The sequence below is a fragment of the Salvelinus namaycush genome, chromosome 5 (assembly GCF_016432855.1).
Source record: "Salvelinus namaycush isolate Seneca chromosome 5, SaNama_1.0, whole genome shotgun sequence".
In the NCBI taxonomy this organism is placed as follows: domain Eukaryota; kingdom Metazoa; phylum Chordata; class Actinopteri; order Salmoniformes; family Salmonidae; genus Salvelinus; species Salvelinus namaycush.
Window position 1 is genome coordinate 26,869,655 of NC_052311.1, and position 144,179 is coordinate 27,013,833.

At 43.3% G+C, this 144,179-nt stretch overlaps 3 protein-coding genes across 4 annotated transcripts; 1 reads left to right on the forward strand and 2 right to left on the reverse strand.

Moving 5' to 3' along the window:
* Positions 1-13,183: 13,183 nt before the first annotated feature.
* On the reverse strand, positions 13,184-78,659 carry LOC120046992 (vascular endothelial growth factor receptor kdr-like). The gene is given in 31 exon segments (XM_038992540.1): positions 13,184-13,828; positions 17,576-17,603; positions 18,615-18,715; positions 19,033-19,105; positions 20,867-20,988; positions 29,031-29,136; positions 32,967-33,066; positions 35,521-35,632; positions 36,999-37,121; positions 37,707-37,804; positions 38,460-38,613; positions 38,794-38,882; positions 39,072-39,185; positions 41,701-41,805; positions 42,612-42,738; positions 44,370-44,476; positions 45,673-45,801; positions 45,935-46,081; positions 46,335-46,619; positions 47,833-47,941; positions 54,100-54,214; positions 57,522-57,678; positions 59,252-59,421; positions 59,639-59,765; positions 59,961-60,144; positions 60,237-60,373; positions 62,380-62,539; positions 65,430-65,557; positions 68,587-68,789; positions 70,990-71,077; positions 78,596-78,659. Coding segments are annotated over 31 exon segments (3,894 nt in total). The 3' UTR covers positions 13,184-13,696.
* Positions 78,660-86,383: 7,724 nt separating this feature from the next.
* On the forward strand, positions 86,384-104,734 carry tex11 (testis expressed 11). Its single transcript, XM_038992541.1, has 27 exons — positions 86,384-86,577; positions 86,992-87,084; positions 91,005-91,065; positions 91,363-91,482; positions 91,673-91,753; positions 91,862-91,947; positions 92,101-92,158; positions 92,303-92,398; positions 92,548-92,566; positions 92,703-92,781; positions 92,980-93,131; positions 93,519-94,172; positions 94,260-94,345; positions 96,168-96,305; positions 96,464-96,566; positions 96,662-96,786; positions 97,154-97,239; positions 99,140-99,193; positions 99,976-100,094; positions 100,256-100,326; positions 102,414-102,527; positions 102,795-102,867; positions 102,985-103,134; positions 103,264-103,372; positions 103,584-103,701; positions 104,302-104,469; positions 104,663-104,734. The coding sequence occupies exons 1-27, from the start codon at positions 86,384-86,386 to the stop codon at positions 104,732-104,734; spliced, it is 3,279 nt and encodes a 1,092-aa protein (XP_038848469.1).
* Positions 104,735-105,094: 360 nt separating this feature from the next.
* On the reverse strand, positions 105,095-137,029 carry dlg3 (discs, large homolog 3 (Drosophila)). Of its 2 annotated transcripts, none has more exons than XM_038993863.1 (12): positions 136,658-137,029; positions 113,885-113,999; positions 112,362-112,538; positions 112,187-112,262; positions 111,373-111,472; positions 109,759-109,800; positions 109,373-109,423; positions 109,149-109,250; positions 108,852-109,024; positions 108,607-108,716; positions 108,400-108,491; positions 105,095-108,263 (listed from the first exon to the last, which is right to left on the reverse strand). In XM_038993863.1, the coding sequence occupies exons 2-12, from the start codon at positions 113,953-113,955 to the stop codon at positions 108,157-108,159; spliced, it is 1,101 nt and encodes a 366-aa protein (XP_038849791.1). In that variant the 5' UTR covers positions 113,956-113,999; positions 136,658-137,029; the 3' UTR covers positions 105,095-108,156. The 2 variants fall into 2 exon arrangements, with proteins under 2 accessions (XP_038849791.1, XP_038849793.1); XM_038993865.1 differs by having other exon boundaries at positions 136,576-136,666.
* Positions 137,030-144,179: the final 7,150 nt, after the last annotated feature.

Sequence of the window (144,179 nt, forward strand, 5' to 3'; positions counted from 1 at the left end):
CACTACAGATACCCTGGTTCAAATCCAGGCTGTATTACAACCGGACGAGATTGGTTGTCCCATAGAGTGACTCACAATTGGCCCAGCGTTGACCAGGTTTGGATGGTGTAGGCTGTCATTGTAAATAGTAATTTGTTCTTAAACTGACTTGTCTAGTTAAAAATATATATACACTGCTCAAAAAAATAAAGGGAACACTTAAACAACACAATGTAACTCCAAGTCAATCACACTTCTGTGAAATCAAACTGTCCACTTAGGAAGCAACACTGATTGACAATAAATTTCACATGCTGTTGTGCAAATGGAATAGACAAAAGGTGGAAATTATAGGCAATTAGTAAGACACCCCCAAAAAAGGAATGGTTCTGCAGTAGCGCCTCCATGCTCTGGACACTACGCTGACAGACACAGCAAACCTTCTTGCCACATCTCGCATTGATGTGCCATCCTGGATGAGCTGCACTACCTGAGCCACTTGTGTGGGTTGTAGACTCCGTCTCGTGCTACCACTAGAGTGAAAGCACCGCCAGCATTCAAATGTGACCAAAACATCAGCCAGGAAGCATAGGAACTGAGAAGTGGTCTGTGGTCACCACCTGCAGAACCATTCCTTTTTTGGGGGTGTCTTACTAATTGCCTATAATTTCCACCTTTTGTCTATTCCATTTGCACAACAGCATGTGAAATTTATTGTCAATCAGTGTTGCTTCCTAAGTGGACAGTTTGATTTCACAGAAGTGTGATTGACTTGGAGTTACATTGTGTTGTTTAAGTGTTCCCTTTATTTTTTTGAGCAGTGTATATCTTAACCAACGGTCTTGAAGGAGTTCCTACATATGCTGAGCACTTGTTGGCTGCTTTTCCTTCACTCTGCGGTCTAACTCATCCCAAACCATCTCAATTGGGTTGACTTTGGGTGATTGTGGAGGCCAGGTCATCGGATGGAGCACTCTCCTTATTGGTCAAATAGCCCTTACACAGCCTGGAGGTGTGTTGGGTCATTGTCTTGTTGAAAAACAAATGATAGTCCCACTACGCACAAACCAGATGGGATGGGCTATCGCTTCAGAATGCTGTGGTAGCCATGCTGGTTAAGTATGCCTTGAATTCTAAATAAATAACAGACAGTGTCAACAGCAAAGCCCCCCCACACCATCACACCTCCTCCTCCATGCTTCACGGTGGGAACCACACATGCAGACATCAGTTCACCTACTCTGCATCTCACAAAGACACGGCAGTTGGAACCAGAAATCTCACATTTGGACTCATCAGACCAAAGGACAGATTTCCACCGGTCTAATGTCCTTTGCTCGTGTTTCTTGGCCCAAGCCAGTGTCTTCTTCTTATTGGTGTCCTTTAGTAGTGGTTTCTTTGCAAGAATTCGACCATGAAAGCCTGATTCACGCAGTCTCCTCTGAACAGCTGATGTTGAGATGTGAACTCTGTGAAGCATTTATTTGAGCTGTAATTTCTGAGGCTGGTAACTCTAATGAACTTATTCCCTGCAGCAGAGGTAACTCTGGGTCTTCCTTTCCTGTGGCGGTCCTCATGAGGGCTGTTTCATCATAGCCCTTGATGGTTTTTGCAACTGCACTTGAAGAAACTTTCAAAGTTCTTGAAATTTTCCGCATTGACTGACCTTCATGTCTAAAGGTAATGATGGATTGTCGTTTCTCTTTGCTTATTTGAGCAAAGAGAATGGACTTGGTCTTTTATCAAATAGGGCTATCTTCTGTATACCACCCCTACCTTGTCACAAAACAAATGATTGGCTCAAATGCATTAAGAAGGAAAGAAATTCCACAAATTAACTTTTAACAAGGCACACCTGTTAATTGAAATGCACACACACACACTCACACATAGACACACTTTCACACTCTTCACATACGCTGCTGCTACTCTGTTTATTATATATCCTGATTGCCTAGGCACTTTAACCCCTACCTATATGTACATACTGTATTACCTCAATTACCTCAACTATTTTGTACCTCTTGCACATTGATTCGGTACTGGTACTCCTTGTATATAGCTTCGTTATTGTTATTTTCTGCACAGTGTAGTTTGTGCTGCTCCCTGTGACTGCTTCTCTTCTTGTCAGTGACTGCCCTCTGCTGACGACAGTGTGAGCCCCTCTTTGCACATTTGATTCTTCTCTCTATAAACTCAAAATCACTATGACAATTAAACACAAAATATATAGTAATGTGTTCTCAAAATAATTATTCCTTAGGTCCAATAGATTCATATTACAGTATGTTTCTGCATCCATAACTCCAACCATCACAATATTGACAATACATTATTCTAAAGGCAGTGACATGAGGTTGGAGAAGCACAAGTTTTTAGTTGGTTGCATAAGTCCAGATGTTGTTGAGATGGACCCCAGGACTTCACTGCAGGATAAGTGCTAAAATATGACCTTGTGACCTTTAAATTCTACAGATTCCGCTCTGACTGACCCATATGACGCTGATAGAGCAAGAGACAGTGGTTCTCAGTTTGTTGATGGGATGTAACGTCTTCACATGCACTCTCAAGTTCAAACAGGATGCTTGTTGAAGCCCAACTCAGGTTCAAGTATTTCAATCATTTTCGTCAGGGGATAACAGGAACGGGTGTTTTGCTAGCTTGTTGAAACAGCCCAGTGTGTTATCATAAGATTTACAGTGAATATTTTGTGTGTCTACAGGACAGGAGATGCCTTTTTTTTTTAAAGAACTAAAGGATTTTTAGAGAGGAAACGTGTGCAGGAAGCTTCAAGTTGAAGAGCACAATGTACTTACTGTGTGTGTATCAACAGCTGCACTTCCACTAACTCCTGTCCTAGTCATGGAATGATTAAACTTACTGTACACTGTTTTAAGTGAGAGAAACAACTTATTCACAGGCTGTAGTCATCAAGTAAAACAAGCTACTGGCAAAGTATTGAATTCCATCAAATAGCTGTGTCTAAATACTAGGCCATTGTTGCTCTGGATAGAATGTGCTGGATATGACAAAATGACAACAAGCTAAAGGGAATTCAGAAAAACATGATACGATACGCTACACCTGCAATAACATCTGCTAAATATGTGTATGTGACCAATCAAATTGGATTTAATGTGTCGTATAAATGTATTGTAGAACATGTTCATTTCAAGACTGAATGCTCTTGAAATAAATTAAAGCAAAGATTCCATTGTATTTTGGTTCCTTTCCATTCATGTGTTGTGCATTAGAGAGATGAGATGGACATAGTTCAATTAGGGTGGTAATGTTTTACATTTAAAAACAGGCAAATATTAATACAGATTGTTGCAGTTCAATATATAAGGTGGTGCATTAACATAACAGAAATCATAACATTTCCAGCCAGACATAATCATTATTATAAACAAAAAGAGCGGGGGGGGTTATTTCATGCCATTAGTAGTCTCATTACTGGGCTCCATCTTTTAATAAATGTAGGTCTTTGTAATCTAAGTGAATGTGTTATTTCTTCCATCTCATTCAGTTTCCAAACCTTTTGCAGCCTGGAGTTATTTGTTGGGGGCTTGGGTTTTAACCAATTTATGGGTAATGGATTTTAATGGCGGCTGTGAGCAAAATCTGCAAAATCTAGTTTTGACCCCTTCCCTCTATGCCCTCTGGAATCGCTCCCAGGAGAGCCACCAGGGGGTGTTGTGGTATTTCTAGTGCAATTAGGATTTTAAAGAAAGATTTGGAAAAACAGATGAGTGGAACAATGGAATGCCTGTGTCAGTCTTAATTTGTATCTGACAGGCATGCCATTGGGGGAAACAGTTTTCAGAAATATTACAGACTGCAGACTGAACTGGACTTGTACATGATGGATTTGCTCCAAGATCTGTCAAAAACATCCTAGTCCTCACTGAAAATGTATCTGACGAAGTATACCAACCATTATGTCAAGAGAGAATTGTTTGCATATTTATCCCTGTCATTCAAATGAAAACCTTAGTGAAACCAGCTCACCCGTGTTACGACTGCATCGGAAGGGGGCAGAGAACACAGAAAGAACACAGTGCTGAAACCATCAGAGAGGCATGGGAAAAATGCAGAGACCACTTTGCCATAATCAATTCAGAGAAACGGCGTGGCTATTTATGAGCACAAACACATGTTTATGGCAGGCTGCGGCGCTAATCCTGGTTTCCCGGACCCCGCTGGCTGCGTCTGCTGGGACATCACTACTTCCTGTTGCCTGTCAGCACCAAGAGGCCGTCCTCAGATCTGTGGTAGTGAACTCAAAGAGATTGGTTAAGTCTCAACTCGTCTGGGTCTAATGCAACAGTGCCAGCATTTGCAGCGGTCTTGTGTTCATTCATTCATGAATTAATTAATGTGTAATCCCATCCCTTGTTTAGCCTTGTATTGATTTGCAGGCCATTCTCTTTCATGTCAGGCAACAGGGGAGGTCTGTTTAAGACAATGCAGTTATAGTATTTCAGTTTTTTGGGAGATTCTGTGGTCTGAATCAGATGATAAAGGGGAGGGAGGGCTTTTATTTTTAGACCTCATTCTGCCTTGCCTTGAAACAGTCTTGCAGATGCAATGCATTTTCTCTGCAGTCTAAACGTATTTCAGGAGTTTCAGTATACCATAAAAAGTGAATTCATGTAGGTTCCCTTTAACCTCCAAACGTTTGTCACAGCAGGGAGAGGAACCTGCTAATGTTTGTTGGAACTCTGATGGTCTTTATACACAGTGTTTCTTTCTCACCCTAGTACACCTTCTTCTGTTCTACACCCCTGGAGTTCACAAGTCCATTTTCGGGGGAAGCCTTTATTTATTTCGATGCACTTGTTGTTGACTTGGTCTGTGATACTTCCTTGCTGCTTAAAGGTGGGGTGAAGCTCCAGCTAGTCTGACTGTGGAAACAGCATCCGGCCCATTGTTCTGCTTCTAGTTGAGAGGAGGTTTGGACGTGGTCTACAGTCCACCTTCTTGGAGCAGGGGGTCTGGGAATCGCATTGTATTGTAGTGGGCTTGGGGGGAACCTGTGTTGTTTTTTTGTTGTAGTTATTGGGCATTATTGTGTGGCGGATGGCTTCAAATCTGCACATGATAGGAGTTCAATCTGTGCTGTTTCCCCCCTGATTAAGGGAATGTGTTTTGGCATGGTTTCAAGAAGGCCCTCAGTGTGTCACCTCTGTTATAGTGATTAATGGAGCATTCTGCTATGGGGTGCTGTGTTTGTCTTGGGAAGGAGCTGTGGAAGTGGGAACGCTGGGGAGGGAGGTTTTTTCATAAATACAATTTTCCAAAGGAAAGAAATGAAAACAGAGCCCTTTAATTAGATGCAAACGGGATGTGTTCTTTTTCCAGGTCCGTTTTGGTGTTGTTGCAGAGACCGTTGTTACCTTGGGCAGCACACAAACTCTGATTCATCAGAGGTGATACGCTCGTTTTGCTTTGGTTATAGAAGGGTAAGTTACAGTCAATGCATTGTATTAATGATGTTTCATCACATTCCTCATATCCTGCCATGGGTACTTCAGATGGCAGATTTATGTTATTTTTTTCATCTCTGTCTAGTTGTTTCATTAGTCATATTTCAGATTACCAGGCAAACAACATACTGTGCTATTTTCATGACCTTGAGTAAAGCTGTTTGAGGGGCAACAATACTTTTTCATTGTACGTTCACGATGGATGTTTTCATTTGAGAGGCTCTGTTATGAAAGACCAGCACCACTCCATTTCTTTGGTTTTTTGGTTTCTGTCTTGACTGGCAAAGCAGTTCTGGTTTCCGGATATTACATATTTCTCCCAGATCTATCCATTCATTGCATTACAGAGTGCCTTTAGAAAGTATTCACACCCCATGACCTTTTCCACATGTGTTGTGTTACAAACTGGTATTCAAACGGATTTAATTGTCAACAACCCACACAAAATACTCTGTAATGTCAAAGTGGAAGAAAAATGTTAACATTTGTAAACAATTTATGAAAAATAAAACACTACTATAACTTGATTAGATAAGTATTCAACCCCCTGAGTTAATACCTGTTAGAGTCACCTTTGGCAGCGATTACAGCTGTGAGTCTTTCTGGGTAAGACTCTAAGAGCTTTCCACACCTGTATTGTATAATATCTGTCCATTTAAATAAATAATTCAAGCTCTGTCAAGTTGATTGTTGATCATTACTAGACAGCCATTGATGTTCAAGCCAATTGAAGTCAAAACGGTAACTATGCCACTCAGGAACATTCAACGTCGCCTCGGTAAGAAACTCCATTTTAGATTTGGCCTTGTGTTTGAAAATATTGTCCTGCTGAAAGGTGAATTAATCTCCAATTGTCTGGTGGAAAGCAGACTGAACCAGGTTTTCCTCTAGGATTTTGCCTGTGCGTTTCTTTTTATCCTGAAAAACTCCACAGTGCTTAACAATTACAAGCATAACCATAACATGATGCAGCTACCACTTTCTTGAAAATATGGAGTGGTATTTTTTTGCAGTATTACTTTAGTGCCTTGTTGCGAACAGGATGTATGTTTTGGGAATATTTTTATTCTGTACAGGCTTCCTTCTTTTCACTCTGTCAAATAGGCTAGTATTGTGGAGTAACTACAATGTTGTTGATCCATCCTCAGTTTTCAACTACCACAGCCATTAAACTCTGTAACTGTTTTAAAGTCACAGTTGGCCTCATGGTGAAATCCCTGAGAGGTTTTCTTTCTCTCCGGCAACTGAGTTAGGAAGGTTGGGTGTAATGATACACCATCCAAAGTGTAATTAATAACTTTAGCATGCTCAAAGGGATATTCAATGTCTGCTTTTTAAAACGTTCACCCATCTACCAATAGGTGCCCTTCATTGCGAGGCATTGGAAAGCCTTGCTGGTCTTTGCAGTTGAATTTCTGTTTGAAATTCACTGATCAACTAAGGGACCTTAAATATAATTGTATGTGTGGGGTGTAGAGATGAGGGAGTTGTTCAAAAATCATGTTAAACGTTATTATTATTATTATTGAGTCCATGCAACTTATGTGACTTGTTAAACACATTTTTACTCCTGAACTTATTTAGGCTTGCCATAACAAACGGGTTGAATACTTATTGACTCAAGACATTTCCGCTTTTCACTTTTAATTGAAAAAAAAACTCCACTGACATTATGGGGTGTTACGTGTAGGCCAATGACAAAAAAACTACATTTTAAATTCAGGCTGTAACACAACAAAATGTGGAAAAAGTCCAGGGTGGTGAATACTTCCTGAAGGCACTGTAGTTCATTTATTGCAGCATTGTTGTTGCATTGAATCCAGCCTATATTATAGTGTCATCCAGGACTTATGGATGCATGTTAAGAGAATACAGCTTCTATATTCATACTCTACAGTATATGTCATGATCATATTTGATCAATATTCTGCACATTATTGGCGTCCAATGCAGTTTTTGCAATGTCAATTGTCTTTGGAGATTCTTATTTGACCTTATTCAGAAGTTATGACTGCTTAGTGCTCCCAAGAGAGGAGTCTGTCTAGTGACCAGCCCCTGAAGAAAGGGCCAGTGAGGTTTTCCTGCTTGTGTCTGTGTGTGGAAAACTACTAGTTGTGTGAGTAAAGAAGCACACCCTGTTGTGTTTGTAGCCAAAAAATGATGGTTCCTCATCCCCAGCATGCTTCCCATGTTTATTTACATTCCATATTCTGGAATCAGTTTACATCGGAGCTGACCTGCTTGGCTTGAGATATGAATAATTCACTGGTTTGGTCTTGTATAGTAGGAGGACAGTGAGTGTTGTGGTAAACATTCACGTTCACCTAGCTTTAAATACTGTAAATCAGTGTAAACCAGAGTGATGAGCGGAGACAGTGGAGAGCCCAACCTGTTCCATGTGGCGTTCCCAGTGAGCACACCCTGTGCCAGTAACGGGGGTCGGGGGGCATTGTGGCCCCATAGGAAGCTCACTGCGGGGTGGCGTCCTCCGGTCGTGACCAGGATGATTAAGGGCCCCTTCCTTTCCTGCTCCGAGGGGCATTGTCCCGTTGACAGACAGGCTGCCGACACCTTGCCCGCTCAGGAAGCGTGTCTCGCTGGTTAAGGAGCAGGACCAGAGGAGTGTAGCCTTCTGATGACACACACATACAGTGGATGCACGTCTCACCCATCTCCACATTCCCAGCCACAGACAAGTTGTGCAACAAATATGTGTTCAAAATGGTGCTGATTACCAATGTGTTGATTACCTATGGTGTCAGCACTTCAGATTTAAGAGGATCATGTCCTAAAAAAAGATGAGGGTTGATATATTAAACAATGTTAGCAACTTCAGAACAAATGAGTGGACTAGAAGTAATTTATAAATATATAGATCTTTATTAATTTATTCACTTCTGATGCTTGGTTAATAATAAAAATACATTTAGATGACAAAAAATCTATATTTGATAGAAAATATCAGTGCATATACTTTTCCCCTCCACAATGAACACAAGACCCAGTCAGTCCACATTAACAATGCAAAAATAATTTGGCAGGATTTCAGGGTTTAGAGACAGGATTCATAATAAACCTTAATGAATAATGTATTGGCACATATTGTAGTAGCTTAACACACACAAACTATCAATTTCTCCTATTTGTAAGGAAAGACTAGCTGGTGTCACTGGAATTTTTATTTAACCAAAGATGATTATTTTTCCAAACATTTCAACTCTTCATCCTGATACTTTATCCTTAATCTGTGCATAACAGCCTTGTTTTTAAAGGTAGTTACAGGCTAAACGTGATCAAGTAGATAACATAACTTTCAGTGACCAGTGTATTGTGACCAGCCTGGATAACACATAGGATTCCTGTAGCCTGCCCTGCAAGCTTCAGTAACACTTTTAGCGCAGCAAAATGGATCAGCAGCAGAAGCTTTCTATTCTAAATATTCCTGCTAACAAACAGTAAATTCCTTCATCTTTCCTAATGTAATTAAAGTGTATACAGCAGTGGAAACAGCATATAAATCTGGAATGAAATACCGGAATGTTACATATCTTGTTATCAAGGAGGCAGAGGGTACAAATCCTTTGGTTAACTCTTCAGTGTGACATATTTAAGAGAACATTTGATCTGGATTAATAAGCGACAACGTATAATATAAACCTAAATAAATATGCATGGTTTATTTTACTAGTGCTTTCTCAGACACACGCTTCATGTGAAATTCTAATCCAAGCTCATGTTTTTAACTAGCTTTGTCCATGTGGCTCTCTTGTATCATCTCATTTCCTTTTTGCACTCGGGCCATAACAATAATATACAGTTAGGTTTTCCTCATGAACGGGCCCATATCGGGATAGGGTAAGGAATCCAAATAGGACTTTTCGTTTAAAATGCCTTCACGGTAGAGATGTAGTGTTAAATCCAAAGCAGTGTGGTATTACTCTCCGTTTTGCCCGGTTCCCTTCATACCTTAACCCTATTCAGAGGGCATTGGGACTTTATGGGCTGTTGAAACTACTACTACTCAGACTGAGCCAATACCCATCTACAGTGTCAACCCTTCCTTCTCTCTGAGACGAATGGGAAAAAATATTTAAAAAACATATTCACTGGGAAGACTGGTGATCGGAGTACTCAAGTGAGAAATCTTTTCAGACTGGCAGATTCAATTATTCACAAACCGTTCCGATAATCTGTCCAACAGGTGCCTTTTTAAAACGTGAGCATTAGCTAAAGTCAAGCTGAGTAATATATGCTTGAAAATAACAACTTTGTGATAAGAATGATTATTAAACCTTATATTACGATCTAAAAGAAAACACAATAATTATTACTAAATATAATAAAATAGCACATTTACTTTCCAGTTTTCTATTCTATAAAATATTTGTACAGAAATAAAATAGTAAAACAAGAAACGCCTCAATTCTCCAACCTCTTTTCTTTCTCTGTTACATATTTTATCCCCATAGTAACACGTCCACATAGTTACACACTACACTTCATGCGTTATACGTCTGGAATCTGTTGTGCTTCTTAGTGTTGTTCACAGTAGATCATAGGAATACCTGAGCCTGTCTTTAGGTTTGCATACAGCGCATTCAGAAAGTATTCACACCCCTTGACTTTTACCACATTGTTTTGTATTACTGCCTGAATTTAAAATGGATTAAATTAAATAAGTATTCAACCCCTTTGTTATGGCAAGCCTAAATAAGTTCAGGAGTAAACATTTGCTTAACAAGTCACATAACTTGCATGGACTCACTCTGTGTGCAATAATAGTGTTTAACATTATTTTTGAATGACTATCTCATCTCTGTAACGCACACATAGAGATAATTGTAAGGTCCCTCAGTCGAGCAGTGAATTTCAAACACAGATTAAACCACAGAGACCAGGGACGTTTTCCAATGCCTCTCAAAGAAGGGCCCCCATTGGCAGATGGGTAAACATTTTAAAAAGCAGACATTGAATATCCCTTTGAGCATGGTGGTCATTATTTACACCCAGTCACTACAAAGATGCAGGCATCCTTCCTAACTCAGTTGCCGGAGAGGAAGGAAACTGTTCAGGGAATTCACCATGAGGCCAATGGTGACTTTAAAACAGTTACTGAGTTTAACGGCTGTTACAGCAGAAAACTGAGGTTGGCTCAACAACATTGTAGTTTCTTCACAATACTAACCTGATTGACAGAGGGAAAAGGAAGCCTGTACAGAAAAAAAATATTTCTAAAACATGCATCCTGTTTGCAACAAGGCGCTAAAGTAATACTGCAAAAGAATTGTCAAAGCAATTAACTTTTTGTCCTGAATACAAATTGTTATGTTTGGGGCAAATCCAATACAACACAATTCTGAGTACTATTCTCCATATTTTCAAGAATAGTGGTTGCTGCATCATGTTATGGGTATGCTTGTAATCGTTAAGGACTGGGGAGTTTTTCAGGATACACCTAAAACACAAGGCCACATCTACACTGCAATTGCTTACGAAGAAGACTGTGAATGTTCCTGAGAGGCCGAGTTACCGTTTTGACTTAAATCTACTTGAAAATCTATGGCAAGACCTGAAAATGGTTGTTTAGCAATGATCAACAACCAATTTGACAGAGCTTGAAGAATTTTGAAAATAATAATGGGAAAATGTTACACAATCCAGGTGTGGAAAGCTTTTAGAGTCTTACCCAGAACGACTCAAAGTTGTAATCGCTGCCAAAGGTGCTTCTACAAAGAATTGACTCAGGGGTGTGAATAATGATGTGAATGAGTTATTTCTGTATTTCATTTTCAATAAATTTGCAAAAATGTCTAAAAACATGTTTTCACTTTGTCATTATGGGGTATTGTGTGTACAGTAGATTGATGAGAAAAAAATCTATTTAATCTATTTTGAATTCAGGCTGTAACACAACAAAATGTGGATTAAGTCAAGAGGTACCGTTGAAGTCGGAAGTTTACATACACCTTAGCCAAATAAATTTAAACTCAGTTTTTCACAACTCCTGACATATTATCCAATAAAAAAAATCCCTGTCTTAGGTCAGTTAGGATCACCACTTTATTTTAAGAATGTGAAATGTCAGAATAACAGTAGAAATAATTATTTATTTCAGCTTTAATTTCTTTCATCACATTCCCAATGGGTCAGAAGTTTACATACACTCAATTAGTATTTGGTAGCATTGCCTTTAAATTGTTTAACTTGGGTCAAACGTTTCGGGTAGCCTTCCACAAGCTTCCCACAATAAGTTGGGTGAATTTTGGCCCATTCCTCCTGACAGAGCTGGTGTAACTGAGTCAGGTTTGTAGGCCTCCTTGTTCGCACACGCTTTTTCAGTTCTGCCCACAAATCTTCTATAGGATTGAGGTCAGGGCTTTGTGATGGCCACTCCAATACCTTGACTTTGTTGTCCTTAAGCCATTTCGCCACAACTTTGGAAGTATGCTTGGGGTCATTGTCCATTTGGAAAACCCATTTGCGACCAAGCTTTAATTTCCTGCCTGATGTCTTGAGATGTTGCTTCAATATATCCACATAATTGTACTTCCTCATGATGCCATCTATTTTGTGAAGTGCACCAGTCCCTCTTGCAGCAAAGCACCCCCACAACATGATGCTGCCACCCCCGTGCTTCACGGTTGCGATGGTGTTCTTCGGCTTGCAAGCCTCCCCCTTTTTCCTCCAAACATAACGATGGTCATTATGGCCAAACAGTTCTACTTTTGTTTCATCAGACCAGAGAACATTTCTCCAAAAAGTACGATCTTTGTCCCCATGTGCAGTTGCAAACCGTGGTCTGGCTTTTTATGGTGGTTTTGGAGCAGTGGCTCCTTCCTTGCTGAGTGGCCTTTCAGGTTATGTTGATATAGGACTCGTTTTACTGTGGATATAGATACTTTTGTACCTGTTTCCTCCAGCATCTTCACAAGGTCCTTTGCTGTTGTTCTGGGATTGATTTTCACTTTTCGCACCGAAGTACATTCATCTCTATGAGACAGAACGCGTCTCCTTCCTGAGCGGTATTACAGCTGCGTGGTCCCATGGTGTTTATACTTGCTTACTATTGTTTGTACAGATGAACGTGGCACCTTCAGGCGTTTGGAAATTGCTCCCAAGGATGAACCAGACTTGTGGAGGTCTACAATTTTTCTGAGGTCTTGGCTCTTTTGATTTTCCCATGATGTCAAGCAAAGAGGCACTGAATTTGAAGGTAGGCCATGAAATACATCCACAGGTACACCTCCAATTGACTCAAATTATGTCAATTAACCTATCAGAAGCTTCTGAAGCCATGACATCATCTTCTGGAATTTTCCAAGCTGTTTAAAGGCACAGTCAACTTAGTGTATGTAAACTTCTGACCCACTGGAATTGTGATACAGTGAATTATAAGTGAAATAATCTGTCCGTAAACAATTGTTGGAAAAATGACTTGTGTCATGCACAAAGTAGATGTCCTAACCGACTTGCCAAAACTATAGTTTGTTAACAAGAAATTTGTGGAGTGGTTGAAAAACGAGTTTTAATGACTCCAACATAAGTGTATGTAAACTTCCGACTTCAACTGTATGAAAACTTTCTGAAAGCGCTGTTGGTCTATAGCTATCTATAGGTATCTGTATGTGTGGATCAGTGGAGGCTGCTGAGGGGAGGACGGCTCATAATAATGTCTGGAATGGAGCTAAAGGAATGGCATCAAACACATAGAAACCATGTGTTTGATGTACTTGATACCATTCCACCTATTCTGCTCCAGGCATTACCACGAGCTCATCCTCCCCAATTAAGGTGCCACCAACCTCCTGTGGTGTGGCTATCACAGTGGGGTATGGAGAAGACCAGCAGCAAATAGATGAACCCCTGGGACAGGCTGTGAAGGCAGACTCTTCTTCCTCCTTCTAGCAGAGTGGGCTGATGGGAAGCAGGCAGGCTAAGTGCAGATACACAGAAAGGTGTCACAGTCCTAAAGTAACAGATCTCACGTTGTAACAAAGCGTCTCAAACTTGTCTCTAGCTCAAGCCTCGGGGAGGAGGAGAAATGGAAGAAGTTAAAAGGAGAGAGGCAGCAGCAGGCGTTTTACGGTGCGCTGTGAAGTCCAGAGCGAGCTAGAACAGAGGAGAACAAAGGAGAGGCCTTGAGGCTTTCAGTAAGACTCTCCACCAGTGGCGGGGCGGTGGGGAGGGGGGGGGGGTTTAGTCTCCCACGGCGATGGGGTGGGGTAGGGCTACACAGGTGGGGTGGAGGGCTGCGGGCTGTGGCACTCCAGACCGGGCTCCAGGGAAGAGTTGTTCAGGATGAAGTCCAGAGAGGGGACAGGCTGAGGGTACTTGTCCTTCTTTTCCTCAGTCAGCACCGACTCACCTCCTTCATCCTAGGGGGGGGGGGGGGGGGGAGGAAGAAAGAGAGAGAGAAAGAAAGAGAGAGAGAAAGAGAGAGAGAAAGAGAGAGAAAGAGAGAGAGAGAGAGAGAGAGAGAGAGAGAGAGAGAGAGAGAGAAAGATAGAGAGAGAGATAGAAAGAGAGATAGAAAGAGAGATAGAAAGAGAGAGAGAGAGAGAGAGAGAGAGAGAGAGAACATACATGTTTAAAAACAGACTCAGTAATAAACCAATAATACATTTCCATGATAATTGTTCATAAAGGATATCATCAATCATGTTCTCTGGCCTCTCTCACTTCTGCTCCCATAAACGCTCCAAATATGAGTAATTGACTACTATTGTCTTCTGGTTGCTAGGAGTTTCCAGAACCTAGCTCACAGGGACGCAAGGTCAGATCCCAGTGGGATAAATCACATGATTGACTAGCTGCATTGACTATGAGACTGGGGAAATGACAGGGTGGTGTATTACATTTTCGATTTGTTGAGTCAAGTACTGACGTCAATACTATGCCAAGCATTTACACACATCTACAAAGAGAGGGAGATAGAGAGAGAGAGAGAGAGAGAGCTATAGGGAGAGGGTATAGGACAACTGCGAGTGGGGAAGAGGGGGTGCCACGTGGAATTCTACAGCACAAAGCTAGAGGACCATTACAGAGCCAGGGAGGCCCTCCCTCGTAAACCTCCAGAAGGTCAAAGGTGACAGTGATCGAGTGGCGACCCAGTAAGGGTTCTTTCCCCTCAATAAATAGATAATTATCTGCATGCCTCTGGTGACTGGTTCTCCCATGGAAGAGGCCATGGAAGCTAAGGCTGTGCCCATAGGTAGTGGTCTTCTAGTCTCTCTCTGCCCAGCGTTGTGCATCACATAGGGGCACAGAGACGAGGGGAGCACTGTACATGGGTTGATGAGGGTGTGGGGTAGGATTGGGGTTGGGAGGGAACAATGGTTGCTGAGGGAGGGGATCCATAATGTTTTATTCAAACCAAGACCTTGTTCATTGGGGGTTTCGGAATAGTGTCATTAATCATGATAAATTCACATCAAACTCCACTCACGGATGTTTTCCTGTACCCTTTCTGCCAGTTTATGATTATTGCATTGAAAAATAACGTTGTTTGTTAGCTATTCTAGCTTGTTAGAATATGTTTCAGTCCTAATCTTTTTTTGACCAGTGAAGAGGCATTTGTGAGTGGGGCATTTGAAAAGACAGACTCCACCGACATCTTTTTTTTAATGCAATTGTGCTCTTTGAACTGAAGCTGGGAGAGGTTTTGCAGCCTGACCTTTCTAAGCCCTGTCCTTAGCCCTGGTTTCTCTCTATTCTACAGGTATGAAAGGTTCTGACAAGGTGCCATGCCAGCAGTGTCATCTACAGCTGGTCAAGGAACCTGTCTTCTACGGACGCTATCGATGACCTGGGTGATTGCTAGCTGGGAACCCAGCAAACCCAGGAACATTCCCAGAACATTATACTACAATTCCCATTACGTTCTAGTTAGGGTTTTATCTAACATTAGGATGATAACATCCCAATATAATGTTTTTGATAACAAAATATATATATTTTTCTTCAGAAATATGTTTTAAATGAAATAACCTTGGAATGTTCTCCTAACACTCACTAAAATGTTGTGCACAATATCTGTGACAACCCATACAGAACATTCCCCAAACGTTCTCATTAGGTTTCCAGGTTATGTAATAACACAACGTACCAGAGTAATGTTTTCCCAGCAAATCAAAATTGGTTCTGTGAAAGTGTGTTCTCATAACAGAGCTCTGCTACCCGACCCGAGCAACAGCAGGTGAATGTTTTTTGCAGCCCAGAATCATCTGCACAACTGGACAGATTTCATGTTTTGGGAACATATCTTTTGTGATGTCCCGACAATATTCTCACCAGACTGTTTCCGCAACCTAATGAAACATTCTGGGAACCTTTTAAGTTTTTGTTGTACTTTCACCCCTTTCCCCCCCCAATTTCATGATACCCAATTGGTAGTTAGTCTTTTCCCATCACTGCAACTCCCCTACAGACTCGGGAGAAGTGAAGGTCGAGAGCCACGCGTCCTCCGAAACACGACCCTGCAAAACCTCACTGCTTCTTGACACACTGCTGGCTTAACCCGGAAGCCAGCCACACCACTGTGTCAGAGGAAACACTGTCCAACTGGCGACCGAGGTCAGCTTGCAGACTCCCGGCCCGCCAAAACGAGTTGCTAGAGCGCGGTGGGACAAGGAAATCCATTCTGGGAACCTTTAAAGAACGGATTAAATGTGTTCTAGAAACATTTTTTGCAACATCTGGCAAATGTTTTATACAAAAATGATATAATCATCAGCAAGACTGGACAGTTATGAGAACATTTGCCGCGACCTAATGAATGTTCTGGGAACTTTCACAGAACCAATTTTGGTTTGATGGGAAGCTTAGTCTACGCCTGAGGATTTGTGAACTGTATCATGAGATTACATTTAGAATAACCTGAATGCTTGTTTAAATCATTTTGGAAGTTGCTGGTTTGCGGAGCATGTTCAGATCCAAAGAGTCCGGGTGTGTGACCTACTAGATCAACCCTGCTATTGGCCAACGTTCAACATCATAAACAATCTCTAAAACCTCAATCTACACAAACCACAGGTTTATCTGGGACAGTGGGTGGACTGTACATGCATAATGGGATGTTTCCTCTATCTGAACATTAGCTCTCAGTTCATTGCGTAGGGGAGCCTTCATTCTCAAAGGCGCAGGGAGATGTTAGACAACAATTCCTCAGCCACCACAGGCTGATTATACTGGATCAGATAACATCCAGGGTGATGAGACATCTGAGTCCACAACTGTTCCTCAGCCACCACAGGCTGATTATACTGGATCAGATAACATCCAGGGTGATGAGACATCTGAGTCCACAACTGTTCCTCAGCCACCACAGGCTGATTATACTGGATCAGATAACATCCAGGGTGATGAGACATCTGAGTCCACAACTGTTCCTCAGCCACCACAGGCTGATTATACTGGATCAGATAACATCCAGGGTGATGAGACATCTGAGTCCACAACTGTTCCTCAGCCACCACAGGCTGATTATACTGGATCAGATAACATCCAGGGTGATGAGACATCTGAGTCCACAACTGTTCCTCAGCAATGACACTGTTATTCTGACAACATCTGTTAGATTGACTCTGGACAGAGTGTTTGGACAGAGTGCTTGGACAGTGTGTTTGGACAGAGTGTTTTTGGCAGTGTGTCTGGACAGAGTGTCTGGACAGAGTGTCTGGACAGAGTGCCTCCTTGGCCCCGACCTCTCATGTAATCTCACACTATGGTAGTTGAGTGATGTATGAAACCTCTACTCTAAACTTAGAAACTCCTTGATAAGTAAGTTGTCAGAGGATGTCTCAATCAGGCCGAGCAGCCTTTTGAGCTTTAGTGTTAAACCACCCAGGCCTGAGTCACACTTCCACTGGACTTTTGTTCTCTGTCTTTTGGGTTGTCACCTTAGGGCAATATCCCTCCCCAGAGTCCTTTGTCTCGATTGGGCTCTCGCATGGCTTCTTTTTACAAATGCAAAAACCTGTCATTGAGGTTCAGAGGGTGATAGGGACCGTGTGTGTGTGTGTGTGTGTGTGTGTGTGACAATCCGAACGTCTACATTCCAGGCCAGTGGGTGGGTTTCCTGGGCAGGTCCAGCACCCTGCCTCTCCTACCTCTTTCTGTTTCCCCTATCTCTCCATCCTGCTTCTCTACCCCTCTACCCTTCTCTGCCTCTCTACCCCTCCCAGCCTCTGCCTCTCTACCCCTCCCAGCCTATCTACCCTTCTCTGCCTCTCCACCCCTCCCAGCCTCTCCACCCCATTTACCCTTCTCTGCCTCTCCACCCCTCCCAGCCTCTCCACCCCTCCCAGCCTATCTACACTTCTCTGCCTCTCCACTCCTCCCAGCCTCTGCCTCTCTACCCCTCCCAGCCTATCTACCCTTCTCTGCCTCTCCACCCCTCCCAGCCTCTGCCTCTCCACCCCTCTCTACCCCTCCCAGCCTATCTACACTTCTCTGCCTCTCCACCCCTCCCAGCCTCTGCCTCTCCACCCCTCTCTACCCCTCCCAGCCTATCTACCCTTCTCTGCCTCTCCACCCCTCCCAGCCTCTCCACCCCTCCCGGCCTCTCCACCCCTCCCGGCCTCTCCACCCCTCCCGGCCTCTCCACCCCTCCCGGCCTCTGCCTCTCCACCCCTCCCGGCCTCTGCCTCTCCACCCCTCCCAGCCTATCTACCCTTCTCTGCCTCTCCACCCCTCCCAGCCTCTCCACCCCTCCCAGCCTATCTACCCTTCTCTGCCTCTCCACCCCTCCCATCCTCTGCCTCTCCACCCCTCCCATCCTCTGCCTCTCCACCCCTCCCGGCCTCTGCCTCTCCACCCCTCCCGGCCTCTGCCTCTCCACCCCTCCCGGCCTCTGCCTCTCCACCCCTCCCGGCCTCGGCCTCTCCACCCCTCCCGGCCTCGGCCTCTCCACCCCTCCCGGCCTATGCCTCTTCACCCCTCCCGGCCTCGGCCTCTCTACCTCTCCTCCCAGCCCATCTACCCCTCCCTGCCGCTCTATCCCTCCCTGCCGCTCTACCCCTCCCTGCCGCTCTACCCCTCCCTGCCTCTGCCTGTGGCTCCCCTGCCTCTTACTATGGTTCTATCCGCCCCTCTCTGCGTCTCCAGATGATGTCAGTGACAGGGATGATGGGTATTAGGTGTACTCACGCCAGGGCCATGATGCAGAGAGGTCAGGCAAAAGACTCCAGGCGCTTCAGCGTGTTCCCATCGTCAGACGACAGGCCCATCCCACTGTCCGACTGTCCCCCCTGCACGTGCAGAGAGAGAGAGAGAGAGAGAGAGAGAGAGAGAGAGAGAGAGAGAGAGAGAGAGAGAGAGAGAGAGAGAGAGAGAGAGAGAGAGAGAGAGAGAGAGAGAGAGAGAGAGAGAGAGAGAGAGAGAGAGAGAGAGAGAGAGAGAGAGAGAGAGAGAGAGAGAGAGAGAGAGTGTCAGAGCTAGTCCAACAAAAGTGTGGTCTCACATATGTCTATTCTTACAGGCCAGATGTTTTACACCCTACTAATTAGGCAGCTCTGTAGTGAAGAGACACCCTCATGTTAAGTTGGGGGGTGATGAGTTAATTCACCTCATGGTTGTCGTTAGAACTGTTCTCCATGGTAACCTCGTCAAAGGTCTTCACACTTCCAGGCCGGATGTTCCTGAAGGGATAACATTTCCAAAGTCAGATCCCAATCAGGGAATTCCAAGATTACATGTGCCAAAAAGCGGCATTAAGAAACACAATAAGCGGGAACATAATCAAGTTGATGAACAATTACATAGTGTCAGTGGGATTGGTCTTTGAAAAGAACCTCTATTTATTTTGTTTTTCAACAGACGCAGAGAATCAAATGGCTGCTTAATTCCGCTTAAGGGATAACTGCTCATTTCAACACATTCTCAATAAACACACTCGTAGGACCTGTGAAACGAGGGCTTGACAAATATTATTTTAAGTGGACCTAAACCCTAAAGCAGGGTCTGTGGTTTGGGAGGAAATTCCTTGAAGGGGCCACAATGCTTTGGGCTCCCTCAACATCTCACTGCCAATGTATATAGTTCTTATCTCAACCTTAATCAGGTCTTTCACTGTCTTCAACTAGATCTACATGAACTTCTTTAAGAGTAAGTAGCCGAACCGCCAAGCAAAGCATATGTTAAGAAAATGGTGTGTGCTTTGAACAATGTACTGAAATGATTGGTTGTTATTTTAAAGGCACAATATGCAGAAATCACTCTGACATTTCCTAGTTGCTAAAATTGTAATAGTTCGCCTATATCAGTTGATGTGCCAAAACAAGCAAGTACAGTGCAGAGAATCATTGTACCATCTAAACCGCTGTGAAATATATTTTCCATAACTAAAAATATTGTATTTTCAGCTGTCTGAAGCTGGTACACCAAACTGAAAGTAAAAGACGCAAAAACGAAACTTAACGGGAAGCATAGAAATAGCGCACATAGAACATATCCACAGCTTCTTAGACATGCTTTAACCACGGATGACAGATCTATAACTCACATTTCTATGTGAACTTTGGTAGGGTTGCCCAAAAACGTACATATTGTAGCTTTAACATTCAGTACATTTAAAATAACACATATTTAAAGAGAGATAAACGTTCCGTGAAGTCAAGACGGCCAAGGAGACATTACATTTCACTGCTGAAGTGTCTCTATTAAATGTTATATAATGTACATAGACTTATGGCAGAAATCTTCAACTAAACTGAAATGCTATAAAATGTGAGAGAGCTTATTCAATAGTTGTCACGTTCCTGACCTGTTTTCTGTTAGTTTTGTATGTGTTAGTTGGTCAGGACGTGAGTTTGGGTGGGCAGTCTATGTTTTGTGTTTCTATGTTGGTTTAATGGGTACCTGATATGGTTCTCAATTAGAGGCAGGTGGTTTTAATCTCCTCTGATTGAGAATCATATTAAGGTAGGTGGTGTCACATTGTTTGTTTGTGGGTGGTTGTCTCCTGTGTCAGTGTCTGTATGTTACGCCACACGGGACTGTTTCGGTATCGTTCGTTCGTTCGTTTTGTATGTAGTCTGTTTCCTGTTCATGCGTTCTTCACGTTATATGTAAGTTCGTGTCCAGGTCTGTCTACATCGTTTATTTGTTTTGTAGTTTATCAAGTGTATTTCGTTTCGTCTTCGTCTTGTTTAATAAATCATTATGTCACATAACCACGCTGCATTTTGGTCGAATCACTACTCCTCCTCTTCGTATGAAGAGGAGGAGGAATTCCGTTACAATAGTGTTGTGAGCCACATTTGTCTGTGTGATCTCCATGTTAGGTTCAGGGTAATATCTCTCTGTTAGGTTCAGGGTAATATCTCTCTGTTAGGTTGAGGGTAATATAGCTGGGTAATGTAGTGTAGTGACTGGCCAGCTGACAGACTCCTGTTTCTTACCAGGTGCTCCCTGAGTCGCGGTGAGAGAGCGGCCTGGTGTTGGTCTCCTCTGACCGGGCCGTGTTGGAGGGGTCTCCCTCCTTGGACAGCAGGGCTGCTATAGGGATGTAATGCTTGCCCTCCTGAACGGAAAGAAAGAGGAGAGACCACAACATATCAGACCAGAGGCCTAGCTAACAACTATCATAGAATGACGGAAAACACATGTATGTGATAAGTGTGTGAAGCCTTTTGAGATTTGACCATAATACTGTCCGTGTGCTACACAAACATCCATTCAGGGCCTGCAGACAAGCAGGGAATGTTGCCAAAGAACCCAAAGGTCACGCCTAATAAATAAAATGTGGAATGCCTGAGGGCCACAGATGGAGCAGTGTGATGATGTTGGTAGAGACAACCTCACTGACTGGCCAGTGAAGGACTGAGTCTGTCTGTAAGTAACAGACCTACAGTTGAAGTCGGAAGTTTACATACCCTAGCCAAATACATTTAAACTCAGTTTTTCACAATTCCTGACATTTAATCCTGGTAAAAATTCCCTGTATTAGGTCAGTTAGGATCACCACTTTATTTTAAGATGTGAAATGTCGGAATAAGAGTAGAGAGAATGATTTATTCCCAGTGGGTTATTCCCACTTTCATCACATTCCCAGTGGGTCAGAAGTTTACATACACTCAATTAGTATTTGGTAGCATTGCCTTTAAATTGTTTAACTTGGGTCAAACATTTCGGGTAGCCTTCCACAAGCTTCCCACAATAAGTTGGGTGAATTTTGGCCCATTCCTCCTGACAGAGCTGGTGTAACTGAGTCAGGTTTGTAGGCCTCCTTGCTCGCACACACTTTTTCAGTTCTGCCCACAAATGTTATATGAGATTGAGGTCAGGGCTTTGTGATAGCCACTCCAATACCTTGATTTTGTTGTCCTTAAGCCATTTCGCCACAACTTTGGAAGTATGCTTGGGGTCATTGTCCATTTGGAAGACCCATTTGCGACCAAGCTTTAATTTCCTGACTGATGTCTTGAGATGTCGCTTCAATATATCCACATAATTTTCCTCCCTCATGGTGCCATCTATTTTGTGAAGTGCACCAGTCCCTCCTGCAGCAAAGGACCCCCACAACATGATGCTGCCACCCCTGTGCTTCATGGTTGGGATGGTGTTTTGGCTTGCAAGCCTCCCCCTCATTATGGCCAAACAGTTCTATTTTTGTTTCATCAGATCAGAGGACATTTCTCCAAAAAGTACGATCTTTGTTCTCATGTGCAGTTGCAAATCGTAGTCTGGCTTTTTTATGGCGGTTTTGGAGCAGTGGCTCCTTCCTTGCTGAGCGGCCTTTCAAGTTATGTCGATATAGGACTCGTTTTACTGTGTATATAGATACCTTTGTACCTGTTTCCTCCAGCATCTTCACAAGGTCCTTTGCTGTTGTTCTGGGATTGATTTGCACTTTTCGCACCAAAGTACATTCATCTCTAGGAGACAGAACGCGTCTCCTTCCTGAGCGGTATGACGGCTGAGTGGTCCCATGGACCACTTTCCATCAGCAGACTTTTCAGCAGACAATTTTCCATCAGCAGACACAGTCGCTGCTTTCCTTCTCACTGTCTTGATTCCAGTGGTGTAGTGGAGGGTATACAGAGGTATATACCGTGTACCTCCAATTTTGTTGTGGGCATTTGGTATGCTCACCTCTTATCCCCACGATTCATATCAAAGTAGTGAAGTGGAGGTATACGCCGTATCAATTAATAAGGCTGATAGAACGGATCTGAATGTTTAGCTTAAAATGTTGATAAACACATTTTAAAGCTCAGCAATGTGCACACGGTGGTAGGCCTAAGCGCAAATGTTCCAAAATGCAATTTGCGGAAAACACTGTTCTAAAATGCAGCCGGGTCATTCAAGATTGACTTCGAAATTGGACGTCTATCCATGTCCTGAGACCTTGAAGGAGCTGTTTCCCTTGCTTTGCAAGGGCCCCGGCTTTCAGTGGAGTGATAGGTAACGATGCGTAGTGGAAGGCAGTTGTTGACGTGTTCAGAGGCTCCCTGGTTCGATCCCCGGTTTGGGATGAGGAGAGGGACAGAAGCAACACTGTTACACAAACTCCATCTCATGTGTTCTACACAAACACCGCTAACCAAACAATAGTGCTAGGTGCCTGCGCAGTTGATTTAAAGGGTAAATACACTCAAATATCCATCATTGTTGGGACATCTAATTTTGTTGTTTTTCAATTTAAAAAGAGGGACTCAGTTGACAGCCTCATTTATCTACCGTATTTCAATAGTAGGCCTACTATTAGCCTAGTTGCACAGTACAGCTTGGGTAGGCCTGACTGTGAAAGACCAATATGGGATTTATCATTTTAAGTCATTGAAAGTTTAAGTCACACAGTGCTCTTGAAAAATAATGGTCAAAATTAGAGTACACTCACTTCTCTAGGCACCACTACACCACTGTTTGATTCCATTCCTCTTTCTCAATATCTTCTTGTCATTCCACTACCACAAAACCAGGGGGGGGGGGGTTGTTGAGTGTGACTTCCCCTCCCAATTACTGTGACCACACCCCTGGGCCAGACCCCAGTGACTAGTTGAATTGTTAAGTAGTTTCCTAAGGACAATGTGGCTGGAGTCCTTAAAGAGCGGCTGCCTTTAAATAGCAACAAATCCCTTTGGAAATGGCCTACGTGGTATCGATATGATTAAGAAATATTTATTCTAGTGTCAAAATTGACTACAAAGTGTAAATAGGTTAATTTTGGTCATAGAGTCAGTCTCGTCTTAAACTGAGTTTGGAACATCTGTGCATCACACCGGGAAATGAAGGTTGGGTTTTGATTTGACGATGTCCACTTGCCCACTAACATGGGGTGAACAGCTGCAGTGATTCCTCTCTATCCAATAGCATAGACAGTGAGTCAGGCCTGCCCAACAGCCCGACTTTGTTTACATGAGACAAAAAAACATTAACATGAGAAATACTGCACCAAATACCTTAGTTGGATGTAAAATTGTGCAACTTAAACATCCTCGGATAAAACGGCAAAATTAATGACAAATGTTTTGAGTTACCTTAGATTCATTCTGGGGATTTTGAGGAAGTAAAATAGGCTTCTGCGTCTACAGTGTCTCATTGGGGACAAACATCATTAACCAAACGCGGAATCAGTCAGGAAACACACCTCCAAGACTGAAATAAAAAATGTCTAATGAGCAACAGAAAAACACACGTGCCAATCGGCGTGTTCAGTGGCTCTTTGTCTGTGTCGTGGCTTCCCCCACATGGAAGTAGTTTTAGGCACTTTGCCTAAACTTGACTTACTTACCTAAACCCTTTTACTCCGTGAGGAGCATAGGTTATACGCAAATGTGCTCCACCGCACTCAGTTTTACTGGCCAGAAGCAAAGCATATAAAACACAGTACGTCATACAAGCCTTATGAGCATAGTGCACTTAGATGAGGCAAGGCCAGAGCACAGTGTCCTTAGATGAGGCAAGGCCAGAGCATAGTGCACTTAGATGAGGCAAGGCCAGAGCATAGTGCCCTTAGATGAGGCAAGGCCAGAGCATAGTGCACTTAGATGAGGCAAGGCTAGTGCCCTTAGATGAGGCAAGGCCAGAGAATAGTGCCCTTAGATGAGGCAAGGCCAGAGCATAGTGCACTTAGATGAGGCAAGGCCAGAGCATAGTGCCCTTAGATGAGGCAAGGCCAGAGCATAGTGCCTTTAGATGAGGAGAGGCTAGAGTATAGTGCCCTTAGATGAGGCAAGGCCAGAGCATAGAGCACTTAGATGAGGCAAGGCTAGTGCCCTTAGATGAGGCAAGGCCAGAGTATAGTGCCCTTTGATGAGGCAAGGCCAGAGCATAGTGCACTTAGATGAGGCAAGGCCAGAGCATAGTGCACTTAGATGAGGCAAGGCTAGTGCACTTAGATGAGGCAAGGCTAGTGCCCTTAGATGAGGCAAGGCTAGTGCCCTTAGATGAGGCAAGGCCAGAGTATAGTGCCCTTAGACGAGGCAAGGCCAGAGTATAGTGCACTTAGATGAGGCAAGGCCAGAGCATAGTGCACTTAGATGAGGCAAGGCCAGAGCATAGTGCCCTTAGATGAGGCAAGGCCAGAGCATAGTGCCTTTAGATGAGGGGAGGCCAAAGCATAGTGCCCTTAGATGAGGCAAGGCCAGAGCATAGAGCACTTAGATGAGGCAAGGCTAGTGCCCTTAGATGAGGCAAGGCCAGAGTATAGTGCCCTTTGATGAGGCAAGGCCAGAGCATAGTGCACTTAGATGAGGCAAGGCTAGTGCCCTTAGATGAGGCAAGGCCAGAGTATAGTGCCCTTAGACGAGGCAAGGCCAGAGTATAGTGCACTTAGATGAGGCAAGGCTAGTGCCCTTAGATGAGGCAAGGCCAGAGTATAGTGCCCTTAGACGAGGCAAGGCCAGAGTATAGTGCACTTAGATGAGGCAAGGCCAGAGCATAGTGCACTTAGATGAGGCAAGGCCAGAGCATAGTGCACTTAGATGAGGCAAGGCCAGAGCATTGTGCACTTAGATGAGGCAAGGCCAGAGCATAGTGCACTTAGATGAGGCAAGGCCAGAGCATAGTGCACTTAGATGAGGCAAGGCCAGAGCATAGTGCACTTAGATGAGGCAAGGCCAGAGCATAGTGCACTTAGATGAGGCAAGGCCAGAGCATTGTGCACTTAGACGAGGCAAGGCGAGGGGTGAAAGTAAGCCGGTACAGAGTACCAGGAAAATTAAAAGTGGGGGTATGCCATACCGGTAAAACATGAGCCTATCACAATAATGAAAACCAAGATTGCAAGAAAACTGTAAGCTATTACACCATAATTTATCAACCGCATGAACAATGTGCCAATAGATGGGTGGTATACAATCCAAAATGAGGTGTGGTTCCATGTGAACACTAACAGTTTGCCAAGATAAAGATGACTGGCCGGGACCAAGACCACACGGACAGCAGTGGACGCATCAATCAATTTAGGCTACAAGAAGGTGCCTAATGACAATCGGTGAATGTTATTAACATTGTTGGTGTTTTAATAGACGTCTCTCATCAAACCGCAGGTGCACAGTGCAGTGTTTTAGATGCTGTAATTCTCTTAAAGTACACGAACGTGCGCAGGTAGCATACTTTTTAAAATGATTTGTTTGACAATCAGACAAAAACATCATGCCTGGTTCTGTTCATGCCACATTAAAAGGTAATACATTTTTACAGTTGAAGCTAGAATCCTAAATTGAAACAATAACAAAGTGGTTCACCCGCCTCATAGTTTGAACCATGTTTTGAGGCTATACAGTGTTTGCTTACATTTACATTGTTTACAAACGTATAAAGTTATATTTTGGATGCTGATGGGGTACGACATTTGAACTAAGCTCATGAGGCATTTATAAGTTATATTCTTCAAGAATCAATACGTATACAGTGCATTCAAAAAGTATTCAGACCCCTTGACTTTTTCCATATTTTGTTACGTTACAGCCTTATTCTAAAATGTATATATATATAATAAAAAAAATCAGGTGCATCCTGTTTCCATTGCTCATCATTGAGATGTTTCTAAAATTTGATTGTAGTCCACCTGTGGTAAATTCAATTGATTAGACATGATTTGGAAAGGCACACATCTGTCTATATAAGGTCCCACAGATGACAAAGCATGTCAGAGCAAAAACAAAGCCATGAGGTCGAAGGAATTGTCAGTAGAGCTCCGAGACAGCATTGTGTCAAGCCACAGATCTGGGGAAGGGTACCAAAACATTTCTGCAGCATTGAAGGTCCTCCAAGAACACAGTGGCCTCCACCATTCTTAAATGGAAGAAGTTTGGAACCACCAAGACTCTTCCTAGAGCTGTCCTCCCGGCCAAACTGAGCAATCGGGGGAGAAGGGCCTTAGTCAGGGAGGTGACCAAGAACCCGATGGTCACTCTGACAGATCTCCAGAGTTCCTCTGTGGAGATGGGAGAACCTTCCAGAAAGACAACCATCTTTGCAGCACCCCACCAATCAGGCCTTTATGGCAGAGTGGCCAGACAGAAGCCACTCCTCAGTAAAAGGCACATTACAGCCTGCTTGGAGTTTGCCAAAAGGAACCTAAAGGACTCTCAGACCATGACAAACAAGATTCTCTGGTCTGATGAAACCAATATTGAACTCTTTGGCCTGAATGCCAAGCGTCACGTCTGGAGGAAACCTGGCACCATCCCTACGGTGAAGCATGGTGGTGGTAGCAGCATCATGCTGTTGGGATGTTTTCCAGCAGCAGGGACTGGGAGAGTAGTCAGGATTGAGGGAAAAATGAACGGAGCAATGTACAGAGAGATCCTTGATGAAAACCTGGAGCACTCAGGATCTCAGACTGGGACGAAGGTTCACCTTCCAACAGGACAACGACCCTAAGCACACAGCCAAGACAACACAGGAGTGGCTTCGGGACCAGTCTCTGAATGTCCTTGAGTGGCCCAGCCAGAGCCTGGACTTGAACCCAATCTAACATCTCTGGAGAGACCTGAAAATAGCTGCGCCGCGACGCTCCCCATCCAACCTGACAGAGCTTGAGAGGATTTGCAGAGAAGAATTGGACAAACTCCTGTTGTGGAAATTCAGTACTGAGAAAGACTTGGTCATTTCGTCAAACAATCATCTTATTTAATAGTGATTAATTATTGCAATAATGAGGCTGGTCGACCCCCCGACCCTTGAGTGTAGGACCGAGTAACCTAACCTTCACACAAATGCAGAGTACTTTATATAGCTGACACTAACAATGCTCAGCCATAGTTGGTTCAACCCCCCTCATGCAGACCAAGGACCATCATAAGCCACTCTGGGTTCATCCTGTCGTTATCTGCACATGGGTTGTTGTCTTAACCCCACCCTGGCTTAGTTTCCCAGATGCAAGGATGATTTTGAGACAATGAGGGATTGTTCTACTCCTAAGCTATCTCTAGTAAAACACATTCTTGTCTACGTAATGCAGTCTTTAACTCATTTTTCAGCTCAAGCCACCTCCAGTGACCGTACGCCCAGATTAGCTGCAGGGAACTAGAGTGGATATCATAAAACACAGACACTAACAGGACAGAAATATCATCCTATTTGTTAAGTATTAATTGCTAACTATTAATATCAAACAAATCAGGTAAATATGTACCTTTTCTATCACACTACCCAAATACCAGTGTGCCAAGCTTGCAGCGTCATACCCAAGAAGACTCGAGGCTGTAATCGCTGCCAAAGGTGCTTCAACAAAGTACTGATTGAAGTGTCACGTTCCTGACCTGTTTTTCCTTTTTCTTGTATTTATTTAGTTGGTCAGGGCATGAGTTGGGGTGGGCTGTCTATGTGTGATTTTCTATGTTGGGGTTTTGTGTTCGGCCTGGTATGATTCTCAATCAGAGGCAGCTGTCAATCGTTGTCCCTGATTGAGAATCATACTAAGGCAGCCAGGGTTTCACGTGTGTTTTGTGGGTGTTTGTTCTTGTGTCAGTGTTCCGCCACACAGGACTGTCATGGTAGTTATTTTGTATCTCATATTGTTTTTGTTAATTATTCAATCACTATGGAAACTAGCCACTCTGCGTATTGGTCCGATCCGTCTCGCCTCTCCTTGTCCGAGGAGGAGGATTACGACTGCCGTTACATAAAGGGTCTGAGTACTTACGTAAATGTAATATTTCAGTTTTGTATTTTTGTATAAATTTGCAAAAATGGTAGATTTCATGAGGGGGAAAACGATTTAATACATTTTACAATAAGGCTGTAACGTAACAAAATGTGGAAAAAGTCAAGGGGTCTGAATACTTTCCGAATGCGCTGTATATCATTACGTCCAAACATGGATGTAGCAACTAAGGATTCTAGCTCTAAATGACATGCGTTTACTATTAGGCCCATTCAAAATGTTTAGTGCACACCCATATTGGAGGTCCTGTACCTGGCAGATATTACATCTACTTTCACCCCTGGACAAGGCCCTGTCCACAACCCTGCTGACCTCTGATCTCCAGATCACCTTGAACCTGGTCTTCACCACCACCTTCACCTATTCAGTCATTTCAGACTAGTGATAACCTCACGGACAGAAGGAATAGATTTTAAAGTATTAAAACAAAGCCATGAGGATCTTACCTGCTGTACACTGGCCTGTAGTAGGTCTCCTAGTCTCTCCACCAGCTCAGTGAAGGTTGGTCGGTCTCCTGACTCGCCCTGCCAGCAGTCCAACATGGTCTGGTATCTGAGGAGAAATACACATCATGTCATTATGCTGGCTCATATTCACATTCTGATAACACAGACACTGTACAGCTATGTTGAGCAATATACAAATAAATGATGGTTATAATATGGTAATCGTAGAAATCTATAAGGGTTGGTAATGACCCCTGCCTGATGGTGATGAATTTAGCACAATGCAGATGGCCATGAACTGCTAGGTTTCACTCCGCTGTGCTTTGGTGAGAAGCAGACATTTACCCAAAAGGCAAATAGCATTCAATCTTTTACAACCAGGAGTGCTTTGACTTTAGCAACAACCTGCACTCCACCAGACAGACCCTGTGTGTGTGGAGGCTGACTGACACCAGAGATGACCTGTAGCTGGCTTCCACCCAAATCAACTGTCATCTAAAATACTCATATATCCAATATTTCATTTTCCAAGGATAATCTGGTCTCTGGGGCTGTATCTCATTCCCTCTAGGTCTTGGTGTGAACATTAGGAATGCTCAGAGCCCCCCTCTGGTCTTTGACGAGCTGTCAGCCTCGCTGCCCATATGGGAAGACTCAGGGCCGTTATGTGCTGTGTTTCCACTGCAGCAGTGGCCTGTAATAACGGCCGGACTCGGCCGTGGAGGAATTCAGAGATGGAGTGCAGGCTGCTGTTTAAATCAAACCCTACAGTCAGGGGTGATGATGGATCCCTAGCCTGTTTCTTACTACGGAGCGCGGCCTCCAAACACAGAGGCCCTTACGTAAACAGAGCCAGGTGCCCATTAGCTCCATTATGTTCCTCTGATTGGCACCAGATTGAGTCAATTTGGAGTTTGGAGAAAATTCCAGTAAAAAGCAGATGGTTCATTACATCCTCCGTCTTTTGCCCTCTCCATCTGTGTTTGCATTCAGGGAACCTAGACCTTGGCTTGACAAGACTTCTCCTCTCCTCTCGGTGCAGTGGAGATTGGCTGGAGAAACGACCGAGTTGCTGGGCTGTGATTCCCATGTTAATGAGTGTCCTTGGCCAGGTGGAGGGACTCCTAACATCCTCACAGTGACAGGATGGAAGCCCAGAGCAGACCACCATGGGCCACACATCAAGAGGAGGGGATGTAGACAGCAATGTATTGTCGCACAATTTCAACCCAGCTTCCTCTCTGCTGTGTAAGGGGAATAAATTGGTTCCCCCTCCACTGTCTCCTCAGGGAATACTTTGTTGAGGGGGGCCATTGCGGTGGTCGCAATTCCTTAGTCCACTACTCTCTTCTGGCAGGACAGCTGTGGGATGTTGGGAGCTGGACATCCGTTTTTCTCTATTCCCGCGACTTGAGGAGCATTCTTGAGGATGCATCAGATCGCCGTTGGGCTGATGGAGGAACTTTCAATCTTTTAAGCCTAGGGTCACATTCCTGATGAGCCGGTGCACCAGCAGCAGCGTAGATATACCGCCCTGTATCGCCCGGCCCTTGGCCCCCTTCATTATCCATGGGATCAAGTTCAGGGTCAGAGCCTCTGGATCCCAGGCTCCCACACACCTGAACAACATCAGGCCTGGGAGGCTCTGAGGAGAAGTGTTGGAGACAGGGTATTACCCCTGTAGACTAGAGTGTGTACCGCTCCTCTGCTTGCCATTTAAAGTGATATCAGCGGGTCTTGTGTTTATCTCAGACAAGAGGCAGGTTTACATCATGGTTCCTTGGCATGAGCATGTGTTCTCTATATCTTCATTCTGTCAATGGAAGGCTTTGCTTTGAACCAGAATGGAACGTATCTTAGAGAGGGATCTTAGAGAGAGGAACTTGGCACCAGTGGGTCTGACTCTGGATCCACCGAGCTGACATTTGCTTCTGTTCGCGTCCCCGCTCTCTAAGGCCTGTGTCACATGAAGCAATGTGGATGCAATTTCTGTTGCAGATGCAAGTTGCAAGTGACAACATCTCAAGCAACTTTGCTGATACACAAAGCAATTCAAATGCAATTGAAATTACATTCAACATCCAATCCTGTCAAATGTCACATAATGGTTTACATAAATTATTTCTTTATCCAAACGTTTGGTCATTTAAATAGCATCGATATATAGACAAAATGCTGGCTATGCAATTTAGCTAGCTAGCCAAAATGTTACCTATTTGCCAACCATGCTTTACCAAGATAGCTAGCAAGCTAACCACGCTAGCAACGAGCTAAGCTAGCTAGCTAGTGCAGTTCATGTTGGACAATTTCAGTTGAAACTGGACATTGAAAGGTCTGGGATTTATTGACTGCCAGACCATGTACAAAACCATGACTAGCCATGGTGTCTGGAATTGTTTATACATTTCCCATTTGCCATGTCTCTCTCTTTTGTCGCAATGTTTAGCAGCACTGACAACTGGTTCAGAGTTCCTGAATGGAACGACATGACGAGTCGACGTAAACCTTTTTCTGCACACTGATTGGACATTGCATACAGTCAGTTGCATGAAATAGGATTGATTTCTATCACTTGCGATGCAATGCAACTACGTTTCAGGCAATTCTTTGGGGGGGGGGGGGACACACAGAGCAACCCAAATGCAACTTTGTTGCAAGCAACATAAATTGCCTCCAGATTGCTTTGTGTGACATAGGCTTAAGACTCCAGTCTGGTTCATATTTTGCTGGTCATCTCCAATCACCATCTCCAATGTATTGGTGATATATATATCCATTAACTTGGTTCCAGTTGGCACAATATGTTTAAAACAATTCTGGACAACATTTACCAATTACAAATGAATAAGACAGAGGAAGTTTGACTCCACCATGCTTTGTCACAAATGAAAACCAAACGCTATGCACACACACACACACACACACACACACACACACACACACACACACACACACACACACACACACACACACACACACACACACACACACACACACACACACACACACACACACACACACACACACCTGAATGTGAGCTACATTAAGAGCAGAGCTCAGGAAGTGAGAGCAAGAGGTCCTTATTGTAAACTCAGACATATGCTGCAGCCTGGGACAGTGAGTGAGAGCCCCAGACAGAGCTCCCTGCTGAGAAGCCACCCAGTCACCTAAAGGCAACAACAACCCTAGCTCTCCCTATCCAGTCCACCTCCCTGCTAGACAAACAGCACTGATACCGCAGGGCCAGGAGAAACCCCACTAGACTCCCCCAAAGATATTCTGTTTCAGCAGCAGCGTCCACCTCTGCCCTGCTTCAGAGCCCCCTTGTGTGGACAAGGGAGGGAGTGTCCCGCCCTTTGGCACTTTTTGCCCTGTGTCTGGCTGCCCCCCTGGCCACTCCACGCTCCCCCAGCCTTTAGTGTTGGGCTTAATACGGCCGCATCGATGTCAGTCTTAATATGAATCCGCACCTTGCCACCCGCAGCCCCCTCAGTTAACTGCCAATCAGCAGCTCCCGTCTCTCCTCCACATTCAGAGCTGGATTACCCACGATGCCTATAAGCCCTGTCACCCACAAATGAAGGAGCAGATACAAGGCCTTTTTTCACTATATCAATATGGGAGGCTTTTATTGACTGCCCTTTAATGGGTGGCTCTGAGCAGGAGTTCCTGTTAGCTAATTACCTTCAGGAGAGGTTGGGGGATACGGAGACATGACGAGAGGCATGGTTTGGGCTCTTTACAAGTTTCAAGAGCCAAGGGAGCTCAGTGTACTATGCACAGGCAAGAGGTAAGAGAGCTATAGCATTTATGATGAACTTTCTGACATTGGGCCACTCTTCAAACTGCAAGTGCATTGCTTTTTTTGGCCTGAGTTAGATGATGATGGGGTTTGTATGTTAAGTAATGGAGAAGCAAAGATTGCTTGATCCTTACATCTCAGAGGAGGAGTATTCCGGAGCTCTCATCCTGGTCCCTTCCTTCAGTCGGCAGCAGAACTCCTCGTCGATGTGTAAGCCAGGATATGGAGAGGCACCTGGGAAAGGGAGAGCGAGAGAGAAGTGCAGGGTTATCAGACACTTCAATCTCCCACACAGAGAGGATTGGATACTTTACAAAGATTAGAGAAGAAAGCTTCATAAACACTCAGTTAAGACTGCTTCAAAATCAACTGATTGACCTTACACATGGGCAATGATGTTATACATTGAATAACATCTAGAGATAATGCTAGAATAATTCTGAAATTGGAATATCGGGGGTGAGGTAAGATATATTTTTTAATAACTTTAATTCACGCTTGGCTCAGTCTAAATAAAAACAGTAATACACTAAGCCAACTTGTATCAAATATCCAATCCCGTTGGGGTTTTCAAAAATATTGCCCACGCCATGTAATCCATAAACATTTCCTGACTCATGAACAAATATTTTCATGTACCCGACCGAGAGCCCTGACACAATGTCAGATAGCATCTAAATCTCCAGAGCACTATGTCGATATTAACAAGCAGTCTGAGGAGGAGGTAACGCCTGCTAGAACGCCCTTTTTCTTTTCATCACATCAACCAATCATGGCAAACAAATAGGTCGATTACCGCGTAACTCATATCTAACACAGAAACAGGGGTGTAGTTGATGGTTTGGCACCTAAAACTAACAAGAGGTGGAAATCCTAAACCACAAGACAAAACTCAAGCTGCTAGACTGCAGGTCACGTCTCCATATGCATATGCCGGCACCTTGGGACTGGAGCAAACCTTTGACCTTCAAACACCTATCAGGTTGCCAGACTGAGTGTTTGTAATTTTTTTGCAGTCGTTTCGTGTCCTAATTTATCTTTCTGAGACCATGTTTACACCACCCAGATGTGTGAGTGGTTATGTGAAGGTACTGTATATGTATCTGTGTCTGTGGGTATTTAGTATTTTATTTATTGTATTTTATTAAGATGCCCATAAGCTGTTGCCAAGTCAGCAGCTACACTTCCTGGGGTCCAAACAGAGTGTGTGTGGTTGTGGCAAAGAAAGGTTACGGGAGAAAGAGAGAGAGAGAGAGTGAGCGAATGGAGAGAGAGAGTGTGTGTGTGAGAGAGAGAGATAAAGAGGGAGCATGAGAGAGAGAGAGATAGAGAGAGTGAGAGAGAGAGAGTGAGAGAAAGAGAGAGCATGAGAGAGAGAGAGATAAAGAGAGAGCATGAGAGAGAGAGAGATAAAGAGAGAGCATGAGAGAGAGATAGAGAGAGCATGAGAGAGAGATAGAGAGAGCATGAGAGAGAGAGAGAGAGAGCATGAGAGAGAGAGAGAGAGAGAGAGAGAGAGAGAGAGAGAGAGAGAGAGAGAGAGAGAGAGAACAAGTGTTTGCATGTACCCCATGTCTTGAGGTAGTTCAACATTTCACACTCTTTTTTTTGTTGTTGACCCAAGTCCTCCTGGGTGATTGGCTTCATGGCAGAGGTTCAAGCGTAGCAGCACAATCAAACCTAAAGCCCTGCATCAATGTGCTGTTCTTTCCTTACACTTTCCTAACATTTACTCTGAATGTTGTCCTTGCTGCCTATGGTGACATTTGAGCATACAATATGTCATGTGGAGTCTTGCTCTAGAACAGCTTGGTCTCTGCTTTGTTGCACGGTGCAAAGACAGTCATGGACCTACTTTCAATGGCGTCTCAAAGGTTGCAGTGGTTTCACCGCAGGGGCAAACATTTACATTGATCGGCTGCTTGGTTACAGCGCGTTTGCATTGCCAGCTGGGAAGTGAACGGCCGGCTTAAATGAGAGGTATTCTTTCTTTTTAACGGCCCTTTGCCTGTGATAGAATTCACAGTGGAAGTTCACTAATGTTTAAAGCACGAGCAGCATGAAAATTGTTCTCTCAAGCTGACAATGCAGCCCCGTTTTATCCCAGAGGCACAATTACGCAGTAGCAGGAGACAGTTATGACCCAGTACATCTGGAGGAGCTGCATGGCTGGGGGCACCTTGCCTCGCCTGGCTAGCTGACTGGAGACTCCTCACTGAACATCGCTGGCTGATGACAGAAAGAAACCTCTCCCTTCTATGGAAGGGATACTGCACACTGTGTGCAAAATTGTAAGATTACCTATAAAAAAAGCTTTTTGATTTTTTTTTGCTTCTAAGCAGTAATGTTTACTGAGAAATAACAAAAACACATTTAGCATAATATAATTTCTCTGAAAGAAGTAAGTTGTGGGGCAGTGAGCATGGAAGCAGTCCAAATCTGTAGTTTCATGACAAGTCCTAAAACAATAGTCCTTGTAGAGGAGATTTAAGATAAGGACCTACACAACGGAGGAAATCTGCATTGAATAAGTCTGTATTGTTCCACATGGCTGCGTTGTGAAATGTCCACAGATGTTTGTTCATTTCTGCTCATTAATTCTGCTAATGGGGAGGTCAGGTGAGGAGGTGAGGGACTATAAGGCACAGTGAGTCATTCCTGGTCAGGACTAAAGGTCTGTATATTTACCCAGAGAGAAAATCTCCCACATTAGGACTCCAAAGGACCACACATCGCTCTGAGTGGTGTAGATCTTGTCAAAAATGGCCTCTGGCGCCATCCACTTGAGGGGCAGTCTGGACTGTGGGGGATGGGAGATGGAGATAAGAGACGACAGCTCTTTTAAATCGGTATCTCATCTCACCTGTGTGACTGGCTCTCTCACTAATACCATCAATAACCGACCTGTCACATCTGAGAAGCAGAAGGGCTTGAGTTGAATGAAGTACTATACATGCCCTCATGCCATAGTTCTACCACACATCCTCAACAACCAAACATCCTCTAGTCTATGCAGACAGACACGTTTATTCCGTATTCAGACAAACACTGAAATCTGCCCAGAATATCTGGCATTTCTCAGAACTATTGCATTTATTCAGTCCGTCTTCACAGTGCCTTCAGAAAGAATTCACACCATTACTTACTCACATTTTGTTATGTTACAGCCTGAATTTAAAATGGAATCAATTTAGATTTTTTGGTCACTGGCCTACTACACACAATACCCCATAATGTCAAAATGTATGAAAAATGAAACGCTGCAATGTCTTGAGTCAATAAATATTCAACCCCTTTGTTACGGCAAGCCTAAATAAGTTTGGGAGTAAAAATTTGCTTAACAAGTCACATAGGTTGTATGGACTCACTCTGTGTGCAATAATAGCGTTGAACGTGATTTTTGAATGACTACCTCATCTCTGTACCCCACACATACAGTTGAAGTCGGAAGTTTACATACACCTGAGCCAAAAACATTCAGTTTTTCACAATTCCTGAGAGTTACCTTTCAGCAGGACAATAACCTAAAACACAAATGTACCAAATGTACAAGGCCAAATGTACACTTGAGTTGCTTACTAAGAAGACAGTGAATGTTCCTAAGTGGCCGAGTTACAGTTTTGACTTAAATCTGCTTGAAGATCTATGGCAAGACTTGAAAATGGTTGTCTAGCAATGATCAACAACAGATTTGACAGAGCTTGAAGAATTTTTGAAGAATAATGGGCATATATTGTACAATCCAGGTGTGCAAAGCTCTTGGAGAATTACCCAGAAAGACTCACAGCTGTAATCGCCGCCAAAGGCGATTCTAACATGTGTTGACTCAGGTGTCTGAACACTTATGTAAATGCAATATTTCTGTACTTCATTTTTAATACATTTGCAAACATATCTAAAAACATGTTTCCACTTCGTCATTATGGGATATTGTGTGTAGATGGGTGAGAAAAAAACCAAAATGTGGAATAAGTCAAGGGGTATGAATACGTTCTGAAGGCGCTATAGTTTTTGCCAAGACATTATTGAATGACGGCAGTCAAGTTACAGCCTCTGGTTTCTCTCACACAACCAGGCGGTAATCGTCAAGTCAATGGCACATTTCATCACATATATAATGTACTTATTATGTCAGATTAATAGAAGTACAGTATGTAGCTACTAACATCTCCTTTGCGAATGTAGTCTGGGTCTTTGTAGATGTCTCTGGCCAGTCCAAAATCGCAAATCTTCACAACATTATTCTCCGACAGTAAGATGTTTCTTGCAGCCAGGTCACGATGAATACACTAACGAAAAGAAGACAAAACATCCATTTGGATTAGGATTGACATCAATGCATGACTTTACATGAACGTTTGAGTTCTGTGGAGATATCTCAAGTTAAGATTCAGCCTAATGGGATAATGCATGGCTAGAGCCAGGACTATTTCCTGACCATGTGACCTTACAGGAAACACTCATGGCCCTGTGCATGTCAGCTAAGACAGCCATATGGAACAGTCATCAGTGATATTCTGATGTGAAGTGTTTCATATCTAGGTTAAGCCCTTCTTTCTAATGGGGATAGTTACAACAATGGGATCACTAATGAGTCTAAACTGCTCTCCCAGAGCTTGTGACTTTTAGACTGATTACAGCCAATATGCCAATAGACTCACAGCGAACAGAGTTTACTATGAATGAAAAAAAGTTGAACAAAACGACTTCCCCGGCTTTCGAAATACAACAGCATTTTATTAAAGTCAACTGGACAGAATAAAGCTTTATAAACTGGTATTAGCTGATTAAAAACAGCAACTTGTGTCTCATCAGACTGCCTTTTGGAAACTAATTGATTTTGATGCAGTAATTTGCCTAGAGGAAGTGCATACCTTGCGTGAAGCCAGGAACTCCATGCCTTTTGCAACTTGGAAACTGTAGCAAATCAAATCTTCCATTGTCAATACTCTCTTGTACAGATCCTCTGGCTCTGAGGGTAAAACAAAACATAAAGTGGTAATGACTACAAGCAATTTTCATAAACACGATTTAGTATGGTGTAACACATTAATTATGCACAATACAAATGTATACATGCAGGATCAACAACTCCATATTTGTAATGTAAGCCTCCCATACAAAGAAACCTGCAACATGTCATCATCGAAACCCCCTTTGTCACGTACAGTACGGTTCATTCATCCACCTACAGTCTCTGTCTTACTAAAAACATCCTAAAGACAGGAGAGGATGCCTGGTGTTATTTTAGATGTGGGGTGAGACGTGTGATATCGGTGCAGTGTGACAGCAGGAGGGGGTTTGTGGAGGAACCCAGTGGACTCCTTCCATCAGCCCACCTGAGTAAACATTTAATCGCACCAGAAATAACACATCACAAAACAAAATGTCCGACACGCCAGGACCAGACAAACACTTCTGTCAGAGGAGGAAGTCAACAGAGGCCTTTTCCTCCACTCCTCCTTCTCTTCCAGGCACAGTGGGTGCCAGCCTGGGGTTCTGATCTATCGATTGTAATTATGAACAGGAGGAGGAAATGTCCCATCAGGCCCAGGAAGAAAACAATCCGGGGGAGGGTGGGGTGGAGGTGAGGGGAAGGAAGACACTGTTGGCTCGTTTAGTTTTACCTTCCTCCTCTTCCTCTGAGTCGCAGTAGCTCTTATCTTCCACAAAGCCGGAGCTGGCCGAGCTTCCGGTGCTTGCCACGCTCTCCAGGCGCCGCTTGATGAGCTCGCTGAGGTCACAGCCCGACCCCGACGTCACCAGCTTACCGTCCTGGCTCTGACGAGACACACCAGATACAAGACGCAAAGCTTGAGTCACTTTAGAAAGCGGCTCTGCTGACAATCTGGGGTTTTCTTATCAGGTTGAGAAATAGACTAAATGATGAAGGCTTTTGAATAGGATTTAATGAGAAAACAGCATTTCTGAAAGCTTCAGTCCGTGAAGCTGCTGATTCACCTTATAGACGATGAAATCAGCCCTCTTGCTTCTCAAGTAGTTTGACAAGTTTCCATATTTGCAGTACTCCACTATCATCATCAACGGACCTGAGAAGAAAGAAGCACAGGATTCAAAGAAACTGACTAACGAGTAATGATTCATAAACAGTGACAAGAGTGTGTTGAAATCATGATGGATTTTCTCTGAGATGCCAGCAATTTATACATTTACTTCACAAGTCATACACTGTGGCTAAGTTTAACCATAGAGTTAACCCTGTCCTCTGTCTCGCTCACCTCCAGGCTTGGTGCAGGCTCCCAGCAGGTTGACCACGTTCAGATGATGACCAATGTGGATCAGGATCTTCAGCTCGGACATCAGAGCCTTGCGCTCATTTGACGTAGCTCCTCCTGTTACAACGCAAACACACAGATCATTTAGAGGGAAGCTGGTTAAATATACATTTCCGATTGCGGGGATACTGTTTCATACAACCCCTCAAAAGCGTGGATGTATTTTGACTTTAAATTACATTTTCATTGAAGTTATTTCGCTTTGTTTAAGATGACTCCAACTGATGTACGTTCATGGACGTCTGGAAACCAAACAGTATATTTAATAAAGAACAGATTTGACATATGTGGAGGAGATTTAAGATAGGCAAGAAATGTTTCATATAAGAAAATATGATTATCGACATGAGAACATTCAATGTGAAAGGTTAAGATGGAATGCAAAGATAATGTCAGGAAAGGAATGAAGTCAACATGGGAATATATATAACTTCAAACATAAACATCAGCCTTCTCTCACATTCAAACAGATTCTGGCATACAACCCAAAGTACAGCCATACATTCCGTCAAAATAAACCCTGGAGCACACATGGAGAGACACTATAACTGTTGAGTGTGAACAGGGCTCCCGAGTGGCGCAGCGGTCTCAGGCACTGCATCCCAGTGCAAGAGGTGTCACTACAGTCCCTGGTTCGATTCCAGGCTGTATCACATCTGGCTGTGATTGGGAGTCCCATAGGGCGGTGCACAATTGGACCAGCGTCGTCCGGGTTTGGCTGAGGTAGGTCGTCATTGTAAATAAGAATTTGTTCTTAACTGACTTGCCTAGTTAAATACAGGTTCAAGATCACAGAACAGATAATGCTGTTGTTTTTCTCAGTTGTATATCCAGTCTACACATCATATAAGGAGGCGGATATCTGGGTCAGGCATGCTATGAGGTCAGAGGGAGGGTTATTCTTAACCAAATAAACGAAACACCATCAAAGTGACTCGTCCTTTTTGGGGTGCCATCGACGCCAAAGATTAACGGTCAACCATAAATCAACCTCTACGCTACGCTGATCTCAAAGACCGTGAAATAGCAACTAGTCAATGTTGGGTGGCAGCCTAATGCGTCCGATGAGCCTGTGTAATGTCTCTCTCTTTCATTATCTGAAAAGCTCATCTGGCCACAGGTGGTTGGAGTTAGCAATGTTAGTAAACAATATTGTCCCTAACTGATAAACAAAATGAAAACATTGACTGAACAAAATAGTGCGAAATATTCCTGCTCTTATCCATCACTGACTCCCTGGATGTGGTTTACTCTAACAGAGATTTTGGTCGATTTTAATCATGAATCAATGACTTGAATTTAAATAATGAATGGAGAACATAGAGAGTTGAGCTGAGTTTTGGGTCTGTACTTCTGCTCTGTCTTATGTTGGCTCATCACAGTGGTCCCAGCCTGCTCTGGAAGCCGGAGCTGACTGACGCTGAGTCTCAAACCACCCGTAGGAAGGGTCAGTTTAGGGAAGTGAGCTGCTTTTCACTACGTTTGACCTGGGGTTCCTGGAGCAGAGCAGGGAGCAACAGCCAGCCCGGTGAGCTTGGTTCCTCTGTGATTAATGGAAGGGGATGATTAATGCCGTGACACTGATGGAAATATCTAACAAATGGCCTGGTTTATCATGTAGCTAGATCTATCACAACACCATCACTGTCCATCCATGGTCCCATTACTCTACAGAGTTGGAGTTGGCCACCCCAACAGAGCCAGGAGGAAAGTTAGTTTGACCACTTCAACCCTAAGGGGATACAGCCAGTAATGTTGGGCTGAAATGTTTACTCTGCTAAGATCAGTAGGCCAAATCCCTTGGACAGTCTCTCTTGCTTCTGGAGTCTTCTTCCGCTGTTTCCATTTTGATGGAATAAATATGTTCTGCCAGATTTAGAAAGATTGTGAAATGTGGCTGTGAGTTATGGTGACCATAAATCTTACGTGGGGAAGGGGTGGGGGGGGGGGGGGGGTCGTTGTTCTCAATTGTTTGTGTATCTAAAAAACATCAGGTCTATCAACCTTAATAAGGATTAACGTGCATATATTTTGTAGATGCATCATTTGTACCGTACAGGTTTACATTTTTCATCGCCTGAAAATCTTGGACCCAAGTGGAATGCTTTCCTGATTCCTGTCACATCTGCCAAATGTCATCCTCACCGGGGACACCAAGGCCTTAGTCTCTCTCAGACCAAACAGTCTGTTAGAAGCAGCCATCACAAGCCTACTTTGAACCGACACCCCGCGCGCAACTGATAATTGCACACACGTGTGCCATCACAGTTCTTGAATTCATATCATGCACGAGAAACCAAATAACCTGCTGAAATGACAGATGGCTGTTTTACATCTGTTACATTCAGAACGACGGCTGTTGTGTTTCTACCGTAGGTCTGACCACGTGCATTAGGAGAGGAGTACCTTCATCAGTATCGTCTCCACCAGGTGGGATCAAAAGGAAGTTATGTGGAAACAACCTGTATGACTTTTCAGCCTGGTTTCCCAACCAAAGTGACTCGCGAGTGCTGTTAATGAGCGTGTATTACGTTTTCAGATGAAAGTCTTGATGGTAATGCCTCTACCCTACCTTTCAGCATTTTGACAGCCACAGTCTTGCAGGTCGAGAGCTTGTCGATCCCAAAAGCAGAAGCCTCCACCACTTTCCCGAAGGCTCCATGGCCCAGAGTTTTGCCTGAGAGAGAGAGAAGCGAGAGAAGAGAGCGAGAGCGAGACCAGTGGGTTAAGTAAATCAGGTTGGGTTCCCTGTCAGGGGCGATATGGGCCTGTAATTAACCTTTTACTGCAGTGGGTTAAATCAGGGTCACACAGAGTGTTTCTTGGTCTACTTTGAAACAAATCTACTTTAAAATAAAAGTATACACCTCACACACTAGGTTATGGGCTTACAAAAAAGAAGACACCTGTACCATGTCAGATATAGAGTTGAAATGTATTCAATTTTGAGTTTGAATCCAATATTACATTTTATATACATCACAGAAGACTGAAATCTAACAAAACTGTTTGACATAGAAACACCGGACATTCCACCCATTGGGGCAAAAGAGGGCACTTTTGGTCATTGACTGCAGGAAAGGGCTAAAACAACCTGCTGAGGTTCTGACGACTGGACCCGTGAAGCGTTCCTCCAGGGGATATATAATGTTAAGACTGGGTGACAGCAGAGGATCACTGATGAGTAACGAAGCTACACCATCTTTACAGGGGGGTGACACCTCTGCCACATACCCCTCTCTCGCACTATATTTCAATGTAATGGGCAAACAGGGTCGCACAGTTTAAGAGGACCCAGAGTTATGGGTGCCACCTCATCAAAAATGACATTAACCTGTTGATGTGAAGTGTATGGTGAACAAATAAATTCACTTAGAGTAGTTGCCCCTTCGTGGTGCGTATTGACCTTTTGAGTTACAGCGTCGTCATGGTGAGGGACTTCGTAGACCGTACCAGTGCTGAGTGGTGTAGTAAGTTACTCACCCAGTCTGAGGCGGTCTCGGGGAAACTCCCACTTGCTGCTGTCATACTGCAGGAGTTCACACTGCTCATCCAGAGGAAACTCGTCTGGGTCGATGATGATGGATGGACCCATCTTATAGTCCACAGACTGGAAGGGGGGATGAGAGGGAGAAGAAAATGGTGATGGAGCTCGTATACATTAGGTATGTAAAATCAAACAGGATTTGTGGAAAATAACACAAGTGTTCTACCATGACCGTGCCATTGTTCTACCATGACCGTGCCATTGTTCTACCATGACCGTGCCATTGTTCTACCATGACCGTGCCATTGTTCTACTATGACCGTGCCATTGTTCTACCATGACCGTGACATTGTTCTACCATGACCGTGCCATTGTTCTACCATGACCGTGCCATAGTTCTACCATGACCGTGCCATTGTTCTACCATGACCGTGCCATTGTTCTACCATGACCGTGCCATTGCTCTACCATGACCGTGCCATTGCTCTACCATGACCGTGCCATTGCTCTACCATGGTCGTGCCATTGCTCTACCACGACCGTGCCATTGCTCTACCACGACCGTGCCATTGTTCTACCACGACCGTGCCATTGTTCTACCACGACCGTGCCATTGCTCTACCACGACCGTGCCATTGTTCTACCACGACCGTGCCATTGCTTTACCACGACCGTGCCATTGCTTTACCACGACCGTGCCATTGCTTTACCACGACCGTGCCATTGCTCTACCATGACCGTGCCATTGTTCTACCATGACCGTGCCATTGCTCTACCACGACCGTGCCATTGCTCTACCACGACCGTGCCATTGCTTTACCACGACCGTGCCATTGTTCTACCACGACCGTGCCATTGCTCTACCACGACCGTGCCATTGCTTTACCATGACCGTGCCATTGCTTTACCACGACCGTGCCATTGCTTTACCACGACCGTGCCATTGCTCTACCACGACCGTGCCATTGCTCTACCACGACCGTGCCATTGCTTTACCATGACCGTGCCATTGCTTTACCACGACCGTGCCATTGCTTTACCACGACCGTGCCATTGCTCTACCACGACCGTGCCATTGCTTTACCACGACCGTGCCATTGCTCTACCATGACCGTGCCATTGCTCTACCATGGTCGTGCCATTGCTTTACCACGACCGTGCCATTGCTTTACCACGACCGTGCCATTGCTCTACCATGACCGTGCCATTGCTTTACCACGACCGTGCCATTGCTCTACCATGACCGTGCCATTGCTGTACCATGACTGTAGTTGTAATGTGCCTATTTCTATTGTCTTTGGACTGTTGAGGCATGTTCTCTACTTTCTTGTCATACACACAAACACGATCTCAGCACTTTTCCAATGCCAGGAAATGTGGAAATTGTAAACGTCAAGCTAAAATTATCCCACCCAATTGAACTGCATTTCGCAAGAGACATGACATCAGTGATCGCAGTTGAAAAAATCTGTATAGCGAGATTGCACTCCACTCCTGAAGCTCACAAACAAAAACCGTGTTTACAAAAAAAAAAAAATTGTAGTGTGGATGTTTGAATATGTCTTGAGAAGAGCATGTCACACATTGTTAAATGGCATGATGCTGTGGTTTAATTAACTAAGTAAAAAAAAAGAATGGTGAGTCAAGTCCCCAGTGCAGTATCCAAACAGTTACCACTCTCGAATGTCTTCACAGTCAAGAAGAGTGAGATAGAGAGTATAGAACTAGCTGTGATTGCAGGGAGATCTCGTTACCTTCCTCAGCTTGCGGATGAAGAGGATGAGCATGAGCCAGAGGAAGGTGGCAGCAGCTCCTGTACACACCAGGACGATCACCTCAATGTTGGGCTTCCCCTCATCACCTGGAAGGAGACCACAGGAACAATTAGTCAACTGTTGTTCACCGAGGAATTAGGTGTTTTCGATGATTCTTGAAAAATGTATAAGAATTGATAACTGAGAATAAATATAAATGGATGTACACAATAGAGGAACGGTTTTGTTTGTTTAACATATTAGAGTAAGACATGGCACTGGCCTACTTATCCAGTACTTGAAAGTCAATTTCGCTAATTGAATCCAAGGACGTGAATTACACCACTGCAATGTTGATTTTTTGAAAGTCCACTCTGGCATTTCTCTCAGTTATTCATTTTTTGCTAGATGAACTCATTTCCACCATGTTGTGTACACGCTACAAGTGGAAACACATTCCATTGCGTATCCCTAGTTTGCTTAGCCTATACATCCCACACTGTTGCACATTCATCTCATATTAAACTATTTTCTTAACTATCCATGTCAACATTCACAGTCAGCCATCTCAAAACTGCCTTCCTTAATCTTTAGGAATTTTGTGACATAGTTTTGTTTAGAGTAATGCCTAAATAAGGGTTTGGCAATGCATGAAGCAAACTGTCTAATGTTGGACATGCTCTAACGGATGATGCTGACATCGGGGTTGGACTTTGAGGAAAATGGGACATTTTTGGGGGAACGGGAATTCATGTCTGGTGCCAGGGCTAGTCGTCAGAATACCGTCGCATGACCTTGCCCCCCCCCCCCCCCCCCAGTCTGTGTCATCATGTTTCCAGTCCCATGGTTATTTAACGAGAATACTTCTCCCCTTGCTGTGCCCACAGTCATTGAGAGTGGAACCTCTTAACACACCCCTTGCAGGTCACGTCCCATGGGTGGGGACCTCGGTCAGAGCTCCAAGAGCCTCAGTCATAAAAGCCAGTGGAGTAATTCACTGGACATACTTGGAAGCCTCTTGGCAGCCTCCCTCTCTAGAGAGTTCTCATACTGAAGTCTGGCCAGAGCTATTTGTACTGTTGACAAGAAAACATGGCCCAGTATGGCCAAGAGGTTTCCTGTGACTGTGATTGGTCATGCAGTAAGGAAGTGCTCTGGCTGTGGCTGTGCTGGTTAAACTCAGGGTTGATTGATTGGAATCTGACGTGGTTAATGTACTGCAGTTCGATTCATTGGATTTCGTTATCAGGATGACATGGGTTCTCGTCAAGCTCATTATGATGGAAATAAAGTAGTGACTCACCCATGACAGTGACCACAGCACTGGCTTTCACACTCCCCTCACCGTTGCTGGCCAGACACTCGTACACGCCCTCATCGTCTTTCTTCACTCTCTTGATCGTCAGCACCCCATCCTCCCTCAGGGTAATACCTGGAACAACAGCACGAAGTCAACAGCTCAGATTCTATGGAGAAAATGACTAACATGGTTGAGCAATTCAGCAACGATCATGTGACCCGACCAGGGAAAACCCAGGGCCCCTAAATCCCGAGTCATTTCTTACCTGGACCCTCCTGTACTGGTAGGTTGTCTTTGTACCAGGTGATGTAGGGTGGGGGCACACCCAGGGCGTAGCAGGCCATAGTCAGAGTGCTGCTGCTGTTTATATCTTGATTGGTCAGGTTCTGTCTCAGCCACGGCCTCTTCCTCTCTGTTTCAATCACAAAAGCATATCTGAATTCGATCGCTCTTCTTTTCAAGATTTTCCTCAGACAAACTCATCTCTCTACTGGGTTTCATCATCACGAGCAGATTTATATTCAGGAGCAGGCACTTTTAAATACGATGTTACACAAACATATTATTCTTCGAGTTTGGTAATACCCATATAACGTGCAATTACTGTTCTGTTAGAGACCTCATTGAACACCCAGCAGGCAATGTTCTCTCTGTCACTTCCTCACCATGCACAGTCAGCACAGTCTTGACTATAACTCTCTTGTTGTGGATCTTGTGTGCCCAGCACTGGTAGCCTGCTGTGTGATTCCTGGACACATTGTGCAGGCTTAGGGAGAGAGAGATAGAGTATGGGCTGAACTGCAGGGCCGTGATGTTGTTAGTGATGGTGGAGTTCTGAGGGTCCTTCCACTGCAGGTCTGTGTACAGGTACCGAGTCCCCCTGCAGGTCAGAGTGACGTTGTCACCCTCGATGGCAGTCTGGGGCTCAATGGCCAGGTGCTGAGGGTGATCTGGCGGGGGAGAGTGGAAAAACATATCAGGTCATTAGGAGTGTTAGAGCATTTTTTTGTGTGAGGGAGGACACCCCATTTGGGTGCCTAGTAAAACTACCATGCATAAGCACAGGTCAGATTATTGTACAGTATGTAAGTGGGTTACAAGAGCATCTTTGTTACTGCCTGTAACCCTCTCCTCTCAGCAAGATAGACACTGACGCTGTCCTATTCTGGGAAAGAGCATCTCTGAAACATCAAGCTGCGCATCACCACACCAGGAATTTGCAGTTATTTCCTGTTTCATCACTGTTAATTGGAAGCACGTTGGCGGTGTGCGGTGAGCAGCGCTGATGTTCGGCCTACAGCAGTGCAATAGGAATCAGGCCGGGGCCGGGCCTCCGGGGAGCCAGACTGAGTTTGTTTATTCAGAACACTGGAAAGCATTCTGTGTTCCATAAGAGACGACAGCTGTTATTACAATTCTGCAGCATTCCAGTGCTCTCGATCTCCACCTCTGGAACGGTGGCACATTGCAGCACTTCCTCCAGAGACTGATCTTATTCTCATCCGGAAACTCAGAGTTTGGCATCATCAGCCGTGTCCCCAAACATAGTGTCACCACCATTCCCAATTACAATCTATCATCAATCAGTTTTCAACTTCAAAACTTCTACGTTTTCACATTTTTTCCCGCTGTGATGACTGCTTGCGCGCCCTGACAGCTGATTTCTCCTATCATTATATAACTGGACTAGATGGAATTTTTATTTCATGAACATTTGGAACTGTTCAGATGCATATAAAAAATGATTCATGCAGCAGCAGGCTCCGAGAAGAAGAGAAATGACCTGCGGGCGCTCCAGTGTACGCTCAGAGCTGTTTTTAAACTTGCAGTATTAGACTGTACCATATGGCCCAGGACATGTTTGCCTCTTCCGTTCGATCCTAAAGCCTGCCTCCTCAGGAGGAGGAAGATGGTTTCAATTAATGCCTCCATCTGCACTCTTTATTGCACAGTACAATCTGTGCATTCTTGCGCTTGCCTCGCAATTCATTACAGTGCGTACGTGTAGTCACTGGAAGCGAGACTTCACGTATGTTATATGTTATACTTTATGCCTGGCCCGTAAAAATAAAAACCACTCAAGCATTTCTGCTTGTAATTTTTCCTTATGCTGTTCTTTCAATCAACTCCCCACGTTGTGTAGTGTTAAATTGACCCACTTACCGTCCACATAGAAGGGGGTTCTCAGTGTACGGGTGCCAAGTTTGTTCTGGGCTGCGCAGGAGTAGATCCCTGTGACGTTAGCCGCTCCCACCACTAGCGTACTCACAGTCTATGGAGGAGAGCGAATAAGCCAATCATTCGATCTACAATACAGCCAGCAAATGCTGTACACTATGTGCAAAATATATTTTTTTATATCGATGAGACTAACCTGTATAAATAAAAAGGTTACATGAAAAAGGTTCAGGTTGGCATAAGATTCATTATACCTCAATCCATACACACTGACACAATGTCTTTTGAAATACCACAGCAGATTTTCCATCAACAACAGTGTGGCTATTTTGCCATTAGCTAGTGTGTCAGAGATCTGCCTTAAGCCGAGCCTATTTTATGCTCTCGTCACAATAATGGAAGGATACATCTGGACTTTTAAACCCGCCTCTTCTCTCCCCGCAGCACAAGTCCACAGAAAGAGTGCCGGGGCCTCCATGTCATTTCCTGGGGAGCATTTACAATGCCACACTCGATTCTATCACCGTTGGAGTGGAACCCGTTTAATGGCTTAAGTAGACACAACAATAAGTACGATTTGGGCAAGGGGCCAGATCGCGTGGGGTTCTGTTTTGTGTTCAGAACGACATCTGTTTTCAGAGTAGCTACATCAAAGGTGCTGAATGCTGTGGCTGTATTGTCTGGGTGGTGTCAACTTCCTGGGTTTCTAGCGCCATTGTGCTCTGCCCCTCAGAAACAGGGCTTTAGCCATGAGACTGGACTGTGTCGGACACATTTTCACTGTTTTTTTTTTATTTATTTTTTTTAAATCCCATTTTCTCCCCAATTTTTGTGGTATCCAATCCAATCGCTAGTAATTACTATCTTGTCTCATCGCTACAACTCCCGTACGGGCTCGGGAGAGACAAAGGTTGAAAGCCATGCGTCCTCCGAAGCACAACCCAACCAAGCCGCATGTACCTGGCCCCCTTGGTTAGCGCGCACTGCGCCCGGCCCGCCACAGGAGTCGCTGGAGCGCGATGAGACAAGGATATCCCTACCGGCCAAACCCTCCCTAACCCGGACGACGCTATGCCAATTGTGCGTCGCCCCACGGACCTCCCGGTCACGGCCGGCTGCGACAGAGCCTGGGCGCGAACCCAGAGACTCTGGTGGCGCAGTTAGCACTGCGATGCAGTGCCCTAGACCACTGCGCCACCCGGGAGGCACATTTTCACTGTTTTAATATGGTTTCAATGTTTCAGCTCATATTGTGAGCAGGGTTGGGGAGTAACAGATTACACAAAAACGGTAACTGTAATCCGTTACATTAGCAGCAAAAATATTGTAATCAGATTACCGATACTTTTGATAAACTAGATGATTACTTTGAGGATTACTTTTAAATTCAGAAAGGATGTTTGCGGAAAAAAAACGTTGACACTTCTGTTGATCAATGACATTCAAATCAGCATTGAAAAAAGTTTCAGTTTGTTCCATCTGAGCGAGTCTGACCACAAGTCAGAGACCACTATGATGAAACACCAAAATTAATGTGTTTGATGGATCGCGGGAAAAGAGCAGGTATAGGCTTTTGTAGGCTACAGTAAAAACTATGTCTTCCAATGGTGCGACTGCTGTCGGCAGCCAAAGATTATCCAATTTGAATAAACGCTTGGAGGTAAGGATGCCAGTAGTGGTGTAGTCTACGGCGATACGGATTTCACTTACTATTGATATCTACATAGCGCATTGATGTCAATCACACTGCTGCTCACTCATTTAGCTATTTTCGCTTTACGGATTGTGGTTGTTGTGGATGGCTGTTCACAAATCTAAATGTGTATTTGAACCCAATAATGGTTGGATTCAAGAAGTTTAAGCTGCCTATCAATCATTGTTTTTGAAACCAGTGGACAGCCAGTGAAAAATGTGCTCTTGCAACAGCTGTATAGTGCGGATCCAAATTTATGGAATAAAAGTGGGGCTTTTAATGCTCAATCTAATTCATGCTGATAAAAAAAAAACATAGGCCTAATGCACACATGCTCAAACTTGCACACTTTTGATAGACTTAAGTGGGCAATCTGTAGTTGCTACATCTATTTTTGGATTTATAAATGATTGAATTAATGAGCCCAATCAGTCCTCCATGACAACAAAATCATAAACAATACAGTAGGGCTGGCTAATACTGTATTTTCTTTTTTTTTTGGGTCATGCTCAGGTAAAACAATTTGGCTAATCTATACTTCCATATTTCCAAGGGGTATAACATTATTAATATGGCTGGAATTCTGATATATCTTTACATTAAAACCCAAAGTCTAATTTAATCGTACTATTATATGTAGTAGAAAGCGATGGGTTAGAAGAAGCCTACATAACCAACCCATAAAGTAAACTTTAACATCCATATATGGCCAGCTACATAAACTTTAACATTGATGTATCCTTCAATAGATGTCGTTCAATTGGTAACATACATTTTTGTCTTCTTCTAATAGATCTTAAGGGGAAAGTAATCTAAAAGTAAAGGAATGTAATCAGATTACGTTACTGAGTTTGGGTAATCCAAAAGTTACGTTACTGATTACAATTTTGGACAAGTAACTTGTAACTGTAACAGATTACACTTAGAAAGTAACCTACCGAACCCTGATTGTGAGTGTGCGCTGTGTAAACATGTTTGGATGGAAAAGCTAGCTAAAAGTTGTGTTAAGTTGTCTACCCCGAGTTGTTATGACATTGGTCAGACCACTGACGGAGTAGTTACGTGGTGTTGTGTTACGGTCATTACTCATGATGATGTAACGTGAGCTGGAAAACAGTCGTTTCAACAAGTGCGCTCTGTCCCTAAGTGGTGACTTGACCAGACGCATTATGACCCCAGGGAGGGCCCATGCCTCTCTCCCCCGTCCCCTGGTGCTGTGACCCAGCCCAGTCGGTCCCCCTCTCCACCAGGAGCCCCTCTGAGGCTGGCCATGCAAACCTGATTAACACTCTATTCTCATTCACGGAGAACAGCGATTTATGTGGGGTGACAGAAAATAATTATCTCCCAACAAACCGGTGCTTGTTATCACTGACCCTTAGTCCTCACCCCTATAAAACACTGGTGTTTGGGCCACAAGCGCTTGTAAATAAGGAGTGCCTCCCTATTTATGTCCATCAGAAATTAGTAGTGTTGGAAGTGAATGAAGCCTAAGCCCTCTATTACTAGGTGTGTACTGTATTGTACCTGAAGGAGATCCGTTTCGGATTGATAGGTAGTCAATAAAGTGGTGAATTGGGAGCAAAAGCAGTGTGCGGGCCTTCCTGTTCTTTACAGTATGTATACCATTAGCATGATTCCTGTTATTTACAGTATGTATACCATTAGCATGATTCCTGTTCTTTACAGTATGTACTGTATACCATTAGCATGATTCCTGTTCTTTACAGTATGTATACCATTAGCATGATTCCTGTTCTTTACAGTATGTATACCATTAGCATGATTCCTGTTCTTTACAGTATGTATACCATTAGCATGATTCCTGTTCTTTACAGTATGTATACCATTAGCATGATTCCTGTTCTTTACAGTATGTATACCATTAGCATGATTCCCATTCTTTACAGTATGTATACCATTAGCATGAGTCCTGTTATTACAGTATGTATGCCATTAGCATGATTCCTGTTCTTTACAGTATGTATACCATTAGCATGATTCCTGTTCTTTACAGTATGTATACCATTAGCATGATTCCTGTTCTTTACAGTATGTATACCATTAGCATGAGTCCTGTTATTACAGTATGTATGCCATTAGCATGATTCCTGTTCTTTACAGTATGTACTGTATACCATTAGCATGAGTCCTGTAATTTACACTATGTATACCATTAGCATGATTCCTGTTCTTTACAGTATGTATACCATTAGCATGATTCCTGTTCTTTACAGTATGTACTGTATACCATTAGCATGAGTCCTGTTATTACATTATGTATACCATTAGCATGATTCCCGTTCTTTATAGTATGTATACCATTAGCATAATTCCCATTCTTTACAGTATGTATACCATTAGTATGATTCCCGTTCTTTACAGTTTGTATACCATTAGCATGATTCCCGTTCTTTACAGTATGTACAGTATAGCATTAGCATGATTCCTGTTCTTTACAGTATGTACTGTATACCATTAGCATGATTCCCGTTCTTTACAGTATGTACTGTATACCATTAGCATGAGTCCTGTTATTACAGTATGTATACCATTAGCATGATTCCCATTCTTTACAGTATGTATACCATTAGCAGGATTCCCGTTCTTTACAGTTTGTATACCATTAGCATGATTCAAAATTCCTTCAACCGTGCATCATCAGAGGGAGGAAACACCTTCATACATCTCCTATAGGGGAAAGCTGGAGAAATACCATTTCATAAAGTTTACCACACCAGCATACATGTTTGGGTAATGACTTATTATTACCAGTATTTTCTTTGGTGGTAGGTTTGCTTGTGCTGTGGAAATGCTTATATCCTGGCTAGATTTATGTCCCAATTTGACCTAGTGTGTTGGAACGGCTGTCTTTCAACTAATCCTATAGATGGGCTTTTGGGGAAAACAGTTGAGGCCTGCACTTAATTACGTTTGGAGTGAATGGTTTTGGTAACAAGCTCCTCTAGGACATGTGCTGTAATGTCTACAGTCTCCATGATCAGTATGCTTTGGGAACGCATGCCAAGATGTGGTCCATTTTTTGTGAGAGGAAGTGATCGAGTGTTTAGTAAACTGCAGGGCAAATTGCAGAAACTTGTATTGGAGACTTAGGAACTAACAGTTGTGTGGTTATATGGTCAAGGTGTCCCAGGTGAACACTTTTAAGATTGTAATTATTTGCATACCTCTTGTGGATCCCCTAACCATTACATTCAGCTATGGTGTAATAATACAGATATGATGAAAACAATCAAAATAACCAATTATTTCAATTTCCAAACTTTGTTTCAGTAGTTCCAGCGATTACGGCTGATCTATTCAAAAGGTCAGTGTTAGGAGGGAACCTATAAAAGTCCATTCTTCGCTGTCTGCACACGGATGGCTTGAGCCATATGGTTGTATTGGGCTGTTTTACGAGGAGCTCCACAGCCCTCAGTGGATCCACTCAGACAAAGATCCACTGATGTCAGAATAAACCGTGCTCTCTGGCAGACCAGGCAGCTGCATCATTTACAGGCCTAGCTGCTTTAGATCCAAAATCTGCGTTTTGTTCTGAGGGTGTTTTTCACTCCAGCAGGGTGAAATGAACTGTGTCTTTCAGTTAATGGGGCAGACGGACAAACGATTCAGGAGAGCAGCCCTGAAAAGAGCCAAAATGCTTTTTCTTCATGGCAGTTCTGACGCTCGACTTGCGTTGACCTTAATTGAAGGCTAAGGGGCTTCTTTTAATAAAAAGCCAATCGTGTCAGATATGATGGTCTGTTTGTTGCAGGCAGCATATACGAAATGACGGATAAGTTGATTTAGTGGCAGTTACTGCAGTGTAAACAATAAAGGGGGTTTCCATGTCATAAATATGCCTACTGGTATACACTAAATGTATTTTACCATATATAGCTTTTTCTCTGTACATGTTTAATATTACAATGTATAAATAAACTGTATTTACAATGTACTGTACAGACTGTACTGTACTATATTTCATTATACATATTGATGTTCCTTCCATAACTTTTGGTCACAGTTACATAAGTCTAAAGTGATGCAGATAGAATGAATCATTCTAGAACAGCCAATATGAGGATGGGGATTGCCTAGATTTATTGTTTTCAGATGTTGCCATCTCAAAGAGAACGGTCATGGAGATTTCCACATCAGTGTTCGTCTCTCCGAGCCCTTTCTATAGCCATTTACTCTAAATCCCTTTCTCACACAGTACATCTCAAAGTAATTGTTGTATATGTTTATTCCATGTGTAACTCTGTGTTGTTGTTTGTGTCGCACTGCTTTGCTTCATCTTGGCCAGGTCGCAGTTGTAAATAAGAACTTGTTCTCAACTAGCTTACCTAGTTAAATAAAGGTGAAATATATATATATTTTTTAATTGCACAACTATTTTGTCATTGACATTTACATTTCTGTTCAGATTACAGTATATTTATCAAACCTGACTCATATGAAAAGTACACCCACATGAATTATTGTCCTAAGTTGTACAACGTTAAGCAGTTTCAGGTTACAAATCTAATGAGATCAAACCCATATTATATACATACCTTGTTCTTTCCTTTCACCAGTTCAGTTTGGTTGTTTATGCTCTCAATCCAGTTGTGTGAGTAGTTCCCTTTATCATCCGTTTGAACTGGGATTGGCTCAGTGTAAAGGGTGCACCTATAGGACAGAGGAAATCAGTGATTACTCAACTAGACGAAACGGCTGCAGGTTACCTAAAATATGAACTCAGTTTTGTAAATTAGTACATAATATTGGACAGGAGACTGTTAGAGCAAGACGCTGTGTGGCCATGACATAATTTCCTGTATTTAATTAGTGGGAACCAGAAATGATACTATGGACCATCGATTGATAATATGGACCAGTGATAGCTGTCCAAACGGTTTGACAATGTGTCACTCTGAAACGGCAGGAATTAAACACTAAGAAGCTCTGACTAACACCATAGCTTTTGTATGGCCTTTTAGGGTGCAGTGAGCTACAGCCCAGTTAAACCAGACTGCCTGCTGAGGGGAACAATCAGGCTGATAAGGAGCGAGGCGGTCAGGATGAAACTGCAGTGTGACAGGAAGCCCCATGCTATGCTTTTTATTTTATCCCTTATTTTACCAGGTAAATTGACTGAGAACACATTCTCATTTACAGCAACGACCTGGGGAATAGTTACAGTGGAGCGGAGGGGGAATAAATGAGACAACTGGAAGTTGGGGATGATTAGGTGGCCATGATGGTATGAGGGCCAGATTGAGAATTTAGCCAGGATTAACACCCCTACAATAAGTGCCATGGGATCTTTCGTGACCACACAGAGAGTCAGGACATCCTTTTAACATCCCATCCAAAAGACGGCACCCTACACAGGGCAATGTCCCCAATCACTGCCCTGGGGCATTGGGATATTATATATTTTTTTAGACCAGAGGAAAGAATGCCTCCTACTGGCCATTCAACACAACTCCCAGCAGCATCTGGTCTCCCATCCAGGGACTGACCAGGACCAACCCTGCTTTCACCTCGACTAACCTGTACCCCCACACATTGACTCGGTACCGGTACCCCTGTATAGAGCCTCGTTATTGTTTTGTAATTTTCTTGTGTTACTTTTTGATTTGATTTTTTTACTTTAGTTCATTTAGTAAATATTTTCTTAACTCTATTTCTTGAACTGCATTGTTGGTTAGGGGCTTTTAAGCAAGCATTTCACAGTAAGTTCTACACCTGTTGTATTCAGCGCATGTGACAAATAACATTTGATTTGATTTGATTAGCTTCAGAGGCAATTCAGCAGTGGGATGCAGGGTGGTATGCTGCTGGCTATGCGTCACCTCGAACAGGAAACCCCCCCACTCTCTGGCCAGAGGAGATAAGCCTGTTCCCCAAACCTTATTGGGTCAACAAGGGACAGCTGATACCATCTTACCCTGCTGCTGATAAAGAAACCACCCCCCACCCTTCATCTCTCCCCATCTCCCAATCACTCTTTCTTTAACTCCCAACTGCTATCTGAGACGTTACGCTTCCCCAACCACAAGGGGACTGTGATTTGTGATTTATATGAGGTCCCATCCTGAAATGATAAGTGGTCAATTTGCAGTGACAGGTACTTGAAGTGGGTCTGAACTGTATAAAACAAACAGTTGGCTCAATCTGCCTCCAATCAGGCCGTGGCTGGCCTGGGCTGTTTCTCTGTCTGAAGCCACTCCCTCATTAGCTGTTGAAAAAACAAGCCCTTTTCAGCGTCAAACGTTTATGAGCCACTGTTTCCATTGCCAGAGTTGATTATCTTTAGAGCTGCAGAAACGGGGCACTTTGACACAGCTTGACCCTCCGCCATTATTTCTGTCACAAATTTGGCGTACCAAGAGTGGGTTTTTTAACCAATAATTATGGATAATTAACAGAAGCACTTGTCAAGTTAAAGCGCAAGAAGTGTAACATAATTCAGGCCCTCCGTTGTGAGGCCGTCCAGAGACGTGTTTTTCTAGCGGTGTTTTGTCCTGATAATCCCACGGTAATGGCCCATTGTTTGCCTGATTTTACGCCTCAGAAAGGACCCCTGCTGTCACTGACTGTGTTCTGGATGCTCTGGCTTTCAGGGAATGTTCATGTTGTTAAAGGTTCACTAGCAGGTCGACATTCACGCCCACGTCACTCATACCACACGCTCTGTCCCGTTCAGCTTTATAAAAGCTTGGGGAGTCTGAGACTAATATATCCTCTATCCCCGCCCACAGAGCCAACGGCCACAAATGAGTGGAGAATTCTCCGGGGCTGCATTTCTTTGATAAATGACTGTATTTTGGGCCAGAGTCAATTAAAAGGATGTAGGCATGCTTATGGAGAAGGAGCCCCGGGCTTGCCCGGTGGTTCTGGACTCCAGACTCACACAGATGATCTGGTTTTGTGTCTGTCTTTGTATGTGTGTCTGTCTTTGTATGTGCATCTGTTCTTGTATGTGTGTCTGTCTGTCTGTTTGTCTGTCTGTCTGATTGTCTTTCTATGTGTGTCTGTCTGTCTGTCTGTCTGTCTGTCTGTCTGTTTGTCTTTGTATGTGTGTCTGTCTGTCTGTTTGTCTTTGTATGTGTGTATGTCTGTCTGTTTGTCTTTGTATGTGTGTCTGTCTGTCTGTTTGTCTTTGTATGTGTGTCTGTCTGTCTGTTTGTCTTTATATGTGTGTGTGTGTCTGTCTGTTTGTCTTTGTATGTGTGTCTGTCTGTCTGTTTGTCTTTGTATGTATGTGTGTCTGTCTGTTTGTCTTTGTATGTGTGTGTGTCTGTCTGTTTGTCTTTGTATGTGTGTCTGTCTGTCTGTCTGTCTTTGTATGTGTGTCTGTCTGTCTGTTTGTCTTTATATGTGTGTGTGTATCTGTCTGTTTGTCTTTGTGTATGTGTGTGTGTCTGTCTGTACGATCCAGTTCCAATACTGTGACAGCTGAGCTCAGCGTCCAACAAATCTAAACACTCATCCAAAACATAACCAGGAGGTGCACTGGCTAAGACAAAGCTGGTCTGCTTTACCAATCATGTCTATTCATACAGGCCCGAGAGTGGACAATAAAACTCAAGGCAGTGTGGACAAGGCAGTGTTTCACCATACCTACAGAAATAACTAGAAATGCACAGTGACCCCTGGATGAGAAAACACACAACACTCCCTATGACCTATCTCTGTTTTCTGCATGAAACTGGCCGTTTCTGTCATTCGAAACTGTAGTCAGATGGTCTTGGTGACTAAGTATGGTTTACAGAAAAACAACGAAAGTACCTTACCAGTGAAGGAACATTGTGAAAGTGAAAAACAAGAAGTGAAGAATGCAGAATTGTGTTACTGGAAGCGTTAAGGTTAAAAGGCACTGATGCAGTAAAATAATTCAAAGAAAATGGTCTTCACAGTTTAGTTAATGATTTAGTTCCCCCCCCCCACCCCCGAATAAACAGGCCAGGATGGTGTGTCGGTGACTCACTCTTTGTCGGTTGGGTCAGGATGGCATGGTTGCCAGAGCCACGTGATGTCGGGCATGGGCACTCCAAAGGCGGTGCAGGTTAGCTGGTGCTGCTTGCCGAACATGTATGGTTGGACGTCCACCGAGGCCACCTCCTCTTCTGAGATCATAGGCCTCACTGAGACACAGACAAAGAGATCAGACACTGTTGCATTAACCGTTACACTACCTGGCTGTTGGAGGTCATAATGTCTTTATAAAGATAGAGGTCTGTCATCATGATGAATAACCATGGAAAAGGTGCCATCAACATCCAGTTGTCATCTAGCCTCAGAGAGTGGGCTTTGAAGTGCTTGAAAATGGCTGAGTGATTGCATAGCCCTGATACCCTGTGGTTGTCCATCACATCAGGGTGTCACAGTGTCCCAGAGCCTGACCTCTACCCTGCTGCCTCTGGGACAGATGTGGCCCTATGCCCAGGCCCAGGTCAGTGGATCAGCAGTGTGGGAGAACACAGCAGTAATCAACACCAGACTGACTGGTGGACGGACACAGACAGACTGGATGCCATCCCCAGGAAAATGTTCACATCAGTTAATCATTGTCAACCAGTCAGTGTGTGTGTGTGTGTGTGTGTGTGTTTGTTTTGTTTGTATGCCTGGATGCATTGGTGAGGCTGAGGCTGAAGTCATAACATGGTTTCTCTCAGCAATGTCCTCAGTTCAAGCCCCGGCTGCTGAATATTTGAGATCTGAAGCACTGGGGCTGAACTTCAAACGCTTGATGAACGATGTTTAAAATGGTTGCCTAACTGTTCCCAGGAATCTCTTGATTTCTCCTTCCATTGTTTTTGTCTGTGAGAGTGGGTCATTTTTTTGCCATTCCAATAACTATGTTGCGTTGAGCAATCGGGACAGCAAGTGTCCATAGATAACATTTATATGAGGGAGAGAGGGGGCTGATCTTTCCACTTTGGCATGGTAGGGGGATTCCTGGGTAATGTGCAGGGAATGGGATGGAAATACTTTGTTATGCATTCTTTTGCCCCCCGTCGCCAGCTTGGAGTAGTATCTGAGTGGCACACGTGTTGCTCAACAGAGTTCTTAAGGGCAGGCCGATTGCACTCCCCGGCTCTCCATCCAACACACGATCAAAGCCCCAGAAGATAACACCGACCACTTCTACAACCGCTGGTGTTAACAACCATCAGTATTTATATGGCCATCATTACAATATATTTGTTTGAACAGTCTTTGCTAAAGCATATAAAGTACACAAATAGCCCTATATAATGGACAGAACACGGTTGTTTACACAAGTGGTGCTGGTCCAGATGGGCTACATACACATGGAGAGGATGTAAACAAATGATTGCCCAAGATGACGCTTATAATGGAGTTATGTCCGTCCCTGCCTTAGCCCAGTGAGACCTTGCCTTCACGCAGTACCAGTTCTGAACGCACTGACCCACCGTAGATGGTGACCTTGGCTGAGGCGTGCTTTTTGTTCCCCATCTCAGCGTTCCCTATCTCAGCCGTGCACCTGTACGTGAGGAGCTAGAGAGGCTGGGTTCCTGTCATACTGCAGGCCAGGACCAACCGGGGGCTTGAACCCAATGTGCCGAGGCTGGTCGAAATGCTGAGGCCCAAAGTCCAGGCCATTGCTTTATTTCCTCAGGATGGCCAGTCATTTGGAGGGACAAGGAATGGGGTATAGGATGGGATAGAGCGGCGATTTAAAAGGAGCTTTACCTCGGACTACCAGAGTGTAGCTGAGATTCCTGTAGAGGCCTCTCTCCTTGTTGCCCAGGGCGATGGTGAAGACCCCGGCATCCTTCTGCTTCACGTCCTTGATGAGTAGGTTGTAGCCTGAAGACTCGTAACAAGTGGAGTTCTCGTTGATGGGGACGCCATCCTTATACCTGGGAACGAGATACACCAACATTTGCTTTAGAAGTTCAGCTCATCATAATGTACTGATATGAAAGTTGTGATGATAATTAGTGAGCAACTCTATATCCCAAATCAAATACTCGCATGCTTCAGTTTAGTGCACACAGTCACAACAGAGCTATTATATTCAGACAGGAGTTGACAATACACACAGTGAAATGTCCCAGCAGCTGAACTCAGTCTCACCATGTGATGGTGTCGGTTGGTGGCAGTGCATTGACCTTGGGTTCAAACATCAGCTTGTTTCTACCCTCTGTGTAGACTACTCTCCTGGCCCATTCATTCTTATAGGACACATTCAGGTATGGATGTTCTGAAATCACACGGGAGAAGACCAATGATGAAAGTATTAAAACGACTGTCGAAAAACAACAGTATAAATGTACTATCAATGAGGTCACACAATGAATGCCCAAGATGACCCTTACAATGGAGTTATGTCTGTCTCTGCCTTAGCTCAGAGAGACCTTGCCTTCTCGCAGTACCAGTTCCTTAAACACTGACCCACCGTAGATGGTGACCTTGGCTGAGGCTTGTTCCTTTTTTCCCATCTCAGCGTTCCCTATCTCCGCCGTGCACCTGTACATGCCCCTGTCGTCCATGGTGATGTTGGACAAGGTGATGGCTTTGTACATCCTGGTGATCAAAGCCGGATTCTCTCTGATCTTATTGACGGTGGGGTTCCGATTGACCTGGGGACGCAAAGGTATTCATCAACAACCCTGAAACATTGACCAGTAATTGACCAGTAATCTTAAAAGATGTTGAATGACTAAGAACTTACCATCCTCTTTGGGTATTCCCATTGGAAGTTGATCCTTCCGTTGAAGGTGGTCTCTGCAGAGCAGTTGAGGACCAGAGTATCTCCCACTAACAGCTTGATACGTTCAGGGTTGATCTTTACGTTCCTCAGGAAGTTAGCTATGCAAGCAGAGTTAGAAGGGAAGACACAGTGAAAATGAATCAACATCCTCAGTAATTCCTCTGTCTCTCGTGGCCCTTTCCTGCAGTCACATGACCGAGTGGCTTCATGGGTGGAATGTTACTAATATTTTTCATAATTTCATCATTAATAAACATTGTTTAAAGAAACCCTCAGACAATCTGATGCTTCTATGTGAAACGGTTTTGTTATATTTCAGTCTTCTGTAATGTACACTACCGTTCAAAAGTTTGGGGTCACTTAGAAATGTCCTTGTTTTTGAAAGAAAAGCACATTTTTGGCCCATTAACATAACATCAAATTGATCAGAAATACAGTGTAGACATTGGTAATGTTGTAAATGACTTTTGTAGCTGGAAACGGCAGATTTTCATAGAATATCTACATAGGTGTACAGAGGCCCATTATCAGCAACCATCACTCCTGTGTTCCAATGGCACGTTGTGTTAGCTAATCCAAGTTTATCATTTTAAAAGGCTAATTGATCATTAGAAAACCCTTTTGCAATTATGTTAGCACAGCTGAAAACTGTTGCCTTAATTAAAGAAGCAATACAACGTGCCTTCTTTAGACTAGTTGAGTATCTGGAGCATCAGCATTTGTGGGTTTGATTACAGGCTCAAAATGGCCAGAAACAAAGACCTTTATTCTTAAACTCGTCAGTCTATTCTTGTTCTGAGAAATGAAGGCTATTCCATGCGAGAAATTGCCAAGAAACTGAAGATCTCGTACAACGCTGTGTACTACTCCCTTCACAGAACAGCGTAAACTGTCTCTAACCAGAATAGAAAGAGGAGTGGGAGGCCCCGGTGCACAACTGAGCAAGAGGACAAGTACATTAGAGTGTCTAGTTTGAGAAACAGACGCCTCACAAGTCCTCAACTGGGAGCTTCATTAAATAGTACCCGCAAAACACCAGTCTCAAGAGGCAACTCTGGGATACTGGCCTTCTAGGCAGAGTTGCAAAGAAAAAGACATATCTCAGACTGGCCAATAAAAATAAAAGATTAAGATGGGCAAAAGAACACAGACACTGGACAGAGGAAGATTGGAAAAAAGTGTTATGGACAGACAAATCTAAGTTTGAGGTGTTCGGATCACAAAGAATAACATTTGTGAGACGCAGAAAACATGAAAAGATGCTGAAGGAGTGAACCATCTGTCATCATGGTGGAGGCAATGTGATGGTCTGAGGGTGCTTAGGTGGTGGTAAAGTGGGAGATTTGTACAGGGTAAAAGGGATCTTGAAGAAGGAAGGCTATCACTCCATTTTGCAATGCCATGCCATACCCTGTGGACGGCGCTTAAGTGGAGCCAATTTCCTCCTACAACAGCACAATGACCCAAAGCACAGCTCCAAACTATGCAATAACTATTTAGGGAAGAAGCAATCAGCTGGTATTCTGTCTATAATGAAGTGGCCAGCACAGTCACCAAATCTCAACCCTATTGAGCTGTTGTGGGAGTAGCTTGACCTTATGGTACGTAAGAAGTGCCCATCAAGCCAATCTAACTTGTGGGAGGTGCTTCAGGAAGCATGGGGTGAAATCTCTTCAGATTACCTCCACAAATTGACAACTAGAATGCCAAAGGTATGCAAGGCTGTAATTGCTGTAAATTGAGGATTCTTTGATGAAAGCAAAGTTTGAAGGACACAATTACTATTTCAATTAAAAATAATTATTTATAACCTATTCATTTTGCAACTCAAAAAATAAGGACATTTCTAAGTGACCCCAAACTTATGAATGGTAGTGTATATCAAGTGCAATATTGGGATGCTATTTTTATTTTTATTTCAACTCTATATCTGACATGGTACAGGCGTATTATTTCTTTAAGCCCATAAACATGTGTGTGAGGTGTATACTTTTGTGTCAAAGTAGATTTGTTTTAGACTACCAAGAAACACTCTGTGTAACCCTGATTTAGCTCACTGCAAAACAAGGTTAAAAGCTCAATTAGAAAAGGAGAAGTTACTCACTTTGCCTCAGAGGGATGTACTGCGACTGGACCTGTTGGCCATTGACGCTGGTGACACAGGTCAGGAGACGAAAGGATTCGTAGGGACCATATGGGATCACAAAGCCTATTTTGGGGTCCCATTCCTTCCATTGTTCTATCTCCTCTGATAAGGGTGGCAGCTGTAAGAAGAGACAGGTAGCAAAGTGTTTGTCAAAGGGCTTATATGTTTAGTCACACTTCTAGTTCTGCAGTCTTTAAAAAGCACTCAGCCAGTCAGACTAAAATACGAAGTGGGCAACTGGCTTTGATATGAAACTCCACACTCCAATGAGCTCAGTTGGAGATGACAGACCATTAGAACCAACTTCTAATTCATTTTCATGGTTTTATGGAGTGTAACTATCACAATTATCCACACAGCGATGCACGGAGCACTGTTGACTTTGAACAAGGGATGAAATGGATGGACGTGGCCAAGGCCTACCACTGCAGTTGTTTGTTCTCCAGCCAAGTGTTATGCTGCTGGGAGAGGAGCGAGAGGGGAAGGAAGGAAGTAGGTAGGAAGGAAAGAGAAATGCCAGAGATCTTCCAGTAGCAGGGAGGTCACACAGCCCACTAACTTTGCCATCCGAATAAGACGTATGAGGTCTGGCATCATGTCAACATGCAACAGAAGACGCACTCTGTTCATTGTTGCACATCATTTATAGGAAGGCCGTCTCGTGTTATAGGATACTGTAATAAGACAAGGAGCTTGGTCACTGTGACCCAGTACCCTACACCCAGCTCCTTCGAGAGAGATTTCCTCCTATAGTTTTATTAAAAACCACTTAACCTTCCTCAGGAGCACCATCGGCCTACTGTTGTTGTTTTTTTAATTCTACCCCCTTTTTCTCCACAATTTCATGTTATCCAACTACTATCCAGTTACGATCCAGCGCCTTAGACCGCTGCGCCACTTGGGAGGCCCCGGCCTATTGTTTTTGACTGGATATAGTGCCTTGCAAAAGTATTCATTCCCCTTGGCATTTTTTTCCTATTCTGTTGCATTTCAACCTGTAATTTAAATAGATTTTTATTTGGATTTAATGTAATGGACATACACAAAATAGTTCAAATTGGTGAAGTGAAATGAAAAAAATAACTTGTTTAAAAAAATAAAAATAAATTAAAAACGGAAAAGTGGTGCGTGCATATGTATTCACCCCCTTTGCTATGAAGCCCCTAAATAAGATCTGGTGGAACCAATTACCTTCAGAAGTCACATAATTAGTTAAATAAAGTCCACCTGTGTGCAATCTAAGTGTCACATGATCTGTCACATGATCTCAGTATATATACACACCTGTTCTGAAAGGCACCAGAGTTTGCAATACCACTAAGCAAGAGGCACCACCATGCAAGCGGCACCATGAAGACCAAAGAGCTCTCCAAACAGGTCAGGGACAAAGATGTGGAGAAGTACAGATCAGGGTTGGGTTATAAAAAAATATCCAAAACTTTGAACATCCCACAGAGGGTCGCCCACCAAAACTCATGGACCATGCAAGGAGGGCATTAATCAGAGAGGCAACAAAGAGACCAAAGATAACCCTGAAGGAGCTGCAAAGCTCCACAGCGGAGATTAGAGTATCTGTCCATAGGACCACTTTAAGCCGTACACTCCACAGAGCTGGGCTTTACGGAAGAGTGGCCAGAAAAAAGCCATTGCTTAAAGAAAAGAATAAGCAAACATGTTTGGTGTTTGCCAAAAGGCACGTGGGGGACTCCCCAAACATATGGAAGAAGGTACTTTGGTCAGATGAGACTAAAATTGAGCTTTTTGGCCATCAAGGAAAACGCTATGTCTGGCACAAACCCAACACCTCTCATCACCCCGAGAACACCATCCCCACAGTGAAGCATGGAGGTGGCAGCATCATGCTGTGGGGATGTTTTTTATCGACAGGGACTGGGAAACTGGTCAGAATTGAAGGAATGATGGATGGCACTAAATACAGGGAAATTCTTGAGGGAAACTTGTTTGAATTTAAATTCCAGAGATTTGAGACTGGGACGGAGGTTCACCTTCCAGCAGGACAATGGCCCTAAGCATACTGCGCTAAAGCAACACTCGAGTGGTTTAAGGGGACACATTTAAATGTCTTGGAATGGCCTAGTCAAAGCCCAGACCTCAATCCAATTGAGAATCTGTGGTATGACTTAAAATTGCTGTCCATCAGCGGAACCCATCCAACTTGAAGGAGCTGGAACAGTTTTGCCTTGAAGAACGGGCAAAATCCCAGTGGCTTGATGTGCCAAGCTTATTGAGACATGCCCCAATAGACTTGCAGCTGTAATTTCTGCAAAAGGTGGCTCTACAAAGTATTGACTTTGGGGGGGGTGAATAGCTATGCACGTTCAAGTTTTCAGTTTTTTTGTGATATTTCTTGTTTGTTTCCAATAAAAAATATTTTGCATCTTTAAAGTGGTAGGCATGTTTTGTAAATAAATGATACAAACCCCCCAAAAATACATTTAAATTCCAGGTTGTAAGGCAACAAAATAGGAAAAATGCCAAGGGGGGTGAATATTTTCGCAAGCCACTGTATGTATTGCTTTTTAGACCAGCATTTCCTGGACAAGATGTTTATAACAGGAGGTCTTCTATATTTAGAGAGAGATTTTATTCTGCAGAAAAAATATATTGGAGGACCTTCCTGTTCTTAGCAGGAAGCAGACAGGATGACTCCCTCTCCTGCCCCTGAGCTTCCCCTCTCTGTGGCCACTGTCTGTTCCCGAATGCTTGAGTGGCCTACCGTTTGATGGGTGTGAGAACTCCAAAGATGCCCATAGTGCAGAGCCCCTGTGTTTATCATGTCTCTTTGCGATCTTAACTTTAGTGACATCAATGGCAGACTTCTCTTTCAGAAAAAGGTACACTCTGGTAAAGTAATCAGTCTGATGCCCATACTGTCTCATAGCGTGGACAACTGGTCAACATTGGTTAGCATCATAATAAATGCTAACATTCGCTCTCTTGTGAAAGAGAATGTGAACACAGAAACTAATAATCATAAAAAGTCTTACCCCTTCAAGAGTGACAATCTGGTCAGGAGAAGTTGTTCTACAGGGAATCACTAGGGTGGCCTCATGTCTGTATGTAAACAAGGTGTCTGGAATGGGGAAATGGTGCTCCACAAACGGATGCTGGTGATCTGTAGAACAAATGAAAGAGAATATCAATAATTACTCTATGAATTTAATTAATTTAATTAGCTGTATTTTATTAAAAGTAGGGGTGAGCCTCCCGAGTGGCGCAGCTGTCTAAGGCACTGCAACGCAGTGCTTGAGGTATCACTACAGACCCGGATTCAATCCCAGGCTGTCACACAGCTGGACGTGACTGGGAGACCCATGAGGCGGTGCACAATTGGTCCGGGTTAGGGGAGGGTTTGGCCGTCCGGGATTTCCTTGTCCCATCGAGCTCTAGCGACTCCTTGTGGCGGGCCGGGTGCCTGCAAACTGACCACGGTCGCCAGCTGGACAGTGTTTCCTCCCACACATTGCTGTGGCTGGCTTCCGGGTTAAGCGAGCAATGTGTTAAGAAGCAGTGCGGCTTGGCAGGGTCGTGTTTCGGAGGACGGATGGCTATCGACCTTCGCCTCTCGCGAGTCCATCAGGGGGTTGCAGCGATGGGACAAGACTGTAACAACCAATTGGATATCACGAAAAAGGGGTAAAAGTACCAACATCAACAACAACAAAGTAGGGGGGGAAAAAGATTCCTTAAAATCTGTTTTTTAAGTTCAGTAGAGTCAGGGTAATGTCAGGCCATCTATCTCACACAGAGATCAAACAGAATCTCCCGACTAGTGAGATCAGCTCATTCTCCAAACCCCCTCCCGCTCCTCCTGCTAGGTGCAGCTTTGGATAAAGAAACAGGATGGAGATAGCTATGATAGCTCTATCACAGCTCCAGTCTTTCTCACCAGGGCAGGCATCCAATGCCTCTCTGACTGTTCTTTCACAGACCTGCTGTGTGAACTTTGCTGTTACACAAATACTTGAGTGATTTGTGCGAGGCTGAGCTGTTTTGGCGTGATAGAATGGACTAGTATTTGTAAAACAAATATGGAAAATGATCTAATAAACAGTTGAAAGTCTTTGAAAGAGGCCTGGTTAGACTAAACACGGGGCTACCAGGCTGTCAGATCGCCAGAGGAGGCAGAGAGACCAGCCAGGGAATCAGGCTAGGACCTCAACCTAAGGAGTCTAGTACTTTTGCATCGCAATTTTAAGTTGGCATGAAATATCAGCATCTGTTCTGAAGGCCAGATATTAAGAAACATTTGTGCACACACTTCACAGGAGCTGGACAAAAAGATGTCCTGGACAAAAACATATGTCCAGACAGAGATAGAAAGGAACTCACTGTTGGTTTCATCCACAAAAGGTTATTCGTCAGGCTTGTCATTCTTATCTTTCTGCCCAGATGTTCCATGAGACCGACCCCCACCACAGTCCCTCAGACTAAGACCTTGACACTTTTGAAGGGACACTGATGGCTATCTCAACTATGGTAATGTTTTAATGTATTTAGTGTTGCCTTGCAATGCTCTCACTAAGGAGCTATTTGCACGTGTTTGTACGTGCAGTTTGTCTGTTTCGTAGAGGTCACTCTCTAAATTTTGAGGGAGGACTAAGCCTGTAACTTGGGAGAGACCATAGCTGGTGTCGTGCGAGGCTCCAGGTGAGACTGACTGGAAAAACAACAGCCGGAAATAATAGCCAATGACAAGGGCTTCCAATGTGATACACTCTCCTTCCCTGTCCCAGAAGGAGTCAGGAAGAGGGGGAAAGCCTTTCTCTCTGTTAGAGGCACAACTCAGTTCCTTCTGTATGGCTTGGACTAGACTCCTTAAAATAAAATATCCCCTCTCAACATGCAGTCATATATCTGTAATTACAACCATCTTCTTTACAACATGTGGAGAGTTATGACTGTTGTTGTCCGCTAAATGAGGTGTGGAATGGAGCCTCTCCTTTATTTATATATATATATATATTTTAAAATCTTATTCTGTCTTTTTTTCTGAAAGACTGGCTGGCTTCCAGCTCTTGTATCATGCATGAAGATGTCAGGCTGCTCAGTGACCATGGCTCTAGCCTGGCCCTTAAGAGCCTCTGTTGTTCTAATAGCTGTCTCAGTTTAAACCGTACTGCACTGTAGGCGTCGGCCCATTTAAAATCACCCCCTGTTCTTTAGAGGGAATTTGTTGAACATATGCTGTTCTGAAACAAACCAACTCTAACGAAAAATATGAAAAAAAACATACAGATCAGGAGTGAAAAAGGTCCTTATCGGCGTTAAAATGAACAAAATCCAACAAACTATTTAAATCACAAAGGGGGATCCTTTTCATATCAACTTTCACACGCTGGGAGCTATTTGCTTATTATGGACTTCATGCTAGAGCTCTGCTACCCGACCTGAGCCTGATGGGCCCCGACATTATACATCGGGTTAGGGCTGGGAAGGGCCTGTTTTTTCATCAATTACTAAGGTACGGGTAGGGCTCGGGTATCACTAAACTGATCATTAACATTTTGAAGCTGAGCCAATTGCTCGTGTTTTGCTTCAAAGTACATATCATAGTGTCAGAAGTGCTTGAACCTCATCAAATATAACACTAGAACATTGACCGAGTCCACAGGAGAGAATATTTTAACAGAAAAAGTCATGTTCCTTGAATTTTATCGGAATTTAGATGGAGAAAAAGTAGCTAGTTTACAGCTAACTGCTCTCTGTCTTGTCATTGAGCATAACAGCAAGCAGAGGCATCGCTATGGATACTCACACAAGCAGAGCCATGCACAGAGCGCATGCAGAGCGAGCAGCACAGAGGGGGAGAACAGACAGAGACGGCTAATGGATCCTGACAAAGGAAGTTATTTCTTATTTCGCGTTCAGGCAAGTCCAGCCCTAAAATTTGGCAGAAACAATCGGGCCTGGGTAGGGTATGGCCTGAACGTCTCGGGCATGGGTAGGGCTTGGGCTTAAAATGCATGCCCGAACAGGGCACTACTTCACGCAAGAATGTCATTATAGAACTCAACAATGATGATTTACTCTGTCAACATACACTTTATACTATATGTAAAACCCATTGGGCTGCAGATACAGCATTGTATGAAAGGGGCTATACCATTGGGAAATGTCTGAACAGTATAAAGCGGGACTCACCTTTGACGTAGATGTAGGTGGAGCTGAAGTCGGCGGAGGGCTGGGTGTACCTGCAGCTGTAGAGGCCCGTGTCGTTGGGGCTCAGGTGGCTCACCAGCAACTTACTGCAGTGGGCGTGCACCCGAGGCTCACACTCCTCCACGCGCACCCCCTCCGAGGTGACGTCCCGCCAGGGCAGCCTCCAGTGCAGTTGGGCGGCACCTCTGATAAAGACACAGCAGAAGTAAACCCTAAGAACTGATAGAGGATCAGATATTATTTAGTGTTCCTAATGGTTCAAATGTGGATTGAGGGTAGGGAAATCGGATTCTAGGTCTGTGGTTAAGGGCAACATCTAAGTCAAGCGACAAAGTACAGAGGGTCTGAGAGGGTCAGTCAGACCACCTGCATCATCCCTTTCTTATTACCCTCCTACCCCCACTAGGGCTCTGGGTCGTCACCCTCAGGTCAGCAGCATCACCAAGTCAAATACCTTCATTGTCTCACCTGATTTATGCACACAAACATACTCTCAAATGTTACAGGCACAAGCTCTTAAAGCTGGAATCCTTAATTGAAACAATAACAAAGCCGTCACTCAGCCTGGTGAAAATGTAACCTCTTTTAAATTCATAGACAGAGCTATGGGTGCAAGGACTGACCATCCATGATATCAAAATTATAGTTTTAACCATGTTTTTAGAAGATACAGTGTTTGTTTACATGTACATTGTTTAAAACAAGATTATATGTTGGGTTCTGATGGGGTACAACAGTTGAACTAAACTCGTGAGGCATGTATAAGTTATATTCTTCAAGAATCAATGGGTATATATAATTAATTAAGACCAAAAATGGATGTAGCAACTAAGGATTCTAGTTTTAAGAATCCATCTGAACTTTTATTTAAACTTATTCAAATCCGTGTAAAATTTTGGCTTTGACCTGACTTGACAGATTATGTGTCTGTTCTGTTTTTTGATAGTGAATATTCTCAGGAAAAGAAAGAGATGCATGGTTTGCAATAATTATTCTGTGGGAATTTTTCCAGTGTCACACCATTTTGTTCCGGTTGCCAGTCGATTAGGTCCAGCCCCTCCCTTCAGGGCGTCTCAGATTATGTTTATTGGAAAGTGTTTAAAGGCCCTTCCAATAATCTGGAGTCATCTTGATAACTTGGATTTGCACATGGGGACATGGCTGGGGTCTCTGGGTTGATGTGTTCAAATAACACATATTCCAAACAATGTCAGTTTTTAAGGTCCCATTAAAAACGATCCCAGAGGATCTTGAAACATTTCTCGCTGCATACCACTGCCTCTGCCTACAGCGCCTTGGGTCAAGCAACTTCAAACTCTCATCAAGAGGCTAGAAACCATAGTTTCAGTCCGGGGACTTTTTAGCACATGGCCTTGGAGAGAAGCGTCGCATTAGGACCACAGGGGTTAACTTTCCTGAAGTGTCTAGAAAATGATGCAAGGCTCTCTAAACGCTTAACAACTGTGTGCACTTCAGACAGACAGGGGTCCCATCGGCCCCCCGGAGGAATTTGGAACAGATTGATAAATGGGGAACACACTGGTTCCTGGCTGGGGGTGTAACTGCCTAGCTGCCTCTGTGGTCTGACGGTCTTGATGCTCCAGCAGTCCCTTTTACATTCCCTCTCCTTACTTTATCCTGGCCTAGCTGTCTAATGGTGCCAGACAGGCTTTCTTGGCAGTCCAGAGAACAGCCAACCACTGGAGCAGGACCAGGAGCTAATAAATGACAGGGGAGGGGTGTTGGCATGAACCGTTTGGATTGTTGATGTAAGGCTTGCCAGGGAGTTCAGATTATTTCCCGTACCTCTATCATCAAAATGAATGGCCTATTTTAAAAGGCATTTACACTTTTTTGTTCTGTCCATATGACCTAACCAAGAAAACCCCAGAGTTGTAGAAAACAAGTATTTCCTTGTCTGGTTGTGTGGGCAGGAACAACTCCTGACTCTTGTGATGGGGCCCTATAGAGTACAGATGTAGAATATTAATTTGATCACCCTGTTGCATTTGAACTTTCCTGCAATGCAGTACTTTTAAATGTGTAATGTATTTGTAATTTCCACTTTGAAATTTCAGACTTGATTTTCCCTTAAGAAAAATGTATCAACCCCTACAAAAATTTTCATTAATTATAATCCACATAATAATTCACATTTCCTGTTGCTGCGGGATTATTTTACTGCTGTAGCAAACTGGTTCAAATTAAGATCCTACATCTGTAAGTTAAAACATATTTTCAGTTGGGGAACTTGTTGGTTCAGTATGTGTGTGTGTGTGTGTGTTTGTTTGTTTGTGGGTATGTGTGTGTGTGTGTGTGTGTGTGTGTGTTTGTTTATGTGTGTGTGTGAATGTGTATGCGTGTGTGGGTGTATGTGTGTCATACCTGCAGGTGAGGGTGAGTGACTTCCCAGTGTGGCGAAGGTGTGTGTCCCCAGAGGGAAGCAGAAGAGGGGCCGGCAGGCTGACCTGACCTGTAAAACACACACACACACATTCAGACATTGGCTAACACACTCAGTGGATACATTAATACACACTGCGCATTTCAAAGTGTCGCTTCATAGTAGTCTTACAGTAAACAACAAATTACACCATGCCTCTATTTACGGTCAACCAAATTACACCAGGCCTCTATACAGTCAACCAAATTACACCACGCCTGTATACAGTCATCCTAATTACACCATTCCTCTATTTACAGTCAAGCAAATTACACCATGCCTCTATTTACAGTCAACCTAATTACACCATGCCTCTATTTACAGTCAACCTAATTACACCATGCCTCTATTTACAGTCAACCTAATTACACCATGCCTCTATTTACAGTCAACCTAATTACACCATGCCTCTATTTACAGTCAACCTAATTACACCATGCCTCTATTTACAGTCAACCTAATTACACCATGCCTCTATTTACAGTCAACCTAATTACACCATGCCTCTATTTACAGACAACCTAATTACACCATTCCTTTATTTACAGACAACCTAATTACACCATTCCTTTATTTACAGTCAACCTAATTACACCATGCCTCTATTTACAGTCAACCTAATTACACAATGCCTCTATTTACAGTCAACCTAATTACACCATGCCTCTATTTACAGTCAAGCAAATTACACCATGCCTCTATTTACAGCCAAGAATCCTACAGTCTGACTTACTAGTGGTGTGACAAATTCCTTGGGAGTTTTTCCCCTGAGTCAGTGCAGCCCATGTTCTGGTCTACTCTGCTGCTGGATCTTATGCAAGTGGTGCTCTGCTGTGAAGGGGTCAGGGTTGGGGATGGGAGGGGTGGGGGTTGTTTCCGGTGCAGTCCGTGTAGGGTAGGGCTCTGGATGGATACTGGTCTGGTCTGGTAGTGATGAGCTATGTGAGTGTGTTAGAGTGGGGGGGGGGGGGGGGGGGGGGGGCATGGGGAGCAGCTGTGCACCTCAGCCAGCCAGACGGGTCAGTCACAACTGTGGAGAACCGGACAGACCCAGATGAGCCCTGCAACATGTCAACAAGCACTTCCTCCAGATCAATCAGTCAATCTAGCTTGGTGGGGACTCTCTCTCTCTTCCTCTCTTTCTCATAACACTTATTTGGGCAGATGTACTTTTTTATTGACCTCTGATCTTGTTGATGCTCTGTATGCTATTATTACATTTGTAGGGAAGAGCGACAAAAGGGGAGGTTGAAACGGTGGATTAAAAATCCCAGTTGGGTTTGGGCCTGGCTGAAGCTGTTGATAGGTGCTGCTCGCGGTGCTCAGCATAGGAAGCACTGTCATTCTCTCTGCTGTCCGTGAGGTGTGACGGTCTCATAAGTGATTTCCTTCTTTTGACTCTCTACTCCCCAAGCAGCTTGTGTACTGACAACCTGTGGTTTAGTCCGGTCGCCAGGCAAACACGTTCATTACATTTTCTCTTTAAGAGCGGATATCTACAGCGAAGCTTTTACTTGAGTCATACAGTATCCAGACGGTCAATGGAATTACACAACCAGGCTAATTCCCTGTGTGGACTCCAGAAACACACACACACACACACAAATGCACGTGAACACAACACACACACAATCAAAAGTACACAGAGTTCGGATTTGTTTCACTGTGAGGGTCTGAACAGCTGTTGTCCAAGAATGAACTGCCAATGCCAATGTTGGCACTCAATATCAACTTCCCCCCCCAAAATGTTATAACATCATTGTTTCGTATGAGTCCAAGGTTATTTGGAGGGGAAGGGATGTGGTCAAAGGTTTTTAAAGTGATCAAAACATTCCTCTCAGTATGACAGAGTACTACAGTATAGGGTCTAAGTATACTACATTGCTCTCTTTAATACTTCTACTTATGCTAAACCTAAATCAGAGATCACAATCTTCAGACAAACACGTTATGACTCTGTCGTTATGACTTTTTTCTTATTGCCCATGTGTGTATTTACACATGGATGGATCGATGTGTACATAAACAAAGGCCTGAAGAATGTGACGGTGCATATTTCAAACCAGCTGAGAGAAAAGGACGTACTCACACCGAGATTCCTAGGAAACGGTCCTGCATAAAGCTAATGTTTCCTAAAGCTCATATGTTGTCCATTAATGCTTTAAATAATATATATATTCCTAAAAAGTCTTATTTACTAGGGCTGGGAATTGCCAGGGACTTCATGATACGATATTATCATGATCCTTAGGTGCCGCTATGTATTGCGATCCTATACTGCGATCTTATTGCGATTTGATGTTGCAAACATTTTTCTCACTATATATGTCTGCTGGAGAGAGACAAGAGAGATCACGAGAAGATTTGTTTTGATCAGTTAGGGGAAACAAAGCTGAAAACATGTTGGCGCACTATTTAAAAGGAAGATGGAGAACAAGCTACAGGATGAAAAATACCGGATTTCTGGCGCAGGTACAGCCGACTAGTGCTAGCTAACACTACCTACAGTAGCAACAATTGGAGTCGACTATCTATATAATATCGTCCAAAAATAATATTGCGATATGTACTGTATGGATTTATTTCCCCGATCACTATTTTATTTACTGTCTACAAATGACCTCCGGTATACTAACTTGACTCTCATTCAAAAACTCCACCACATTTGTTCCACACTTTGATCCACTTGCTTTTACATACTGTATGCACAAAGTGTCTCTCTCTCTCTCTCTCTCTCTCTCTCTCTCTCTCTCTCACACACAAACACACTACATACTACAACCTGACCTCACCACTCACTGGAGGGAAACTCTTCTCCTAAAACCAGGCAGTTTCCTCTGCTCTGCTCTGCAACAAACTACAGATGGATGGTTCCCACTTAAAAAGACCCCTCATCAAGCCGCCCGCCCTGTGTCCCCCCGCCCCCACCGAACAGCTGTGTGCCGCATTCCTCCAGTGGAACGCCTGAAAAATTCCAGAAATTGTGCTTGTTGTGGTGGTTCAGTTCAGAGGGTCCAAGACCTGGTTCTCATTAGGAACCATAAAAGAAGAGGACAGGCATGGAACCAACAAAAAACAGAGAGAGAGCAACCACTATCTAATGCCTCTCTGGGTTGCCATATTTAGCTCACTGCTGGTTGGCGTTGGGCTCTTGTGACAGTTTTCAAACAGCAGTTGACATTGGTAGTGTTACTCTGGGACCTCCATTCATAATTCCCTAGCCTCCCTCTGTGCAGAGCTGGGGAAACAACAAAGAACAGGACATTGTGTTTTGAAAACACGTGTGGTCGTTACACTTTCAGGAAGGACTTTTGCTTTTGCTTCTAAAAGGTTGGGATTCCAAGCTCTATTTGGACGTGTTTGGGGTCAAGCTAGATGGAAAGCATAAATTTAGTCAGAGAACAAACGAGGCCTCCAAACAATGACAAATTGACAGTTTTTAAACTAATCGAAATACTATCTTTGTGTCTAGTTCCCATGGAAATCAGTGTGCTCTTTAAAACACCCAAAATAGTTTCAGCTGTTTTCTGCCAGACACTTGTGTAATCCAAATACTATCTCATGAGCTGTTAATTGACTACAACTCAGCGTTCAACACCATCGTGCCTTTCAATCTCATGATTAAGATAAGAACCCTGGGCAGTGGTGGAAAAAGTACTCAATTGTCATACTTGAGTAAAAGTAAAGATGCATTAATAGAAAATGACTCAAGTAAATATGTAAGTCACCCAGTAAAATACTACTTGGGTAAAAATCTAAAAGTACTTGTTTTTAAATATACTTAAGTATCAAAAGTAAAAGTAAAAGTATAAATAATTTCAAATTCTTTATATTAAGAAAGCCAGAAGGCACAATGTTTGTGTTATTTTTATTTATGGATAGCCAGGGGCACACTCAGACATTATTTACAAATGAAGCATTTAGTGAGTCCACCAGATCAGAGGTAGTAGGGATGACCAGGGATGTTCTCTTGATAAGTGCGTAAATTGGACCATTTTCCTGTACTGCTAAGCATTCAAAATGTAACGAGTACTTTTGGTTGTCAGGAAAAATGTATGGAGTAAAAGGTACATCATTTTCTTCAGGAATGTTGTGAAGTAAAAGTAAAAGTTGTCAAAAAAATATACATAGTAAAATACAGATACCCCCCAAAATACTTAAGTCGTACTTTAAAGCATTTTTTGTTAAGTACTTAACACCACTGACCCTGGGATTAAACACCTCCCTCTGCAATTGAATCCTAGACTTCCTGATGGGCTGCCCCATGGTGGTGAGGGTTGGCAACAACACATCCGCCACACTGACCATCAACACAGAGGCCCCTAAGGGGTGCGTGCTTAGTCCCCTCCTGTACTCCCTGTTCCCCCACGACTGCGTGGGGGAATCGACTCAGCACAACTCCAACATCATCATTAAGTTTGCAGATGGCATGACGATGGTAGGCCTGATCACCGTCAACTATGAGACAGCCTACAGGGAGGAGGTCAGAGACCTGGCAGTGTGGTGCCAGGACAACAACCTCTCCCTCAACGTCAGCAAGACAAAGGAGCTGATTGTGGACTACAGGAAACGGAGGGCCTAGCACGCCCCCATTCACATCGAAGGAGCTGTAGTGGAGCGGGTTGAGAGCTTCAAGTTCTTCGGTGTCCACATCACTAAAGATCTATCAATGGTCCAAACACATCAACACAGTCATGAAGAGGGCACAACAACACCTCTTCCACATCAGGAGGCTAAAAGGATTAGACATGGGCTCTCAGATCCTCAAAAGGTTCTATAGCTGCACCATTGAGAGCATCTTGATTGGCTGCGTCACCGCTTGGTATGGCAACTGGCATCCGACCACAAGGCGCTACAGTGGATAATGCGTACGGCCCAGTAAATCACTGGGGCCGAGCTCCCTGCGATCCAGGACCTCTATACCAGTCACCCAAGTCATAGACTGTTATCTGCTACGGCACTGCAAGCGGTAGCGATGCACCAAGTCTGGAACCAACAGGATGCTGAACAGCTTCTACCCCCAAGCCATAAGACTGCTAAATAGTTAGTTAAATAGTTAACCAACAGCTACCTGGAATATTTGCATTGACCCTTTTTGCACTAATCTCTTTTGACTCTTCTCTTACGCTGCTGTTACTATTTATTATCTATCCCGTTCCCTAGCCACTTCATCTCTACCAATATTTACATATCTTCCTCAATTACCTTGTACCCTACCCGTGCTAATCGACTCGGTACTGGTACCCTGGGTATATAGCCAAGTTATAATTTCTCATTGTGTATTTATTCCTGGTGTTATTACATTTCTATTTATTCCTGGTGTTATTACATTTCTATTTATGCCTGGTGTTATTACATTTCTATTTATTCCTGGTGTTATTACATTTCTATTTATGCCTGGTGTCATTACATTTCTATTTATTCCTGGTGTTATTACATTTCTATTTATTCCTGGTGTTATTACTTTTTTATTTATTCCTGTTGTTATCGTTAGCTATTATTTATATTTTTCTCTCTGCATTGTTGGAAAGGACCCGTCAGTAAGCATTTCACTGTTAGTCTAAACCTGTTATTTACCAAGCATGTGACAAATACAATTTGATTTGATGTTAAATCCTTTAGGTAAGAAACTGCTGCTGAACCCAATATGATGCCGCTTAAGGGTTTGGACTGGGGATTTCCTCCCAAACACAGTCATCTCATACCATAATAATGGGGTTTTATTACGCAGTTTTACACACGAGCTGTTGGCAACTAGCCTGGACTGCCTGGCTACTGCCACATTCAGACTCTCACTTTCTCTCGTTCTCTCTCTCTTCCTCTTTAAAGTGCTGGGAATAATGTATGGAATTCCCTCATGTCTCTGTGTGCTTCCCGTCCTACCATATACCAGTAAGGCAGTCTCTGGAGTGAGGGTGAGAGGATATATTTTGGGGTTTTCAAGGCAAACAAACAACAATGAGGAATAATGACTCCCTCGTTTAACCTTGCCACTCCATCTCTTTGTAAGTCCAACATGGGGAACAAAGGGCAGAGAGAGGATGGTGGGGGGGACACTCCTTTATAAAAGAGAAAGGTCAGAGGCTTGTGAGTCATATTCGCTGCAGTGTGTCCATGGATACAGCAGAGTAGCATAACAGCAGCCAGCTATAGTCAATCAGTTTCCACCGACATGATCACTGGCTTCCTGTACCGCACTGGGCCACCATTTTATACCTCAATGGCACATTATAACATTTGCACACATTTTTCACAATATATTTAGTTTAAGCAACTGGCTTTAACACTACTGTGAATTTCCCAAACAAGGAACTTAAAATATTCCATTATTAATTTCAAGGCTTTACTGGCTCACAGTTGGTGGGCTATAATTGATTGTGAGGTTACATTGGGGTTAACTTGTCCTGCACTGTTATATTCATTGCCTCATGGCGTGACGATACAGCCATCCCACTGCGATGTTGTTCTGAGACAGTGGTATTTTGTGAGTTGTCTTTAGGTTGAGTATGTCAGAACAAACACACAGAAAGACAAACTCACAAGATTTTCTATGCTCTGGTGGCAGATTGACAACAGAGAGCTGAAAACATTGACAAGAGTTGGGACCCCCTGACAAAATAAGTTGCTACTACTACTACTCTTTCTGTGCAGTTAGAGTTTCTCCTCATGTGTTGAGAATACACTCTCACACTGGGTCCTTCAGAAATCACTGCACTTTGCCAACAATACGGGTCTTTCAGAAATCACTGCACTTTGTCAACAATATGGGTCCTTCAGAAATCACTGCACTTTGTCAACAATATGTGTCCTTCAGAAATCACTGCACTTTGTCAACAATATGGGTCCTTCAGAAATCACTACACTTTGTCAACAATATGGGTCCTTCAGAAATCACTGCACTTTGTCAACAATATGGGTCCTTCAGAAATCACTGCACTTTGTCAACAATATGGGTCCTTCAGAAATCACTGCACTTTGTCAACAATATGGGTCCTTCAGAAATCACTGCACTTTGTCAACAATTTGGTTAAGACAACAGTAAAAGAGAGTTACTTTTTTATTAGCCCGTAGATTACCCCTTGGAGACAGAATGTCCCTGCATCTCCTTTAAAAAGGCAGAATAACATGTGAGATTACGACTGGCTGGTGGACAGAAGGTCCTTGAAATTTAAATCACATGAAGGGGTTAATATAAAATATATTGCTGGCTCAGCAAGAAAGATATATGTCTTATAGAGGGGGATGCTGCTATCATCACTGTTAATAACAGCGATAACAACTGATCCCTGAATGTAAAATGTCCAGATTCAACTGAAGTGCTTCTGCTGTGCAGTTAGAAGTCTCCCAATCCAAGAATCCATCACGCACAAGAGAGGTACGAGAGCTAAGGAAACCTGCCAACACCAACAGCTGAGTTAATATTTCACCTTGGAATAACACCACATTGGTGGATATGTTGGCAGCAGTCTAGCTCATCAGGGAGAAACAGAGATGCTTGGTGTGAGTATGTGTGTGTGTAGGTATGTAGTCTGCATGACACGGACATACCGTTGGTGAGGGATGAGCTCCCTTTGAACTTAGATGACCTCTCCCTATCACTCCCATTGGCCATCTCAAGTGCCCACAGAGGGGAGAAAAAATATATTTTAAATCAACTTAACTGGAACATCACACTCCTTAACCCAGAGAAACAGCTTCAAAAGGCACACTGGACCATGGAGTTTCCATTTGACACTATGGGCTGACTTTTGGAACAGGTTGTTTGAATTGGAAACAAAGTTAAGGGAGATGTGAGGCCAGTGAAGTGCACGTTTGGATAATGTTACATTTGATCCTCTCAGTTATTCCCTTTAATAACTAAGCGGCTGAAATGGATAGGCAAAGACTTTGATTTTGTTTAGGATTTGTGGTTTTGTGGCTGAAAAAGAAGAAACTTAGATCCCGTTTTGGTTTGAAGAGTTTTCTCACCACTTCCCCTTCCCTCATCTAATTTTGTGTGATTCAGTCAATGACTTATGGTCAGCGGAACCCTACTGTCCTCTAGGTCTCCATTAAATGTGGCGTGGGTGTCAAAAGCATGCCATAAACTCCCTGACTCATCTGAATCTGTTCTAGTTTCCCAACCACAACCCTGCTCTGGGTCTGACCTTCCAGCAGATGGGCAGTGTCAAGCATCATTTCTGAAGGTGATTGAGATAGTTCCCATCTGAACGTTCTGTTCCCATCAATGTGATGATAGGCAACAATCCCAAGAGAGATTATATTATCCCACGAGAAATAGCCACGGTAATAGACAAAGTGGGGTTAAACATGGTTGTAATGCATAGTCCAACTTTACTGCGTAGTGCACACACCCTATCACTGTACTGGTGGAGGGAGAACTTGTATTATCTGAACACAAGACAGTTACATCAAATAAAGCGCTGTTTTCATGGTCCCGAGCAAAGAGCTGCTGCAGGAAGGAACTCTCTGGCTGTCAGAGCCATCAGGCTTCAGATAGTGCCAGCGGGCCGAGGAGGAGAGAAGCGCTGGACTCATGCCTTGCGCTAAATCAAAAGCAGTCACACATACCACTCAGAGTAAAATATGTGCTAATAATTTTTACTTGACCTCTATCATTGAATGAGTCATAAGGAATGTAACAGTTAAATGGGTTTGACAGGAATGTAACAGTTAAATGGGTTTGACAGGAATGTAATGGTTAAATGGGTTTGACAGGAATGTAACAGTTAAATGGGTTTGACAGGAATGTAATGGTTAAATGGGTTTGACAGGAATGTAATGGTTAAATGGGGTTGACAGGTATGTAATGGTTAAATGGGGTTGACAGGTATGCAATGGTTAAATGGGGTTGACAGGTATGCAATGGTTAAATGGGGTTGACAGGTATGTAATGCTTAAATGGGGTTGACAGGTATGTAATGGTTAAATGGGGTTGACAGGTATGTAATGGTTAAATGGGGTTGACAGGTATGTAATGGTTAAATGGGGTTGACAGGTATGTAATGGTTAAATGGGGTTGACAGGTAAGGCCTAATAAGGATCCGCTTTGATCTGGAGAGAGTTGGGTAACAAATACAATATATCAATGTTAGTGTTTGCTTTTTGTGATAGGAAAGAGGATTTACCAATTTCAAGCATCTATAATCAACGCCTCTTATTTCACATATCTCTAGCAGTGCCTTACAAATCCACCAACAATCTCAATGACTCTCAATACTAAACAAAGTCACATCACCAGCACAATAAGGAATAAATGCCTGTTTTTCAACTTAGTTGGGTTTATTTCAGATTATTTGTAGTGGACAAATCACCACCCCCCCAATTGCTTTGGTAATGTACCTGTCCATCTGACCAAACCTCTCCCCATCCCTGTCTTTAGACCCCATTTACTATTAATGGCCCTACCATACAGCCAATCACCATGCAGAAATGGTCTCCCTTTTCCTCCTCCCCATTGTCTTGAGATTGGGGCTTGACATACATTGGTGGTTGACTGTGAGCGTAAGGAGGTCCGGGAAGGAATATTTTCTCAGGTAGCGTGTCACTTTTCCGTGACTTCTACTGGCCAGAACAATACCAGCGTGCCTCCTGCCCCTCTATCCGCTTCCTCCTTGTGTCTTTCCCACGCTCCGCTTGTGGACAGTGAAGGAAATCTATTTGGAAACATTGTAGACAAAGCTAGACACTAAAAAAGTAGCAGGGGATGGAGGAGATAGATGGGGGCAGCATTTCCTCTGCTTGGATGTCATGTTTATTTGGACATGGAGAGGAAGACATATCTGTGTACCACACCGGGAAAGACACAATCTAGAGAAACATCCACCTTTTCTGCTCCATTTTGTTTACGTGGAGAGGCATCAAGATCCTGGGGCTGCCAAGTTATAACAACGTGGCTTGCTTTGTGAAACATACATTCTATTCTCAAGATGTTGAACAACCTTTGACTCAGTAGATCCACATGATAACAATGCTAGAACACATATTTTCATCATAACTGAAACACTGGTTCTGTTTTCAAATTCATTTCCCCTCCTCCAGGGGCCGAGTTTTCAGTAACACATCCGACATAATTTCACCAATATCCAGTACATTTTACACAAAAACGATCAATCTGAATGAACTCATTTGAGATTAACTGAGAACAGTCAACTAATGAGGTAATAGGTGAAAGGTATAGGTGATAATAAACTCATAGGTATAGGTCATAAACTCACTAAGGTAAAACAAACACCACAGTAGCCAGTACTCAATTAGGCTAAATCCTCACTTCAATGGAAAGTGACATCTACTGGTGACAAGATGAACTGCAATGTCCATACCTGTATGGATTCCTAATTGGCAGAACCTCAACCTTTAAATTAACTTGAATTACCACAATAACTGCATTTCAACGACATGGAATTTTAATTCCAAGAAAGAAGAGGGGTATTTTCATTTTAACTTAGTTGGATTGTGTGATATGGTCATGATTTAAACAGGATTATCCTTGATAATGATCACCTCATAAACCTATGTCGTAAAGTGTCCATTCCAAAACAAAATGAGTTTATGTCTTCAAACTCTTGAATAAAAAAAATACAATCTACTTATTAATAGGCTGCATACCAGCAAAATGACAGACTAAACGTGAAAATCAATCTTCAATTATTCATATTTGACAGGGTAATAAATCACCAAATATGGGGGCATTAAGTAACGAAATTATACTGGAGGTCCAACTCGCATAACCAAATAATACTTTTGGATACACCATCTCTGGATAAATATGGAATAATTCTTACCGGTTATATATGTGATCAAATGAAGGAGGATTGACAGTTTCGCGCAGTCGAGCGGGGCCATTCTGTCGACCACAGATGATAGGCCTACTTCAATAAAATCAATCCCAAGGAAGAGCCAAAAGTGATGGCTGAGGATGAAAACGGAGAAAATTCGCAGCTAGGTCTAATAGTCCAAAAGTGATATGACAAATTCCCTTTCGTTTTTAATCCCAAAAATCCTTAGATCAAAATCTAAGAAACTCAGCAGTTTTCCTTGTATCCCATAGCTTGTTTTGCAGGACAGCTCCCCAGCGCAGTTTTGGTTCCAATTGAAGAGACAGATGAGAGCAGTCCCCGAGGGCAGGTGCGACCCGCGCGACAGTATCCCTCCTTCCTTGGAACTGATTGGATTGAATTTGAACAAGCGTTGCCACAAAGTGCCTGATTCCTAAAATATTCTGTACACGATAACAAAAGGCTACAAATTTTAAATAAACAAAACACAGAGAAAAATCAACCATACATCCTCTGAACAACGTAGTGCAGACTAATTAATGCGCAACTGTCTGAAAGAATTTCTCATCCGCTTCGGTACTCGTACTCAGCACTGCTTGCAGTGCATGGCCGTTTGTGTCTTTATACTGAAAAACAAAGGAAGTATGCAACGTCACTTGTTCAGGACAAACTGCTGTGACAGTTTTCAGTTCTAGAAACACTTTCAGCATTTTAATTTCACTAATATGACATGTAAATAGCCTACATTATATTTAATATGTATTGATGACGGTATTGGCACCATCTTTGCTACATCAAACAGTTTTATCGCTTAAGGTTTTGAATGACTTGAAAAACTTTTCCAAGACTTCACTGACAGGAAAATAAAGATTTTAAATGAATCAGCCAAACATAATTTACCCATTTAGTGCAACATCAACATTATACTACATTTCAACTCATGAATTCACTGTTTCACAATTCAACAATTTGCACAGCCCTTCATTGCCCAATACAAGTCACAACGTTGCATGAAGAGAATGCAAAACAGCCTACTTGACCTTGATCAATTAAAAATAGTAAACCTAGTGTCTAAAAGTAGAGATGATCTGGTCTGGGGAAACCAGCATGTGGTGGGGTTTTTCAAAGGGGAAATATCGGTTCGAATTCTTAGAATAAATATTTGTTTTGATTTATTTTTAACTTTGGAAACAGGATATACAGCTTTTTATATCAAATGTAAATAATCCTCTGTGCGTGGCGTGAGTCCACTGTTCCCAAGCAGCACCCCATGGTGTGTGGATGTGCAGCAGACTGTTTTCCTCCATCAATGCAACAAATTATATTGGCAGCTCTCTGTGGCAGGTACTGTAAATAAGAATATCCTGCCTCACCTTTCTGCCCATCACAACTCAAGCAGCAGCGCAGTACCGCAGATCCAAACTGGGCTGCATGTGTTCCCTAGTGGCCCCTGGACAACTGATAGGTGAGGCCCACTACTCACTCTGCTGTCTGTGGAGAACACCATTCTTCCACATCATTCTTCTTGAGAACATGGGAAATAATTGATCAAGCTCGACTTGTAGTGGGAGTCATGCCATTTTTCTGTGCAAGTGTGTGCGATTCATTCTGCACATCATAAACCATGATGACTTAACTAGATACGAGGAATTCATCATAAACGTGACACCAGATTATTGAAGGTGAATAATATGCCCAGAAATGCATGATAAATCACTTTTACTGACACACATGAAGTCAATCATTCATCAAGAATTGATAAGATGAGTACCCTGGCCTGAAGTAACTTTTATGTTTACTTTTTCATTTTTAAATGTGTCAATAAAAAAAGGTTGAAAGAATACCTGAGAAATCAACTCAGTGTCGAGTAGGCCTAAACAGCGACATCTCACTGACTGTAAAGAATGGAGACGGAAAGAGGGCAGGATATACACTTTGTAAGTAACTGACTTCATAATATAATGAAACAATCTTTATCACACCATTTACCTTTTGTTCCATCCTGAGCACGAGACATCAGTTTGTGACTGGTCATGTGCCTGTCGTGTTCCACCTAGCATGCCTCCAGTTTATGTATAGTGTGTTCACTCATATGACAGAGTGAGTCTTCAGAGAGCAGGGCAGTGAGGGCACATTCCCCTTGGACTGGGAGGGAAGCTAGATAAGACTCAGGCAGGAACAATTGCTGGAAGCGGAGAGCTGAAAGAGGTGAGGTTTTAAGACGTTTTATTTTAGAATCTGTTGTAGCCTACGAAACACAATAAGAGGGCCTGGTCAGTTCTACACACGCAGCTTGCCGTCTTTCCTTTGACCCAACAATAAAAGCTTAGTGAAAGGAGTGGTAGCAGCAACAAAGACTTTCTTCAGGCAGGCCCTGACCGTCGGTGACCAAAGGACCATGATGGATATAGAATGTAAACGATACCCCCTATTCAAAAGATCTCTCGCATACGATGGTACAGGAGGCTGGAAAATCGTCTGACGTATGCAGTGTGCTACACCGTGTCCTGGTCCTGGGGTTATGCTCAGTTTGTTTTGATTGATGTTTACATCGCATCATCCAACAATCATCTCTGATTAATATGTAACTTTTACCTGTTGTAGCCTTGACTGGGATTAGGCTTTATCGGGAATTGCATTTTATGTAGGCTATGTCAAGACTATTATATGAAAATCAATTGTTAAGAGTTTATTATCCTCATTACATCTTTATTAGCTTACATAGTCCTCTCAATATACTGTATTATGGTTCAGAGTATACACAGGATACGTTGATAGGCTATTCATTGCTCCAGTATCAGACACCATCTTGTGGGTGTAAAATAGAATTGCACCAAAAGTTTTCATTGGAAATTAGAAAGAACAGTGGATTTTATTTTTCAGCTCTAAAACGTTTACATTTCATTTCATTTACAAAATAGTTTCGTAAAAAAACAAAGCTATTATAGAAAAAGTTAATTCGGCCTAACTGACAATTTGAGATTTAAGCAAAACGATAACCTAGAGATGTGGGCTCCGATTGAACTTTTAAGCGTTTTAACCCTTGCAAGGCTGCCGGCCGGTACGGTATCTCGAGCTTCGTCCTTAGTGCATGCGTAGACCAGCTGGATGGAATGTATGGACATATTCCACCTCTCAATATCCCAGTCTGTTGTCCCTATGTGCTTCAAGATGTCCACCATTGTTCCTGTACCCAAACAAGCTAAGGTAACTGAACTAAATGACTATGGTCCCGTAGCACTCACCTCTGTAATCATGAAGTGCTTTGAGAGGCTAGTCAAGGACCATGTCACTTTGTTATTCCTAATCTACAGTATATCAATGACCTTGCTGCTGTGTCTTCTACCTTACTTCCCATTCTCTTTGCTGATGATAACAATTTGATTTTATCACACAAGAATTTTGATTTACTAATTTCTGAAGCCAACTCAGGTATGGCCAAATTTTCCAAATGATTCCAGATAAACAAATTATTTTTCAAAGTAAAAAAAATCCAACTTTATTGTATTCACTAGTAAAAATACAAAATATTGTAAAAAATAAAAATAAACAGCCAGAATCTCAATTGGTGGAAATGAAATGGACAAGTGAAATCCACTAGATTCCTCTGAGTTCTAATTGATGAAAAGTTATCCTGGAAAGATCATATTCAGTTTGACTGCAGTAAAGTGATGAAATATGTTGGTATCATCATCAAGATTAGTGGTTTGGTTCATTATGATTGCTTCCTAACTCTACTTACCCATATCTCATTTACTGTGATATTATCTGGACTAGTACATATGCCTCCTACCTACACAAATTACTCACCATACAAAATAAATGTGCAAGACTAGCCACCTCCTCTAATTACCTGGGTACATCTACACCTTGGTTTAAGAAACTCAATATCTTGTCTATTTACGACATTAATGTATGCCAATTATGCACTGTCATCTACAAATACTCATACCTCCCAGACAGTTTACCTAAACCCTTCAATTGATTCTTCCAGGTTAATTCTGAAATCCATCTATATAACACAAGACACTGTGATAACCTTCACCCTCCCCACATAGTCCATTCTCTATCAGATACAGAGGTACCATACTCTGGAATTCTTATCTTCACATTGCCAAAACCTCATCATCCCTTAATAACTTAAAGTGAAGACGGGGTGAGCCTGATAAACCAAACTACCCAATAATCCCCTCCATGTAGTTTTTTCTTGCATACTGAGTATATCATGCACAATTATAATTAATATGCTTTTTTAACTGATTGAACAAACTTTTTTTTATATACTTATATTTGTGGTGTGGTTTTCATATAAGCCCTTTTGGGCTTCCAACTTCACCTGCACACCGTTTTTACCAGTTAAAAAAAAAATCTGTACTGTTTTGTCTTTCACTTATTTTCTTTGGTGCGAATAAATAAAACCTCAAACCTCCCCCTTGCCCGACACCCTAGACCCACAAAAATGTGCGTACTGCCCCAACAGATCCACGGATGACGCAATCACCATTTTGCACTGCACACTGCCCTATCCCACCTGGACAAGAGGGATACCTATGTGAGAATGCTGTTCAACGACTGCAGCTCTGCTTTCAATACCATAGTGCCATCCAAGCTTGTCACTAAGCTCAGGGCCCTGTGTCTGAACTCATCCCTGTGCAACTGGGTCCTAGACTTCCTAAGGGGCCGACCCCAGGTGATGAGGGTAAGCAACAACATCTCCACCAAGCTGATCCGCAACACGGGGGCCCCACAGGGGTGTGTGCTCGGCCCCGTCCTGTACTCCCTGGTCACCCATGGCTACGTATGACTCCAATTCTATCATCAAGTTTGCTGACAACACGACAGTGGTAGGCCTGATTACAAAGAACAATGAGACAGCCTACCGGGAGGAGGTTAGTGCCCTGGTAGAGTAGTGCCAGGAAAATAAGCTCTCCCTCAATGTAAAAAAAACAAGGAGTGCCAAGAGACAGAAGAGGGAGCACACCCCCATCCACATTGACAGGGTTTCAGTGGATAGGGTCAAAAGCTCCTTGGCGTGCACATCACTGAGGACCAGAAATGGTTCCACCACAACAACACAGTGGTGAAGAAGGCACAACAGTGTCTCTTCAACCTCAGGCAGCTGAAAAAATGTGGCAAGGCCCCTAAGACCCTCACAAACTTCTACAGATGCGCCATTAAGAGCATTTTGCTGGGTTACATCACCACCTGGTATGGAAACTGCATCGCCCTCAACTGCATGGCTCTCATGAGGGTGGAGCGGTCAGCCCAATGCATCACCGGGGAAACGCTGCCTGCAGTGCCGGATTAAGAAATCATAATCCACAGTAATTTTTTATACACTATTGATCCTCTGTGGACAAATGATATACTCTGGTGTATTTTGAACAGTGAGAGAAGGCTACTGTGGTTGTTATTATTTTTTTAAACAATGTAAAAAAAAAAATGCAATATCTATTTTAATATTTGTTGCCTCTTGGGTCCCAGCCCTGACTCACATAATTGACTAGTAGTCACATTTGCTTATTATGCAGTTTACATTTAATTTTTTTTTTTTAATCAGTTACCTATTTAAGGCAGGGCCTTCCAGTTACCCAGGTGGGCCCCTACCTCCTCTCCCCATCTGATGATAAGCAGAGTGGCAGCAGGCAGCAGGCAGCAGCAGGCTGTCTACACTCAATGAGAGTGGGCTCCTGAGTCCTCCTGTGGTTGGCAGTTGCAGTAAAACAAATACAAAATATATACTACATATATAATATATACTGTATACACAGTATATTTTTTAAAACCATTTTTTGGGTGGGGGGTTCCTCTTGGGACCCCTACGGGCCTGGGCCCAGGGGCTTCAGCTCCGGTAAGCCCCTGCATTCATCTGCCCCTGGTTGCCTGCCCTCCAGGACATTAACAGCACTTAGTGTCAAAGAAAGGCCAAGAAAAGCATTAAGGACCTCAGCCACCCAAGCCGCTGACTGTTCACTCTGCTACCATCTGGCAGACAGAGACAGTACAGGTGCATCAGAGCCAGGACCGATAGACTGAGAAACAGCTATCACCAGGGCCCAGTTTTACAAAAATTATTGATTTGGATTTTGCCTATTGGATAGGATTAAATGCATAGAAATAGAATGAAAAGAACGGATGAATCATTGACTTGAATGGGGACTCCCATTCAATTAATTCTATATCTATGCATTTAATCCTATCCAATAGGCAAAATCCAAATCCGATAGGCTTAATCCAGATAGATAACTTTTGAAAAACTGGGCCAAGGCCATCAGACTGTTAATCAGCCATCACTAGCCAGCTACCTGCCCAGTACTCAGCCCTGCACCTTGGGACTAATGCCCTATGTATACAGAGTCATTGAACGCTGGTTACCCCATATTCTGTTTATATACTGTTGTTTACAATATTCACTGTGTATGTGCCTTCGGAAAGTATTCAGACCTTTTGACTTTGTCCACATTTTGTTATGTTACAGCCTTATTCTTAAATTGATTAAATAGATTTTTTCCCTCATCAATCTACACACAATACCCCATAATGACCAAGCAAAAACTGGTTTTTAGAAATGTTTGCTAATTTATATTAAAAAAAAACGGAGATATCACATTTACATAAGTATTCAGACCCTTTACTCAGTACTTTGTCTTCTTGGGTATGACGTTACAAGCTTGGCACACCTGTATTTGGGGATTTCTTCTGTGTAGATCCTCTCAAACTCTGTCAGGTTGGATGGGGAGCGTTGCTGCACAGCTATTTTCAGGTCTCTCCAGAGATGTTAGATAGGGTTTAAGGCTCTGGCTGGGCCACTCAAGGACATTCAGAGACTTGTCCCGAAGCCACTCCTGCGTCGCCTTGGCTGTATGCTTAGGGTCGTTGTCCTGTTGGATGGTGAACCTTCGACCCAGTCAGGTCCTGAGCGCTCTGGAGCAGGTTTTCATCAAGGATCTCTCTGTACTTTGCTCCATTTACCTTTGCCTTGACTAGTCTCCAAGTCCCTGCCGGTGAAAAACATCCCCACAGTATGATGCTGCCACCACCATGCGTAGGGAGGGTGCCAGGTTTCCTCCAGATGTGACACTTGGCATTCAGGCCAAAGAGTTCAATCTTGGTTTCATCAGACCAGAGAATCTTATTTCTCATGGTCTGAGACTCTTTATGTGCATTTTGGCTCCAAGCGGGCTGTCATGTGCCTTTTACTAAGGAGTGGCTTCCATCTGGCCACTCTACCATAAAGGCCTGATTGGTGGGGAGCTGCACAGATGGTTGTCCTTCTGGAAGGATCTCCCATCTCCACAGAAGAACTATAGATCTCTGTCAGTGACCATCAGGTTCTTGGTCACCTCCCTGACCAAGGCCCTTCTCTTCCGATTGCTAATTTTGAACGGTCGGCCAGCTCTAGGAAGAGTCTCGGTGGTTCCAAACTTCTTCCATTTAAGAATGATGGAAATAGCACTGTGCTCTTGGGGACCTTCAATTCAGCAGATATTTTTTGGTACTCTTCCCCAGATCTGTGCCTCGACACAATCCTGTCTCGGAGCGCTACGGACAATTCCTTCGACCTCATGGCTTGGTTTTTGCTGTGACATGCACTGTGGGGTCAACTGTGGGACCTTTTATAGACAGTTGTGTGCCTTTCCAAATCATGTCCAATCAAGTTTATTTTAAATGTTCTCCCCAATTTCATGGTATCCAATTGGTAGTTACAGTCTTGTCTCATTGCTGCTACTCCTGCACGGATTCAGAAACATTGGGGCGTCCCTACCCTAAACACTACCCTTAACCATAACCTACCTCAACCTACATAGTGTACATAGTACTTCAATCAATCACCTAACTAAACCAATTTGTACATATTACCTTAAAAAAAACTACCTCCTAACCCAGTACACTGACTCAGTACCGGTACTCATTATATAGCCTCATTATTATTGTATTGTGTTTTTTATTGTTACAATTAAATTTGTATCTATTTGCTAATTTTCTTACGTTTTAACTGCATTGTTGGGAAAGGGCTCGTAAGTAAGCATTTTACGGTAAAAGTCTACACTTGTTGTATACGCCGCATGTGACAAATAACATTTAATTTCAATTTTATTTGACCCATACCTAACCTTAACCATTTGAATTTCAACTTCAATGGGGTGGTGTCAGCTGTGGACATCCTAAGGGCTCGCGGATAACAAGAGCCGTTCCCTTCGACGTCACTTCACGAGAGTGGCTCGCGCGACGCCAAGATCACAGCTGTCAATCACTTATCAGCATCAGCATCCGTATGGAGCGCTAGCTGGCGAGCTTAGTTACATTGTTTGTGTGTATTTAAAGTGTTACACTTTCCTTCACTTGAAACATGGATATGTTTGTTTCAAATGTGAAATGTGAGTTTATAGCAACTTTTTCTGACATAAAATGTTAACTGCTAACGTATATCTTAACGTTAGCTAGCTAGCTAGCTAGCCAGCTGACTAACCTTCCAGTGTGCTTTAGTTTACGCTTCAGAAAATGTAGCAAAGTTTAAATATATTGCTAAATTACCGGTATATTGGTTACATACCTCATTTGAAATTCGCAAAAGTTTCCTTGAAATGTATTGGCATTATATGAGACGTCGATGGTGTGTGGCGACCACTGGTGCCAAGAACGCAATGCCAACCTGTCACGTCACTCAACAGGCACCTGTATGTATTTTTTTTCATGGTGGTTTTTGAGATTAAATATAGTTATGTTTTATTAAAGGTCTCACAGAGCGCCTGCTGCAGAAACAACTGGCTAATACAGATGAGGTTATTGAGAAGCTCTTTTGTGAAGACTTCCCAAGAGTAACACCACTGGATCCTCAGGTTGGCAGCCAAACGTAGAGCAGTATTTTTCTTCTCGAATGAAACCATTGAAAGGTGCATGTGTTTTAGTCAATACATAATTTAGTCTATATAAAAATAGCTAATTGCCATTTCAAATTAACATATTCTCTAGCTTGAAGAAAGTGCCATTCAGCTGTGGAACTGGGCAGTCACCAAACGTGTGGGAACAGCCATAAATGAGCACCAGAAAGCAAAAGGTAGCCTAATACTTTTTGCTGTGAAATACCTGATTTATGCCATTGTCATCATTACTGACTTTCTCCTGTGATGCATTCCTCCCGGCCTGGCTGTGGTGTCAGTGCGTCATGTTGCATGCAGGCTGCTGTACTCCTGTGAGCCTGAGAATCCAGCAGAGGGCGCTGTGCGCAAACAGATCCTGGTCAGTGAAATGGCTCATGAAATAAACCACTGCACTGTAAGGCCTACCTCTGTGTTACTGTAATTAATTGATTAAGAAAATTTACATTTTCTTTACAGATGGCCAGCAAGACAGGAAGAACCTGGCTAGACTGTAAAAATCCCCAGCTAGCTGATAACTTCCTGAGCCTTGCTGTCAAAGTAAGCTTCAATATGTTAAACTATGCCCTATGACTGTACAGTATATAAGACAGTTGATAAACTTTTAGAACTTCTGTCATAACACTGAATTCAAATGTTCATAATATTATTTGTCCAGAGCTTGGAGACACTGTACAGCCGACTAACATCCCGAGGCCATGGAGGGGCAGACATCAACACATCGAAAGGAGATGTGGAGAAGGACCTGCTTCGAGTTCTGTCTTACCAAGCTGAGTCGGTGAGCTAGAGATGGATTCACCATCTAACACATACAACAATGTTAGGCTAATTTGTACTTGTGAAATTTGGCAACTGAAAGTGACATTTTCACACATCTGCAGAATGAAGAAGAAAATAGTTTTTTGTTCACATATAGCTTTACCTCACTGATGTACTGGTAGCTTATGATAGTTTTTATTCCGATGCAGGCACTTGCTCAAGAGAATCACCAAGAGGCTGTGGCCTGCATGCAGCGCTGTAAAGACATGCTACTGCGGCTCCCCAAAGAGGTAGGATACAAAAAGGAAACTAAACTCTCATATTACTTTGATAAAGCACTAGTGTTTTTAACTCTCCCGATCTTGGGCAGGTATATTCAGCTACTTTCCCCCCCAAAGACAGGCTATCTCTCTCTCATGTGCTATAACTTCGGAGTGGATTCCTACAATATGAAAAAGTATGAGGAGAGTTCATTCTGGTTGAGGTAAATAGCATTGATTTAGCTTGACAAAAGATACTATATTACTGACATAAAGGAAGCATTACAGAAGCTCAACATCTGAAATATGTTACTTATTTTAATTACGGTGTATGATAAAGTGCAGTATATGAATATTTACACTGTTGTCTTTTCCAGCCAGAGTTATGACATAGGGAAGATGAATATAAAATACTCCCCTGGCGCTGAAGTGCAAGTAAGGGAGTAGTGCAGTTTATACATACCATAGTCTCTTCAGTTTTTTCACTAGTACTTCCTGGTTATTAGAAACGCCAAAGGCTCCAATGTTTTGATTACTTTTTAATTACAGTAGAGTAAATTGCTGAACGTTCTTATTTAGGCCAAGGTCCTGAGGCTCCTTGCCACTGTCTATCTAAAGTGGGACTGTCAGCAGTTTCAGGAGAAGGCACTCAATGCTGTGAATTTAGCCAATAAGGTAACCCCCCCCCATCACTCTTGTTGATACTTTCTAATATTAAGCAAGATTATTTGGTTTTCAATTAAAACTCAGCAATTTGACAGGAAAGTGTGCATCCCTCTGGGCTCTACCTGAAGTTTAGAATTCTACTGAAATGTGGGGCTCAGGATGACCACATAAGAGCTGGTGAGTAGGACATTACCCTGTTTCTCTCTCTTTCTGCTTTTTTGAATGGCTTGAGTGGGAGTTTTAAGGACTCCCAAGTCCTCCGTTTACAGTACTGTATAATGCATTACCATTTCATCTTGCTGTCTCCATTCAGGAGTGACAGAGCTGCTGGAGTCAGAGGTTCCTCTGGAAGTGTGTCTAAGCACAGTGAAACTACTCATGGCTGAAGACAGGTAGACACACTGATCATCTTAACAAATTGCAAATCAGATATCCACTTGTGCCATTGTATTCATTCCAGACGTTTTTAGATAAAGTAATAATGTAAATATTTTAAAATGTTAATATTTTCATGTTTCCATTGAAATACAACATTGTATTGATATATTGCATTGATATGCGCCATGTGTTCTGTTGATATGTGTTCCCAGAGAGACATTGGCCTTTGACTACCTGAAGAGGGTGTGCCAGCACTTTGAGTCGTCCCCTGAACTGGGCAGTGCCCTGGTCCTGCACATTGAGCTGCTGCTGCAGAGAGGCAAGGAGCTTCTCGGGAAACAGAAAATAGAGGACATCATCACAGGTACTACAGTGGTGGTGGTGGTGGTGGACATCATCACAGTTACTACAGTGGTGGTGGTGGACATCATCACAGGTACTATGGTGGTGGTGGTGGACATCATCACAGGTACTACGGTGGTGGTGGTGGTGGACATCATCACAGGTACTATGGTGGTGGTGGTGGACATCATCACAGGTACTACGGTGGTGGTGGTGGTGGTGGACATCATCACAGGTACTACAGTGGTGGTGGTGGACATCATCACAGGTACTATGGTGTTGGTGGTGGTGGTGGACATCATCACAGGTACTACGGTGGTGGTGGTGGTGGACATCATCACAGGTATTACAGTGGTGGTGGTGGACATCATCACAGGTACTATGGTGGTGGTGGTGGACATCATCACAGGTACTACAGTGGTGGTGGTGGACATCATCACAGGTACTATGGTGGTGGTGGACATCATCACAGGTACTACGGTGGCGGTGGTGGTGGACATCATCACAGGTACTATGGTGGTGGTGAACATCATCACAGGTACTACGGTGGTGGTGGTGGACATCATCACAGGTACTACGGTGGTGGTGGTGGACATCATCACAGGTACTACGGTGGTGGTGGTGGACATCATCACAGGTACTACGGTGGTGGTGGTGGACATCATCACAGGTACTACGGTGGTGGTGGTGGACATCATCACAGGTACTACGGTGGTGGTGGTGGTGGACATCATCACAGGTACTACAGTGGTGGTGGTGGACATCATCACAGGTACTATGGTGGTGGTGGACATCATCACAGGTACTACAGTGGTGGTGGTGGACATCATCACAGGTACTACAGTGGTGGTGGTGGACATCATCACAGATACTACAGTGGTGGTGGTGGACATCATCACAGGTACTATGGTGGTGGTGGACATCATCACAGGTACTACGGTGGCAGTGGTGGTGGACATCATCACAGGTACTATGGTGGTGGTGGACATCATCACAGGTACTACGGTGGTGGTGGTGGACATCATCACAGGTACTACGGTGGTGGTGGTGGACATCATCACAGGTACTACGGTGGTGGTGATGATGGTGGTGGTGTTGATGCAGTAAAATGAAAATGCAGTTGTAAGATTGCTGATATTTCCTCTTTCAGGCCACTACACTGGTAAACAGCTGTCTCCTCAGACTCTCACCTGTTTACATCTCCTGCTGTGGGACAAAGCCTCCAAGAACTTTGAGGTACAGTAGAACTTTTATTTTTTAAATTTTATTTAACCTATATTTAACCAGGTAGGCCAGTTGAGAACAAGTTCACATTTACAACTGCGACCTGGCCAAGATAAAGCAAAGCAGTGCGACACAAACAACAACACAGAGTTAGACATGGAATAAACAAAAGTACAGTCAATAACACAATAGGGGAAAAAAATCGATATACAGTGTGTGCAAATGAGGTAAGATAAGGGAGGTAAGGCAATAAATAGGCCATAGTGGCGAAGTAATTACAATTTAGCAATTAAACACTGGAGTGATAGATGTGCAGAAGATGAATGTGCAAGTAAAGATACTGGGGTGCAAAGGAGCAATAAATAAATAAATAACAATATGTGGATGAGGTAGTTGGATGGGCTATTTACAGATGGGCTATGCACAGATGCAGTGATCTGTGAGCTGCTCTGACAGCTGATGCTTAAAGTTACTGAGGGAGATATGAGTCTCCAGCTTCAGTGATTTTGGCAATTCCAGTCATTGGCAGCAGAGAACTGGAAGGAAAGGCGGCCAAAGGAGGAATAGGTTTTGGGGGTGACCAGTGAAATATACTGTACCTGCTGGAGCACGTGCTACGGGTGGGTGCTGCTATGGTGACCAGTGAGCTGAAATAAGGCGGCGCTTTACCTAGCAAAGACTTATAGATGACCTGGAGCCAGTGGGTTTGGCGACGAATATGAAGCGAAGGCCAGCCAACGAGAGCATACAGGTCGCAGTGGTGGGTAGTATATGGGGCTTTGGTGACAAAACGGATGGCACTCTGATAGACTGCATCCAATTTGCTGAGTAGAGTGTTGGAGGCTATTTTATAAATGACATCGCCGAAGTCAAGGATTGGTAGGATAGTCAGTTTTACGAGGGTATGTTTGGCAGCATGAGTGAAGGATGCTTTGTTACGAAATAGGAAGCCTAATCAAGATTTGATTTTGGATGGGAGATGCTTAATGTGAGTCTGGAAGGAGAGTTTACAGTCTAACCAGACACCTAGGTATTTGTAATTCTCCACAAATTCTAAGTCAGAACCGTCCAGAGTAGTGATGCTGGACGGGCGGGCAGGTGCGGGCAGCGATCGGTTGAAGAGCATGCATTTAGTTTTACTTGCATTTAAGAGCAGTTGGAGGCCAAGGAAGGAGAGTTGTTTGGCATTGAAGCTCGTCTGGAGGTTAGTTAACACAGTGTCCAAAGAAGGGCCAGAAGTATACAGAATGGTGTCGTCTGCGTAGAGGTGGATCAGAGAATCACCAGCAGCAAGAGCGACATCATTGATGTATACAGAGAAAAGAGTCGGCCCGAGAATTGAACCCTGTGGTAACCCCATAGAGACTTCCAGAGGTCCGGACAACAGGCCCTCCGATTTGACACACTGAACTCTGTCTGAGAAGAAGTTGGTGAACCAGGCGAGGCAGTCGTTTGAGAAACCAAGGCTGTTGAGTCTGCCGATAAGAATGTGGTGATTGAGAGAGTCGAAAGCCTTGGCCAGGTTGATGAATACGGCTGCACAGTATTGCCTTTTATCGATGGCGGTTATGATATCGTTTAGGACCTTGAGCGTGGCTGAGGTGCACCCATGACCAGTTCGGAAACCAGATTGCATAGCGGAGAAGGTACGGTGGGATTCGAAATGGTCGGTGATCTGTTTGTTAACTTGGCTTTCGAAGACCTTAGAAAGGCAGGGTAGAATAGATATAGGTCTGTAACAGTTTGGGTCTAGAGTGTCTGCTGAAAATAAGTACATTGCTCTGTCATAGGGAAGTCTGTATGTGTTGGGATGTGAGTCATTTTCCTGTTCCAGACTAAGAACTTCTCAGAGGCTCTGCAGTGGTATAACTACTCCTTGAGTTTCTACAAGGCTGGCCAGATGGAGCCCAACCTGGCCAAGCTTCAGAGGAACAGAGCCTCCTGCTTACTGCAACTGCAGCAGCTGGACAAGGTGACTCAATAGTGTGACAACAGACTTCACACAGCATGTTGTAATTATTACTGTATAGTAATCTTTGTGTGTACTTTGTGTATTCCTGTGTGTGTGTGTGTGTGTGTGTGTGTGTGTGTGTGTGTGTGTGTGTGTGTGTATGTGTATGTGTGTGTCAGGCCAAAGAAGCAATAAAGGAGGCAGAGAGATGTGATCCAAACAGCATCTTCACTCAGTTCAGTGTTTACAAGATTGCTGTCCTGGAGAACAATGTGGAGAAAGGTAACAGCATATTACATGAGTGTGGTGAGTTTTTGGATGGACTACATGTATTCAGGCCTTCTGTGCCTCTCAGTCTGAAGCCCTGTTTCTGTCAGCTGCAGAGGCAGTGAAGGCCATCGGGGCTCTGGCCCAAGGTCCTGTGACCAGTGAGGACAGACTGCTAGTTGCTGAGAATGCTGCCTCCAACCTCCTCAGTCTTGCTGCTCAGATCGCTCTGGAGGTGGGTCCCCATTACTGACCTACCTCTAGGATGGATGGTCATACTGTTGCTGATTATGGGGATGATAATGAGGATGATGACAATTCGAGAGCTTGGGACTAAAAGGTTCCGCATTTTTGGCAACATGTAGTTATTGACATAGCCTTGTACTTTTCAGTGTTCTCTAGCTATATAGTAAATACACCCATTCATGTTTTAAAGAATAAAATATCAAAGTTGCTGACATCATTCAAACCATTGAGGGTTTGGAACTTTAAAGCCAATTATCTCAGAATCATCTTTTTGCAGATAGTCCAAAGCTCTTGAATTGTTGAAGGAGAAAAGACCCATCATCCTCATTGTCGTCCTTTGTTTCCTTTCCTTCCAGAATGAGCAACAAGACACAGCCATGAAGGCTCTGGAGAGTTTGTGTGAACACTCAAAAGATGAAGCTCAGGTTCTCACTGCTCTCAGGTCAGTTACTAACGTACACAAACAACATCAGTGAACTCTTGTCCAGCGAGATCAGGAACACTATGTGAATGGTCCATCTGTAAGACATACAGTGGCTTGCGAAAGTATTCACCCCCTTGGCATTTTTCCTATTTTGTTGCCTTACAACCTGGAATTAAAATGTATTTTTAGGAGGTTTGCATCATTTGATTTACACAACATGCCTACCACTTTGAAGATGCAAAAAAATGTTTTTGTGAAACATACAAGAAATAAGGCAAAAAAACAGAACTTGAACGTGCTTACTATTCACCCCCCCAAAGTCAATACTTTATAGAGCCACCTTTTGCAGCAATTACAGCTGCAAGTCTCTTGGGGTTTGTTTCTATAAGCTTGGCACATCTAGCCACTGGAATATTTGCCCATTCATCAAGGAAAACTGCTGCAGCTCCTTCAAATTGGATGGGTTCCGCTGGTATACAGCAATCTTTAATTGAGGTCTGGGCTTTGACTAGGCAAGACATTTAAATGTTTCCCCTTAAACCGCTCAAGTGTTGATTTAGCAGTATGCTTAGGGTCATTGTCCTGCTGGAAGGTGAACCTCCGTCCCAGTCTCAAATCTTTGGAAGACTGAAACAAGTTTCCCTCAAGCATTTCCCTGTATTTAGCGCCATCCATCATTCCTTCAATTCTGACCAGTTTCCCAGTCCCTGCTGATGAAAAACATCCCCACAGCATGATGCTGCCACCACTGTGCTTCACTGTGGGGATGGTGTTCTCGGGGTGACGAGAGGTGATTGGGTTTGCGCCAGACATAGCGTTTTCCTTGATGGCCAAAAACTAAATTTTAGTCTCATCTGACCAGAGTACCTTCTTCCATATGTTTGGGGAGTTTCCCACATTCCTTTTGGCATACACCAAATGTGTTTGCTTATTTTTTTCTTTAAGCAAAGGCTTTTTTCTAGCCACTCTTCCGTAAAGACCAGCTCTGTGGAATGTATGGCAAAAGTGGTCCTATGGACAGATACTTTAATCTCCGCTGTGGAGCTTTGCAGCTCCTTCAGGGTTATCTTTGGTCTCTTTGTTGCCTCTCTGATTAATGCCCTCCTAGCTGGGCCGTGAGTTTTGGTGGGAGGCCTTGTCTTGGCAGGTATGTTGTGGTGCCATATTCTTTCCATTTTTTAATAATGTATTTAATTGTGCTCCGTGGGATGTTCAAAGTTTCTGATATTTTTTTTATAACCCAACCCTGATTTGTACTTCTCCACAACTTTGTCCCTGATCTGTTTGGAGAGCTCCTTTCAGAACAGGTGTGTATATATACTGAGATCATGTGACAACTCATGAGACACTTAGATTGCACACAGGTGGACTTTATTTAACTAATTATGTGACTTCTGAAGGTAATTGGTTGCACCAGATCTTATTTAGGGGCTTCTTAGCAAAGGGGGGGAATACATATGCACGCACCACTTTTCCGTATTTTTTTTATATATATTTTTTTAAGCAAGTTATGTTTTTCATTTCACTTCACCAATTTGGACTGTTTTGTGTATGTCCATTACATTAAATCCAAATAAAAATCAATTTAAATTACAGGTTGAAATGCAACAAAATAGTAAAAACGCCAAGGAGAATAAATACTTTTGCAAGATGACCTTATCATAAACATGACATAACATACAATGACAGTTGATTATGACAATTTGTGTCGCATCACCAGCTTCCACCATAAATGTGTTAGAATGCATGACGCAGTGAAACATGGTGCTGTTTAAGCTTTCAGTGAGGTTTAACTGTGTCTCCGTGATCTACTGACCTATATCTTTTAATTTCTCCTGTGAAATGTGTGCCTCTCAGTACAGTGTTAGTAGGTGGAAGGAACTAGGTCCCGAGTCTTCATGGTCTTTGTCTATTACAGGTGTTTGGTTCGACTAGTGCTCTCAACAATAGAAAAGGCCAGTGGGGAGATACGGTGAGTTTGATGAGATATCGTGAAACATGATCATCATACAATAGTGTTTAAATGCTCCATTTCATTTTAGTAATTTAGCCAACGCTCTTATCCAGAGCGACTTACAGGAGAAATTAGGGTTAAGTGCCTTGCTCAAGGGCACATCAATATACTTTTTTCACCTATCCGGCTTGGGGATTCGAACAAGCGACCTTTTAGTTACTGGCCCAACGCTCTTAACCATTAGAATACCTGCTGCCCATTTCTACAGCGTTTCAGTTGTGGTTGATTTACTGTTTCTGCTTGTTAACATTTCCTCTATATATAGACATGCAAATCTGGATGTTCTGCTGTCATATCTAAAAATGGGTGAGTACAATGTACAACAATCACACTTACAGCAACATCTTTCTCCCCGCAATATATGAGTACTCTGAGGTAATGCATTAGCAGTGTTTCCCCTATGCGCACCGGCGCTGCTAAATCATCCCCCGTCTCCCCCCCAAAATTCTTATGTAGAATTGGCTGGTGATGTCATTGAGATCGAGATAAAATTAAACTGTCCTCGATTTACAGATGAGTTCCAAAGGAAGAGAACGTAATTTAATTTTCATAATTTTGGGAGTAGAATGTCCTTTAAAAAAGTCACCAGAAGTGACCTTCTTGCAGTCGTTCAACATGCCCCTGGACCCCCCCCAGGAAGAGGCCCCCACTACCTCTGCCACCTCTGCTTAAAAAAATCCTCAGCTTTAGTGTCGATTCTATTTTTCTCTGCTGTGCGCTGCTGCTTGGTTTTCACCCAGCCAGTGTTTGTTGTTTACTGTCACCACCACAGCACTGCAGAAAGTGTCACAGCTCAGCCCAGGGCCTAGCATGGCTGTAGAGCAGCGCACAGAGGACGCCAACTGGTTCAGGAAGATTGGTACTTACATACTATCTGGAGATATACTGTTATTTATCTCGCTCTTGTACAATTATCTGGATCATCTTGCTATTTTACGAATTACAGTAGCACTGTGTAAGCAGCATAGTGCACTGTGCATATTGTCTAATTTTATTTCTGTGTGCCCACATGTGTCTTAGCTTGGAACTCTGCGCTGCAGTGTGAGAGCAGCCCTGACAGGATGAGGGATTTCTTTCTGTTCTCTTACCAGGCAAGTCCTCTTATTAGCATCACCGGGAGAATTGATCTGTATCTGTGCAGGTGTAGATCAATACAACCCACAGGGAATTAGTGTTGCCAAAGATAAAGAAACGTGGAGCCCTGCAGCTTCCACATAAAACAACTTTGTCAGTCGTTATACCCTTACACCCCTAAAACACACAGACCGTCATGCAGGCACCCTCCGTTTAATGCGTTCTCTCTGTGTTAGAGGTCGACCGATTATGATTTTTCAACGCCGATACCGATACCGATTTTTGGAGGACCAAAAAAAGCCGATACCGATTAATCAGCCGATTTTTGAAATGTATTTGTAATAATGACAATTAAAACAATACTGAATGAACACTTATTTTAACTTTATATAATACATCAATAAAATCAATTTAGCCTCAAATAAATAATGAAACTTGTTCAATTTGGTTTAAATAATGCAAAAACAAAGTGTTGGAGAAGAAAGTAAAAGTGCAATATGTGCCATGTAAGAAAGCTAACGTTTAAGTTCCTTGCTCAGAACATGAGAACATATGAAAGCTGGTGGTTCTGCAAGGGGAACAACTACTCCAAGTCTCAGAGCGAGTGACGTCACCGATTGAAACGCTATTAGCGCGCACCCCGCTAACTAGCTAGCCATTTCACATTGGTTACACCAGCCTAATCTCGGGAGTTGATAGGCTTGAAGTCATAAACAGCTCAATGCTTGAAGCATTGCGAAGAGCTGCTGGTAAAATGCACGAAAGTGCTGTTTGAATGAATGCGTACGAGCCTGCTGCTGCCTACCATCACTCAGTCAGACTGCTCTATCAAATATCAAATCATAGACTTAATTATAACATAATAACACACAGAAATACGAGCCTTTGGCCATTAATATGGTCGAATCCGGAAACTATCATTTCGAAAACGTTTATTCTTTCAGTGAAATACGGAACCGTTCCGTATTTTATCTAACGGGTGGCATCCATAAGTCTAAATATTCCTGTTACATTGCACAACCTTCAATGTTATGTCATAATTACGTAAAATTCTGGCAAATTAGTTCGCAACGAGCCAGGTGGCCCAAACTGTTGCATATACCCTGACTCTGCGTGCAAGAAAAGTGACACAATTTCACCTGGTTAATATTGCCTGCTAACCTGGATTTATTTTAGCTAAATATTCAGGTTTAAAAAATATATACTTCTGTGTATTGATTTTAAGAAAGGCATTGATGTTTATGGTTAGGTACAGTCGTGCAACGATTGTGCTTTTTTCGCAAATGTGCTTTTGTTAAATAATCCCCCGTTTGGCGAAGTTGGCTGTCTTTGTTAGGAAGAAATAGTCTTCACACAGTTCGCAACGAGCCAGGCGGCCCAAACTGCTGCATATACCCTGACTCTGTTGCAAGAGAAGTGACACAATTTCCCTAGTTAAAATAAATTAATGTTAGCAGGCAATATTAACTAAATATGCAGGTTTAAAAATATATACTTGTGTATTGATTTTAAGAAAGGCATTGATGTTTATGGTTAGGTACACGTTGGAGCAACGACAGTCCTTTTTCGCGAATGCGCACCGCTTCGATTATATGCAACGCAGGACACGCTAGATAAACTAGTAATATCATCAACCATGTGTAGTTAACTAGTGATTATGATTGATTGATTGTTTTTTATAAGATAAGTTTAATGCTAGCTAGCAACTTACCTTGGCTTCTTACTGCATTCGCGTAACAGGCAGGCTCCTCGTGGAGTGCAATGTAAGGCAGGTGGTTAGAGCGTTGCACTAGTTAACCGTAAGGTTGCAAGATTGAATCCCTGAGCTGACAAGGTAAAAATCTGTCGTTCTGCCCCTGAACAAGGCAGTTAACCCACCGTTCCTAGGCCGTCACTGAAAATAAGAATGTGTTCTTAACTGACTTGCCTAGTTAAATAAAGGTGTAAAAATAAATTAAAAAACGGCCAAATTGGTGTCCAAAAATACCGATTTCCGATTGTTATGAAAACTTGAAATCGGCCCTAATTAATTGGCCATTCCGATTAATCATCTTTATGGTTCTCTTAATATATATATGTGTGTGTGTGTGTGTGGTAACCCTAGCTGTCCCAGTTCTGCCCCCCGGACCGGGCCGTGTTGATGGGCCAGAAGACGTGCCTGCTGATGGCTGCTGCTGCCTCTCTGGAGCTCTGCAGGAAGTCTCCACACTCTGACCAGGTGTGTACCACCCCCCCCCCCCCCCCCCCCCCCCCTCTCTCTCTCTCTTTCCCCTGTCTCTCTCTCTTTTTCTCTGCTTGTCTTCTATATTTTGCTCTTTCTCCAAAATTTCTCCAAATTTACCAAGACCAGCGGAGAGGATAGGTGACTAACCGTGTTATCAGTGCTGGCGTAGGTAGTTATTTTTAATCTTGCCGTTATGGGTAGCGGCCACTAGGTGGCGATGATGAATACTGAATGACTGAATGTCACTGTCTTCATGTTTAGACGGAGCAGCTGACACAAGCCCTGGAGCACATTCAGATCTGCTGGGAGGTCTGGAAGACTCTTAAAGCATCAGGTGGACCTAATTATCCCTCCTCTTCCATTCCATACTGTGCTCTGCTCAATTCTGCCATGATGTTGGATTACGTTTTGTGAGGAGAATAATCTGACATCATCTGACACTCACGCCCAGGGGACAACTCCAAGGACCCAACCAACATGTTGCTGCTGCTGTATGAGTTTGAGGCTCGTGCCAAGCTCAATGACCCCAAGGTGGAGACAGTGCTGGAGTCAGTGCTGGAGCTGGATAATGTTGAGATCAAGGTGTTGGAGACCATGGCAGGTGAAGAGTAAACACCGTAGTGTAGTTGACCCTCTCCTTACAGGACTTGTCCTCCTCATCCAGTGTTTTTTGCTCGGCCACACAGTTTTGTATTGAGTATTGTGATGAGTGTGTTTCTTCTGTCCTTAGCCTTGGCCATGGAGCCTCCTGCCCACTTCCCTCTGCTGTGTAAGAAGGCCTTGAGGATCGCTCTGTCTCTGCACAGGAAACAACCACAAGCAGACCTGGCCCGCTGCAGGTGTGTGCCCATCTCATTGCTCATCCCATCACAAAATAACAAAAAACAACAAAAAAAGCCTCACAATTTACCATTGGTCCACTGAACGGGTCTTTCAGAGACTGGTATATGATCCAGTCAGATATTTGCTGTGACAGAACTCCAATGTGTCCGTGCGTAGGTTGCTGTGTGTGATGTCTAACTCCCTCTCTATCTCAATGCTCCCTCTCAGCCAGTGTGTCCACAGCCTGATCCAGCTGTCGCTACCCAGCGGCGTGTCGGATGTGGAGGCCCGTGTGCTGGAGGAGGTATGGGGCTACTATGAAGAGGCCCTGTCCATCATCACAGCCGCAGTGAGTCGGCAGCAATCTCGGCAGCAATCTTAACCCCCCTCGTCCCTCCGCCGCTGCACTGAAAGCATCTCCTGTTAGTTTTTATCAATGGGCTTTCAGCAGCACTTCAATTAGCAGATGCTTCCATTCACCATCCCTTTCCTGCCAATGTGAATGGTAATGTGCTGTACAAGCCATCGCTCTGCTGTTAAAGTGGTGAAAAGACGCATCAGAGTATTGAAGTATTACCAAGCTTTATGTGCACAGGCACATTGTCATATGCAGAGTTGCAAATTGAAGCACTGCCGTGCAGATTTTCCATTACACAACCTTGTAATCGATACATTAAAACAATGGATGGACAAGTGCCTTAAATGAATATACATCAAAGTCTCATACATTTTAATCTTCCTCACAAGTAAGTGAGCGTGGTCTTGTATAAAATCCCGTATTTTCTGACACTCCCAGTGTCATTCCCAGACTGACTATAGACACTGAAAGCCACATTCATAGGCATACCTGGACTCTGAGGTCAGGTGAGTTATCACGGGTGCTCCTAGCCAGGTGGACGGCAGCAGCTTGAATGTGTTCGTTGTCTCCTCTGTGCCTCCCCTCCAGCCTGAGGACTTCCCTGAGATGGAGATCCTGTGGCTGCTGACCCGAGCCTGGAACACAGGCATCCTGCTGTACAGCCTGGCCCAGTACCCCGAGGCTGAGAGGTGGTGTGGCCTGGGCATGAGCTTCCTCCGCCACCTGGGCTCCCTGCAGGAGAGCTACCAGACACAGGTACTACTGACTGACTGTGGGGAGGGAGGGAGCCGCAATGGAGCGTGACAGGGCTGAGTCATCCAGAGTCAAATGACAGCCTTGTCTTAAATTAGAAAAGTTTGACTATACCTGTTACTGGAAAGAAATATAGACCTAGCCATTTGTTTCTTAATTAGATTGCTAATATCCCGTATTGTTTGTCTGTACACAGATGTCAGGTCTGTACAGTGAGGTCCTAGACAGACTAGACAAAGCCAAGAAGAACCTTATCATGGAGGAATGATCTTGCTGGTTGAGCTCTGCGGAGCACTTTTAATGTCAGGTGCCTGATATCATCCATGTGGTAGCTGGGATGGTGGTTTACTGTATGAAGTCTCACTGGTTCCTGTATGACTGGTCTTCAGTTTAGTCAGCTCCTCCAGGATGTCAGTTGCATCCTGCCCTCCCCTAATATTTCCCTATGGAGAGTTTAGATAACCATTTCTAGATTTTGTAGTTCATGTTTTGGTACTTCTCTACATTAATATAAATAATTTTATCCCTCCCTGATATTACATTCATATGAATTTTACATGGTCTTATTTAAACAACTACCAATACCAGTGGACTTGATTTGGTGAGAATAAAACACATCGAAATCATATAACTGAGTCACATATTTTATTTTCAAACAAATAAACTCTTGTCCAGTCCAAACCTAAAACCCCAAACAAAAAAAGTTGCAGGACTGTGCTCCCTCATGACTAGGACAGGGAAGACCATTTGGCCCAGCATCCTGATAGGCTCAAACACCTGCAGTGTGACAGGAAGGAAACTACTGTACAATCAAAGAATTCGCAAGCACTTACTGCACAGGTGTGCTGTCAAACAACTCATCACCCAAAAGGACAAACCAGAACCCAACAACCCCCCCCAGAAAAGCTTACATCATTGTGTCTTTCACTGGAACAAAGACCCTCATCAATTATACACACACGGGCATTTAGGTTCAATCTTGTTATACCGCAAGTTCAATGGAAAGGATGAAAAAATCTAGTTATTTGGGCTTTATTGACATGATGGCTGACCGAGGGGTATAAATACCAGACACATGTTTAACAGTCAGCTGTGTTTCAACTAAAAACAGAGGACCAGGTCTAAATCAGATATTCATCAATGCTCCTCCTGGTTTCTAGAATATATTGTAGGTTGCTGCCTGCATCTTGTCTTCATTCTTTGAATCTATACACCATTTTCCACAAGAAATAACATGTAGACAGGCCCTACTTGAGGGAATTAAATTCCCAATTGACTAAAAAGTGTTCCAATAGGCAGCTGAAGATTTGTCTACAGAGAAATACCAACATTACGTCACATTTATGGAAAAATTGGAAATTATATCTCGGAATATCTCAGTTTACTTACCTGTCATTTGTGATCTATAAAAATGTTTTGTCCCAGTTTATTTCACACATGCATGAAGCACAGGTGAGGGGGATCTGCTGGGGGCATATTTACATTTGACAGCTACCACACCCTTTGAAACAGTCTGTAAGCAGTTTATAAATGGCTCTGTTCCCTTCGGTTATTCCCTGAACTCTGGTTTTGACACAGGTAATGACAGCTGGTTTAGCAGTGGTGCCTGGCAGGTAGGCACACCTGTTCAGAAAATGCCTGCATGTACAGGTGTTCGGGGGGGGGACCCAGAGGGCAAGGTGACCACTTCCTGGGGGGGGGGGGGGGCAGAGGGCAAGGGCATACAGAAGATGGTCTGGCTCTCAGGCATCTGAGGAAAACCCTTCCCCTCTTCCAAAAATGGTGGAAAATTAAATGTTCACAGGGTAGGGGGCCACAGTATTCTTCAACAAGTCAGACACGTCCCCTCACATGAACAAATAAACACAGTGCCAAGATCTGCAAAGGAAGATTTAGCAGGTAATTTCAATCCTGTTGAATCCATAAAGCCAACTCAGGCAAGGGTTTACCACAGAAGTGGTCTTCACGAAGATTCACCACATAAGATAAGCTGATGTATTATGTCTATTAAAGAGTTCAATGCAAATGCCTTTCAAATCTCTCAGACCATTCAGTCAGTTACTCTTTCATTCACATTTAACATCTGTGAACTCTTAAATTTGTCCTTTAAAACATGGTGTTTCAGTCGCAGGGGAAATTATATCGGTGCGTTAGATTCTTGAGCTGACTGAGCTCGCCCCAGATATACCATTGGGTTCATAACACAGTGGCTCAACACATGCCCAGAACAAATTCAAAAAAAGATTGAAAAACTTTATAGATACAGAGCATATAGGTTTTAATCAAACCCCTCAAGTGTTATTTTAGATGGGAGGACAATCCAAAAACCAGTTATATTGACTCTTTAATTGTTAGGACATCCAATACAATTTGTCTTCTACCCGTTTTAAGGCCACCTTCAGGGTGGCATATACAGGACAGTACCATGTGACCATTCAATCAAAAATAATCATCTTGGAAGGCAGAGAGTGTAATAGGGTGGTCTGCTGCTCAACATGGGTGAGGGAGCTATGGCTGCCCAAATTGGAATCCAATAAATTCTTAAATTACAACAGGAAAAGGATAAAAATACAGGGGGAAGATAGGAATCCAGAGGTGAGATATGCATTCAGTCTATTGCACTCACAAGTTAGACCTCCTGGAAGTCAGGAGGACAACTCAGAAAATAAAATACATTTCCTGTTTGTTTTCCTTGTCAATTATTTGTAGCTTCCCACAAAGTACAGGTAGTAATATAACAATTTGTATTTGATGTAAGGCAGTTTGGTGTTTTGCAGAGAGCCCCGTTACACTTCTCTACCCCCACCCTTTACACAGAGCAGCTAAAAACCACAAGCAAAAAATCCCACGAAAAAAAACAAAGGAATGAAATCTAACAGCCCTCCAAGTAGACAATTCTAGTGAAATGTAAAATGTGTCATTTGTAATATGTAGTAAAATCTCAGTAGGATTTGTTCATTTACCTTGTGATTTCATTATATAAATGTAGATTCATAACTCATTTCTTTCATTTGTTCTGCCTCCCAAGAGGTCTTGATCAGCTGCAGCAGCACCAACAACTGGCAGCTGATCAAATAGCAAGCTGGTTTGTGATAGATCACCAGTCTGTAGGCTTCTCCACCAATTTCTTCAGTAATTATAAACAAGAGAGAACTCCTCCAACAGTACCATCAGCTGGGCTTGATATTATTCAGTCCTTGTAGAAAAACCCCCTCCTAAGTGGTCTTTGCTTCTCTTGTGTCTTTTTTTAAAATGTGATTTGATGAACATTTACAAAGTGATCCAACTTGTGTGATTAAGTCTCCATTCCCCTGCAACTTCCCCTGAATCCAAAACTCCTCCTCACCTCGGCATTGTCTGTAAAACATTCTGATCTTCAACTGTCAGTCCCATTTCACAAAAGAAGGATTATTTCTCCTTTTCCCTTTTTTTGTTTTAAAATGACAAATTCATTCAGAATGGCATTTCCAGTCTTAAATGGATTTTCTGAGAAACTCATGCAGGGGTGTGCACAGTCACAGTAATGGTGATAAGACTTCTTTTCATTTCAGATTAACATAATGATGACACTAAAACTTGATATGAAACATATCGGCAAAAAAGGGGGAGGGAGGAGCTATTTGGGGGATGGGCGGGGTGTCAGGAGGGGTGTGGGGGGCTGCACTGACACAGAGGGGTATAGCTGGGAGCTCAGAGCTTCTCTGAGGAAGGTATCCAGATGTAGGGGCCCGACTGTTCCTCGATGATCATCTTGATTTTGTTGTAAATTTCCTCTAGAGAGTCACCCTGTACAATGGCTGGAGACGGACAGAGAAGTGGATATCATGAGTGCATCAATGCATTAAGATTCCTACTTGCCCTACAATACGCTTCAAGCATATCTAAAATATGTATAATCTGCAATTAACCTAAAAAATAAACTAGTGGACTTACCTGTGAAAAATTCTCCAAACTCTTGTTCCAGTTTAATTGCCTTATCAAAGATTTTATTGGATTGCTCAAATGTCTGTCTCTTATTCATCTCCCTGCAACACAGACATGGTTGGTTAGTGTGCAGTACAGGAGGTGATTGTTGTATAGAGTTACAGTAAAGAGAAATGCTTTTAACAGTTCATTAGATCCAAGAACAGACACACTTACATAAGAGTTTCAATGGATTTTGGTTTGATGAAAATTGCGATCGAATAAAGTTGTGCTTGTTGCAGTCGCTTTATTGCGTTCCCAGACACATCTAGGATACAGTGTTTTCCCTTCATGAAGAGGAAGGAGAGAAAGAGCACTTAAGTATCAAAATACCACATTTTCTCAGGCTCTACATCCCTTAACAATCAATCAGAAATGAAACTTGTGTATACTGCACATTTATGATGTGTTGTGCTCCCTACCCTCTCAGCCACTGCTCTGACAGACAAGATGCTGGTCCCATAGAGGTTCTCGTTGAACTGGCCCGCCTCAATGAACTTATTATCCTGAATGTCCTTCTCCATCTGCTCCCGTGAGCCCACAAAATGGTAGTCCTGGCCGTCCATCTCGTTCTCCCGTCGCGGACGTGTCGTGTCTGTACAGATCGAGATTCAAATGACTGTTAGGGAGATGTCACTAAAACACAGGATATATTTTCCACCAGTGTTTCTATAAGTGGCTGTGATGACGTGGTGCATGTTGTCGAGTGGTCTACTCACGAGGAACGCAGGAGCCAAACTTGTGAGGGAACTCTGAGATCAGGTCATCGTTTACTCGGTCTTTCATTGGGCCCAAGATGATCACAGGCCTTGTGTAATGAACTGCAAACGAGAAGAGAGGGCGCAGGTCAAAACACGTCTGCAAACACTGGGATAAGATAAGCATTAATGGTCTCAAACCCCATCCTAAATGGAGGAGAACATCTAGTATATTGTATACTTACTCTCCTGTCGAATCACTGGCTCGTATGAGAGAATTGTGTCTTCCTGACCCTCTGAATAGCAGAAAGGAAGACAACAGTTTGAGTAAAAATAAATCTTTATTATAATCCCATGACAATGGATTACTAGATGTGGTTGATAGTAATGGAATGTTTAAAGTACTCTTTTCCTAGTCACATTTTCCATAACAGCAGACGAAAGAGACGGTTTTGCTACTAAGTGCCTGATACCATCGCAGTCAAATGCCAGCTCACTACAGCACCGAGGACTAAAATAAAACACAGCTCTGGATACAGGTGTAATGACGTGCCGCATGCTTTTCATTTAGTTGGATTATGTCCGAAATAAAAGCTGCAAAAAAAAGTAGAAGGAAAATAAGGTTGCTTACTTGAGCTGCTTTCACTGTCGCTCGTGTTTGACGTCAGGCATTCTGCAAGGAGAGGAACATGTTTATTTTGGGAAAGCTCAAAGCTGGGCAGTAGCAGTAAAGCCACATCAAAATAAATTGGTTTTCATTTTGGTGAGGGAAAAATGTTCACCACCAGTTGCCGAGCATCAAGAAGGAAAAACAAGTCCCCTGTTGTCCCACTGCATATAACCCGATGAAAAGGAAAACGGACAGAAAGAGGGGGGAAAAAATGAAAAGAAAAGTCTTGTTCTGAGCGACAGCACTTTCTACACGGGGAAGTGGTTGGAGGTATGCAGCAATAGGAAATTAAGTGTTTCCTTTCACAAAGTCCCAAGTGACCCTCCGGTCCCTTGCCAGTGTTTCCTATCGAGGGCTCTGTATCTGTGACGCCAGATACAGTGTCAGGGACAAGCCAAAGAAAACGGTGGCGGTGGGCCTGTTAACAAACATACATGGGCACTGGGCAGTCAGCTCAGCTTGTTAACATGGAAAAGCAGAATAGGAAAAGCAAACCCTGTCCAGTCAGTGTAGGGAGGGAGATACTTGGTTTCTCCAAGTAATCACTCTGACAATGACCTACTAAACTTTTATAGTAAAATCCCTACAGGGAAGAAGGAAGTCAGACAAGGTGTAACACTTGCTCTCTTACCCTAGGGCAGTGTGTTTGTAAGTGTGTGTGTGTATCAGTAAACAAGAGTGTGTGTGTTTGTCGCAGCCATTGCTAGCCGGGTCTGCATTGAACAGGCGTTTAGCTCGGAGCTCAGGGGACAGCAGCTGCAGCGTGACGGTCCAACCACACACTTACTCAAACTCTTTGATCCATAAAAGTCATCGCTTAACCCTGGGAAGTCCTGAGTGTCCCGACAGGTGAGAGCAGAAACAAACAGAAGAGGCAGACAGGAAGAAGAGGTTAGTGAGAGCTGAGACAGGCCGAGAGAGAGCGAAAGAGAAAGGGAGGAGCAGTGTGCTGGCTGCGCGCCTGGAGGCAGTAAGGCAGGCCAAGATGGGGGGGACCAACACGAGGCACTGTGCTCCCTAAACCCTGAGCCCCACTCTACTCCCAGTGAAAGCCAAGGCCTTGAAATTACACACAGCCAATCCCATTAAGAATGAGGTTTTGACCCGTTAGTGTTTTTTAGTGCTGCCGTCCAGTTAATGAAATTCTAGTTCTCTGGGTCAGTAACTGAGGATCAGGATTGACTGGGCAGCAATGAATAGTGGGGGTCTAACAGGGCCTCTAGCAGCAGTACACAGTTACTGTGTTAGTGCAGCCAGCCACACACCAGCCCTGGCAGCCTCCAGCACACACCTGCCCTGGCAGCCAGCAGCACACACCTGGACTCTCCACCAGTGGACAGACAGACGAACAGACACCAGAGAGGCCGACACCTGAACCCCAGGCCTGGGTCTGTGTGGGTCCTCTCTGGCTGTGAGTGAATGACAGTGAGCGGGAAAAGACAGCACTGCCCACAGACAGACAGCCACGGTCTGGTCCCAGAGGTGAGTGGAGAGATTAAGCTGCGGGAAGGATGAAGCATGAAAGGAAAGCGCGAAAAGTAAAACTCCCTCATATCACACACTTTGGGTACTCACGTTCAGACTCCACCAACTCCTGCACAATATTCTCCTTGCTCTTGTAAAACTGGAACTTGCGTGAGAGGTTGAAGCTTTTTTTGCGCTTTACTTTGACTGGCTGCTTGGAGATGTGCGTGATGAGGGGAGGGGGGGCGATGGGGGGATGAAACAAAAAACAGAACAGAACGTTGTTGTTCAATGAGGACACCAAACACACATGCAAAACGAAATAAAAACAGACAAATCTAAAAAGAAAGAAAAAAATCTAAATGAAAGAATGAACATAAATGAAGGCAGATAACCAGGGTAAAATGAATGGAACACTTATGCAAAGGGAAGATCATTTCCATTTTGATCCTAGAAACGGTATATACGAGCGGAAATTGCCCTTCTAATGAGCGAGCATATCATTACAGGACCATACAGGTGTCACAATATTACATGAAAATCGTGTGAAAACAAGACAACCAATTAATACATTCACCAGTGAGAGCCTACATTGGTGAACCAGGGGTTTCTTACATTGCCTGATGTATACTAAGACTTCAGATCACATTAAAAACACTAATTGCACTTAGATAGGATAGCGACAGGTCCCATTACTAAGCATCGAGTCAGTTTGGTAGCCCCTTGTCTTTAAAGGGAGGTGGGATTGTCTGTAATGTAATGTATGCGAGTCTTTAGGTTTCTCAACTAGTTCTAATGAGCAGCTAGGTCCCTGCTACACGCTCCTGTTCCCACACTGCCTGCCTCAGGGAGGGGGAAGTGGGTCAGCTCCCTGGGTGCCCACTGCCAGGCAGGAGAACCAGAGAGCACAGCCCTCCAGACTCACCCTGTTGGAATCAATCATGCCCGTCCTGGCGTGGAACTTGACTGTTTTTAACCTCGCTCGCTCCTTCTTCTCCACCCTGCGTAGAAAAGACCCGTTTCAAATCTCTTACTGAGGCACTTTGAGAGTCACACAACAGCAGCACATTTTGGGTGGTAAAATGGGGTGATGAGGTTACCTCTTCTTGCTTGGAATGACCCCGATCTGCTCGCTCTCTCCGTGGGGCGTGACCAGACGCGCCTGCCACCACTCGTCATCGGAGGCGTTGATGACATGCAGGATGTCCCCATAGGAGAAGCTCAAGCCCTGGCTGGGTAGACAGCTGTCTCTGGCCCGGTCATAGTCAAAAAGGGCTCTACACACAGAAAGACAGAGAGGGTGAGGGGTGTTTGTGTCAATCACTCAACAGCATATACAGTATTACTGCACCATACTAGTAACAGGTTCTGAAGTTTAAAACCCACTACGTCACATGATGAAATTTGACAATGTCATTGCAAAACACATTGGCTTCTTCGTTGCCAGTTTCCATTACTTCTGCTATGAGTCTGTCAGACAGGGAACCGACAGCTCTACAGGTTCCACTACTGCCACTAACCTGGCAACAATCTGACCTGGACCTGCAGGACACGACATGGTCCAGTGTGGCGTTGCTACTACCAGTGTGTTCTCCCTACTGGCTGCCCGGTCTGAAGTATTCAGACTACCCTGATACTAGCTACCTGCAGGTATCAAGTCTCACTGCCAGGTTACATGAGTGCCTCCCCTGACACAGGCATTCAGATTGGACCCTGGCTGTGTGTGTCTGAGAGGTCTCAAATTCCAGAGGATAGGCTGGCTGGGGAGAAGTCTGCTCTACTGCTGTGCATTGGAATGAAACAGAGCCTTTTCCTCCATAACTGTATGCTTAGTCACCCACACAGAGGAAAGGATAGCTCTCCCTGGCTGACAGGAGAGACTTACAGAGCATTAGTCATCCTGGTTTACACTGTGTCTATAGGTGGTCCAATGAGTTAAAGTCTTGTTGGGAGATACAATGGGAAAATGACAGAACAATATCTTACTTTGTTTATTGACCGTTTCTGCTTTGGACATCGAACTGATTACGCATCGTTCATTTCAAGTATTTTGATCTAGCTTGTGTTCATAGTAAGCCTTGGATTTGTAGATGCTTCCTTCTCTGTCAAGAATCGCCATCAAAAGTGAAAATGTCGCTATTATTGCAGGGGTTGTAAATATTGGGTTTACGTGACGCTGCACCACAGCACTTAGCTTGAAATATGTTTCCAGTTCTTGGGACATGAGTGTTACATCATAGAATAATAATTTTCACCTTGACCCCCCAGAACACTTCCTGTTCCGACTCGGGGAGCTGCACTCATTACAGTCGGGAAGGCTGCCTGCCTGGCACATGTTGCTCTTCCTGACTGACCGGGGTTCCTTACAGTTTTGGCTTCATGCCCAAAATGTAATAACATTATGATACCAGGAGTACTTTTGCCAGCCATAGGCTGCAACTATGTAAAATTGGTCATGTGTGCCATCCAACTGAAAAGCTTGCTCATCAAATGAGCAGATACTTGGCGTACGATAGTCTCATCATGACCTACTTTGTGCTGATGAAAAATCATAGTATTTGTGAGTGGTGATCTAAACGTGATGAATTTGGGAGAGGTGTGTACTGTGCATGTCTTCTGGTACCTGACGTAGAGGGAGCGTTTCTCGCTGGTGCGTAGGGAGCCCGAACCAGAGCTCATGCTACTGTTCATCATCTGTTCCCTCAGGTCGTGGATCTTCGACTCAAAGCGGCTGTACTCTGCAGGGACACACAAACGGTGTTAAAATTCACAATGTCACACACACAGTTCACCCCCCTTTAATTCTGACAGAATCTGATGAATGGTTGATTTACTTGCAGCGACCGACATACAATGTGTAAATATTCGCAATGACACACGCCTAAAAATACCATTGTTATTTGCTTCACTCTCCAGTTCAGAGGTTAACACACACGGCCTGGATCAATGTGAAGTGAACCCAGTCCTCTACTAGTGTCTCCTGGGCATTGTGTGAGAGAGTGAGTGAGTGAGTGAGTGAGTGTCACACTCGGTGCTCTGGTGAGCAGAGAAAGTAGTGGAGTCCAGGTTCAGTAGCGGGTTGTTTCAGCCTGATTAATTACCTCAGTACCAGATGGAGCTTCATCATGTATCTGCCTCACACATCCACTAATATCTTATGTCAGGGCATTAATTATGCAGATTAATTAAATAGGTTCAACATGGAACTCAAGCATGATTTTTTGTTAAAGGAAGCTAGCCACTCCAACCCGTTTGAATGGACAAATATTTGTCATGGTGTTTAAAGCCACCGCTTCCTTCCTGTATGGCCCAGGGAGGCAGTTGCAGAGCTGATATATGAATCCACCTGAGCCTCCTCATAAACATGCACTCATTAGGCTAGCAGGGCAGTGCAGTTAGTGTGTGGCCAGGCGGCTGGAACAAGCCAAGCAACCAACCCATAGTACACACTAGGCAACAAGAACAAAACCAACAGACGCAGCTAAAAAAACAAAGAACAGTGTAAACGTCAGAAGCACACTGGTGTTAGTGGAGTGCCTTAACCAATGTTTGTATCTGTAGTCCAACACCCTGAGATATGATTAAATAAGGGCCATTCCACAGTAATGGAATTACGCTTTGACTCAGCTTTTTCACTTTGAAATGTATGCCATTGATTTAAAAAGTTTAATAAACCATACAACTTTGCATAAGGACTACTTTAAACAATTTCCACTGACTTAGTGGAAGAACTGCAGATGCAAACTTTGGTAACAGAATTACGGTAAAATCTTTATACGGCCACGTTTTCCAAAAGAAACGTAAATATCTGCTTCAAATTAAGATTCAAAGATGTCTGCAGAAAGAACGGGGTGTCAGCTATGACATGGCACCTTGAGTTTGATAAAAATAGATTTTGGTTATTGAACTACAGTAAGTGAAGTGGATTTACACCCGGAAACGGAATTACATCAGGGGTCCCTGTGCTGTACTACAAAGAAACGCATCATTATGGTTAGGAATGTCATTCTCCTCATGTTTCACAAGTTTGGACAGCACAGTAGAGGCCGATAACTTGAAATCGTCCCCAATTTTTCATAACAAATCTCAATCGGCATTTTTGGACGCTGATTACATTGCACTCCATGAGGAGACTGCGTGGCAAGGTGACCACCTGTTACATGAGTGCAGCGCGGAGCCAAGGTAAGTTGCTAGCTAGCATTAAACTTATCTTATAAAAAACAATCAATCTTAACAGAATCACCAGTTAACTACACATGGTTGATGATATTACTAGTTTAACTAGTTTGTCCTGCGTTGCAAATAATCAATGCAGTGCCTGTTAATTTATCATCGAATCACAGCCTACTTCGCCAAACGGTAGATGATTTAACAAGCGTATTCGCGAAAAAAAGCACTGTCGTTGCACCAATGTACCTAACCATAAACATCAATGCCTTAAAATCAATACACAAGTATATTTAAAAAAAAAAACTGCATAAAGAAACCTGCATAAAGAAATTCATGTTAGCATGAAAATTAGGAAAATTGTTAACTAGAAACATTGTGTCACTTCTCTTGCGTTCTGTGCAAGCAGAGTCAGGGTATATGCAGCAGTTTGGGCCGCCTGGCTCGTTGCAAACTGTGTGAAGACCATTTCTTCCTAACAAAGACCATAATTAATTTGCCAGAATTTTACATAATTATGACATAACATTGAAGGTTGTGCAATGTAACAGCAATATTTAGACTTATGGATGCCACCCGTTAGATAAAATACGGAACGGTTCCGTATTTCACTGAAAGAATAAACGTTTTCGAAATGATAGTTTCCGGATTCGACCATCTGCATTGAAAAATCATAAAAATCGGTCGACTTCTACAGCACAGTACAGTACAAATCAGCGGAGTTCAGTACAATATAATTCAGTACAGCAGGGGTCACTTTAAAGCAGGATTCTGCGTTTTCTACGCTGAAAAATATAAAATGCTGAAGAAATACCTTGCTGTGTTTTGTAAACGCAGATCTAAATTGCTTCTTATTGTAAATTCTGCTAGGCTTCAGTCAGGGTTCGCTCAAAATCATGAATGTAAGGAGTATTTTCACACTTTCAGTTGCACTTCTCCATCAGATTAAATATATTTGCTCACGACATTGGTCCACCAGACAGCGCTCTGACTGATGTGTAGGCAACTTTTCTCCAGTAATTTCCTATGGTATAGTTTTTCCTCCAGTATAAAGTTAAAATGCAAGATTTCCTGATGTTTTGCTTAAAGTTAAAGTAGCTTCACTGTTGATGTTGAGACTAGTGTTTTGTGGGTACTATTTAATGAAGCTGCCAGTTGCGGACTTGTGAGGCGTCTGTTTCTCAAACTAGACACAATGTACTTGTCCTCTTCCTCAGTTGTGCACCGGAGCCTCCAACTCCTCTTTCTATTCTGGTTAGAGCCAGTTTGCGCTATTGTGTGAAGGGAGTAGTACACAGCGTTGTACGAGATCTTCAGTTTCTTGGCAATTTCTCACATGGAATAGCCTTTATATATATATATATATATATATATATATATATATATATAGGGAGAGTGTCTAGACTCAGACTGCTCTAACACACTTTGTTTGACCACCAGACGACAGAAGGAAAACAGTTATGAGCTGATCATAACAGTATGACAGTGGAAGGGAGGACAGTAGCAGGTGACCCAGCTGTGGTTTGTGACTATTATGATTTCTCATTGTAGCCAATTCAGCTGCAGTAATTCCAGTAGTGATTTTTTGTGGGATAATTCTGTTACCAATTTGGTAACGGATTTACAAGTTTTTAAATCACTTAATTCATAAACAAAATGCATATCAGTAAAATCACTATAACTCATTGGTAGGTCTATCATTAATTGTTACTTCTGTGAACTTCCACTATCCTCCCTCCCCGTGAGGGAGAGAAATTAGAAAATATCTTAAAGATGTGGGTTTTTGGGGACAAGGCTAGAAACACTTTCTCCAAAACTAAATATAAGTGTTGATATTAGTGCCAGAGATCTTTACATCAACATTAGAGTGTTGATGTATTTTGTGACACCTCTTAAGACTTTCTGGTAGATGTTTTAAACCCCTTTTCCATGTTTATCCAGAAATCCAAGCATTTACTTATGCCTAATTTGTTTAGATGGAAAAGGTTTGAAAAATGTATCTATGCCTTCATTTCCTCAAAATATAAACTTCTCACTTTCGTTTTGACACCCAATTTGATATGCTCCTATGAACATATGTGTTTTAGATGGTATTGTTTTTACTCTTTACTTTTCAATTCATAGGTACCTTTTTTTTACTGAAAAGAAAAATCCTTCATGCGTTTTAATTTCTGCACCTTCTATTATTATTTGTTGGTGCAAATGGGTCCTTTTCGATGGAAATGCCCATAAGGCAAATTACATGTTGGGGTAAAACATTGATTCCAACAGCATTGTCAAAGAAGCAACAGGTGCAGATGTTCCACATTGACAGTAACATACTGGACAAGATGCCATTAATTATATTGAATAATAATAGTAACAATAATAACAATAACCTGCTGTTAGGCCTAACCAAATACCATTTCCTGTGAAGTCACCACTGTCGACAAATTAAAGTATGTGTCAACGTCAACGGTTTCACTTTTAAAACAGAGTTGTTTTCAAACAAAATATTGTTGTGCAATGAGACCGACTCCCATCCCCGTAAGGGTTTTACTCACCTTAGAAATCAGTCATCAGCTGGTTGGAAACACTTTTCCTTTCCAACATGATAATGATCAGAGATCGTGCTCTAAAAGGTAACGTCGGAAAAACAAAGAACCATTCCACCAATGATGATTTAGGCTACTCCAGATTCTCAGTAAATAAACTCAGTCAGGTGTGAAAACAAGGTTAGGCAATTCTCTCCGGCAGTAGGCCCCGGCCTCAACTCTACCCCCCCAGTCGAAACCCAAAGCAGAGAGAATTGAAAGGAAACAGAATCCACACCCGAGGCCTGCTGTGTAGTCTCCACCCTACCCTCTTTGGCTGGGGTTAACAATACAGGAGAATGACACAGCAAGGTGAGGTAACCAGACACCACCTGCCTGCCTGTAACCAGGGGCAACGCTCAGGCACTAATCAGGAGCCACAGAACAGCGGAAGCAGCCAGGCAGACAAGTCCACTTGGTTCTCAGGCACAAGGGAGGGGAGGGAAAAGGAACAATGCCAGAAGCAGGATATAAGAGGGACAACAACAAAAAGACTGAAGGAGAGACCAAGACAATACAGTGTCCTATAACACATTGTTAGTGAACGCTTCCCAGAGCAATGAAGGAGAGAGTGGAGTGGGTGGGGCCCTCTCTCCTAAAGGTCTGTAAGGAGCACTATATCTGTTGTCAGTTGTCCCTTAAGTCCTAACCACCAGAAAGAAAGACATGGAGGGCAGGACTAGCATGCAGCCCTGCCTAGCTGCCAGGCTCCACAGGGAACAAAGGAAACAGCTGTAGTCTCAGTCAGACAAGATAACAAAAACTTGGTCATTTTTGTATCTCGCCTTCTTCTACTGCTTGTCCTCAGTTGTGCTGTCTTTTTTGGGGGGTGGGGGGGGCTGCCTGCTTCTCTCTTGATCCAGTTATGCAACAGTCCAGGCATGCGTTTGTAATATGAGCCTACAGTGCTATCAAAGATTGTTATAACTAACCCAAGATAGACCAGAGCCGGTAATTTCCAATAGGAGCCAATTTATCATAGTGGGCAGAACAGGTGGGCAGAGCCAAGCACGGGCTAGTGAGATCCTGTTCGCTCCTTCTAGCATTTATTAGCATATTTTCATTAGGGAATGGCTACATTGTGAAGTGCGCACGTGCAATAACTCAATTTGCCCTTGCACTCCTTCTAAACAACGCCATTTTTAGAAACTTTGGCAAAGGGTAAAGTCCACAAAATGCAGTCAACTCTGTTACAGATGCTAGTTTTGGAAACCTGAAAAATGTATGGAGATCAAATGTCAACGAGAAAATTAGCAGAATGTCGGTAAAAATCCATCTCGCGCCATCTTCTCCCACTGGGCTTCCTCTCGACACCATATTTAGTAGTGAGTGGAAATACCAACTGGATTCTTCACATGTATAAATCCTGTGAAATATCTGGCTCAATGTTCTCTGGGTTAGTCTAGGTTGTGACTACTGTTTCCTCAGTGCTGTAACAAACATGTAACTCAGGCTACAGTCTGCCGTTTCTAAAATGAGTTGTTGGGGTTGACATTTAAGGCTTCCCCATGCTTCGGTTCGGCTGGCGCTTAGCCGAACTTGGCTAGGTGAACCAAACGAGTGTGCTTGCATACTCCCTTAAAAGACCTTCGCTTGAAAAACGAGAAAAAAGCGGCACTAATACTGTGTGTCCATCTTGAGACGCCGTAGTATGTATACACCTAATCAAAAGTCATTCATTTGTACGTTTTTCAGAGATCTTACATTTAACAAATTTTACATCTAACTAAGATGTTTGTTGCAGCATTTCTTAAGTGACATTTTTTTGCATGAAAACGAGTCGTCTATCATTGAATGACAAACACTTCATTGAAGAAACCCCAGGCAAAATAACCCTTGCGAAGACCAAAACGTCACAAAATGTTGTCATAATATATGCACAAACTGTTTGGGAAGGGAAGCATTAAGCCTAATCCTGTCCTGTGGCTGTGAAACCCCTTGCCCAGGCAGGTCTACAGTAATTCCACCGCAGTGACAGAGGGGTACCATGAGAGCACACTACACACCCCACGATTCAACTCAATGTTACGACTGAGTCACAGATTTAGTGACAGTCCAGTGAGCTAATGTATGAAAGGGACTCGGAAGACCTACTGGTGAAGTCTCTGCTCTCTGCTGTGAGCTCAGTTCATATATACTCAGCAAAAAAGAAAACGCCCTCTCACTGTCAACTCAGTTAATTTTCAGCAAACTTAACATGTGTAAATATTTGTGTGAACATAACAAGATTCAACAACTGAGACAAACTGAACAAGTTCCACAGACATGTTCCACAGACATGTAAAAATGTGTCCCTGAACGGGGGGGGGGGTGGTCAAAAGTAACAGTCAGTATCTGGTGGCCACCAGCTGCATTAAGTATTGCAGTGCATCTCCTCCTCATGGATTGCACCAGATTTGCCAATTCTTGATGTGAGATGTTAACCCACTCTTCCACCAAGGCACCTGCAAGTTCCTGGACATTTCTGGGGGGGGAAGAACGGCCCTAGCCCTCACCCATCCGATCCAACAGGTCGCAGACGTGCTCAATGGGATTGAGATCCGGGCTCGTCGCTGGCCATGGCAGAACATTGACATTCCTGCCTTGCAAGAAATCACGCACAGAATGAGCAGCATGGCTGGTGGCATTGTCATGCTGGAGGGTCATGTCAGGATGAGCCTGCAGGAAAAGGTACCACATGAGGGAGGTGGTCTTCCCTGTAACGCACAGCGTTGAGATTGCCTGCAATGACAACAAGCTCAGTCCGATGATGCTGTGACACACTGCCCCAGACCATGACGAACCCTCCGCCTCCAAATCGATCCCGCGCCAGAGTACAGGCCTCGGGGTAACGCTCATTCCTTCGACGATAAACGCAAATCTGACCATCACCCCTGGTGAAACAAAACCGCGACACGTCAGTGAAGAGCACTTTTTGCCAGTCCTGTCTGGTCCAGCGACAATGGGTTTGTGCCCATAGGCGACGTTGTTGCCGGTGATGTCTGGTGAGGACCTGCCTTACAACAGGCCTACAAGACCTCAGTCCAGCCTCTCGCAGACAGTCTGGAGCACTGATAGAGGGATTGTGCGTTCCTGGTTTATCTCGGGCAGTTGTTGTTGCCATCCTGTACCTGTCCCGCAGATGTGATGTTCGGATGTACTGATCCTGTGCAGGTGTTGTTACACGTGGTCTGCCACTGTGAGGACGATCAGCTGTTCGTCCTGTCTCCCTGTAGTGCTGTCTTAGGCGTCTCACAGTACGTACATTGCAATTTATTGCCCTAGCCACATCCGCAGTCCTCATGCCTCCTTGCAGCATGCCTAAAGCACATTGACGCAGATGAGCAGGGACCCTGGGCATCTTTCTTTTTGTGTTTTTCAGAGTCAGTAGAAAGGCCTCTTTAGTGTCCTAAGTTTTCATAACTGTGGCCTTAAGAAAAATACCTAAAACCTTTTCCCCAGGCAAAATAACAATAGCGAGGCTATATACAGAGACGGCCTACAGGGAGGAGGTGAGGGCCCTCGGAGTGTGGTGTCAGGAAAATAACCCCACACTCAATGCCAACAAAACAAAGGAGATGATCGTGGACTTCAGGAAACAGCAGAGGGAGCAGCCCCCTATCCACATCAACGGGACAGTAGTGGAGCGGGTGGAAAGTTAAGTTCGTCGGCGTACTCATCACGGACAAACTGAAATGGTCCACCCACACAGACAGCGTGGTGAAGGCGCAGCAGCGCCTCTTCAACCTCAGGAGGCTGAAGAAATTCGGGTTGTCACCAAAAACACACAAACTTTTACAGATGCACAATCGAGAGCATCCCGTCAGGCTGTATCACCGCCTGGTACGGCAACTGCTCCGCCCATAACCGTAAGGCTCTCCAGAGGGTAGTGAGGTCTGCACAACGCATCACCGGGGTCAAACTACCTGCCCCCCAGGACACCTACACCACCCGATGTCATAGGAAGGCCAAAAAGATCATCAAGGACGAACCCCCACCCGAGCCACTGCCTGTTCACCCCGCTATCATCCAGAAGGCGAGGTCAGTACAGGTGCATCAAAGCAGGGACCGAGAGACTGAAAAACAGCTTCTATCTCAAGGCCATCAGACTGTTAAACAGCCACCACTAACATTGAGTGGCTGCTTCCAACATACTGACTCAACTCCAGCCACTTTAATAATAGAAAAATGTATGTAATAAATGTAATAAAATATATAATGTTTACATACCCTACATTACTCATCTCATATGTATATACTGTACTCTATACCATCTACTGCATCTTGCCTATGCCGCACGGCCATCGCTCATCCAGATATTTATATGTACATATTCTTATTCATTCCTTTACACTTGTGCGTATAAGGTAGTTGTGAAATTGTTAGGTTAGATCACTTGTTAGATATTACTGCATGGTCGGAACTAGAAGCACAAGCATTTCGCTACACTCACATTAATATCTGCTAACCGTGTGTGTGACAAATAAAATTTGATTTGATTACAGGGGGTACCGGTACAGAGTCAATGTGTGGGGGCACCGGTTAGTTGAGGTAATATATATACACACGGCAAGAGTTAAAGTGACTAATGCATAGATAGAGAGTAGCTGCAACACAAGAAGTCTGGGTAGCCATTTGATTAAGATGTTCAGTAGTATTACGTGGGGGTAGAAGCTGTTTAGAAGCCTCTTGGACATAGACTTGGCGCTCCAGTACCGCTTGCCGTGCAGTAGAAGAGAGAACAGTCTATGACTAGGATGGCTGGAGTCTGACAAATTTTAGGGCCTTCCTCTGACACCACCTGGTATAGAGGTCCTGGATGGCAGGAAGCGTGGCCCCAGTGATGTACTGGGTCGTACGCACTACCGTCTGTAGTGCCTGGTATGGCCGAGCAGTTTCCATACCAGGCAGTGATGCAACCAGCCAGGATGCTCTCGATGTTGCAGCTGTAGAATCTTTTGAGGAGCTTAGGACCCATGCCAAATATTTTCAGTCTCCTGAGGGGGAATGGGTTTTGTCGTGCCCTCTTCGCAACTGTCTTCGCAACGGTCTAGTTTGTTGGTGATGTGGACACCAAGGAACTTGAAGCTCTCAATCTGCTCCACTGCAGCCCTGTCGATGAGAATGGGAGCGTGCTCAGTCCTCCTTTTCCTGTAGTCCACAATCATCTCCTTAGTCTTGATCACGTTGAGGGAGAGGTTGTTGTCCGGGCACCACACGGCCAGGTCTCTGACCTCCTCCCTATATGCCGTCTCGTCGTTGTTGGTGATCAGGCCTACCAATGTTGTGTCATCGACAAACTTAATGATGGTGTTGGAGTCGTTCAGGCATGAGTGAACAGGGAGTATAGGAGTGGACTGAGCATGCACCCCTGAGGGGCCCCTGTGATAAGGATCAGCATGGAGGATGTGTTGTTACCTACCCTTACCACCTGGGGGAGGCCCGTCAGGAAGTCCAGGATTCAGTTGCAGATTGAGGTGTTTAGTCCCAGGGTCCTTAGCTTATTGATGAGCTTTGAGGGCACTATGGTGTTGAACGCTGAGCTGTAGTCAATGAATAGCATTCTCACATAGATGTCCAGGTGTGAAAGGGCAGTGTGGAGTGCAATGGAGATTGCTTCATCTGTGTATCTGTTCGGGCGGTATGCAAATTTGAGTGGGTCTAGGGTTTCTGGGATAATGGTGATGATGTGAGCCATGACCAGCCTTTCAAAGCACTTCATGGCTACAGATGTGAGTGCTACAGGTCGGTAGTCATTTAGGCAAGTTACCTTCGTGTTCTTGGGCACAGGGACTATGGTTGTCTGCTTGAAACATGTTGGTATTACATAGTCAGGGACAGGTTGAAACTGTCAGTGAAGACACTTGCCAGTTGGTCAGCGCATGCTCGGAGTACACATCCTCGTAATCCATCTGGCCCTGTGGCCTTGTGAATGTTGACCTGTTTAAAGGTTTTACTCACATCGGCTGCGGAGAGCATGATCACACAGTCATCCGGACAGCTGGTGCTCTCATGCATGTTTCAGTGTTACTTGCCTCGAAGCGAGCATAGAAGTAATTTAGCTCGTCTGGTAGGCTTGTGTCACTAGGCAGCTCTCGGCTGTACTACCCTTTGTAGTCTAATAGTTTGCACGCACTGCCACATCCGACGAGCGTCAGAGCCGATATAGTATGAGTCGATCTTAGTCCTAAATTGATGCTTTGCCTGTTTGATGGTTCGTCGGAGGGCATAGCGAGATTTCTTATAAGCTTCCGGGTTAGAGTCCCGCTCCTTGAAAGCGGCAGCTCTACCCTTTAGCTCAGTGTGAATGTTGCCTGTAACCCATGGCTTCTGGTTGGGGTATGTTCGTACAGTCACTGTGGGGATGACGTCATCGATGCACTTATTGATGAAGCCAATGACTGATGTGGTGTACTCCTCAATGCCATAGGAAGATTCCCAGAACATATTCCAGTCTGTGCTAGCAATACAGTCCTGTAGTTTAGCTTCTGCTTCATCTGACCACTTTTTATTGACCAAGTCACTGGTGCCACCTGCTTTAATTTTTGCTTGTAAGCAGGAATCAGAAGGATATAATTATGGTCAGAGGACGAGGGAGAGCTTTGTATGCGTCTGTGTGTTTGGAGTATAGGTGGTCTAGAGTTTTTACCCATCTGGCAGCACATTTAACATGCTGATAGAAATGAGGTAAAACAGATTTAAGTTTCCCTGAATTAACGTCCCCGGCCACTAGGAGCGCCGCCTCCGGGTGAGCATTTTCCTGTTTGCTTATGGCCTTACACAGTTCATTAAGTGCGGTCTTAGTACCAGCATCGGTCTGTAGACAGCTACGAAAAATACATTTACACTATCTACCTAGAGAGTTTCTCATGATAAGCTGTAGACCACACTACCTCAGGCAAGCAAAACTTTGAGACTTCCTTAGATATTGTGCACCAGCTGTCGTTTACAAATATACATAGACCATCACCACTTGTCTTACCAGAGGCTGCTGTTCTATCCTGCTGATGCAGTGTATAACCCCCCCAGCTGTATGTTATTCTTGTTGTCGTTCAGCCACGACTCAGTGAAACATAAGATATTACAGTTAATGTCCCGTTGGTGGATATATGTGCTTTTAGCTCATCCAATTTATTTTCCAGCGATTGTACGTTAGCCTGTAGTATGGATGGCAAGGGCAGATTAGCCACTCATCGGCAGATCCTCACTAGGCACCTCGATCTCTTTCCGCGATATCTTTTCTGTCTCCTGTGAATGACCGGGATAAGGTTCTGGTCTCTGGAGTAATTCCCTCTCGTCCGACTCATTAAAGAGAAATTCTTCATCCAGCTCAAGGTGAGTAATCGCTGTTCTGATTTCCAGAAGCTCTTTTCGGTCATAAGAGAGATGGTAGCAGCAGCATTATGTACAAAATAAGTTACAGAAAATGCAATTTTTTATTTTATTTTTTAAATAGCACGGTTGGTTAAGAGCCCATGAAACGGCAGCCATCCGGAGCTACTGATAATGGTTGCTAAGCAGCGCCCATTACTAGGCTGTTACCTCATGGCAGTTCCAAAGTTTGTGAGGCATGTCCAGGGCTCTAAAGTGTGTCCAATTTGGTCACATATTAGGGGTGTTTTTACATTGTTGCTACTTGCTGTTTATTATCAATGCATAGTTACCTTGCCCCTACATACATGTACAAATTATCTCGACTAACCTGTACCATCGCACATTGACTCAGTACCCCCTTTGTATAGCCTCATTATTTTATTGTGTTCGTTTTATTTTAGTTTTAAAGTTTTTCCCCCCACTTTCGTTTATTTAGTAAATATTTTCTTAAACTGCATTGTTGGGTAAAGGCTTGTAAGTAAGCATTTCACAGTAAGGTCTACACCTGTTGTATTCGGCGCATATGACAAATAACATTTGATGGTACAGGTATTCGATACGAGGACCTTGGTTCAGTACGTGTTGTGCACCAAAATGAATACATAAATATTAACCAAATGAAAACACTAGGCCTATAGGATAACTATGCAGTGTTGTAGGCCAATGCCGCAAGTAAATCTGACCTGAAAACCTTTCAGGCTATTCTGTTAAAACTACAGCAGCCTATGCGCACGTTATAATCAAAATTCTAATTGGCACATTTCAAATTGGCCTTTGTGAGGTGCAGCCGGAAACTAGTTCTGTATGATGGCGAGTGGTGGGGTTGATAAACCAGAATTAGAAGATCCTCCATCATTGTTTAAATCTTGGCTTACAAGTAGATTACAACGGCGATGGACAGAGTTGTGGATAAAATGTTAACAGTATGTCGCCACGCTCAAAGAAAACGGCCTATGCAGCTGCCAACATTTCAAATATGTTGACATATACTGGGGTGACGTCAGCGTATATCAGAGCAAGACAGAAACGCAAAGAAACAACATTGGCTCCCCTATGCATTCAAGTAGCCCTTGGTAGCCGGTTCTGACCAAAGAAATTACAAGAGCGATAGGTACGCCATTTTGTTTATATGCAGTTTTTGGTTTATAGCTGTGGATATGCGCCCATTCTCGGTGGTTGAGAATAGGGGGTTCCAGCATCTCGTGAAAGTGCTCGGGCCACTATACGAACTTCCCTCTTGCACCAATTTCAGCAAACAGGAAGTACCCACCCTATATTAGCAAACCAAAGCTTTCAATGAATTGGCTAACTGTGTTGCGCTTACATAAAAAGGCCCAGTGAAGTCGAAAACGGGATTCTTTAAAAATATATATATATTTCCACACTATACGGTTTGAATAATACTGTGCAATTGTGAAAATGCTGCTAATGCCCTTTTAGTGTAAGACCTGTTTGAAAAGGCCTCCTGAAAATTCAGCCTGTTTTGGTGGAATGGAGTTTTGTCCTGCCTGGTGCAATCACCAGGCGGTACATTAGTTAGACCAATAAGAGTTCCAAACCTGCCAATAAAAGCTAGTTTACGGTTGTCCCCTCCCCACTTCCAGTAAGGTACTTAAAACCCAGAAATGATTTGATATTGAGAAAAATAACAGCTGCATTGGACCTTTAAAAGTGACAACCCATCACATTACTATTATGAGAGTCACAAGTGTGCATCTGGCACTGGAGGAGGCAGTGTCATGGTGCATTGGTAAACAAGTAGAAAGTGGGAATTTACCACATGCAACTGAAAAATCAACTTGAACGGTCCTTAAACTAGTAATTACTAGTGGGAAACTCGTCTATCATCCTGAGCACCCACTTCTCCCACATGGTGACCTCTGACATCAACTACTAAGAAAAAGGCCTTTAGAACAGCATTTTTGGCAGTTAGACTTGAATAAAGGTTTTATTGCATTTATCTATTAATGTAGTTTTTGAACTGAATAATTTGTTTACAAGCATGATATAGCTGTACTTTTAGTTTATGGTTGAGACAGTTTGTTGGCCATTTGCCAATTGTCATTTCGCAACGAGTTCAAATCAAATGATTGTATCCAACTGGTATTTACGATTTAACTGGTAAATTCCAACGTTTACAAAACGCAACATCAGAGTGGAAACTTGAGGCCCAACATAATAATCGCGTCACACAGACAATGCATGGAACATGGTGAATGCTGAACATAGTGAATGACATTTATTTTTCGCACCGAACAGTGGGTTTGGTGAACAGGTACACCCCTATCGCATATGCAACAAAATATTTTGCTGTACGACCAGGAGTTTAATTTTGGGAGCACTGTGCAACTAGCAAAGAAATCTTCCAGATAATAATTGTTGTAATGATAAGGCTTCGATGTAACGTTGTTTCCGGGTAGAGAGAAAAAGTCATGGTTGCACCATTACTACAGTGAAAACGCCTGGCTTCTAGTCCAACCAGGTTACAAGATCTGACCCATATTACAGGCACAACATTTTTATCTTCCTATAGCGGATCGCCGAGACTGCATTTTACATTCATAAACCATGTGGGCCTTCTAAAACTACTCACGGGTCGTTAACCATGTTTGCACTTTGTTAAGTCATGTTACGTCATTGGCTAGCTAGCTAACAACCTGGTAACTTTACCAGTATATCTAAACATCAGGGGGCACAGAAAGAAATGAAAAGGGAAAGGAAAAAGTGATTTTCTCTTCAGGAGATCAATGATCATCGATAGGAATGAATGACAGATCTCTTGCCTGTCATCACAAACCTGACACTTTTAAAGAGAGTTTACAATTTTCTATGTAATGCATCTCAATGGGAATATAGTGCTTTTACACAATGTAGAAACCCAATATTTCACAAATTATTTTCAAAAAGTAGATAGAAACCATATACGCCCAATTAGTGTAGCAAGGTATACCGAAACATTACTTTCCCCCTCCTAGAACATGAAAAACGGTTCGGTACTAGAATGTGTTATTTTTTTCAATACTTTGTCAAATGTGTCTCACGGATCAAGCCTGTCTATCAGCGCAGCCGACCCCTTATTATAGCGCACCGTGCCTGGTCCACTTACTCATTGCTATCCTGCACTGGGAGTCTGGCATACATCATGTTAGCTCCCAGCTCATGCTGCACAGAAGTTAACACACTCGAATAATGCGACACGGCATGTAGACATTTTGAAACTTAACTTTTCGCAAAACCATGTCCATACAGGTTAGAACACTTTATAATGCAATTAGATAGCGGTAGCTTCCAGCTTTGTAGGCTAACTTTCCTTGCAAGCTGACAGCTAACGCTAACATCAATTCACTACCCTAGTACATAACGCAAAATATGCTTATTTCAAAGCTGATTGCCACCAATAACATTATTCACTTATTTGGCCTCTCTCACATCTCTCCCAAATGTTATCTATTGTCGCAAACTTTTTTATTATCATTTTTTGCCTCGTAAACTGGCCCCCTAATGACATCATTGGTTAAAAGAGACGGCACACATTTTTTATAAAACAAGCTACTTTCACGCTATTGTTGTTGATCAGTACAATAAAATAAGTCCCAAATGGAAGGGACTGCAAATGAATTACTTAAAAGTCATAGTGTGATTTTCTGGATTGTTGTTTTAGATTCCGTCTCTCACAGTTGAAGTGTACCTATGATAAATTACAGACCTCTACATGCTTTGTAAGTAGGAAAACCTGCAAAATCGGCAGTGTATCAAATACTTGTTCTCCCCACTGTATGCATTCACCTTAGGGCTGGGCGATAAGGCCTAAAAATCATATCCATTTTTTCAAACTTATGGCCGATATCACGATACATCTAATTATACATTTTGTATATGTTCTCTAAATAAAGCTTTGTTGCACAATTAAAGGGTAAATTATACCTAGGCTAAAGACAAACCTTCCACAACCATAAGACCCACTAATACTTTCATTAATTCATCAAAATATTTGAACCTGCTTTTTCTGCAATAACCACTGATCTGGCTTTCAAGTTAGTCTATGGAACGTTATATATATATATATATATATTTTTTTATATATATATCAGAACCATGTACATCCACTAATAATGACCAACTTCTTGTAGCAGGCATTATAGAAAATTAACACAGGTCTCAAACAATATCTCAGGCACAAGCCCACGTGCTAGTGAGTAGCCAGCTAATCTTTATATTTCAAGTCTAGTCAACTCGGATCTATTTGCTTGCTACCAAGGTAGAACTGTTATGAATAGACCCTCCTGTCCGTCACCAACTGTTTGAACAACATAGCCTGTTCACTTTGTTAATATATTGAAATCAAGTGGCCTTCCTGGATAAGATGCTTATTTCTCAGAATGAAAACAAGTTGCCTATTCCCGATTTAAATTAGTCTTTATGATCATTGCACATTCATAAAAACGGACTATACCGCTAGCACATAAGTCTGTGGCTAAAATGCTGCTAGCGGTACTTGGTATCACAATGCCGCGCACGACAGAAACTTCCCACACGTACATTGATACTCTCATTTTAATAGGGTCTGTCCTACATTTTGGGAGTTGAGACAAAGATTATCATTAGAAACGTTGAGGTGCTCATCTATCACAGTACACTAACGTCTCTAAGCGTTTCAGTGTCAATATAACTGATTCTGTTGGAACAAACCTCAAATGGAAATAGAGTTTAAACTGCTTATTGTCAGAGGAAGAAGTTATCTTTCACCTTTGTTGCAAGTGGCAGGGGGAGGGGCTTGGTGTCTGTGTGCGAGTGGGAAGGTACACAGTGTACACAGTACAGAAGGAACGAAGGAGACGAGACCAAAAAGAGATAGAACACTCATAAAAACCTTGATTCTTGTGATACAGCCATTTGGAACATCGCTTCTAAAACAAATTTGAAATAATAAAATGCAATTGATATATTGCCCAGCCCTACCTGGAATCACTAATTATTAAATTAAAACAAAATACCCTTTTGGGTGGATTCTTCTTGTTCGGTTTACTGGTTGAAAGGTTGCTGAGATTATATTTGGTTATCAATGCAAAATAACCTACTTTGATGAACAGCCTATAGATCAGATCAAAAGAACCAAGTGACAACACTGCCCGATAGCTGCGGAAGGTATGATATGGCGCGTCTCAATTTTCAGGTAGTACAAAAGTAAGTAGAATGTCGGTCGGAAAACGACATTGCAACACCACGCAACGTTCCGAATGCATCTCATCTTGCAGTAAGTTTAAATTGAGGCGAATGCTCATGATAATCTTTAGTCTAGTTTGCTCATCTATTAGCACTGATCAAAACATTTTGCAAGCATGTTAGCTATGTAGCCCAGTATTAAAAAAGGGGGATTATTTTGCTCTTGGTCAAGCCTATATCTTGACCAATTGTCTGATTTTGTGTCACTGAATCTCCGTCTGTAGGCCAGAGTATGTGAACGGAGCTGGCGCGAGGAGCGTGCCCAATTTCACTGGAGTGTGGAGCGAGATTCCCAAAGGCGGGAGTGTCGCTCCAATAGCGCTCACTTCAGGAGATCAGGGCATGCGCGGCCCAGCATGCATTTGTAGTTTACTTGCGTGCTGGCATTGCCCCTTGCTTTAGCTACTGTCATGGAGTTAGCTAAATATTTTCATAAAGAAACTGATAAAACACACAGGTGCTAAATCAAGGTGACTTACAAAGATGAGGACAAAGAGCAAGAGGGAGTGCGGTGATGTAGAGTCCACAACTAAAGAAGCATTGTGGAATATGAAAAGAAACGTATCCCAAAAGCATGGTGTACTTACTACGTGCACATGCTAAAAGAAAGGACCGAGGTGGGTAGATAAGTGTCATCGTAGCAAAGTATTTATAACCAAAAAATATTTTATTTTTACTTTAAAAACTAAACATTTCATTCAGTGTTGTTCTATTATCTATTCAATAGGCCCTAATTGATTTTGGCCCAATAGCCTGAAGCCACAGACTGGCCAAACTCGTGTTTCAAAGAATTTACTCAAAGGCACAAAGTAATTTTTCCATTTCATTTGTATTTAATTCTAGGTCACAGTCTATAGGTGCAATTTATAGAATATAATGATTTAATAAAACAAAATGTTGAAATGCTGACTGCTTTATGTCTCTACCAGCCTACTGTGTCACACTCGCAAATCCTTCACAATGCATTTCTTTGTAGGCTATAGCCTTAAAATAATATAGCCTAAATCCTTTATTTTTCATTCCTTCTTAGGCTCCCTGTTTGGCTCCTGACCTATCTAGTGTGTTTATATTATGTTTAATATGACATGTAGCCTATTTGAAATGTCCGCTTCTTACATTCACCTTTATTCAAATACTTTTCATTCAAATCCATATGGTTTGGTTTCAATACTTAAAAATCAACTGGTAGGTCCAGGTAGTCACTAAAATAGATGGGTATTGGTTAAATTGTGATTTTAATGAATGTACCGAATTTGGAGTTGCATTTTTTTCTTCTTCCTGTGAACACTGAGGGTTTCTTTGCGGAGCGGTTGGAAAGAACATGAAGTGCTGGAGCGGGTGCACTGCTCATGGAGCGGGATTTCCAACTCTGCTCACATGCTCTCGGCTGTAGGCAAATTTGGTTATTTTACCACTGGCTGGGCAAACAAGTGGAGGTGGTAGCTCATGTATTTGTTTGCTAAATCTATCAGACACATTCAGCATGTTATAACGTAGCATAAATCAAGTGTATTATTTTGCTATTGACTCAAGCATAGGTAACTCGAAAAACCAGCGGAGGTTGTGTAATATGAACACGAAACTCATTTCCTGTGGGTATCATGATGAGGATAGTCCCAAATTAACACCATACGCCTGCTCCCTACTAAGCGTAGAATCTACACCCAGGTGTAACTCATAGAAGGGCTTACTCCCAGGTGGAGTAACAGGTATAATTTTTCAAGTCCGGCGTATAGTGAATTTTACGTTGGATGTAACGACCCAATTACGACCAACTGGTGCAACAGGCACCAGAGCACTAGTGGAGGAGGTCCATTTTCCAACAGTCGCCTCATTGTTTAGGGCTGGTTAAGTACTGCCAGTACTTCAACAAATACTGATTTGTGAGTGTCCTTCATCGTCTAACAGTAAAAGCACAATACTACAAAAGGCACTATTGTATTGACATGCCTTGAGGCATCGTACATACACTATGGAAAATGCATTTTAGAAAATGTGATTTTAAGATATTGCTAGCTGTTCCTGTTCAACCAACTCCGGGGAAGTAGATAAAATGCTTCATTGCCAAAATCTCGAACTATCCCTTTAATATGGAGGGAATTTGCAGTCATTGGAGCTAGGGCTGTGGCCGTCGTGAAATTTAAATCAGCCGGTGATTGACAAGCAAATAACTGCCGGTCTCATGGTAATTGACCGTTAATTAACATGCACATTTAGCATCTCCTGGCTTCCACACATCCTACAAACCACTGATGCAGACCTTTGGAACATCTACATTTTAAAAAGTCTAACAAAACTATGTAATATAGCCTACACCTTCACAATAAATCAATTATATATTTTAGACATGTTTAAAGAAAAATTATATGAAGAAAATGTAGTCTATTTCATAAGAACAGAATAGCATACTCGGAGTTCCTTATGTTAGGTCCTGATCTGGCTATGCCATATGGCTGTGGGCTACAGTAGCTCATTTAGGAAACACAATTTGCTTAGAATTCCGTGGCACTGTATTACTTTATAGTATGAAGAATACAATTGAACAAAGCTGAATAAAATAAAGGATATTTTCTCCAAATGATTTGCGGGAGTGTGCACGTGGCTATTCTGTGTTGAGCGGTTAACAAAAAAAATAGGTAGACCTATATGCTAAGAGTTCTTAATGTAACTTTAGTTGTTCTACAAGAGTTGGCCTATACATTTAGATTTTTAATACATGCAACTAATGAGGATTTGAAAAAAAGTTGTTTGAAAGGCATTTTTTGAGAAGGCTGTACACACGTCAGTCTCTCATTCACAATTATTGTATTTTTTACCCATTTCTCTCCCCAATTGGTAGTTACAGTCTTGTCCAATCGCGGCAACTCCCGTACGGACTCGGGAGAGGCGAAGGACAAGAGCCGTGCGTCCTCCGAAACACAACCCTGCACTGCTTCTTAACACAATGCTCGCTTAACCTGGAAGCCAGCCGCACCAATGTGTCGGAGGAAACACTGTACACCTGGCGACAGTGTCAGTGTGCCTGGCCCACGACAGGAGCCACTTGAGCGCGATGGGACAAGGACAACCCAGCCGGCCAAACCCTCCCCTAACCGGACGACGCTGTGCCAATTGTGCACCGCCTTGCCAATTGTGCAACGCTGTGCCAATTGTGATGCAGTGCCTTAGACCACTGGTCCACTCGAGAGGCCCCTCTCATTCACAATTTGACAAGCACTTGATAATGCCTCGAATTTCCCGGCAGCATCCCCTTTGTGTGGCTGTAATGACGCCTAAAAAAATCCATGCCTTTTGCGGCCATTGGCCGTTGTGCCTTTGGGCTAAATATAATAATTCCCTTCTCCTCGAGTGCTGCGTGCTCTGAAGCACCTCTCACTCACATGGCTCTCCATCATGTGATTGGGTCTTTCTCACAGGCTACAAGTGAAGACAGACATCGCAGACGCAACTGCACGTGTCCTTATCCAAATGCACGTGTCCACATTTACATTTCATCAGCCAACATGAGTAGGCCTGACAAACAGCAAAAGCACTAGCCTATGTCAATCTACTATCCCCCATTGTACAAAAGTCAACCTATTCTATTCTGTGCGAGAAATAAATATTCCAAACATAGTCTGGGACAGTTGTGGGATGCAATAGATCCCAAATTAATACATCCACTAGCATCAAAAACCCTTTATTTTTTACGCAATGAGGATGATGCAACAGATCAGAACATTTAGCTTAAAATATCGATAGCCTAATAGTTTATTTCTTCACATTATAAGCGCAGCAAAGCGCACACAGCAGCAGGCTTTAAGAGCAAATGTTCCATTAACAGGAAAACACCATTATCAAAAGTGACCGCAAATGCGATTTACATGTAATGCTTTAATTATAAAGTTGCATTTTAATGGTGAACATTTTCTTCCCCAAACTTGAAACTCACTCACTGCTTATGTATGTCAGTTAGGCTCTACACCCCTTGTAAAGTGGATTCATGTGCTTAATTTTAAGAAGTTATTTGGCCACTTTTGAAGTTGTGATACGGTTTGTATCAAAACATATAGGCCTAAGGGCTAGGCTACATGAGGTGTGCGACTAGAATTAAATAAAAAAAATAAAAAATGTTTTTACATTGATGCCCAGAGTAAGGCAAGAAACATTCACAAGTGATAGGCTAATATGGTCACCCATCAGACTATTCTTGATTTAAGCTCATCTTTACATATATTATTTTGATTTAGAATGGACCATTACCATGCACCTGTCTCCAAACAGGGGCAGAGGACAAATACACCTACACACTTAAATAGCAAATGGAGGAGGCTTTTCCCATGGTTCATTGTCATGCCAGCCAGGTAGGCTATACCAGATAGAAAGCATGCAGAAAATATATATTTTAAAATAAGTGTTGTAGTTGAGTCCCGATTTTCATGGCACAACCATTGGCGACTCAACTTCTCCTGACTTGGATTTGCACGTTGACTGGATAGGCTCTTATGAGAAGCAAAACATTAGCTAAACTGTGCACATAGCAGTGAGGGTTCTGTTCTCAGAAGTGGGAAGGACGTGCCACAGCCTACATCAACTGGTGAGCTGTAACCACCAGTCAACCATTTAGTTTTGACTGGTTAAGAAACACTGCTTTACAAAATTTCAAACAATACCAGTATTGCGTTTAATAGTAAAACAGTCTAGCTATGTCTCTCTCCCCTTGAGTATAGACGGGTTGGTTGTTTGGCAACAAAACCAACGCGTGCGCAACTATGGAGCAAAACAGACCGGGTTGGCTTAGCTTGTTGACATGTAAACTTTATTTGTTTTCCAATGTTTATTTAAAACATAAATAAAGTTGCACAATGAGCACGTCAAAAATACATCAGTTGATGGTTAGCTAGCTAGCGAATTTTTGCATAGACATGACAATCAAAACAAGACGTGGTATCAAGAACAAGAAAAAACGAACTGAAACGAGTCACTTATAATTCCCCAGTTTCTTGTCATTGTTGTTTGCTATCCAGAATCACAACACAGGGCATTCTGTCCTATTGAAGAGTGCGCATAGTTTGACGTTCTCAGCTAACCTGTCTATAAAATAAAGTAGGCTGGTACTTGGACTTCTGCCAAAGGGACTCGACCACAACACTGGAAAAAAAGCGAACATTGTTATAGGCTAATATTTGAGCCAAACAAAACCGCACTAGCCATGGCAAAATGAATATTTTCTTTACGCAGCCAATATACATTTCTAGTAACGTTAGGTAGTAGAGAGTTAGTTTAAACTTCCTCCTCCAATGAATTCTGGAGGTCAAAATAATGTCTACCAAATCGGTTCATTTTTAAACGTTGAGAAGACGTTACTTTTTTTGCTAACATACTGTATGGTCCCTGGACTGGGCAAGAAGAGAAAAAAAATATATCTATATAATTTTTCAGCTAATGGGCAAAGATGCCTTTCGTGTCTACAAATCAATAAGAACACTGACAGCAGTAATTTAGATAATTCCTGACGCTCTACTTTGGACATTACAAGTTCTTGCGCTATAATTCAACATTTGTACCTAGCTGACTAATAAATCTACCTACAGTAACACTTTTAGCTACCCTCTTGACACATAGCCAACAAGCTAGACTACGTCGGTTAATTCATTTGGCTAACTAACCAGGTAGTTAAATTAATGAACTAGCCAACTAAGTTAGGTAGCTACCTTTGGTGGAAGCTGGCGAGCCAAGGGTACATTGCTAGCTACAGTAATTTAGCGGCATAGAATCTAATGTTACATTCATTTGTATCTAGTTAGCTAATTACACACTGATCCTAGCATCGGCTTTAGCTAAGAATAGCATTTACCGAAGGGCGAAAACAGGAGCTAATCCACGTAGCAGGCTTAGCTAATCAATTGAGTTTACCACGCAATTTGCATGGGCAACAGAAAACCATATCTAGCTATAATGGCAAGTTACTGTCGTTACCCGACTCAAAGGTTGCAAGACGATAGCAAAAGACACGTACCGACAACATGTGTGCCTGGTTCCAATGAAATTCCAGTGTATTATTTACACGAGAGAAAAGTTATTCCTGTTCATTTCCTCACCTCTTTTCGGTGCAATTCTGTGTTACTTCACAGCCCGTGGTATATTAATGCCCATCCCCCCTCCACATTTGGGTGATGCTGAGAAAGTTCCTGTTTTTCCACCTTTTCCTTTCTTCCCCTACTACGTTATTAGCAGGCTAGCTATTTCCTCGCGCACGCTCTGTATTTATATTCGCGTCCCTCTGCCGGCCCTCACTCCGGTTTGCTTTGTTTCCTTGTTCCTTCCCGAGTCCAGTCGGATACACTGCACACAGGCGCTTGGACTTGAAATAGGGGAAAGGACAACACAGCCCTTCGGTTGCCCGACTTGCAATTGGCTCTACACTTCAGCCTGGATGTACAGCGAATGTAAGCAGAATCTGAATCCCGCCACAAGCAGCCAATCACACAACACTCTGTACTGTCTTCATTTGCAAACCAGACTCTCTTCAAGATAACAAAGCCAGACCAGGTAAGGGCTGCATGTTGTCAAGCCTATAGCACTGCAGTAGTTTAAACATATTTGGACACGTTTCATTTACATGTCACGTGGTTCTGAAACATTGGTTTTACTATATTGTACACGGAACAAAAATATAAACGCAACATGTGAAGTGTTGGTCCCATGTTTCATGAGCTGAAACAAAACATCCCAGAAATGTTCCATACACACATCTTATTTCTCTCTAATTTTGTGCACAAATTTATTTACGTCTCTGTTAGTGAACATTTCTCATTTGCCAAGATAATCCATCCACCTGATAGGTGTGGCATATCAAGAAGCGGATTAAACAGCATGATCATTACACAGGTGCACCTTGTGCTGGGGGAAATAAAAGGACACTAAAATGTGCATTTTTGTCACACTACACAATGCCAAAGATGTCTCAAGTTTTGAGGGAGTGTGCAATTGGCATGCTGACTGCAGGAATGTCCGCACCTCTCTGGTTCAGAGGGATTGGGTTAAATGCGGAAGACTGTTCAATGCATTCAGTTGTACAACTGGCTAGGCATCCCCCTTTATGTTTTAATTTTTTCACCAGAGTTGTTGCCAGAGAATTGAATGTTAATTTCTTTACCATAAACCGCCTCAAAGTAATTTTTGATTATTTGGCAGTACGTCCAACAGGCCTCACAACCGCAGACCACAACGTGTATGGCGTCCTGTGGGCAAGCGGTTTGCTGATGTCAACGTTGTGGACACTGTCCCATGGTGGCGGTGGGGTTATGGTATAGGCAGGCAGAAGCTATTGACAACAAACACAATTGCATTTTATCGATGGCAATTTGAATGCACAGCGATACCGTGACGAAACCCTGAGGCCCATTGTCGTGCCATTCATCCGCCGCCATCGCCTCATGTTTCAGCGTGATAATGCATGGCCCCATGTCACAAGGATCTGTACACAATTCCTGGAAGCTGAAAATGTCCCAGTGCAGGCCATGGAAGAATACTCAGACATGTCACCCATTGAGCATGTCTGGAATGCTCTGGATTGATGTGTACGACAACATGTTCCAGTTCCCGCCAACATCCAGAAACTTCGCACAGACATTGAAGAGAAGTTGGACAGCATTCCACAGGCTCCAATCAACAGCCTGATCAACTATGCGAAGGAGATGTGTCCCGCTGCATGAAGAAAATAGTGGTCACACCAGATACTAACTGCTTCTCTGATCCACACCCCTACCTGTGACCAACAGACGCATACTGTATCTGTATTCACATTCGTGAAATCCATAGATTAGGGCATCATTCATTTATTTCAATTGACTGATTTCCTTACATGAACTGTAACTCAGTAAAATATTTGAAATTGTAGCATGTTGCATTTATATTTTTGTTGAGTATATATTTATATTAGTAGGTCTACACTTTAAAGTAAGAAATACAAATAATGTAAGCGCTGGTTTGCTTAACTAGACCGCCTGTATGCCCCTCATGTAACTCAGTCTTCAGTAAGACCAAGATGATTATTCAGCACATCTGTTCCACAACATAAAGATCAAGATGACTTTGGAAGTAGAAGCAAGAATGAGCTGTTTGTGCAGTTGCTCAGCAGCCCCCTACTGCACATAAACTGACTTGAGGTTGCTTTGGATGACAGCGACTAAAATGTAAAGTATGTGGGTTACACCCTGACTAGAACAGACACGTTGTGTGCGCAAGTGATGAAAAATAAATGTACACATATACTTAACAAAAATATAAACGCAACATGTAAATTGTTGGTCCCATGTTTCATGAGCTGAAATAAAAGATCACAGAAATTTTCCACACAAAAAGCTTATTTCTCTGAAATTCTGTGCACACATTTCTTTACATCCTTGTTCATGAGCATTTCTGCTTTGCCAAAATAATCCATCCACCTGACAGGTGTGGCATATCAAGAAGCTGATTAAACAGCATGATTAATACACAGGTGCACCTTGTGCTTGGGACAATAAAAGGCCACTCTAAAATGTGCAGTTTTGTCGCACAACACAATGCCACAGATGTCTCAAGTTTTGAGGGAGCGTGCAATTGGCATGCTGAATGTCCACCAGAGTTGTTGCCAGAGAATTGAATGTTCATTTCTCTAACATAAGCCACCTCCAACAATGTTGTAGCAAATTTGGCAGTACGTCCAACCGACCAGACAACCGCAGACCACGTGTAACCACGCCAGTCCAGGACCTCCACATCCGGCTTCTTCAACTGCGGAATCGTCTGAGACCAGCCACCCGGACAGTTGATGAAACTGTGGGTTTGCACAACCGAAGAATTTCTGCACAAACTGTCTCAGGGAAGCCCATCTGCATTCTCACCAGGTTCTTTACCTGACTGCAGTTAGGCGTCGTAACTGACTTCAGTGGGAAAATGCTCACCTTCGATGGCCACTGGCACGCTGGAGAAGTGTGCTCTTCACGGATGAATCCCAGTTTCAACTGTATCGGGCAGATTTCAGACGACATGTATGGCGTCGTGTGGGAGAGCGGTTTTCTGATGTCAACGTTGTCAACAGAATGCCCCGTGGTATTGGGGTTATGGTATGGGCAGGCATAAACTGCGGACAACAAATACAATTGTATTTTATCGATGGCAATTTGAATGCACAGCGATACCGTGACGAAACCCTGAGGCCCATTGTCGTGCCATTCATCCGCCGCCATCGCCTCATGTTTCAGCGTGATAATGCATGGCCCCATGTCACAAGGATCTGTACACAATTGCTGGAAGCTGAAAATGTCCCAGTTCTTCCATGGCCTGCATACTCCCCAAACATGCCACCATGTTTGGAATGCTCAGGATTGACGTGTGCAACAGCGTGTTCCATTTCCCACCAATATCCAGCAACTTCGCATAGCCATTGAATAGTGGAACAACATTCTACAGGCCACAATCAACAGCCTGATCAACGTTTATTTTCTTTTCTTTGGTGTTTTACCTCTTTTTTTAACCCAATTTTGATCTTGTCTCAACGCTGCAACTCCCCAACGGGCTCGGGAGGCGAAGGTCGAGTTATGCGTCCTCCGAAACATGACCTGCCAAACCACGCTTCTTAACACCCGCCCGCTTAACCCAGAAGCCAGCTGCACCAATGCATCGGAGGAAACACCGTTCAACTGACGACCGAGGTCAGGCTGCAGGCACCCGGCCTGCCACAAGGAGTCGCTAGAGCGCGATGAGCCAAGTAAATTGGCCACGCTGGGCCAATTGTGCGCCGCCCTATGGGACTCCCGAACACAGCCAGTTGTGACACAGCCTGGGAACGAACCCGGGTCTGTAGTGATGCCTCTAGCACTGCGATGCAGTGCCTTCGACCACTGCGCCACTTGGGAGGCTCGCTGATCAACTCTATGCGAAGGAGATGTGTCGCGCTGCATGAGGCAAATAGTGGTCACACCAGATACTGACTGGTTTTCTGATCCATGCCCCTACCCTACCTATTTTTTAAGGTATATGTGACCAACATATGCATATCTTGTATCCCCAGTCATGTGAAATCCATAGATTAGGGCCTAATGAATTTATTCCAATTGACTGATTTCTTTTTTTGACTGATTTCCTTATATGAAGTGTATCTCAGTAAAATCTTAGAAATTGTTGCATGTTTACATTTTTGTTCAGTGTACATGTTATTCAATAATTTCCTCAACTGCTCGAGCGTGTGCGTAGCCAGATGCAGCGCGTCGAGCAAGTCATATTTTAGCAAGTCCCTCTTCCATCTACTCATTGGTTTTCATGAGCATACTAACCCACGTGGGTGATTGAAAGATGAAGCGAGGAGAGATTATTCAAAGATAACTAACTAGGTTTCCCATTTTATCTGTGGATTAATCGTCAAAGTAGAGAAACATATGATTTTGTATGACTACCGGTCAAAATTCAACAAAGATCCAGCAAAAAATAAAAAAGACTATATGCATTTCAGGTGAAATAACAACCCAATGTTTATCTCCCAGGCCAAATTAACTAGCAACACAAGCTAGCTAAATGTCCATGAATGTTTCATGTGTGTTTCAACCTGTCCACAGACAAAATCAACATGTGCACGATGGCGCGTGTGACTGGCTTGGCCAAGGTTTTTGGTGTGGTGTGGTGTGTGTGTGTGTGTGTGTGTGTGTGAGAGAGAGAGAGAGAACCTCCTACCTTCTGGTCGGTACTGGGCAATGATGGTGACTGTCTGGCCGGCCCGCTTCAGCGCTGCAGCTGCCTGCTCGTGTGTGGCGTTCCGCAGGTTCACCCCGTTCACCTGAGACACACAGCACAGGGCAGAACCTCAGCCATGGAGCCTTGATTACCAGGTCAATGGACCAACCAGCACTGTTCCTCACAGAGATATTTAGCCTACAAGGGAATGATACTACCTGGCTTTGACATAAGGATCTGGAGGAGAGCCTCAGCCTATCATTCCTTTCTTTCTTGGATCACCAGCTTGATGATTCGTTTTCAATCAGTGGAAGAATGACCGTGGCATGATTAAGAGGATTGTGACTAGAGAAAATGCCTGGTTCACAATTCCAGCAGGGCCATTAAGCAGATGTGCCCTCCAGAAAGATACCCATCTGTCATCATGGGGGGCCTTGCGTTAGCTATAAGAGATTATTGATTTATATGAGAGCTGTGACCTTGACTGGAAGATGATCCAATGCTGTCTCTTTTGATTACTTTGACTCCATGCTGCCCAACGTATCATCTATATCTTGTTACCCCTTTGGGTCTACTCCTCTCTACATTGCTAAAATTGTCTATTTGTAAAGGCAAGTCTTTGATGGTAAATCTTCAGTGCTAAACCATGTACAGCTGTAGCTATCTATGTCATTATGACAAAGCACTAACTACTGTAGAAGCTTTGCAACTTGCTATAAGTATGTTTTAAGCAAATATCTCAGATGTGTAAGCCCTGCCACAGGTTAGCTGGCTGGTTAGTTCGTTGCGAGGACCGATAAGCCACTGACCGAGAGGATGCGGTCTCCCCTCCTCAGCTCCCCGCTCAGGTCTGCTGGTCCTCCAGCCAGGATGAATGAGACAAAGATGCCCTCTCCGTCCTCGCCGCCCACAATGTTGAAGCCCAGCCCTGTGGAGCCCTTGTGAAGCAGCACCTTCCGCGGCTCCCTGCCAAACAGAGCGACAGCGTCAGGGCGCAGGGCGGGACTGGGAGCACAGGAAAGAGACGGAGACAGACAGAGTGTGAGAATGGAGGTAAGGAGAGAAAATGGGAGAGAGAGAGGTTGAGAAAGAGATGAAGAGCAAAAGAGGGAGGAGAGAGAGAAAGAGGGAAAAGGGATAAAAGACAGAAGGGGAGACAGAGGCAGTTTAGGAAACAGCCCACACCAACCTCTGTTCATACATGGGACTAACTTGTATTCTGGAAAAGGTGACACATCTCTCATTTTGCAGTAAGTATACAATCCTTGGAATATGCTGCAGCAGAGCCTGAAGAGTAGCACTTTCTATATACTTTTGCAGGGGAAACAATCCCAGCATTCAAATAAGTATTAAACATCCTTTCCACAAATGGAACGAAAAAAAAGGAGAAAAAGGAAATTAAATACAGACAGCACTTTTAAATATGCTGAACTACACTGGTAATAGGCCTATAGAAAGAACATGATTATGATTCGACTTCACCTCGAACAATGCTTTGGCGCAACAGGGCCCACCAAGACACCAAAGACCAAGCCGTCTTTGGATGAACAATTTGCCCCCTGAAACACACACACACACAGAGCAGCAGCCCCACACTTGACTGCCCCTGCTGCAGCTCTGTTTTAGCTTTAGCCGCTGTGAGTCATCATCAGGCAGGCTGAATTCCAGACTGTGTTGGACTGAGGATCCTGGAGAGGCCAAACCACTGCTAGGGACCATCAAAAGACTTCTGAGAACATGCCTCAGACTGTAAGGCAAAGACACACTGCAGATGCCCTAGAAGCTGACACACACACACAGCCCGTCTCAACAAAACTCTCCACATGGTTCCCATTAGTGGTCTTTGCTCTAGTACTCAGCCTGCGGTCCACAATAACAATTCCTACTCAATCCCTAATGGCTGTGCTCCAAGTTGCTGTAGAGACCCTTTTTACATCAATGGGAGCCAATGCATACATACTTTCCTAGCGTTAGTTTCAGGTCCCGACTGAAAACAACCCTGATTGTTCTAGTATAACATGTGAAGAGGCATGGTAAGTTTTTATATGGTTTCACAAAGGTTTAATAACACAAATGAAAGGCAATTTGACTGAAGAGCAATGATTGGATGGTACTTACATAAATATCTCACATTGATCTAAAACCCATATCAGTACATCCTGGATTGTTACAATACCCTTAAAAAATTATGTATTTCCTCAATTGAGTCCATAAATTTAAGATTCATGCCCATGGTCTCATGAATAAAGCCTGTTTGGCAGTGAAAGTCAGGAACTATAGTAGGCAAGTCTTTTTGCAATTACTGCATTAGGTTTGTTCCCACATGGGAGGATGAGTCACAGAGATGTAATAAGCCCATACTGACCACACACATACACACTCTCCTTTTCTTTCTGTCATCCATGTACAATTCTGCCTTTCTATATATATTTCTGAAGGATGAATACCTTTTTGAAAAACAACATCACCCTCACATACACAACGGAGTAACAAACGTGAGTAGCACACGAGAGAGATCATCTTAAAAATAACCGCATGCAGCGACACAAGAGGGCCGTTGTACCCCGCACATCGGACCAGACAGTATTGGACCATTCCAACTCAGACACATGCATCACCATGGTTACCTGAGGATCCTGTGTTTGCTCCTGAATGACAGTCGCGTCCTCAGCCACTTGGGGTGAGCTCTCACAAATGACATGGAGGAGGAGATGTTCACTGCAAACATGGTGGCTATTGGTACATTATTACTTCAACTCCAAGCCACGTCTCAAAGCCCCCTAACCCCACTCTCTATCTTTGCCCTGCTTGTGAGAGGAGCTCTGGTTGAGGCTCGCTCTGTACAGACGTAATCTCAGGATGTTCTGTGATGAGATACAGCTCCACTTTGGGCTGTTACATTCTACTCCT

Coding starts and splice junctions, on each gene's coding strand:
- dlg3 (XM_038993863.1), bottom strand. CDS start 113,955: ATGATGAACAGTAGCATGAGCTCTGGTTCGGGCTCCCTACGCACCAGC. Junction 112,263..112,361: donor GTCATTCCAAGCAAGAAGAG/GTAACCTCATCA, acceptor TTTTCTACGCAG/GGTGGAGAAGAAGGAGCGAG. Junction 109,025..109,148: donor GTTTGGCTCCTGCGTTCCTC/GTGAGTAGACCA, acceptor CGATCTGTACAG/ACACGACACGTCCGCGACGG.
- tex11 (XM_038992541.1), top strand. CDS start 86,384: ATGCTGTTCAACGACTGCAGCTCTGCTTTCAATACCATAGTGCCATCC. Junction 86,578..86,991: donor AACACGGGGGCCCCACAGGG/GTGTGTGCTCGG, acceptor AAACTTCTACAG/ATGCGCCATTAAGAGCATTT. Junction 91,483..91,672: donor TGTCTTACCAAGCTGAGTCG/GTGAGCTAGAGA, acceptor ATTCCGATGCAG/GCACTTGCTCAAGAGAATCA.